We start from the raw sequence: 115,426 nt of genomic DNA, 5'->3' as shown, positions 1-115,426 counted from the left end.
CACAAGCTGTGCTGCCAGACCTGGGATTCAAGTGCAAAGACTGCAGACTGGCACTCAGCACGCAGCCTCTGTGGGTGGGAGCTGTTTCTCCGAGGTGCATGCATTATGCCCTGTTTTAAAGCCTTCTCCCTCTGTCCAGGTGGCTCAGGGAATGGCACGTTCTTAAATGACCTCCCATTAGCTGGAGACGGCGCTGGGCCACAGGAGGCAGAGCAGAAGCTGAGAAGGCCCCCTCCCCCCGCCCCCACCCTGGGGCCTCTGGCCTCAGAGCTAAGGGCCCAAAAGCTGTGGGAGGAAATAGGGGATTTCCTCATTTTCCTCTTTTGGGCCCCGGAAGAGTGGGGGTGGGGACGCTCCCCTGGGTGCTGGGGCATTCTGCCCGGGGAGCCCAGTGCCCCTGGTACCCCCAGGCTGGGCCCCAGCTCCGGCTCTCCAGCCAGCCCTCGCCTGGGCTGCCGGCTGGTGTCAGGTGCAAGGAAGGGCTTGGAGGGTGCATCTCAATACGTCCCCACGTCCCCACAGCATACGGAAGTTCCCCGGCTAGGGGCCGAATCGGAGCTACAGCTGCCAGTCTACACCACAGCCACAGCAACACAGGATTTGAGCCATGTCTGCAACCCACACCACAGCTCAGAGGCAACCCCAGATCCTTAACCCCCTGAGTGAGGCCAAGGGTGGAACCTGAGTCTTCGTGGATACTAGTCGGGTTCTTAACCCACTGAGCCACAACAGGAACTCCCTGCTCCCTAGGCCTTTGCTACAACCAACGAGCCCCTCTAGAGCTGCTGTAGATAAAGGTGTAGTAGGGAAGACAGCCAGAAGGAGGTGCCATTCCAAACGCCCCACCAGGAAGGCAAGTGGGCTCTCTGGGGCTCAAGATGTGGGCCTTGCAGGATAACTGACAATGGCACGGAATTCCAACTAGAACAAGGGTAGGAAACTATGCTTTTGGGGTGACTGCCACCTTGCAAACTATTTTCTTTTTTCTTTCTTGGTGGTGGCGTGCAGAGGCTTGATGTGAGATCTTAGTTCCCAGACCAGGGATCAACCCGGGCCACAGTGGTGAAAGCACCAAGTCCTAACCACTAGACCACCAGGGAGCTCCCCACAAATGTATTTTCTGATGCATGTTGTGAGCAGAAGCACAGACAGATGGAAAGGCCTGCAGATACAGGTACCAATTGGCCCACACACTCCCCACTCAGCCAGGTGGCTTTTGGCTGCTGGAGCGAGGCCCGGGAGGCCTGGAGGAGCAGCCCAACCACGCGACGGCCTGTGGGAGAGGAGAGGAGAGCAAGGTGGCCTCCCCGGCCGACCAGCACTTCCTGTCTCCGCTCATCTGTGAACTGAGGTGCAACCACACGTTCCTGTTCTGGCTTCACTTGCCAGCAGCATCTCAGTCTGCCTGAGACACTGGAAAGCCTGGTATTTCAAAGGGGAACAGAGATGAAACATTCCCTTTTTGGGGGTAGGGGGAGCTGTACCTGCGGCACACCGAGGTTCCCAGGCTAGGGGTTGAATCAGAGCTGTAGCTGCCCACCCACGCCAGAGCCACAGCTGCATCTGCGACCTATACCACAGCTCATGGCAATGCGGATCCTTAACCCAGGGAGAGAGGCCAGGGATCGAACCCACGTCCCCATGGATCCTAGTCGGGTTTGTTAACCGCTGAGCCATGATGGAAGCTCCTGAGGAAACCTTCTTAAGGCTGCCTGCTCCCTCTCCGTCTCTAGCTCCCACTCCCTCTCTCCTTCCCACAGTACAGTACATTACATGTACATTACATGTCTCCAAACCTCCGGATCAGTCAACGCTCCCGATAGAACTCTCCCATTCTCACCTTCCGTGTTAAACAGGAAAAGCCAGTCCCAGAGTCTGCACCACGGATCCCATGGATCCCGCATGCGAATGCGAGAGAAGCTAAAGTGGTGCTCAGACGCACACGTACGAGGGCTGAAGGAAACGCAGGTGAGGAGCTTCCTCTGGGGCAGGACAGGGCAGATGTGACCAGGAGGCCTCGAGGGGGCTTCGGCACTGGCCGCGGGCCCCCCTGGGGGCGGGTACCTGTCACTCTTCATGTTGAACACGTTCCCGCGCATGTCTGATGGAATTTCACAGGTGGATGTTTATAAACTCATCCATAAACTCACGTTCGTCTCCCCCCCAAACCCCCAAAGGATAAATAAACCAACCCCAAGCACAGGGACCATAAAACACCACCATCACTAAATGTCAGGGAGCTCCCGGTGCCGGACACCAGCAACCACTACATGCCGCGATGCCCAGGCGTGGGGGGAGGAAAGGGAACCCCAGCTCCCCGCCCCCTCAAGGGTCCAGGGAGGGGAACCCCTGCTCCCGGGCCATTCCAAGCAGCCCGGAGGCACGAAGCCCGTGCACTCATGCCAGCCGGGGCCCAGCCCGTGGGCTGGGCTGGCCTCACCTCCCCCCCACCACCCCGTCCACACCGGGGCTCCCCCTTCTCCGGGGACAGGGCTGGTTCCAGGGAAGGAAGACACAGGCTGATGGGTGTTTAAAGCAGTTCAGCCTCCTCTTCGGCTCCTGCAGCCTCCAGATGCGCTCTGCCTTCGGGGAGCCACGCAAAGCCCCTGCCGTGTCCGGTCCCTCGGAACGTTAATCACTGCAGCGCCACACGCCCCCCACGGGCAGCCAGCTTCACTCTTCCTCCGGGAACAGAATCCATGGCGGCGGACACAGAGACAAGCGTGTGGGCAGCAGGGAATGTTATGCATTTATTATGACATTCTGAGCACAAACTAGACGGCGCAGACGTGGGACGAGATTACAGGCTGCACAGAGGAGTCTATGTCACAAACGGTGCAACATGCGGCCGCCGGGCTCTGCAGGGGGGTCACCGCTGGCTGCAGCAGCAGCTTCCCAAGGACCATGGCAAATGTCCAGAAGTTGCAGCCGTGGCTTGTTCTTTGCTCACATGCTGCCTCAGCGGGGAAGGAATCAGATGCGGTGAAATGAGATCACAGAAGCGAGTGACATGTTATGAAAGCTTGTGGGTGTGGGGAGGGGGCTCTGCCCGAACCACCTGCTGGAATTTCCACTGGCATCTGCTTCTAGGGAGACTGAAGGCCACAGTATGTGGGGGGCTTGGCCCCAGGACTGCTTCCCCACCCCAAATTCACTTTGGCCCTGGCGAGGTGAGCGTCTCACTCCGGCTGTCTCGTCCCAGGGGCTTCAGTGCCACCTGCTGTGCTCCCGGTCCCAGCGGCCTAGCCGTGGCCTTGCTGGACGTCCAGAGGATGCACTTTGGGGACTGGTGCGGGAGAGCTGGCTCAGGACGGCACCTGCCTGGCCTGGGGCTCTAGGCCGCGCAGCAGTGTCAGGGGGCGGAGGGGGGAGGTGGCGGGCGTACACCTTCTCTAGCATCGGCCCCCAGGGAAGCTGGGTGAGCAGCAAACACGGCAATGCGAGGTATTTCTGTGCCACCATCTGGGGCCCCGGCAGGGGCGCGTTACAGCCCCTCCACGGCCAGCTCAGCAGCACAGGGCGCAGGGGACCAGCTGCTCCCAGAAACGTCCCCATTGAAGGGAAGCCACCCCTGCCCTCCGGTCCCAACTGCGCGGGAGTCCAGAGTCATCAGTCTGCAGGAAGAACACTGACAGCCGCCCAGGATACGGGGGCTTCGGGGACAACGGGAGGCGCAGGGGCGAAGCGGGGCCTCGGGGGCTGGCTGCGGTGACCAGCGGCCGCGTCCTCTCTGCAGAACGCACGGCACCCTGCTCGCCGGCTCTACCTGGGAGCTGGGTGCCGGACCAGGCACCCCAGGGAGACGCCTGGGCAGCGGGGCAGCTATGCCACCCCGACCCTCCGTCCCAAGGCCGCGGCCCCTGACCGAGCGCTCCAGGGACAGAAGCTGGGCCCGAGCTAGCGAGACGGCAGGTTTGGGGGACGCGAGGACGGCAGTGACAGAGGGCACTGCCGAGACAAGGACCCGAGTGACGGTCGCGGAGCCTGGGTCGTTTAAACAAGCCTGAAGTGGGGGTATTTCCGAGCTGCGGCGTTACTCACTGTGAACCAAAACAACTTTCTGCCTCTTTACATCCGCGTTTCCCGGCGGCCGGCCTCTCATCTGGGTACAGACACACCCTCCGGAGGGAGGAGGGCAAAGGTGGGGGCCTGCGGGGACACCAGGGTTTGGGGGGCATCCGCCAGCGGGGCCCTCCCGAAGGTCCTTCTAAGCAGCCTTGGGCTGGGTGTGCTCAGGGTGCACGTCCAACACGGGGGACACGAGTGGGTCTCCGCAGGGGGAGGCGGGGACTTACAGGCTGGCCCAGCAGGTCACACGGCCCGCGTCTCAGCTTCGATTTTCTGCTCCCCGTGTAAGCTCTCCGGGTCCTGGAGCTGGGCCACGCTCTGGCGGATGGCGATCTCGGGGCCGCCGCCGTACAGGCTGAGCAGGTACACCCAGGTCTCCTCTGAGATCTGCCCGTAGTCAGCTCCTGCGGGGCCCCCAGGGTACCGGTCAGGCTGGGCTTGCAGAAGCCGACGTCCTGGCAGTGGGGGCTCCAAGAGGGCCAGGCCCCGTATGGGAGGGTGGGACAGCCACCGGCTTCAGTGTGCAGCTGTGGATGGCATCCTGGGATTTTCCAGGGGAACGTCCACTCTCTGAGGACCCCAGAGGGCACAACGAGAGTGGCCCCTGGTTTCCCAGGGGGTGGGGTTCACACCAAAAGGGCAGGTGAGTGAGGGGCAGAATGGGGGTGGTGGTGCCGGAAGACTCCCCAGAGGCCAAGCACCTTGGCCCATCTGCTCAAGCCCTGGCTTGGTCTCCGATGCATGAAGCCCAACTCAGACAGGTGACAAGGAAGCTCCTGGAAGGCCCTGGAAGCCAGGGGGGAAGAGGGGAGCCCGGGGGGCTTGGGAGGCTCACCCTGCTTCAGCTGGATGTGGCCGCTGCCTTTGACCTGGGCGATCCTGCTGTTGTCAATGGGCCCGGGGGGCTCTGGAACAGACGCAGCCTGGCTCAGGGCCTCTGGGCCTCGGCAGCAGCGGGAAGAAGCCCCGGTCCCAGCCCCTGCCACGGCCCGCCACCCCCCAACAGACGAGAGCCATTCTCCGGGTGTGATTCTGACACCTGTGATCCCAGAGACACCTGTGTCCTGGGCCCGAGGGGTCAGGGTCAAATTCTCGCAGGGTGAGGGGCTTGGGGCTCCAAAGGCTCACCTACGCAAGTCTGACAGCCAGAAGGGACTCGGGGCATCCCTGGACCCAGCAGGGGCCCCTAGCATGGTGAGGTGGGGGGGGATGTCCAGTGCCAGGTGACCTTGACCTAATCTGACGTCAAAAGTCACCTGCTGAGCGCCCTTCCCATGCGCCCCACTAGCTCTCGAAAGCCTCGACAACTGTGGGAGGCGAGACAGCTGAGGGAACTGCCTGGGCGGGGCTGGCACAAGCCAGAGCCAGGGCCCAGGGGGCTGTGACTCCAGAGCTGGGTTCTCCAGGCGCTTCCCTTCCCGGAGGAAGCTTATGCTCCGAAAGACGAACATCCACCGCCCAGAACCTCCAGGCTCTGCGGACTCCGCCAGGCCTCAAGCCCTGCTCCGGCAGCCGGGGGTGGGACTCGGGGGCGGTGAGCGGGGCCGTGTGCAGGGCGGGGCTTGGGCTCTGCTGTTCCCTTCCGAGGACCACGGGGGACTCGGGAAGTGGCCCTGTGATGGGGCTGTTTCCACCCCTGTAATCAAGGGGCCAGAGGACGCAGGGTCCAAGTCCTTTGCTAAGAGTCTGAAGCCGTCTATCAACTAAAGGCTGTTATTTGGGCAACAGAATCCCCAGGGAAAGGGCTTGGCAGGAGGGAAGAGCAGCCGCTCCCCGGCCCCGCAGGGAGAGGGGACGCTCCCCGCAGCGGCAGCCCCAAGTCCCCCCTGGTGCGGCCCCTGCTTGACTCACCGTTGTCCTTCCCCTTGACAAAGGCCTCCCACTCCCGGAACCACTGCATGCTGATGCAGTAGATGACGCTGGGCGACTCCTCCGCCTGGAACGCCTTGTTCAGCTGGACGGGGCGGAGGGCAGGGGCGGCGTGAAGGCCCCGAACCCCGCCAGTCCCCATCAGACTCACAGAACCCCAGATCCTCAACAGCAAATTCAGACGCGCCAGACAAGCTCACAGAAAGTAAATATCTCCCACAATCCCACTACTCAGACAGCTGCCCCTAACATTTTGGGGAATCTCTTGTCAGTGACTTTTTTTTTTTTTTTGCCCTTTTTAGGGCCGCACCTGCAGCATATGGAGGTTCCCAGGCTAGGAATTGAATTGGAACTACAGCTGCTGGCCTACGCCACAGCCACAGCCATTCGGGATCCCTACACCACAGCTCACGGCAACACCGGCTCCTTAACCCACCCAGCGAGGCCAGGAACCAAACCTGCATCCTCATGGATCTTAGTCAGGTTCGTTATTGCTGAGCCACAACTTTTTAAAAACACAATTGAGATCATGGGGCAGATGCTATTCCCTCCACCCCCGCCCACTGAATAGAACCCTCTGGCTCACTCATTAACTAGTTTGATCTCCTGGCTCACTGTTAACTAGTTTGATGCATCATTTTTGAACAGCCACAAAGCAGAGTGTCTTTTATCCAACCCTCTATGGTTGAATGACAGAGGGTCCCTAAGGCCCTGTTCTTTCTTTTTTTAAAACGAAGCATGGCGATATCAGTTTATTTTTATTTATTTATATTTGATTGTTATTGGAGTTCCCATCGTGGCTCAGTGGTTAACGAATCCGACTAGGAACCATGAGGTTGAGGGTTCGATCCCTGGCCTCGCTCAGTGGGTTAAGGATCTGGCGTTGCTGTGGCTGTGGCATAGGTCAGCAGTTACAGCTCTGATTAGACCCCTAGCCTGGGAACCTCCATATGCCACAGGTGTGGCCCTGAAAATACAAAAGACAAAAAGAAAAAGTAAAAAAAAAAAATAAATAAAGGTTCATTCAGCCCCAAATGGCCGCACCTACGCCTTTAACAGCTGTTCAACAGTCCTCCAAGCAGAGGGATCGACTTCCTCAGCCCAACTCCTTCTGCCAGTGAACACCTTCCAGGTGTGGCCAGGGCACCGGCTCCCCAGCCCCGCCCCGCCCCGCCCTCCCCGCCCCAGCCCCGCCCCAGCCCCGCCCCGCGCACCTTGATGAAGGTGTCGATCTCGATCCGCCTGCGCTTGGCCAGCGCCTCGATCTCCACCTGGCAGATGGAGCACACGTACAGATGGTTCACGGCAGGGCCGCCCCCAAACCTGCACGCGGGGTGGGAGGGAGAGAGAGACGCCAGCCCTGAGGGGAGGCCCCGGGACCAGCGGAGCCAGGCTCCCTGGTGCTGCCTGGCCCACCCATCGGGCTCCCTGGGCGCCCTGTGCCCGTGTCCTGTGTACCTGTCATTCCCGCTAGACTGTGCCTGAGAGCCCAGGGCAGCGAGGTGCCCGCCCTGCAGCAGGTGTCACAAATATCTGACTGATGAACACTGTCACCGCCTCCCTTGGCTTCTGGGCAGGAGCTGTGGTGGTCAAAGCCCACCTGGCCATGGGGTTCCCACTGTGGCTCAGGGGTTAACAAACCCACCTAGTACCCATGAGGACGCAGGTTCGATCCCTGGCCCCGCTCAGTGGGTTAAAAATGAGACGCTGCCATGAGCTGTGGTGTAGGTCACAGACATGGTTCAGATCTGGCATTGCTGTGGCTGTGGCGTAGGCCAGCAGCTGTAGCTCCAATTTGACCCCTAGCCTGGGAACCTCCATATGCCCCGGGTGTGGCCTAAGAAGACAAAAGACAAAAATAAATAAATAAAAGCCCACCGGGCCAGACTCTGAGGACCAAGGGAGGCCTGCAGGTCCCTGGGTGGTGGGGGGAGGAAGTTCCCACAGGGCCTGGGGATGCCCCTCCCTGTGGGGATCTGACCTGCTCATCAGCCACAGGACACAGCCTGGGACTGAGCTGCGGGGCGGGGGGGTGAGGCAAAGCCAGTCCGCCATGTGGGGGAAGCCAGGCCTCCCTGGCTTCAACACCTCCCAGGGCCTGTCTGTCCACCCTCCCGCCTGCCTGGATGCAGAGTGACCCCGACCTGGGCAGGGTCTCTCTCATCCACGAGTCAGCTACATGCTCTTGGTCCTGGCAGACTTGAACCTGGAAGGGCCCAGGCAGCATGTGCTCACAGCCACCCAAGCTGGGCATAAGGTGGGGGAGAGATACCGGCCAGGCTGCCCTGCAGTCAGTGCCCCACCGTCTGTGAGAGGGGCCGCGCCGCTCGCTTTGGCCTGAGCCGGTTTTCTGTCCCCTGTGACTCGGAGGATCCACAAACGTGTGCATCTCCTTCCATGCAGACACGGCTGCAAGGGGGTCCCTGCAACTGCTTCCCGGCCCTTCTGCTGCCTGGTGAGGGCGGCGCGGGGGCAAGGTAGCAGTCCCTCTCCCGCCCCGCCGAATGCCTGGCCGGGAGGGGACCAGCCTGGCTTCCTGGGACCGCACCTGTTGTACAGATGCTCCCAGACGTTCTGGGGCAGGATCACCACCAGGTCGTCGATGTAGTGGTATTTGTTGGGCGGGATGCCTGCGGAGGAAGGCACAGGGAGCGGGAGCTTGGGGGCTCGGCCCCCGCCCCCCACCCCGCCCCCCATCACCTCCGTGGGAGACGGGCGCCCTCACCTCCGTGGGAGCAGAGGAAGGTGTGGTTGGTGATGGGCCCCGGCTCGGCGAAGGTGTTGAACTTGTTGAGCCATTCCCGGGACACGTAGAACCGCAGCAGGCTGGGCTCCCGCATGGCGGCCAGGGACACCACCTGCTGGCGCTCCCGCACTGCCTCCTCGCTGCTCTTCCTGGGGCGAGGGCGGGGCGGGGTGGATTAGGCCACGCCCCGTGCAGGAAGCCCCCCCCCCAACCCCCTCAGCCCTCCCTCTGCTCCGCAGCCGCCCCACCACCGCTGCCAGATTCCACCGCCATCACCCCCCACCAGGACCACGGGAGAAAATCCCACCTGCGGCTCCTGCTCCCCAAACCCTCACGCCTCTGCGGCCGCAAGCCCTTCCAGGCTCCGCCACCCCGGCGGGAGGAGGCCCGCGGAGCTTCGCCGGCCGCCCCCGCCCCGGCGCCCGGGGCCCCCACCTGTAGAAGAGCACGTAGGCCTCGGCGTTCTGCACCAGCGTCTCGTGGACCTCGGTCACGTACTGGTCGTCGAACTCGTACCACTGCCCGTTGATCACGTTCTGGCAGTAGGCGATGTAGTGACCACCTGTGGCAGGAGGGGCCGGCGCGTGACAGATACCCAAGGGGACAGGACGGGGACGGTAGGACTAGGGTGGCTGGGACTCACTGCCTGCCGTGCCGTGGTGGCAGATGACGGAGAGGAGGTCGTAGGTGGTGATCTGGGACGTGCACTCTTTGGCGAGGAAGGGGCGCAGGTCGAGCCCCTCGAGGGGGAAGGAGACGTGGCTGCTGATTTTGAACGAATACATCACCTCGTGCCGAAAGCGCTTCAGGTGAATGCACAGGATCTGGGGGGAGGGGGTCGGTCACCCCAGGGCTGACCAGGGCCCTGGGATCTTGGTAACCTGATGGGGTCCTTGAGGCCTGCCTCTGGGACCTCCACCAGCCCACTATGGCCTGCTCAGGCCCGTCACCCAGGTGAAAACAAGGAACGTAGCAGCCGGAACCTTCCAGAGGCCCCAGCCGGCTGAGAGCCCCGACTCCATTTGAACACATCCAAGAACTATGCATGGGAGCCAGGCCAGGTCAGCTCTCAGCCTCTACAGACACACATGGGAGTTCCTGCTGTGGCACAACGGGATGCCTGTGGAGGAAGGCACAGGGAGCGGGAGCTGGGGGCTCTTGGGAGCACTGGGTCACAGGTTTGATCCCTGGCCCGGCACAGTGGGTTGAGGATCTGGTGTTGCTGCAGCTGTGGCTTAGGTTGCAACCTCGGCTCGGATCTGATCCCTGCCCTGGGAATTCCATATGCTGCGGGGTGGTCAAAAATGAAAACGAAAAACAAAACAAAATAAAAAGACACATGAGACAACAGAGCTGAGCTCCACTAACAGGACGGGCTGCCAAGATGGGCTGTCCAACACCCGCCTGCATCCTCAGGCTTCATGCAGACACCACTTCCTCTGAAAGGCCTTCCCCCACACCTGCCTCCTGGGCTCCCGAGGCGTGCTGAGAGGTGAAGGAGCTGGGGGTCAAGTCACATGCTGAACCAGGAGCCTGCCCACTTGCCACACCTCCCCGGGGTCTCCCAGCCCGAGGAGCAGGGTCCGGAAGGGGCTGGGCCTCGGTCCTGCACGAGGACAGGGCAGAGGCGGCAGGAGGCTGCTCCACTCACCTCGGGCAGCTGCAGGACCTTACAGTACTTCACCCCATTGCGCAGCCTGGAGGAGAGAGAGCAGACGTGATCATCCGGGGAGGGGGGCCCAAGGCAGAGGAGGGCCCCTCCCTCCCGGGTCCCTCTGGGGGGGGGTCAGGATCACACTCTCCAGGCGGCCCGGGAGTACGAGGGACACACACAGGTGGACCCCAGATGGCGATGGGATGTCGGGGAGAGGTCCCCAGGATGCACACACTCACTTTTTACACCGCTCACAGCTGTACATGTTGTCACCTGGGGCAGTAAAATAAAGAGGCAAAGGTTAGCAGGGACGGGAAGTGGGGAGAAGTGCACACAATGACTCACGCTCTAGAAATAAGACCAACATGCTGCCTACGCGGGGCGAGCTTGAGCTACAAGGACCCGGAGAGGCGGAAAGTGAAGGGATGGAAAAAGATATCCCCCTGCCAATAGCGACCAAAACAGAGCAGGACTGGCCATCTTTACATCAGATAAAATACACCTTTGGCCAAAATAAGTGATAAAGGGGTCAATTCGTCAAGAGGATGTAACCATTGTGAACATACACGCACCCAACACTGGAGCACCCGAATATTTAACAGGAACACGAAGACAACGGAAGGGAGAAAAAAGCAGCAATGTGGTATTATTAGGGGACTTCAACGCTGCACTTTCAATACTGGAGAGCTTCGCCCGAGAGAAAACGGAAAATTTTCAAATCGAAAATGGAATTGTTATTCAGCAGCCCTGAATAACACGACGGCCCAAAGGAACCCAACAGACATACACCGAACATTCGGTCCAAACGTACAGAACACATGTTCTTCACAAGTACAGACATTGGCCAGAAAAGATCACATGTCGGGCCACAAAGCAGGACACAACGAATCCATATCACATCTGGTATCTTTTCCAACCACGAGGGTATGAAACTAGAAACCCATAACAGAAGGAAACCTAAAAAATTCACAAATATGTGGAAATTAAACAACACATCCCCGAACAACGGCTAGGGCAAAGAGGTCAAAAGGGAAATCAGAAAGCATCTTGAGACAAAACCAAAAATACAGCATATCAGAACTTATGGGATGCAGCAAAAGCACTCTTTTATTTTTGGACTTTCAGGGCTGCATGTGCAGCATATGAAGGTTCCCAGGCTAGGGGCTGAATTGGAGCTACAGCTGCCAGCCTACACCACAGCCACAGCAATGTGGGATTCGAGCCGCGTCTGCGATCTACACCACAGCTCACGGCAATGCCAGATCCTTAACCCACTGAGTGAGGCCAGGGATGGAACCTGCATCTTCATGGATGCTAGTTAGGTTCCTAAGCCGCTGAGCCACAACGGGAACTCCAAAAGCAATTCTAAAATGAAAATGTATAGCAATAAGTGCCTACATTAAGAAAAAGGAAAGATCTCAAATAAACAACCCAAGTTTACACCCCAAGGAATTCGAAAAAGAACGAGAAAATTCTGCCACTTGCTACAACATGGATAAGCCTTGAAGACATTAAGCTAAGAGACATAAGTTAGTCACAAAAGGACAAATACTGTATGATCCGACTTAGATGAGGTTCCTAGAATAGTCGAAATCACAGAGACAGAACGGTGGTTGCCTGGGGCTGGGTGGAAGGGGGAAAAGAGAGTTGCTATTTAAGGGGTAGAGAGTTTCAGTTCTTCAAGACAAAAATGTTCTGGAGGTTGGTTACATGATATGAATATATTTAATACTACTGAACACTTAAGAACAGTTAAAATGGTATAATTTATGTTATGAATACTTTATCATAATTAAAAATTAAAAAGTTTCCCAAGGAGCTCCCTTGTGGCTCAGCAGGTTAAGGACCTGGCAGTGTCACTGCTGTGGCTCTGGTTACAGCTGTGGCATGGGGTCCATCCCTGGCCTGGGAACTTCCGCATGCTGTGGGTGTGGCCCCCAAAATAAAATAAATATTTTTAAAAATTAAAAAATTTTCCCCGGGAGTTCCCATCGTGGCGCAGTGGTTAACGAATCCGACTAGGAACCATGAGGTTGCGGGTTCGGTCCCTGCCCTTGCTCAGTGGGTTAACGATCCGGCGTTGCCATGAGCTGTGGTGTAGGTTGCAGATGCGGCTCGGATCCCACGTTGCTGTGGCTCTGGCGTAGGCCAGCGGCTACAGCTCCGATTAGACCCCTAGCCTGGGAACTTCCATATGCCGCAGAAGCGGCCCAAGGAAATAGCAAAAAGACAAAAAAAAAAATTTACCAAAGGTTAATGAGATGGCAAATACCTAACAAAAAAATAAAGACAAGAATGGGAAATTTCAAAATAGGAAATAGAGCCAATCCACTTTTATTTATTTATTTTTTGTCTTTTCGCCATTTTCTTGGCTGCTCTTGCGGCATATGGAGGTTCCCAGGCTAGGGGTCAAATCGGAGCCATAGCCACCGGCCTATGCCAGAGTCACAGCAACGCGGGATCCGAGCCGCATCTGCAACCTACACCACAGGTCACGACAACGCCGGATCCTTAACCCACTGAGCGAGGCCAGGGATCGAACCCACAACCTCATGGTTCCTAGTTGGATTCGTTAACCACTGTGCCACGATGGGAAGTCCGAGCCAATCCACTTTTAAAAAAATGTTCAAGCTCTGGAGTTCCCTAGGTGGCTCAGGGGTTAACGAACCCAACTGGGATCCATGAGGATGTGGGTTCGATCCCTGGTCTCGCTCAGTGGGCTAAGGATCTGGCATTGCCGTGACCTGTGGTGTAGGGTGCAGATGCGGCTCGGATCCTGTGTTTGCTATGTGTGGTGTAGGCCAGCAGCTGTAGCTCCGATTGGACCCCTAGCCTGGGAACCTCCATATGCCACGGGTGCCGCCCTAAAAAGACAAAAAATAAATAAAACTTCAAGCACATCAGTAATGAAGAAAGTACAAAATTAAAGAATGGTATCCTTTTCGTCCACCAAACTGGTAAATAAAAAGAGGCAAAGCCCTAGGAGCCACAAGGTGGTGGGGCAGCGAAAGCACTCAGTCCCCGGCCCAGGCGAGACAATGACAGTAAGTCCCAGACACCCTGATGTGTATGCTGACCCAGCACCCCCCGCCCCAGCCAGCCCCGGCCACTCACCCTTCAGCTCATCAGCAGCGAAGAAGGCAGCCAGGCAGTCTTCCAGGGTGACGACTGGCCCCCAAAACCAGCTGGGGGTACAGGATACCACAAACCTACAGAGCCAGAGAAGGAGTGGCGGGGGTGCTGCCAGGCCTGGGCAAGAGTCAGACTCAGGGGCCTTTGGGCTGAGGCCCGTTTGGGCACAGAGGGGCAGCCTGGCCTGGTGGGTGGGATGGGCCAAGGTCAGAAGCCAAAAACCTGGGACCCCCAGCCAGCAGCTGTGTGTCCTTGGGAGAATGACCTCACCGCTCCCCGAGTCTCTTGTGCCCTATCTGCAAAGGGGCCCAAGCCACACTGGCCTGTCTCCTGGGCAGAGCTCAGGTTCCTGATAGCAGGTGGGTGAAGCAGGCACCATGGTACACAGTGGGGACTCTGGAAAGGCACCCATGGCTCTTTCCGCCAGGCCAGGTCTGCGCTCTAGCTGCCACTTGGTCACACTATCACTACCTGCCTTCCAGCAATCCACAGGCCTCCTGAACGCCGCCATCCCAGTGCGGCCAGGGAACTCCCACCCCACTCAGCTACCTCCCGATGCCCTTCAGCCTCAGGCTCCCTGCCAAACTCTGCCCTCCTCCCTGCAAATACTTGCACTTTGCTGTTAAAGGCCTGTCGCCTAGCAGGCTGCAAGGTCCAGGAAGGCCAGGCCAGGGCAGGTGGGCGTACCGTCGGATATACTCCACGATAAAGGCAAGCCAGCCCTGGGCGGCGTAGCTGTCCCCACAGGCCCCTGGCTTGGCCGGCACATTCTGGTAGATGGCCGAGTGGAGCTTGGCCAGGTCCTCCTTGCCAGGGATGGGCAGGGACAGGTCCTGGAACGTCTCCACCGTGGTGGACACCTGTAGGGTTGAAGGTCACTCTGGGTCTCCAACTTCCAGGGCTCTGCCCTGCCCAGACCAAGCAGAGTTGCACCCCAAAAAGCAGAACCTGCCTCCCCAAGCCCTGGACACAGGAGCCCCACAACCGGCGGCGGGTGGGGGGGAGCACTGCGGAGAACCAGCGCCCCACCCCCAAGCTGAGTGAGGACCCCCGGGGGCCTCCTGCAGCCCCCTCCACCCACCCTGTCGCAGGTGAGGCACTGCACGAGGCTGAGGATGGAGCCATCGAAGATGTCTGAGATGACGCTGCGGTACTGCTGCTCCTTCCGCCGCCGGCTGCCTGTGCTCGGTACCTGGGCTGGGGGCACAGCATGGGACTAGCCCAGCCCCACCAGCCTGTCTGGGGCAAGGGGTGGGCGCTGGGGCTCATCGGCAGGGACTTGGGGTGGCATCTGTGTGTGCCGCCTCCTGGGGCCTCAGGCACTGTGTGTGAGACGGGCCCCCACTCGTGTCCCCGCCGAGTGAGGAGGGTTCAGAGGCTGCATCAGGAGGGCGCCGCACAGCCCTGGGGAACACGTGCCTGAAAAAGGCGGCCAGGATCCCGATTTCCACCCCCGGCCCCGAGCTCCACCGGGGAGGCCGGCCCCACCTCCCTCCCGGGTGCCAGCTCCTGCGAACCTTTCTTGAGCACGTATGACGGACCCATCCTCACGGGGCTCGCGCGGGGAGGGCTGCCGGCCAGCTTGGCGTGGCCCTCGTGGTGGTGGACGGGGCTGCAGGGGCGAGAGGCACTGCGCATGTGGGCCTCGTTGTCCGGCTCTGGGGGCAGAGGGGACCGTGCTGGGCCAGGGCATCACGCCAGGCCGGGCTGGTCAGGAAGACCTGCCACCCCTCCTGACGGGCCAAGGCCTGAACCCACGTGTCTCCTCTGTCCCGCGCCCACCCCGGCCGCAGTCCCAGCCCCCAGGCAGGACGTGCTGACCACGCACTTCATGTTCCCAGCCAAGGGCCCAGGGCTCTAGGCGGGTTCTGAATCCCACTGCTTCTCAGCCAAGTGAGTCTGGACACGGTCAAGGCCGATCTAGCGGGAGAGCCCCCAGGGCGGGGGGGGGGGGGGGGGGGGGGGCTGCGGCGCTCGAGCGGTGGGCTGGTACCTGGCGTCCGGCAGGGGCTGGTGGACCGTGGCGACGGCGGCTGCGTGTCCGTGGGCTGCTGGTTGAGGGCGGCCATGGCGGTGTCCACGTCGGCGTCCTCGTCCACCTGCTCCGAGCTGGTGCGCTGCTGGCCCCAGGAGAACTTGCGGTCCTTCCTGCGCTCCTTCTCGGAGATGGCGCGGCCCGCCTCGTCCGGGATCAGCAGCTCCGTCTCGGCCGGCGAGCCGCCCCCGCCACGGCCCTGCCCGTCGCCCTCGCCACGGTCACTGCTGGAGTCGCAGGACAGGAACTCATCCTCCGACGGGCTCCGGTCGCCCTCCCGCTTCTCATCCGAGTCGCTCGAATCCGAGTCCCGAGCCTCTGGCAGCGCCGCCGCCACCCTGGGCTCCTTGAGCTCCTCGTGCAGCTGGTCCATCAGGCAGCGCAGGAACTCCTGGGTGTCCTGGAACCAGGGGCTGTGTCAACAGGGCTTTTCATCGGGCGGACGGCCCGCTGCTTCTGCGCCGAGGGTGCTGGGGGGGGCCTCACGGGCACCCCTCACAGGGACCTCGGCAGCAGGGCTGTCCTGATCCCCCTTCTATTGAGGAGAACACTGAGGGCTTGAGAGGCTGATGGACCCCTCCCAGGTCTTGGGCTGTGAGCCAGAGGCGGTGACCCAGGTCCATCTAAACTCCCCCCCAGCTCCTCCCCCACCTGCAGCCCCGCTGCCAACTCAGCATGGGAAGGAGCAGGTGTATCACGTTCTGCCACTAAGTCACTGTGCTCCTTAAAGGAGGGGACAGTGTGGGTGGGCAGGGAGCCCGCGGAGGACGCAGGTGACACCGTGGGTGTGTGCGCTCGGTTGAGTTCTGCAGGGAGCAAAGCCACCCGCAGGCCAGGCTTTCCACATCCTTGACCTCGACTCTGGCTCTCTCCGCTCACCCCGTCCTTCACCAGCCTCATGCCCACGCCTTCCCCTGCCAGGGCGACCTGTGGCAGAACAGGCGTCCTGCAGGCCTGAGCATGACTTGGGCTGAGGTGCCCCTTCAGGTTGGCCCAGTCTCGCGTCAGGGCAGTGACACTGTCATTCTGACTACCCTGTGACTAGGTCTCAACCCAGAGGAAGCAGCGAGGCCCAGCCAGGAGCAGTGCACACAGGAGGTGCCTTAAGAGGTCAGAAGATGACGGTGGCCGGCCTCCGACAGCTGGGGGCGCTTGGTGTTGAGCAGGGCCACTGGGTTCCAGGTCCAGTCCTGTCCCTCTCAGTCCCGGACCTGGGTGTCAGAAGAAGGCCCTGGACCCAACTCCTGCCCACATGAGGTGTGATCATGCTATGGCCAGACCCAGCCCCCAAAGCCTCTGGTCACGGATAAGGGGAGAGGGGCCTTGTTTTCTCAGTTCTAGCAGAGGTGGGGAGGGCTTCTAGATGCGAAAGTTTCCTCAGGCCAGATGTCCAACCCAAAGATCAGAGAAATTCACTGCCAGCTCCTCTGTAGCATTAGGGAAGGGGTTGGAGACCTGTGTCCTGGGTCAGGACCACTGAAAGGTTCTTTTAAGAAACAGGTCCCCAGAGTTCCCGTTGTGGCTCAGCGGCAATGAACCCGACTAGCATCCATGAGTATGAGGGTTTGTTCCCTGGCCTTGCTCAGTGGGTTAAGGATTCCGCGTTGCTGTGAGCTGTAGTGCAGGTCACAGATGCTCCTCGGATCCCAAGTTGCTGTGACTGGGGTGTAGGCCGGCAGCTGCAGCTGATTTGACCCCTAGCCTGGGAACTTCCATATGCTGCAGGTGCGGCCCTAAAACGACAACAAAAACAAAACAAACAAACAAACGAAAACAGAAAAAGAAACAAGCCCTCAATACACATCTATTTTTTCTTTCTGGTTCTTCCTTTTCACAAAAGTACCCTGTATTCACTGCTAAAACCTCAGGCCGAGTGGAAGCAAGACAGCATCCTCTGGCCACTGAGAGAGGCCTACAGCTGCTTGTATGTTTCAGACTCAGAAACGTCCTCCGTGTTATGTCCAGGAACCAGCGAAAGGGATGCTTCTGGAAGGCAGTGGCCGCTCAGCCTGCTCCAGGGGGTCCTGGGAGCCTGAGGGCCGGCAGGTGCCTCGCACAGGGAGGGCAGCACCGCCGCGAGGGACGGCTCAGCTAGGCCCGGATCCTGCCCCTGCCACTACGCGCTGTGTGACCTGAGCTGACTGCGGAACCTCTCTGAGTCTCTGCTCCTTACCTGTGTTATGACGGTGATGAGAGTTAGCGGGGATAAACGGGGCTGTGCTTGTGTGGCAGGTACTGACCACTTCATACATGGTGCACGGAGGACTCTGATCACTGCCCAAAGGGCGGTGCCGGGGCGGTGCTGAGCTTCGCAGGCTGAGGGTGTGAGCAGAGCTAAGGCCCTGCAGCCCTCGTCCTGAGGAAGACGGGGCGGCAGGGTGGTGGGGGCCAAAGGCCTCCCTTGGTGACCGCCACTCTGTTCCCAGCCCCCACACTCAGGGAGCAGCATGGGCATCGGCCACACAAACCGGTTTGGCCCCAGCCATGAGCCCAGCCGTCAGCTCCCCGTCTGAGGCAGGACCTGGACCCCGTGAGTGGTCAGCTCGGGGCCGGGGAAGGTGCGTGGCTGCATTCTGCTTCATCCCGGGCCCCATGTTTTCTGCCATAAAAAGAGATCACTGGCTTCGAAGGGGTTCTCTAGATTTACAAAACTGTGTCATCCAAAGGTTTACTTTAGTAAAAGTGCAATTCCACCTGGGTTTGGGGGACAAGGAAGCCGGTGCTGCTGTGAGTGGATGCCAAGGCCTCGGACCCGGAGGCAAGGCTGCCTGAGGTCAGGTGTCCCCTCCCCCACTGTGTAACTGGTAGGTGAGGACTGGGCGGGGACTTGGCTGCGGAGCCTCAGTCTCCCCACCTGTCTAGTGGGGAGACCACTTGCTGGGAGGCTCCCACGTCCTCACCCATGTGAAGGGCTCAGGCAGCAAGTCCGGTCCAAGGAGACCCGCCTCAGAAGACTGAGCTGCTCTTGCTATTTCCCACGGGGGTCATGGCCTTGAAGCCAGGCCTGGCAGGTTACAGCCCTGGGTGTCCCCTGGGCAGCTCAGACGGCCTACCTGCTGGGCATAGCCTCGGAACATCGGGTTGACCAACTTGATCCCGTGGGACAGGCTGGTGGGAACCACGTAGCTGGGGCTGAAAGAAGACCAGACCCGTTAGCACAGGTGGCCGGCTCTGAGTGACATGGGCCCCCGAGGGCTGGCAGGCAGGCAGCCAGTCAGCCAGGACGGCCCGAGCAGGCTCAGCGAGCCATTTACTGCAACTCTGGGAGGTGCGGACCTGGCCAGAAGCACTCTCTCCTACGGTGCTCATGGCTCGGCCAGGCCAAAAGCTACTGACTGCTACGACAGCGCACCGGCCAGCCCACGACAGTCCTACTTTGAAAGTGTTCTCCTTCTGTGGGAGTTCTCCTGTGGCACAGCAGGTTAAGGATCTGGCATTGTCACTGCAGCAGCTTGGGTCGCGGCCGTGACGCAGGTTCAGTCCCTGGCCCGGGAACTTCTGCATGTCATGCGGCCACCAAAAAAATTGTTCTCATTCTAAAATATTTATTGTGGTTTTCTAATTTCAAAAATAAGACATGCTCCTTATTGAAATCCAGAACATCTTGGAAAAGCGTAAGAAAGAATCATCACCACTAACGGTACCACTCAGAGACAACTACCATTTGAATTTCCAGATTTTTCCATGACAATACAGACACATACACACAATCACAGGCAGACAAACACTTCAACAAATCTGGCTTCTTAAAATTGGGATTATATTGCATCATATTGTGTAATAATCTGTGTTAAATAATACTTATATAATACTGCATATAATACTTAATATATTTCTATGCACTCGGTTTAAATTACTCCCAATTTTAACTTTTCCTGGAGAAGCAGATCTAACTCAAGCTTCTGGTCCTTTTTTTTTTTTTTTTTTTTGGTCTGGTTCCCAGGCTAGGGGTTGAATTGGAACTGTAGCTGTCAGCCTACACCACAGCCACCACAGTGACACTGAGATCCAAGCTGCGACTGTGACCTACACTACAGCTCACAGCAATGCCGGATCTTCAACCCACTAAGCAAGGCCAAAGATCGAACCTGCGTCCTCATGGTTGCTCACCAGAGTTGTTTCCACTCAGCCATGATGGGAACTCCAGGCTTCTGGTCTTTAAATTCCTTTTACGCTGAGCTAAAACCTCTGCCTGCTCAGTGCCAGCCACCACTTCTGAAGCCCTCCCCTCCAGGCACAGATGTGGCTGAGACCTAGGAGTGGTCCCCACATGTCTGGATCTCAGTAGTACAGGCTCCGAGGAGGCTGCCAGCTCCAGTCAATGCCAGGTTCAAGTTCTAGCTCCACCTTTCCCAAGACGTGTTTTCTAGAGCAAGACACTTAAAACTCCCTGAAGCTCAGTTTCCTCAATCTGGGATCCAGGGCTGGCTACGACCTACACCTCAAAGGCCTGCTGGCAGCATCACCTAAGGCAGAGCATGGCACGTGCCTGGTGAGAGGCTGAGCGTGCAGGAAGTGCTCCATCAAGGGGCCAACAGAAAACCCATCGCCACCCCTTGCCAGGGGTGGGAGTCATGGTCACTCACCGTTTTCTGTGCCAGACCTCCGTGACCAGCTTCTGGTAACTTTTGCACAGGGCTGGCTTCTTGTCTGTGCGCACCAGGCCGCCACACTCCAAGAAAAACTGCGTCAGCGGGGGGCTGGGGGTGCAAGGCAGGGAGCCAGGTCAGAGGAGAACTGCTGCTTGTGGGGGGACACACTGTGGCCCCCCCAGAGTCTGAAGTGCCTGTGATGACTTGAAGGACCCCGCCTGTATGGGCCGAATTGCATCCTCCCAAATTCATAGGTTTGAGCCCGCTGAATGTGACAGTAATTGGAGACAGAGTCTTTCTCGAAAGACTGGTGCGTTAAAGAGAGGAGCCACCGCCATCACCTCTCCTCCCATCAGCCCCTTCCGGAAAACACTCCTGAGCCTGAGGCATCTCCCCGCTTCCTTTCTCTTTGTTTCTGCTATCTCATTACAAAGAAACCGTCATTGTGGAAACACTAGGAAATACAGATAAGCAAGCAGTAATAATTTTTTTTTGCCCTTTTTTTTTTTTTAAGGGCTGCGCCCAGGACATATGCAAGTTCCCAGGCTAGGGCTCGAATTGGAGCTGTAGCCACTGGCCTACACCCCAGCCACAGCAGCATAGGATCCGAGCCATATCTGTGACCTAGACCACAGCTCCTGGCAACGCTGGGTCCTTAACCCACTGAGCAAGGCCAGGGATCGAACCTGGGTCCTCATGGATGCTAGTCAGATTCGTTAACCACTGAGCACGACAGGAACTCTAGGAGTAATAATTATTGACCTTAATCCTACCACGTGAAGATAGCTGCTCTGAAGATTTGGTGGCATACCTTCTAGACTTTTCTATGCACATTCATCCCATCTCTCTCTCTCTCTCTCTCTCTCTCTCTCTCTCTCACACACACACACACACACACACACACACGGTGGGAGACCCTGAGTGCCGGACATAGGAGACCTTCCAGCTTCAGGGTGTTGACAGCCTATCCAGATGGAAATGACTATTTCCCCCCTAAGTGGGACTGCACCATCCAAAGCCTTATAAATTCCTTTTTTTTCTGACTCATCAGATTCTGAACCCCTTCCTGTTTTAATAAATATTGTGCTGCACCATTTTTTCCTATATTCACTGCAAGGCTGGCCTGCAATAAATTTATAATTTTATGGACCTTTAAGTGGGTTCCAGTAAACAGCAGAATGAGGAATATCACTGCGGAGACATTTTTCTCAACACCTCTAGGAGCCTCTTAGGAGAAATTCCAATAGGAGGATTGCTGTGTTTTTAGGCGTCCGGCTGCATAACCAGGGATGGGGCTTCTGTGGGCCATACACGCAAGCCAGCTTGGGGGCTGCGGCTGCTGCGTCGGGGCCCAACCCCCAGAGGCGTGACACCTACCAATTGGACAGCGCCTGCAGGGCCGCGTTCATGTAGCAGGAGTTCCCCAGGTTCTTCATGCCCGTGAGGCCTGGGAAGCCAGCACACACACGGGGAGGCGAAGGTGAGCATCCTGTCCCGGCAGGAGCCCCGGGGCCTCGCTGGAGGAGGGCGTGGGTAGCTCTGTCCCACCCCAGAAGCCTGCCGGGTCAGAACCCCTGGTTCCCGCTCCCAGCAGTGCTGGTTACAACTCGGGGTATGGAACCCATGGACCCCTTGGCCCGCCCCCTCCCCCCAGCCTGCTGTCCGCACTGCGCAGGCGCAGTGGCCAGGATGCAGAGGGGCCGGCCCGCCCTGGGGCAGACGGCTGAGAGCAGGAGGGGGACGGCCGGGTCTCGTCCCTGCGAAGCCCCCCACGCTGCCATCCCACCCCGCGTGGCACGTGGGGCTCTTGCCTCGAGGTTTGAGGTCGTCGTCCTCGGACTCGGACTCGCCTTCGTCGGCCACAGCAATGGGGACAGCTTTCAGAGGGTGGCAGGGTGGCGGCGGCGAGTCCTGCGTTCAAGAACCAGAGTGAGGAAGACTGGGGCGCGCGGGGGCGGGGGGTCAGAGGCCACGTGCTTCCTGCGGGGGGAGGGGGAGAAGCCCAGGCCCCCAGCCAGCCCCTCTGAGCAGAGGACACCTTGGAAAGAGATGGCACTGGTGGCCTTGGCGAGAGAACTCCCTGACTTGCAGTTTATTACAAGAATGGGGAATAATAATTTATTTATAACAAATTTGGGGAAAAGTAGAAACAAAGAAAAAACAATAGGCAATTCAACTTTCCCGAGACAACCCCTGCAGACAGTCTTTTAAACGGTTCATACACACAAGCCCCCCAAACAGAATGTGCATATACTTTTTTTTGGTAAAAAATCATAAACATCTACCACATCCATAAACATACCCCGCAAACACTTATGGGGCACCTGTTATGTATGAGGGCATGCCCGGCTTCCCGGGGCACTGAGAGCCCTTTGACTGATGCTTCTTGCCCCTGGGGCTCCAGGCTGGGCTCCCTGCCTGCCTCCTTTAAGGGCTGCACAGGGTGGGGGTGGGGGTGTTGCAGGTGTTTCCCTGGGAGAGGTGGCTGCAGTGACCATCACCAGGTGCTCTGAGCTGGGAGGAAGAGTGGGTACCACCCCAGGGCCTGCCCCCACCGCCGCTGAGGCCTGTGAGCTCCCTGGGGTCAGCCCTGCTCCCAGTCACTCTGTATCCTCAGCACCTCATCCAGGCTGTGGCCCTAGGTTGGGGTTCAGTGAGCCTGAGCTGACAGGAGCTCCTCAAAGCCACCCAAAGGATGCTGAGCAGGAACTGACACCATCTGGGAGCCACTGCCCTGCCCTCGACATGTGCCACCACCCGCGGGCCCCCTGCACCCCCTCACCTGCTCTGAGAACTTGGGCGAGGGGCCCGGCGGGTGGGCTGCCAGCCGCTGCTCCAGAAACACCTCCTTCTCACAGGCATAACACCACACCCGGAACGTGGTCAGGTTCACTGTCAGGTTGTGCGTTTTTACCTGGAGGGCAAGACCCCAAATAAGAAGGATATGCTGGACTAACAGGTGCCGCAGGCCTGCATCGGGCTGCCTCAGCTCTTGGGCCTCAGGCAAAGGCCCTGTCGGGCCAGGGGTCTGGAAGCTGAGAAGCTGCTCATCCCCCACCTAGCCAAGAGTGCCACGGGCTGCCAGGGTTGCCATTTACCAAATACGTGTGCATGCCAAGTGCCTGCGGCTGTGTTATCTCTAGCTCTCGCTCTCTCTCTTTTTTTTATTACTTAATGAATTTTATTACATTTATAAGTGTACAACAATCATCACAACAAAATTTTACAGCATGTGTCATCTCTTACTTCTTTTTTTTCTCCTTTTGGGGCTGTATCCATGGTATGTGGAAGTTCCCAGGCTAGGGGTTCAATCAGAGCTGCAGCCGCCAGATCCAAGCTGTGTCTGTGACCTACACCACAGTTCACGGCAACGCTGGATCCTTAACCCACTGAGTGAGGCCAGGGATCAAACCCCGTCCTCATGGATACTAGTCGGGTTTGTTACTGCTGAGCCATGATGGGAACTCCCTCTCTTAATTCTTTGCTCTGACCATTCCCAGTTGATACCACTAAGCAGGTAGCTCAGAGCACCTGAGCAGGTGGGTGGAGCCAGGGGGTGGCTGCAGAGCCACCACGCTCACCTGCGCGTGGATGGTGCTGTGGTCGGCGAAGGATTCTCCACAGCCAACGTAGGAGCAAGAGACCTGGGGAGAGAGGGCAGGAGAGCGGCTTGGGCCTGGCCAGGAGCACAGCAGGGCAGCGCTCCTGTCTCCACCCAACAGGACCCACAGGGGCCCAAGCTGACACGCCCACATTGCACTGGGCAGGGACACTGCCCCTGCCTCTGAGCAAGCCGGGCACTGTGCCCTGGGCTGCTCCTCTCCTGCAAAAAACCCTGGCAGGGCCGCAGCCAGTCTGGGCAAAGCTAAGGCCTGGCTGCTTGGTACCCAGACCCTCTCCCTCTCACTCGTCCTAAGGGGCCAGTTACTGAGATGCGCGCTTTTGATCGGGGAGCCTGGGCCTCAGAGTCATTTTCAAATGCAGGACACTCAATGGGCAGAGGGAGCTGGGGCCCGTGCTAACGCTGTGCCCCACAGCGGGGCCACCTGTCCCCGGTGACCAGCTTTTGGCCTTGCATTCTCTGATCCTGATCTGCCCACCCTCCAAGGCCCAGCTCAAGTGCCTCCTCCCTGCAGGCCTCCTCCTGGCGACGGGCCGGCTTCTCCACGGGAGTGTCTGGTGTCATGTCCGCCTCTGCTCAGCATGGCACGGGCTGGAGGGCCTTCCCAGGAAAGGATGTGCCACTTTCTCATCAGGTCCTTGTGTCTGTCTCTCTGGAGGGTCTGTGGGCTCCCAGAAGGGAGGCCCACTTCTCACACTTCTTGCTGCCCCCGCCCCTGCCCCAGGGTCTTGCAGTGTATGACACACTGAGTGACAGGCCCAAAAGGATGAAGCCAAAGTCCCGTGGGGGCTCCCACGTCTTCTGAAAAGACTTGAACTCTGATGCTTTCGCCTCCTTGGGCTGTCTTTTTTGTTTCTACTTCCATGTGCTTTAAAAGAAATTATACCTAACAGCTATTTTTTTTTTTCTTTTTTGGCTGTGCCTGCGGCATGTGGAAGTTCCCAGGCCAGGGATCCCCGCAGTGACAATGCCAGATCCTTAACCCACTGCACCACAAGGGAACTCCAAGTAAGAGCCATTTTTAGTACAATTATAAAATGTAATACATACTTATGAAAAAGTTGGAAAGTACTACAAAGTTACAGAGAAAAAAGAACTACCCAGAATTCTACCACCCAGAGAAAACTGTCACGTTTTGATACATCCATTGTTACTCTTTTCGGTCAGCAATAATAATCAAATCACAACCAAAATATACCAGACACTTTCTATGGGCCACATACTCTGATAAGTCTATCACAGGCATCATTTTGTCGAATTCTACCCAAAGGTGGGGTCTACAATGCGGGGTCAGGCATCACTGTCGTGGCCTCTACTCTCTAGATGGGGAAATGAAGGCCCAGGCTGGCCCAGGGACCAATTGCTACAAAGAGGCACCAGGGCGAAGAGCCAAGGTGCTGCATCGTCTCACAAAACGTTCAAGGATAAAACTTTGTCTTTATGCCAATGCAATCTTCTCTAATCTGCTGTTTCCTTTTGTCATTTTTTTGGCTGCACCCCTGGCATATGGAAGTCCCCAGGCTAGGGGTCAAATCGGAGCGGCAGCTGCTCGCTTACACCACAGCCACAGCAACACCAAATCCAAACCTTGTCTGCAACCTATACCACAGCTCACAGCAACACTGGCTCTTTAACCCACTGAGCAGGGCCAGGGATCCAACCCCGTGTTCTCGTGGATACTAGCTGGGTTTGCGTTCACTGAGCCACAAGGAGAACTCCTCTTCTTGTCATTCTAAATGGCTGCCGGGGCAACCAGCCAGGGACTCCGGAGCCCTCTTGGCTTGGGTACCACACCTAGACATCCAGGCCCTGTGTGCCGGCCCAAGGTTTCCAGCAGTGCCCATGGGGGACGGATGGTCCCAGCCAAGAGTCTAGACTGAGCTCCACGCCCCTAACAGCTGCAAGGATGCTTTACCTGGAGACAGGCCCACAGGTTGGGTCCCGCAACACCGCACGACTGACAGGTGCCCTGTGAGTTGAGGAGAGACAGGAGAGGGGAGCGTGAGTGGCCCGCGGGATACACACCGACAGATGTGCCCTGAAGGTCTCAGCTTAGAGGCTCTGCCTCAGAAAGGTCCTGACCAGCCCATGGGGCACTTTTTATTTTTATGGCCCCGTGGCCTGTGGAAGTTCCCCGGCTAGGGATTGAATTCGCTGTGATTTACAACACAGCTGCGGCCATGCCGGATCCTGAACCTGCCGTGCCACAGCGGGAACTCCCCCTAGGGGCACTTTAAACTTTCTTGCTTAAATTCTGCTTTAAAACGTGCCTATCAAAACATTTTCAACATAATCATTTAAAGCTTAAATAAACAGACTCCTTAATATGTTCCCTCATCACACACTCTTCCGTCACTGCACAAATTATTTATTTAAGGCTTTCTCCCCACCCAGACTGCGGGCTCCATGACAGAGGGATGGGGTGTTTGTTTGTAGATCAGGAGATCAGTATATCTGTCAACCACAGAAAAACACCCAGGTTTCTGATGGCCTGGAAGATAGAGACGGCGTTTTGTCCACCAATCTCTCTCCTTCTTGCTTTATGGTTTTTTTGTTTTTGTTTTTTGTTTTATGTTTTCTCTTTTGTAGGGCTGCACCCAAGGCATATGGAGGTTCCCAGGCTAGGGATCTGATCGGAGCTGAAGCTGCTGGCCTACACCAAGGCCATAGCAATGAGGGATCCGAGCCTCATCTTCCGCCTACACCATAGCTCACAGCAACGCCAGATCCTTAACCCACGGAGCAAGGCCAGGGATCGAACCCTCGTCCTCATGGATGCTAGCTGGATTTGTGAACCACTGAGCCACGACGGGAACTCCTCTTCCTCTTGCTTTAACAACAGAATACGTGAATCTGGCTAAGCACATGGCCAGGTGCAGGCTATGTTCCCCAGCCCCCACTGTGAGCATGGGGCTCAGTTCCAGTCAATAGGGTGACAGTGCAAAGGGACATGTGCCCCTTCTGGGTTTTGCACTTCCCTTGCTCTTTCTTGTCTTTCCACTGGAATGCAGATGCGCTGGCAGGAGCTGAAGCAGCCACTTTGGACTCGGAGATGAAAGCCATATGGCTGAGAATGGTGGAGGTACCCTACCAGTGTTACGTGCATCTGGAGTGTTCAATGGGAGAAAAGTAAACTTCTCTCTCACTTAAGCCACTGTATTTCAGGGTCTCTGTTACAATTTAAACTGTGTCCTAAGTAATTCTGTCTGTGCCTGTCTAGAACAGCAATTCCCAACTGAGCTTCCACAATACCCAAGATGCCTCTACAGTTGTGAGATTAATTCTAACGGCTGGTCTCTGTGGCCATTACAGTGTTTAATCAGAGTGAGGGCTGATGCCCGGTGAGGGATCACAACGGGCCGAGTACCCGGCTAAAGTTCTTCTGTGCACTCTGCTCACGTCACCTCCAGCACAGACTGTGCAGCAGGTCCCATCAAGATCCCCTTTTTACAGATGAGAAACCAAGGCTCGGGGAGGTCACAGTCCCCCCCCCGACAGGGTCAGAAGGGGTAGCGGAGGAGCCGGGGTCATCTAGCTTCCCACGAGGAGAGCCCAGTTTCCTCCCTGGGGTGGCCACAAGGATCCCTAGGCTTCCATGGGAACTTCTACATGCCTACAGGAAACTCCGAGAAAATACAAAAGAAACCAATGTCCATGGCTATCAGAGGGTGGGATGGAGAGGTGGGCTCAGGGCCAGAGGGGGACCTGCCGTTCTTCTTCCATTGTTTCATTTTTTGAACCACGTGAAACTGTTGCCTCTTTTTAGATTTTCTTCATTTAACAAACAGAGACTGTGACACATCCCCCTGTGCAAAGAGACCCACCTTCTCTCTGTGAATCTCCCCGAGCCTTCCTTAGATCACATGCGCAAAAATGCCCACGGACGCTCAGTGCCTGACTCCTTCCCTGCCTTGGAAGGGCTCCCTGCACCTGCTCCGACAGCTAATGGACACAGCAGTAGTGCTCCTAAATGGGAACTAATGGCTGTTAGGACACAGCCCCCGGAAGGCCAGCCAACAGACACCAGCCCTTCCATTTACACAAAAGGCCAGGCAGAGTCTGCCGGGAGCCAGGTCTTCAGCTGCTTCAGAAGTGCTTGTAGCCCAGGAATGTGGAGGCCCTGGGTGGGCCTCTGTCCCGTCAGGTCTGACCCTTTACCTTGGATTTGAGCAGCAAGTCCTCTTTGGTCACCTCCCCTATAGAGTCAAGATGAGGGCAAGGGTCCCTGGAGTCCCCCATGCTGGCCTGGGCTCACCTACAAGAAAACACAAGGAGTCCTGGGTTAATGGCACCGCTGCTTGTGGTAGGCAGGGGAGGAAGCTAGAGGTTAAGGGCACACTTTGGTCTCGCGTCCCAGCTCTGCCACATATCAGCCGGTGACCCAGGGAAGCTACTTAACTTCTGTGAGCCTCATGCTCTTGCCTGAGCCTGGGGGGGAGATAACGCCTACTCGATGGGCTGCTCAGAGGATGTGCGGAGATAATATATGCCAAATGCCTGGCACAGGGCATCACAGGAGAGCATCTGTTGCGGTGATGATTAGAAGTCCAGGGCTGGATGTGATGATTCGAACTGTCCATAGAGAAATGCAAGGGTCCTGCCTACATTCAGGGAGCTGCGGGTCAGAGAAGCTAAAACCATGGTGCTTTTATGGAAAGAGACCAGCTCCACGACCTGGAGGCCACTCTATCCAAGGGAGCAGCAGGGGGCAGGGTAGAGAGGCTGGAACTCAAAACCAAGCAGAAGGGCAAAAAGCGGATGTTGACCGTGGCCTTCGCCTGTGGCATGTAGAAGTCCCGGGCCAGGGATCAATCCTGCACCAGGGCAGTGACCCAAGCCACCACAGGGACAATGCCAGATCCTTAACCTGCTGAGCCACCAGGGGACTCCAAGGCCCCTCTTCTCAAAAGCTTCTGAGAAGCCAGGTGTCTTAAAGGCTACTTATCTTACTTCCTATGAGAAACCTCACCTAGAGAAGAATCCTTAAATACCACAGTATCAGAGAAGGCGGTGAGAGAAGCAGATGCTCCAGAAAAGGCCTTCTGGGAAGAAGAAGGTCAGACAAACCCCCTAGAAAGATGTCTGAAGGATGTTCACTAAAGCACAAGCAGGGTGATAGATTTCGTAACAGCACCGTTGGGTTTTTTGTTTTGTTTTTTGGTTTTAGGATTTTTCTGCACCTGCATATGGAAGTTCCAGGGCCAGGGGTCAAAGCAGAGCTGCAGCTGCAACCTATGCCACAGCCACAGCTACACCGGATCCTGGCTACATCTCTGACCTCCACTGCAGCTTGCAGCAATGCTGGATCCTTAACCCACTGAGTGAGGCCAGGGATCAAACCTGCATCCTCACAAAGATAATGTTGGGTCCTTAACCTGTTGAGCCACAAGGGGAATTCTGCTTTGTTGTTTTTCAAAGATGATATATGCTCATTATGAAAGCAAAACTCAGAAGATATTAAAACAGTACAAAGTGTAAAGTAAAATAAATTGCTGATGACATGGTGACAAACTTCCTTCTTCATACTCTGCTGTGCATAATTTCTCTCTTTTTTAAATCAGAAGGAAAACAAAATCATTTCTGTTTCAAAAGACAAATGCTTCTGGAGTTCCCATCTTGGAGCAGCGGAAATGAATCTGACTAGGAACCACGAGGTTGTGGGTTCAATCCCTGGCCTTGCTCAGTGTGTTAAGGATCTGGCATTGCCATGAGCTGTGGTGTAGGTCGCAGATGCAGCTTGGATCTGGCATTGCCGTGGCTGTGCTGTAGGCTGGCAGCTACAGCTCCGATTAGACCCCTAGCCTGCGAATCTCCATATGCCGTGGGTGTGGCCCTGAAAAGACAAAAGACAGACAAATAAACAAACAAAAATGCTCTGAGTTCTGGCACAGTGGAAACCTGCCGTGTGTGTGGCCCTAAAAAGCAAAAAAAAAAAAAAAAAAAAGCTTCCTTCAAGGCATGCATGTGTATTTTTCTACAAAATGTGAAAAAAGAAAAACAAAAACATAACCACAATTCCATTATTTCACCTAAAAAGAAATCCACACTTCCTCTTCTGTCTGTGCTTAAGGGCTACCCCAGAGTGGGGGAGACTGTGGGCCTACCTGTATAAAGCGACAGCCCCAGGAAGCAGCCACCATCCAAATTCTCCAGTGACAGCCAACAGAGGTGGGCTGTGGTGGGGCAGGGTGGGTGCAGGCCTCTGGCAGGGAACCTGGGGTGGGGAACAAACCAACACACTTCATACAGTTTCATTACCTTAAAATCACTCCTAGCACCAACCAGAAGCTAAAAACAGTCCAACACTCCTCTTGGGAGGGAAAGGGAACTTCTGGACACTTGGGACATCCACAGGCTGGACACACTCCCCAGTCCAACCAAGGGGACCATGGCTGGGACAGCTAAAGAAGGCTGGGGCAGGCGTTCCCAGTGTGGCTCAGTGGGTTAAGAACACGACGTAGCATCCATGAGGATGCGGGTTCCATTCCAGGCCTCACTCAGGGGGTTAAGGATCTGGCGTTGCTGCAAGCTGTGGCCTAGCTTGCAGATGTGACTTGGACCTGGCACTGCTGTGGCTGTGGCGTAGGCCGGCAGCTGCAGCTTCGATTGGACCCTTAGCCGGGGAACCTCCATCTACTGCAGGTGTGGCCGTGAAACGAAAAGAAGGCTTGGGCAGAGCTGGCAAACCCTCCTGTTGGGCATTACCTCCCCGAGTGGAGACCTTGAAGCGTCTGCAGGAGAGGGCCACGGGGCCTAACTACTGCTCCCTCTGGACAGAAGGCTCGGCTCCTTGCACGTGTGCCACTGGGACCTTCAGATCATCCTCTGAGCCTCCCAAGAACCTCGTACTGCCCAGAACCCCTGACCCCCAAGTCTTGGGCAACTCGAGGCTGTAGGCACCACCGGGTTCCCCCACATGTCACCACTGCCACAGTCTTCCAGGCATGGGCAGTGAAAGAGGGAGAGGCTGTAGAAGCTAACATTTAAAATGGTCACATGACAATGAGGGGGTTCAAGGTTCTAAGTTCCAAAAGCCTCCTCACTTGCAGTCGGATGTTTAGTTGTTCATTTCACGGAGGCCACGTGCGCTGGGCTGGTGCCAGCTGCACACGATTTTAAGCTGCAGGAGGTAGGGCTTTTCAATGGGACTGGTGTGCCCGCCATCTCTCCAGCTGGAGGGTGGAGCTGGGTTACGAGCCTGATGCCCAGGGCCATGGACCGTGTCCCAGACAAGGAGGACAGTGACAGGTCCATTCTTTGATCACATGTGCTAGCGGACTGCTTACGTTCCTTCAACGCCAGATAGAAAAAACAGAACCAAACCCAACCTGGTGGCTAACGACCTCCTGTGTACTCTCCCTGCCCCTGTTTAACAAATAAAGAAACAGAACTGGCACTTAAGGAGCTAGGAACTTGGCCGTGGTCGAGGCTGGGCTAGTAAGTAGTGGGTGGGGACACGATGAGGCCTGTCCAGTGCTGGGCCCTGCTCTAAATCAGGGGTTGGCAACATTTTTTTATAAAGAAGTAAATATTTCAGGCTTTGTGGGCCACACACATCTTTATCACATACTCTTATGTGTTCTTGTTTTGTTTTATAATCCATTAAAAGTATTTTTTTTTTTTTAATTCTTGGCTTAAGGGCCCACCAGACCAATCCCTGCCCGCTGCCGCCACAATTAGCTGACCCCTGTTGTAAGTCACAGTGCATTGGGCCTCCCCAGAAGCAAGCCTGGTCACTGGCATGCCGCATCCCACTGCACACACGTCTCCACCAGTCTAAATTCAGCAGAGAGCAACCAACAGTCAGGGGGGTTAATGTGGCTCCAGATTTTCTCGAAGTAAGTAATCAAGGGTGTCTGCAAAGACAGAATGGCAAAAACATCCACTGAAGCACTGATTAAAATGAGGGGAGGGGTTCCTGTTGTGGCGCAGCGGAAACGAAGCTGACTGGGAACCATGAGGTGCCGGATTCAATCCCTGGCCTCGCTCAGTGGGTTAAGGATCCGGCCTTGCCCGGGAGCTGTGGTGTAGGTCGCAGATGCGGCTCGAATCTGGCGTTGCTGTGGCTGTAGTGCAGGCTGGCAGCTGTAGCTCCAATTGGATCCCTAGCCTGGGAACCTCCATATGCTGCGGGAGCGGCCCAAGAAATGGCAAAAAACAAACAAACAAACAAAAAAAAACCCACCAAAAACAAAAACAAAGAATGCCACTGCAGTGGGTCAGGTTGCTGTAGGCGTAGGTTCAATCCCTGGCCCTGCACAGTGGGTTAAAAGGATCTGGAGTCAGCAGTTGCAACTGAGATTCGGTCCCTGGTGTGGGAACTTCCACATGCCAAGGGTGCGGCAATTAAGCATGCCCTCGTCATGTGACGCTGCAATTCCTCTCTTAGATATGTTCCCAGGAGCGATGAAAACAAACATCTTCACAAAGACTTGTACACAAACACTCATAATAGCTTTATACATAGCAGCCAAAAATAGCAGACCCTAAATGTCCAACAAACAGGGGAGCAAATTGGCGGTATTTTCATGTAACACAGCGGTACATGGCATTACAAACAATTACTGATACAGCAACATGACTAAATTCCAGAAACATTAAACTGAGAAAATCAGAAAAAAAGTACATACTACATGATTCTATTTTTATGAAATTTCAAAACAGACAACACTGACCTGCAGTGACAGAGAACCTGGATCAGTGGTTGCCTGGGGCAGACGGTAAGGCTGCACTGCAGGGGCAAGAGAGAACTTTCTGTGGGTCTTGGGACATTCTAGATCTTTTTCTTTTCTTTCTCTCTTTCCTTCTCTTTCTTTCTTTCTCTCAGGGCTGCACCTGTGGCAAATGGAAGTTCCCAGGCTACGGGCTGAATCAAATTGGAGCTGCAGCTGCTGGCCTACACCACAGCCACAGCAACGCTGGATCTGAGCCATATCTGTGACCTATGCTGCAGCCTGAAGCAATGCTGGGTCCTTAACCCACTAAGCCAGGCCAGGGATTGAACCTGCGTTCTCATGGACACTATGTTGGGTTCTTAATCAGATAAGCCATAATGGGAAATCCAAAAACGTTCTAGATTTTGATTGGGCTGGAATTTAACCAGCTCTCTATACCTGCCAAATCCCAGGAACTATATCTTTGTTTATTTATTTATTTATCTTTTTAGGGCCACACCTGCAGCATATGGAGGTTCCCAGGCTAGGGGTTGAATCAGAACTGGAGCTGCCAGCCTACACCACAGCCACAGCTGTGGCAGATCTGAGCCTCGTCTGCGACCTACACCACCGCTCACAGCAATGCTGGATCCTTAACCCACTGAGCAAGGCCAAGGGTCAAACCTGCACCCTCATAGACACTAGTCAGATTCATTTCCACAGAGCCACGACGGGAACTCTTCATTCACTCATTTTTATTTTTTATTTCTATATTTTAATAAATTTTTTTGGTCTTTTGTCTTTTTAGGGCCACTCCCACGGCATATGGAGGTTCCCAGGCGAGGGGTCCAATTGGAGCTACAGCTGCTGGGCTACACCACAGCCACAGCAATGCAGGATCCGAGCCGCCTCTGCGACCTACACCATAGCTCACGGCAAGGCTGGATCCTTTAACTGCTGAGCGAGGCCAGGATCAAACCCAAGTCCTCATGGTTACGAGTTAGGTTCATTCCCACTGAACCACAACAGGAACTCCAGGAACTATATCTCTGAAGCACATGTAATTTTACTGCATATAAATTATACCTCAACAAAGTCGATTAAAAGCACTTTAAAACATAACTAATCGAGAGTGACAGAAAGGTTATCTGGGGCTAAAATGGAGAGATAAAGACACCACTATGACAGAACTCTTCAAAAGGGTGTGTTTTATTGGATATAAATTATACCTCAATAAAACTGATTTAAAAACCTGGAAAAACAGGGAGTTCCTGTCGTGGCGCAGTGGTTAACGAATCCGACTAGGAACCATGAGGTTGCGGGTTCAGTCCCTGCCCTTGCTCAGTGGGTTAAGGATCCGGCGTTGCCGTGAGCTGTGGTGTAGGTTGCAGACGCGGCTCGGATCCCGCGTTGCTGTGGCTCTGGCGTAGGCCGGTGGCTACAGCTCCGATTCAACCCCTCGCCTGGGAACCTCCATATGCCGCGGGAGCGGCCCAAGAAATAGCAACAACAACAATAACAAAAAAAAAAAAAAACCTGGAAAAACAAAAGCCCACGCTTTAAATAAATAAATGACTGATATCTATACTATCAACACAGATAAATCTCAGAGAATGTTGAACAACAAAAACAAGTTGCACCACCTCACACTCATTAGGATGGCTATTTTTTATTTTTTTTTTGTCTTTTTAGGGCCGCACCCTCGGCATATGGAGGTTCCCAGGCTAGGGGTCGAATCAGAGCTACAGCTGCCGGCCTACACCCCAGCCACAGCAACGCCAGATCCAAGCCGCGCCTGCGACCTACACCACAGCTCACGGCAACGCTGGATCCTTAACCCACGGAATGAGGCCAGGGATCGAACCCGAGACCTCACGGTTCCTAGTCGGATTCGTTAACCACTGCACCACGACAGGAACTCCCTAGGATGGCTATTTTTAAAAAGAAAAAAAAAAAAAAAAACACCAAAAAAATAGCAAATGCTGGCAAGGATACGGAGAAACTAGAAAGTTGGGCACTGTGTGTGGAATGGAAGAGGCACAGCTGCTCTAGAAGACGGTTCAGAGGCTTCTCAAAGAGTAAACACAGGAGTTCCCGTCGTGGCGCAGTGGTTAACGAATCCGACTAGGAACCATGAGGTTTCGGGTTCGGTCCCTGCCCTTGCTCAGTGGGTTGACGATCCGGCGTTGCCGTGAGCTGTGGTGTAGGTTGCAGACTCGGCTCGGATCCCGTGTTGCTGTGGCTCTGGCGTAGGACGGTGGCTGCAGCTCCGATTCAACCCCTAGCCTGGGAACCTCCACATGCCGCGGGAGCGGCCCAAGAAATAGCAACAACAACAACAACAACAACAACAAAAAGAGTAAACACAGAATTTCCAAATGATTCGGCAATTCCACTACTGGGTGTGTACCCCCAAAGCATCGAAAGCAAGGGCCTGGACAGATCATCGTGCACCTAAGTTCATATTCACAATAGCAGGATTTGTAATAACTCAAGGCTGAAGCAACCCAAGGGTCCATCAAAAGATGAATAGGCAGGGAGTTCGTGTCGTGACACAGTGGAAACGAATCCCACTAGGAACCATGAGGTTGTGGGCTCGATCCCTGGCCTCGCTCCGTGGGTTAAGGATCCGGCGTTGCCGTGAGCTGTGGTGTAGGTCGCAGGCGCGGCTTGGATCTGGCGTTGCTGTGGCTGGGGTGTAGGCCGGCAGCTGCAGCTCCGATTCGACCCCTAGCCTGGGAACCTCCATGTGCCAGAGGTGCGGCCCTAAAAAGACAAAAAACAAACAAACAAAAAAACCACACCCAAAAACCAAAAAAACAGGCACACAGATGCAGACTCTTATACACAGAATGGATTAATGAGGCCCTGTTGTACAGCACAGGGTACTCAATTCGATATCCTGTAATAAACCATAATGGGAAAAAAGAGTCGAAAAGCTCTAAAACACTGTAACAGCAAAATTCCACTTTGGTAAAATAATTTTGTGCCCCCGGAAGAGGTGCCATCATCATCTCTGGGAGGAGGGAGTCAGGGATGTTTATTTCCTCCTTCTTTGCTTGTCTGCATTTTCTGCAAGGAATTTGTGCTGTTTTCATAAAATACACCCTAATAGGTTACTTTTTTTTTTCTTATGGCCGTGCCTTTGGCATATGGAAGTTCCTGGGCCAGGGGCTGAATCTGAGCTGCAGCTGCAACCTATGCCACAGCTGCAACAATGCTGGCTCCTTAACCCACTGCACTGGGTCGGGGATTGAACCCGCACCTCTGTAGCGACCTGAGCTGCTGAATTTGGATTCTTAACCTGCTGCACCACAGTGGGAGCTCCCTAACAGGCTACTTTTATTTTTTATTTATTTATTTGCTATTCAGGGCTGCTCCCATGGCATACAGAAGTTCCTGGGCTAGGGGTTGAATCGGAGCTGCAGCTGCGGGCCTAAGCCACAGCCACAGCCACAGAGGATCCCAGCAATGCCAGATCCTTAACCCACTGAGCAAGACCAGGGATCAAGCCTCGTCCTCGTGGATACTGGTTGGGTTCACTATCACTGAGCCACAACGGGAACTCCTGTAATAGGTTACTTTTAAGTATAATTTTTTAAGTTTCAAAAACAAGAGGAGCATGTAAGGTTCCCCTCCTGGGACTGTCCGTGCTTCTCCCCCTGAACCCCCGAGAGCACTGTGGGGGAGCAGAACCTCAACCCTTGGAGCTCTCCAGGCCCACAGAGAGTGACCAGGACATTTTAGGGCCATTTCAGAGAAGAGCAGAAGCACCTGAGGGGGTCCCAGAAGCCCCAACAGAGGGAGTGTCTCAGCTGCTCCTTGGATGGCTTGAAAGGACCACTCTTCACCTTGTGTCCCTTTCAGAAGATCTGCTCTTAACACCTTTGTTTTTGCCTCATTAACTTCCATTTGGGATTAAAATCTGTCATCGTCTACCTATCCTGTAAATAGAAAAAAAACCTGTGTTTGGTTTTAATAAAATTAATATATACCTCTATAGAAGCTGAAAAACATAAACATAAAATGAAATAAAAATCATCTGTAATCCTCCTGTACAGAAAAAAAAATGGTTAGTGTTCTGATAAGTCTTGTCCGTATGTATGGATATACAAATCTTTTTGTTTTTTTAATTTATTTTTTTATGTTTATGGTCACAACCCACAGCATATGGAAGTTCCTGGGCCAGGGACTGAATCCAAGCTGCAGCTGTGGCAGCAATGGATCCTTTAACATACTGCACCTGGCCAGGCATCGAACCCGAGCCTCCCCAGAGACCCAAGCTGCTGCAGTTGGATTCTTAACCCACTGTACCACGGTGGGAACTACTGAATATAAAAATCTTTAAACTAGAGGGAGTTCCCTTCATGGCTCACTGGTTAACGAACCTGCCTAGGATCCACGAGGATGAGGGTTCAATCCCTGGCCTCACTCAGTGGGTTAAGGATCAGGCTGTGAGCTGTGGTGCAGGTCACAGATATGGCTCAGATTCCGCATTGCTGTGGCTGCAGTATAGGCCGGGAGCTACAGCTCCGATTTGACCCCTAGCCTAGGAACCTCCATATGCTGCAGGTGCAGCTCTAAAAAACACAAAAACAAACAAAAAACCACCAAAAAAACTTACTAAACTAGAATATAACAGATATAGTGTGTATACACATTTTTTTCATTTATATTACATACCTTTCCCTGTCACTAAATTTCTTGTCACCAACTTCATTTCTAATGACTGGATGATATTATATTGCATTCAATTTAAGCTCTACAATCCTTAACTGCGTTCATATTGTTGGACACCTAGGATGTGTGCGTGTGTGTGTGTGTGTGTGATGTTATTGGAATAAGGCAGTGAGAAATATTCTAGAATATAATTCTCTGACTACATCTTTGACCACAGGAAAAATGACCAGGTCAAAATGTACATTTTTTTTTTTTTTTTTGCCATCCTCATGGCATGTAGAAGTTCCCAGGCCAGGGATTGACACTGAGTCACAGCAATGACAATGTCTGACCCTTAACCACTGGACCACCAGGGAACTCCAAAATGTACATTTTGAAGAAGGCACTGGATAGAGATTGACAAATTTCCCTCCAGAAAGGTTATATACACTTATCTGCCTCCCAACAATGTATGAACAACACAGAAAGTTTAAGGTTTACTAACATTGTAAAAATTTAATTTAAAAAATTATTATTTTTTTATCATGGCATGCAGCAGCTGGATGTGGGATCTCAGTTCCCAGGCTGCAGGAGTGAAAGCCCCAAATCCTAACCACTAGGCCATCCCTAACATTTTTTTTTTAAGTTAATCATTAAAGATCAGTTTATATACAGGGAAAAGTCAAGCGGTGGTACCAAAAACCGGAGTGCCACACAGGACTCGAAACATCTGGAGTGCCTGAGTCTTCCAGGATTTACTTTACTGGTCCCAGCTCTTTGAAAGTTTTCAATTTGGGAGTCCCCGTTGTGGCTCAGCAGTCATGAACCTGACTAGTATCCATGAGGATGCAGGTGCAATCCCTGGCCTCACTCAGTAGGTTAAGGATCCAGCGTTGCCGTGAGCTGTGGTCTAGGCTGCAGATGTGGCTCGGATTCGACCCCTAGCCTGGGAACTTCCAAGTGCCACAGGTGCATCACTAAAAAGACAAAAAAAAAAAAAAGGTTTAACTTCGTTTTATCTTGCTGTCCAGCCAACTCTGCCCAAGCAGCTCCTCGGGGTGATGGGAAACAAGCCAGGCCTGGGCCCTGTCTCATGGGACACAGAGTTTCAACACCAGGAGACCTGTATGCAGCCACTAAGGACATTATAACCATTAATAGGAGCCACTCTCCACTTAGCTCTTCCCACGTGGCAGCTGCTCCACAGACATCACGCCTGATGCAATGACAGAGCAGTAATGGAGACAGCTAGCCCTGCATCTGGCTCCTTGCAAGCTGTGTGTCTTTAGATAAGTCACTCAATCCTCAGTCTCCTCCACGAAATGAGAACAAGGACAGCAACGAGAGTGACTGAAAGGATGAGGTGGGACAATGACCAGGAAGGATTTGGCATAACGACGTCTGAGCACGTGGACGAGCAGGGCGGCTCAGAGTTTGTATTGATCTGCCTGCAAGAATGTTCAAAAACTGGGCTCCTGTTGTACAGCACAGGGAACTATGTCCAACCTCTTGGGTTTAAACATGATGGGAGATAATATAAAAAATATATATATGTGTGTATGACTGGGTCACTGTGCTGTACAGCAAAATTGTGGGAGCATTGTAAATCAACTGTACTTTAATAAAAAAAAAAACCTTTTTAAACCTGCTAAACACTATAAATTGCGTCACTGGCCATGTTTTATGGATCGGGAAGCTGAGAGCAGTAGGAGCGTTAAGTCACATGTTCCTCACCAGCTTTTCACTCAGGGCTCCATTGCCCAGGACAGCACAGGCTGCCCAGCCCTGCGGAGAAACATCCAACGTCCAGAAGATAGGACGCAGCAGGTGAGGGAGGTAGCTCTAGTTCTCAGAGACACGTTTTAAGACCCAAGCCCACCTCCTGGTGCTTCTGACATCAAAACAAAACCCAGAGGAGAGACCCCGGGGAATGGAGCAGATTCTTTTCATTTATTTATTTTTCTTTCTAGGGCTGCACCCAAGACATATGGAAGTTCCCAGGCGAGGGGTCGACCTGCAGCTGCAGCTGCCAGCCTACCCTACAGCCACAGCAATGCAGGATCTGAGCTGTGTGCGAGACCTACACCACAGCTCACGACAGCGCTGGATCCCAATCCATTGAACAAGGCCAGGGATCAAAACTGCATCCTCATGGATACTAGTTGGATTCTTTTTTTTTTTTGTCTTTTTGCCTTTTCTTGAGCTGCTCCCGAGGCATATGGAGGTTCCCAGGCTAGGGGTCGAATTGTAACTGTAGCCACCGGCCTACGCCAGAGCCACAGCAACGCGGGATCCGAGCCGTGTCTGCGACCCACACCGCAGCTCATGGCAAAGCCGGATCCTTAACCCACTGAGCAAGGCCAGGGAATGAACCCGCAACCTCATGGTTCCTAGTTGGATTCGTTAACCACTGCACCATGACCGGAACGCCATAGTTTGATTCTTAACCTGCTGAGCAATGATAGGAACTCCATGGAGCAAATTCTTAAAATACTGTTCCTGTCCCAAGGCAGCCAGTACCTCTGCTTCTGGGCAGATCAATTCCCTTTCTCAACACAGGCTGAGAAACTGTTTCAGAAAAAAAAAAGCTTCTAAAAAACGCTTGACAAAACTGGACCCTAGGTCAACAGGGAAAAGGAGACATTAGTGGAACAACTGACAAATCTGAATATACATAATTGTTATGGGCTGAATCAGGTCCCAGCCCCAAATTCATAGGTAGAAGTCCTAAGCCCTGGTACCTCAGAATGCAATTTTTTTTTTCTTCTGCTTCTTAGGGCCACATCTGTGTCATACGATTCCAAGCCTAGGGGTTGAATCGGAGCTGCAGCTGCTGGCCTACATCACAGCCACAGCAACACCAGATCCTTAACCTGCTGAGCGAGGCCAGGGGTCGAACCCGCATCCTCATGGATACAAGTTGGATTCGTTCCTTCTGAGCCACAGTGGGAACTCCCAGAATGTAATTAACAGAAGAGAAGGCCCTCAAAGAGGTGCTTCTGTTCAATGAGGTCTTTAGGGGGGCCCTTGAGCCAACCTGACTGCTGTCCTCATAAGAGGAAGACATTTAGATACGCAAGGCGCCACCAAGGATGCACACAGAGAAAAGAGCCTGGGAGGACACAGCAAGAAGGTCACTGTCTGAGAGGCTTCAGAGGAAACCAAAGCTGCTGACGTCGTGATCGTGGACCTCCAGGCTCCAAAACCATGAGAAAATAAGTTTCTGTTGTTTAAGCCATCCTGTCTGTGGTACTTTGCTATGGTGGCCCTGGGACATATATGGTATTACATCGACCTTAAAGGGTCTAAGGAGGAAAACCACTTTCTGGAGCTCCTGCTGTGGCGCAGTGGGTTAAGGATCTGGTGTGGCTGCAGCTGTAGCGTAGGTTGCAGCTGTGGCTGGGATCTGATCCCCGGCTCGGGAACTTCCATGTGCCGTGGGTATGGCCAAAGATGGAAGAAACAAACACCAGGAGTTCCCATGCTGGCTCAGTGGGCTAAGAACCTGTCTAGTATCCATGAGGACGCTGGTTCAATCCCTGACATCGCCCAGTGGGTTAAAGGATCCAGTGTTGCCCTGAGCTGCAGTGTAGCTTGCAGACGTGGTTCGGATCCCATGTGGCTGTGGTGCAGGCTGGCAGCTGTAGCTCTGATTGGACCCCTCGCCTGCGAACTTCCATATGCTGTGGGGGCAGCCCTAAAAATAAGAAAAAAGAAAAAACAAAACAAAACAAAATAAAAACAATGTCCTCATTCTTACATAATTCCTCCTGAAAAATTTAGGGGTAATGGCCATGATATCCCCAACTTACTGTTAAATGATCAGCGATAATAATTACGACAATAATGAGTGTATCAATATACGGAGTAAACAGGGAAAAAATATTAATAATCAGTGAATACAGGTAAAGGGAATAAATGGGATTTCATTTTATTATTCTTGCCAGTTTCCTGTGAGTTTGATTTTTTTCAAAATAGGTACTTTTTAAACATTTGCTTTATCTCACTTAAGGTGGGAGCAGGAAGAAGGGCAACCCTGACTCAGCAACAGGAGCTCGGGACCGAGCGGCTGCCCAGCGCCAGGCCCGATGCCTAGTGCTTCACTCCCTCCCGTGGAGGGAGGATGAGACTCCAAGACGGAAGCCACTTGCCCGAGGTCACGTGGCATGGAAGTGACGCAGTGGGAAGGGGGGGGGCTCTACCTTCACAGCCCTTCTCATCCTTCCCTCTGTGCAAATAAACAGAGTGTACACAGCAGGCGCTTAATAAAGACTGAAAGGGAAAGAAACCAGTGCTGCTGAGAGAGCTGGATCCTTCTTGAGAGCAGCAGCTCGATGCGTTGTTGGGAGTCAGCGAGGAGCCCGCCCCACAGCCGGTGCCTGAAATGCCAGCCAGAGGGCTGTGCCTCCACTCCACTGACCCTGGGCACCTACCTGTCCCTCCTGACCCACCAGACCCCTCTCCTCTCTTGGGGACGAGAACAGGAGGAAAGGAGGCAGGCTGGTAGGTCTGGCAAAGGGCCCACCCATCGCAGGCCCAGGATGAGACTTCCAAGATGCTTCATTCAGAATAAGGGCAGGCGCGTTCCCCTCCCCGTGCAGGGACACAGGGGCGCGGCCACGAGGCAGCACATCTGGGCTGGGTGCCAGCTGCTGAGACCAGGCCGCAGGTGCCCATCACTCATCACTTTCCTGGAGGTTCCGACTGTGTCCTCCCACCAGCTAAGGGCCCAGCCCCTCAGGGTGGGAAAGGTGAGGTTGCCAGGTCCCCCCGCCAACACAGGGACACTCACCTGCCCTGGCGAGACACGACCTGGCCAGACACACCCCACACTCCCATTGGCCCTCAGATCACGTACCCTTTCCCTCCCTCCTGCCTTCTCTCCATTCTACTCCGTTTTCCCGAAATCCCAAATACATCCCTTCCTTTCACCAGTCTCATTCCCCAAGGCCACCGGCCCCTGACTCTCAGAGCAGGACCCTCAGCTCTCCTTCCGAGACGAGTCCTGCCCAGATGGCTCCCTGCACTGGAACGATACTAACAGACCTCACTAAATCCTCATTACCACCCCGGAGGTCGGGCCACTCTGACAGCTAAATCCATCTCCACCGCCATCACTAAGAGAGCTAAGCCTGAGGCTGCAAGAGGTGAAGTAACTGGCCGGAGGTCATACAGCTACTGAGCAGCCAAACCAGGACTCAAACCCAGGATGGCCTGCCCTGCAGTCAGTGCTCTGAACCGTGGGCTCTACCACCTCCCAAACAGCCCCAGCCAGCCTGGAACGGGGATGACCTTGACCTCCTCAAACCCGGACGACCATACCCCAAGGGTAGCTTCCTCTGCACTCCCCCCCCCCCCCCGCCTTTTTTTGTCTTTTTAGGGTGCACCCCCATGGCATATGGAGGTTCCCAGGCAAGGGGTCGAATCAGAGCTGTAGCTGCCAGCCTATACCACAGCCACAGCAATGCTGGGATCCGAGCTGCATCTGCGACCTACACCACAGCTCACAGCAATGCCGGATCCTTAATCCACTGAGCAGGGCCAGGGATCAAACCTGAATCCTCATGGATACTAGTCGGGTTCATTACCACTAAGTCACAGTGGGAACTCCCGAGTCATTCTTCACAGAGCATTTTTCTGCTCAATTTAAATTCCTTACATTTAGGATAACAACCTGGTACTGACCGCACTTTGTTCCAGGGTCCATAACTGAGGCAGTTAATTGGAAGGGACACAGGTTTGCGGCTGCCCAACACGGGCAGACCTTGGAGGTTAAGAGGCTGGAGGCACTGACTGGCCCAGGTCACTGAGAAGCCTCAAACCCTGCGTAAGTATAAGCAAAAGCTCAGACGAGGACCCCCTAAAACCACCAAGCAGAAGAGGATCAGAGAGGTTCATGCCGTGGTCACACAGCCAGTAAACAGCAGAGCAGGGGTCTGGTGGGGAAAATGGCTCAGAGAAGGGAAGCCTCCTGCCCAGATGCACATGGCAAGCTGGCAGGACTGGCCTATAATTCAGGCCACTGCTTTGTTCCTCCTGTTACCCACCAAATCGCAAACCAGAACACACCAATTTAAAATGTGAGAGTCAATCCGCCCTCCCACTCCTGACTCCCTTGCCTTGCTCTGTTTTTTTTTTTTTTTTTTGGTTGCACCAGTGGCATATGGAAGTTTCTGGACCAGGGATGGAACCTGCATAGCATCACCTTCCAACATTCTTAACATAGTTATATTATTATTAGAACACAAAGTCCACTAGATGAGGGGTCATTAGTCTCTTTTGCTCCCTGATGTATTTTAAGCATCTAAAACAGTGCCTGCTCCATATACTGAAAGCTCAGTAAATATGTGCTGAATAAATAAATCAGTCCCACAACCATTTATTGAATACCTACTACGGCCTGGTTGTGAGCTGCGATCACTTTGCTGGATTCCAAATCTATCTGGACAATAAAGCTCAGTGAGCCCGAGACAAGCCCGCACTGCACCTGGCTCCAGAAAGGAGCCAGCACAGTAACCCAAACTCAAGCCAAACCTGGACATTTCCATCAAGAACCAAACTCTCAAACAAAACTAAAACATGAGGTATCTCTGAACGGAAGAGAACCCAGATTTCCCAGAGGCTCCCGCTGAGAAGCAGGTTCATCCCAGGCCCAAAAAGGCCCCTCAAAACTTAAGAGGATGTGCAGCCCCTCAGCCCGGCTGCACGCTGCCAGATTCACAGCTGCCACTTTTTTCCAGCATCACCTTTTCGTTGTTGTTGTTTTTTAGGGCCACACCCAAGGCATATGGAAGTTCCCAGGCTAGGGGTCAAATCGGAGCCACAGCTGCCGGCCTACACCACAGCCACAGCAATGCAGGATTAGAGCCACGTCTGTGACCTACACCCCAGCTCACGGCAACGCAGGATCCTTAATCTACTGAGCAAGGCCAGGGATCGAACCCGCATCCTTATGGATCCTAGTCGGGCTCGTTAACCGCTGAGCCATGAGGGGAACTCCCCAGCATTACTTTTGCTAAACACGTCTCAATTAGATCTGCCACAGCCCAGGAGGTGGTGGGCACTGCGGCCTTGCCCAGTGGGACCAGCTCATCTGTACCAGATGGTTCTCCCTGGGATGTCGGATGAGAAGGAAGACCCAGAAACGTCCTTGGCCTTGTGGCCACCTCTTGAATGCTGTCCAGTAGTCCCTGGGGGGAGGGCTGCTGGGGTGGGCAAAACTGGAGCCAACTCTGAAAGCATGAGAGCTGCAGGCATTGGCTCCCTGGGCTCCTGCAGCAATTCCCAGGGAGCCTCTCCTTCAGCCCGCAGGGACACAGGGCCCAGGGATTCTCCTGGGTTTGGCTGAACCAGACTGCAGAGGGCAAGATTTTGAGATTTTTAAAATATGGCTTTTCATCCAAGCCAAAAGGAGTCCTGAGTCTACCATTTGTCTTGGTCCAAGGAAAAGAACAATAATCTCAGGGGAGACTGTTCCAGAAAAAAAGTAAGGCATTCCAGAAACCACTGCCCTGCTTCAGAATGGTCTTCCAGAAGGAGGGAACCCACAGTTTCATCAGCCCCTCCCCCCAGCCAGGGAGCTGGAATGACAGATGCTGCAGTAAACACTCACTGAACTCTCACTGTGCCAGGTACCCTGCACAAGGTGCAACAGAGGTAGACCTGTGACTGATTCCTCCACCACCTTCCCGCTGTGTAACCTGAGGCACATACTGCCTCTCTGAGCCTTGGTGTCCTTGTTTGCAAAATGAAAAACAACGGAATCTACTTCAGGGGCTTGCTGGACTGAGTTCATGAAATAATGCTAAGTCCACTGCTTGCCCTGTAATAAGGACTCGATACAGTTCTTGCAAAGGAAAGGACAGACAGTAAATTGAAAAAAACGAAAACTAAGGGCTTTCTACAAGTCCCATAAGCCGTTATGTATGCATTTAGTTACTTCCTAAGTGTTCGCTGATGTCTGTTTTTCAAATAAACTTAATCCTCACGGCATCCTCGGGTAGAAGGGGCGGAGGCCAGAGCGACAGTGCTCGTGACAAAGAACGAAAACAAGGCCCCCAAGGGTCCCGGGAAGCGGCCAGCAAGCACCCTCTCCCTCAAACCCTTCCGAGTAGGTTCCAAACACCAAGACGCAACTCTCCTTGGAGAGAAGTGGCTGGAAGCCATCATTAGTGGGGCAATCTGGGCTGGGACTTTCATTCCTCATCGCTAAGAAGTGGTCATCTTTTGTCCCTAAAGAAAAAAAAGTGCACGTCAGGGCCCAGACTCCGGGAAAATAAAAGCGCTCCGAGACGCCACACGCGTGCTTTCAAGGCTGGGTCAGGCCCAGGCAAAATAAAGGAGATGGCGGCCCCTGTTTCGGAGAAGCAACGAGCCCCTGGAGGCTCGAAGTGGGGCGGTGGGGCCCGAGAGGATCCCCCCCCGGGCGCTGGCCGGGGGAGAGGACAGGGCGGTGGCAGCCAGGGGAGGGTCCCAGGCTCTGCTCACCTGGCCGCGGCGTTCTGCGGACCAGGTAGGGCCAGGACCCCGCCGGCCCGGAGTGGGGCTGGGGTCGCCCCTGACTGGAGAGACCCGGCCCCCTGAAGCAGCCGGCGGCGGCCCGGAACTCACCTGCCGTCGCAACCGCGCCACCGCCGCCTGTCAGTCAAGCGCGCCCTCCGCGGCACGGCGCAGGGTCGTGAGGCCCTGCCGGCCGCGCCCCGCCTCCTCCCCTTGGGATGCCCAATCAGGAGAGGCCGACGCCGCGGTTGGGGGCGTGGTCAGATGGGCGGTGTGGGCCGGGGGCGGGGCCGGATGTTTGGGGCGGGGCCGGGCAGGGCCGGCGCTCTGACCTCACTGCTGAGCGCCGGAAGTACTCAGATCCAGGCGCAGCGACGCAGGGGCTAGTACGCGGGGCTGGCCAGACTATGCCGGTCACGGGGAAGACTTTCCGGCGGCGCCGGGCTGACTCGGAGTCGGAGGAAGATGAGCAGGACTCAGAGGAGGTTCGGTGCGTTTGGGGCAAGGCTTCCACGGGGCAGGAAGAGAGAGACAGGCTAGGGGGACTCACCACCGGCCAGACGCCTCGTTGACACCATTGCTCTGAGCCGAATTGTTATCCCTTTCTGCAGATGCTGAAATTGAAGCTCTAAGGGATAAGGCCGACGTTTCAAAGTCTCATAGGGTTGAGGAGGTGCCCCGGGTGCGCAGCGGATCTGACTCCAGTTGGGTCTAGGCGCAGTCACCCTCTGGACCCCTGCAGGAGGCTGGACAGAGGTGTAGGGGATGTCCACTGAAGCTATCTTTTGACTCAAGTTCCGCGGAGGGTTCCTCAGCCTGAATATTGTTTTTCTTTCAGATTAAAACTGGAGGAGACTCGAGAGGTACAGAACTTGAGAAAGAGGCCCAACGGGGTGAGGTGGGTACCGCGTAGGGGAGGGGACCTGGAGGAAGAGGAGGCGGAGATGACAGAGACGCCACGGTCCCTCACCCTCTCCCGAGACGCCGTCACAAATGTCTTTTCAGACATAGCTCCTTCTCTGGACACACTTTACATCTTGCACTGCCTGGAGAGGGAAACGTTTTATCAAATTTAAACGTTTTATCAAATGTTTAGTCAGGACAGGCCATGAGCCTTGTGGTCTTGAAGTTTGCTCAAGAGGTACAGAAACGGGTTCATTGATTCGTGTTTTTACTGCACCGGATCAATTGTGAAATGCATGCTGATTGTTAAGAGTTTGGAAAAATTTAGAAAAGTATAATCAAGAAAATAACAGAGTTCCTAGTGTGGCTCAGTGGGTTAAGAACCCAGCTAGTATCAATGAGGATGTGGGTTCCACCCCTGGCCTAGCTCAGTGGGTTAAGGATCTGGGGTTGCTGCAAGCTGCAGGTCGCAGATGTGGCTTGGATCCCATGTTGCTGTGGCTGTGGCTAGGCTGGCAGCTGCTGCTCTGATTGGACCCCTAGTATGGGAACTTCCATATGCTTCGCGTGCAGCTCCAAAAAAAACTAAAAAAAGAAAAGAAAAAAAAAAAAGAAAAGAAGCAGTACCTATAATCCTCTCTTACGGAGGTAACTAGTGTTAACATTTAACGTTCTTTCCAGTCTGTTTACTTTCTCTTTTGTAAAGACAAGCAGCTCTACTTTTATTCTGTTTCAGTAGTACCCACCCCCAACCCCATCCACAGGGTCTATGTTCCAAAACCCCCGGTGGATGTCTGAAGCCTTAAATATACTGTGTTTCCCCATACTGATGAGTGGGTTATATACAATGTGGATACTTGAGACAGAGATGATTCACTTCCCCTGTGGGACTGGATGGCAGAGATTCATTATAGTATCCAGATTGGCCGGTAACTTAACTTACGAATTGTTTATTTCTGGAATTTTCCATTTAATATCTTTGTCTTTTATTTTTTTAGGGCCACACTCACAGCATATGGGAGTTCCCAGGCTAGGGGTCGGATTGGAGCTACAGCTGCTGGCCTACACCACAGCCACAGCAACGTCAGATCTGAGCCATGTCTGAGATCTACACCACAACTCATGGCAATGCCAGATCTTTAACTCACTGGCTGGGGCCAGGGATTGAACCCACAACCTTATGGCTACTAGTCGGGTTCTTAACCAGCTGAGCCACAACAGGAACTCCCTGTATTTTCCACTCATGATGCTGTGGGCATTCATCCACATGGTGGGTTATTTTTCCAAAACATTTTTAACAGCTGCATAGTATTCCACCAAGTGTACATATCATAATTTAACTTATCTCCTAGTTTGGGACCTGTAGGCCATATTGTAAAATTTCAGCATCAAATAAGGCTGCAATAGTATTTTCCCACATTTGTCTTTAGTTTCTTTTTCCCTGAGAGCAAAAGCTTACCACTGCTCCCACCTCCAGCATCTAGAGTGTTTGTTGGAGCCTGTTATTCTTGTAGGCTTTTCCAGCTGACTTTGGTGTCCACCCCTCATGTCTCACTCTTCACTAAGGTTGCAACCTCTAGACTTCCGAAGGGTTTCTCATCATTTCTGCATTTTGCCATTTTTCTCTTTTCCCCCAATGTTTTGGTTTTTCTCAGTGCTGTAGCCCTGCTGGTGGGAGAGAAGGTACAAGAAGAGACCACTCTAGTGGTGAGTTGTGGGGTCCTCCCTGGGCAGTGGGAAGAGGTGGTTGTTCTTCAGTGGGTGATTGTGTTTGCTTAAAAACAAAAATGGGGGGAGTTCCTGTCATGGTTCAGCGGTAACGAATCTGACTAGGGTCCATGAGAATTTGGATTTGATCCCTAACCTCGCTCAGTGGGTTGAGGATCCAGCGTTGCCGTGAGCTGTAGTGTAGGTTGCAGATGAGGCTCGGATTCTGTGTGGCTGTGACTGTGGCACAGGCTGGCAGCTGTAGCTCTGACTCGACCCCTAACCTGGGGACTTCCATATGCCGCAATGGGGCCCTAAAAAGAAAAAAAAAATTGGGAATTCCTGCTGCGGCAAGACAAGTTAAAGATCCTCTCTTGTTGTCTTTGTCTTGTCTCCGGTTCAGTCTCCAGCTTGGCGCAGTGGGTTAAAGATGGTGGCAGGGGTTCAATCTCCAGTTTGGTTAAAAATCTAGCATTGCCGCAGCTGTGGCCTAGATCACAGCTGCAGGATGATATGATCCTGGGCCCGGGAACTTCCATACTGTGGGTGCAGCCATTAAAAAAATTGCCCTAGGAGTTCCCATCGTGGCGCAGTGGTTAACGAATCCTACTAGGAACCATGAGGTTGCGGGTTCGATCCCTGGCCTTGCTCAGTGGGTTAAGGATCTGGCATTGCATGAGCTGTAGTGTAGGTCGAAGATGTGGCTTGGATCCCCCATTGCTGTGGCTGTGGTGTAGGCCGGCAGCTACAGCTCCGATTGGACCCCTAGCTTGGCAACCTCCATGTGCCACGGGTGCAGCCCTGAAAAGACAAAAGTGAAAAAAAATTGCCCTGCCAGTTACATAGATGCTTCCTGCTCTGTTTGCTTTCTGCAGGATGATCCCTTTCAGATGAAGACAGGTGGGATGGTGGACATGAAGAAACTAAAAGAAAGAGGCAAAGAGAAGTAAGTGCAAGGCAGGCTGAGATGCAATTTCACCTGTAGCCTCTGCCTGGGTCTGTGTTATTCTAGGGCCTGCAGCATCTTTAATGGGACATCTTGAAGTACCGTTGTGCTTTGTAAACATTCTGTTGTTTAAAAACAAAAGAAAACAAAAGCTCCAAAGGTTCACTTAGAGTAACATGGCTAGACACCTTTTGTAAAGGTGCATTGTTCATGGTCTCTCCAACTCATGTGGAAGTTGTTTTTCTTTTAAAGAAAAACATTTGGGTTCCCTAGTGGCTCAGCAGGTTAAGGATCTGGTGTTGTCACTGCTGTGGCTTGGGTTTGATCCCTGGCCTGGGAAATTCTGCATGCCACAGGTGCAGTCAAAAAAAGAAAAACAAACAAACAAAAAACATAGAAACACAAGTACAAGCAATATGAAAGTGAAAAATAAACATATCTACCCATTCCGCTGAGGCATCTCCAGAGGCCCAGCGTTTGCTTGCGTGCATTTCTGGAGTTCCTCCTGTTTTTGTATTATGTGTTATGTATGTATATGTGTTTAACCTTAAACAGGACGTTGTGCTTTTTGTCGCGTGCTTGTTTTACGCGTACCGTTCATTCCCGTCCAGCTCAGCCTCATTTAGCTGTGACTCTAAGGCTCTGCCTCGCTTTTTGTAGGATCAGCGAAGAGGAGGATCTCCATCTGGGGACGTCGTTTTCCGCTGAAACCAACCGAAGGGATGAGGACGCCGACATGTAGGTGCCAGCAGGGAGCGAATGGGGGGTGGGCTCCAGCCAGATACCGTCCAAGATGTTTAGTCACTGGGGACACTTCTAGAATTATCCAGAGACAGCAGAGTTGGCCCCCATCCCCCACCCCAGGCTTGAGAACTTTGAAGAACTCCTAAAAATTCTTTGAAAGTGTGGTTCTTGGAATTTTAGATTCCCGGAGTGGTAATAACCCCTCACCCCCCCCCCCATCAAAGTGCAGGGACAAACTTTGGACTTGCCCATTTCTTTATTTTGCCATCAAGGATATTAAATAACTACCTACCGTCTGCCGTGTATCTTTTCGTCTTCAAAGAACCTTACGTATGTGGTGGGACAGAATCTCGTGGTGTAAATTGGTGCTTTAAGTTGGAAATTTTTAGCTTGATTGAAAAACTCAAGTTATTTGGATTTTTCTTCTCCATGGAACGATGACACTTCATCATTAACCATCCCTGCTCGGTGGGCCGGTGTCAGGGACACTAATTTAAAAGATGTGGAGTTCCCGTCGTGGCGCAACAGAAATGAATCTGACTAGGAACCACGAGGTTGGGGGTTCGATCCCTGGCCTTGCTCAGTGGGTGAAGGATCCGGCGCTGCTTGAGCTGTGGTGTAGGTCACAGACACGGCTTGGATCTGGTGTTGCTGTAGTTGTGGTGTAGGCTGGCAGCTGTAGCTATGATTCGGCCCCTAGCCTGGAAACTTCCATATGCCGCGGGCGCAGCCCTAAAAAGACCAAAAAAAAAAAAAAGACACCAGTTGTGAGCTTTTCCACCCCTCCCTGAGGCCTGTGGGTTTCTCATTTCAGGATGAAGTACATTGAGACAGAGCTAAAGAAGAGGAAAGGGATCGTGGAACACGAGGAACAGAAAGTCAAGCCGAAGAACGCGGAGGACTGCCTTTACGAGCTTCCGGAGAACATCCGGGTCTCCTCAGCGAAGAGGACGGAGGAGATGCTGTCCAACCAGATGCTGAGCGGCATCCCCGAGGTGGACCTCGGCATCGAGTGCGTTCCCGAGCCCCGCTCTGGCCTCTCTCCTCTCCCAAGCAGAAGGGCTCCAGTTGAAAGCCAGGGGGACTGTCTCTTCACCTGTCTCCTTGGAAACCCGTAGATATAAATCGCCTTCTCTCTGGCAGCCCGAGCTGGCTGTTGCCAGGCGTTTCTCTGAAGGGTCAGTCACGGTAGTTAAAGAGACAGGGGACCCCGACTGCCGGAAGCAAAAGTGTTTGTTTTCATTTAGCCTTTGTTCACTGCTCTTCAGCGCCTCTGATCGGGTCCTCGTATTCTGTTTTATCCCAGCAGGAGCCACGACAAAGGCTCAGCCACCGGTGACCCCCCTTTCATTTTTAGTGTAGAACATCTGCTCTAAAAGGGGGTTTTCGTGGAGGAAATGCAGTGGTCAGAACCACCTTCGGGGGTGGTAGAAAGTTGGGAAACTTCTGGCTTCTTGCCTCCTTTGTGGCCTTGCCAGTGTTGAGCCTTAGGCAGATCACGTGACCTCTCTGGCTCAGCTTCCTCTCTGTCAGCAGAGAAGAACTGCATCTCCGATGCCGAGAGAGCTCCATGAGAATGTGACTGCAGGGGGAGTTGGTAAACTGTAGAGCGCTGTGCCCCAAGACAGGTGACATCCTCAGGCAGTGGAGGCCTGCCAGCCCCTCCAGTCAGTTCCATCTGAGGCCCAAAGGTTGGGACCATCTAATGGGGGTGTGGCTCCTTTCTCCCCATAGCGCTAAAATCAAAAATATCATTTCCACGGAGGATGCCAAGGCCCGTCTGCTGGCAGAGCAGCAGAACAAGAAGAAGGACAGCGAGACATCCTTCGTGCCCACCAACATGGCAGTGAATTACGTGCAGCACAACCGATGTAAGCGTCTTTCGTCCCTGGGGAGGCAGCCCTGCCAGCGCCATGGGGTTGAGGTCCCTGGGTTCCCAGAGCCTGCCTGACACATCCTCTGGTCTCTCTCGCTCCAGTTTACCACGAGGAGCTCAATGCTCCCATACGGAGAAACAAAGAAGAGCCCAAAGCCCGACCCTTGAGAGTGGGCGACACAGAGAAGCCAGAGCCCGAGCGTAAGTACGGCAGAGGCCTCCGGGCGCCTGGAGCAGCCATTGCCCCAGGCCGGCGGGGTCGGGGGGCGGACTCTCAAGGGGCAGCGCATGGGCTTCGGAGCCAGGGCCTCTGGGTTCTGGTCTGTGCTCTGGACCATGGCCTTGTGCCTTCCCTTTCCCAAGGCTCAGTTTCCTCACCTCTCACATGGGGATGGTGGAGTTGCCATCGTGGCTCAGCGATAACAAACCCGGCTCGTAACCACAAGGGTGTGGGTTTGATACCTGGCCTTGCTCAGTGGGTTAAGGATCTGGCATGGCTGTGGCTGTGGTTTAGGCTGGCAGCTGCAGCTCCGATTCGATCCCTAGCCTGGGAACTTCCATATGCCCCATGTGTGGGCCTCAAAACTGCAAAAAAAAAAAAAAAACTGATAAAATAAAATGGGGATGGTAATAAAACTTACCACTAGGGGTTGCTCTAAGGATTCACTGTGCTGGCCAATATACTAGAGACTCAACAAATTAGATTTCAGGAAACAAAAAGAAAAAAGTTGCATAATTTCACCACCTGAAGACGGCCGACGTTAACAACTTTACGTATTTGTCATCCCTCATTCTCCTCGGGGGACTGGCCCAGGACCCGCTACAGATACCAGAATCTGCCGATGCTCACAGTCAGCCCTCAGTATCCACAGCTTCCAGCCAACCTTGGACTGTAAACGCAGTGCTACACAGCCTGGGGTTGGTTGAAGCCTCAGATGCAGATACCATGGGCGGACTGTATAACCTTCTTGACCTTTCAAAAATACTCATACGTGTATAGGAAATGTATGTTGTATATACTTAACAGCTTCTCGTTGCTTTTTAGCGTGCTCTCCATGTCTCTCCATGACAGTAAATACTTTTTTCCTGTTCAGGAGCCATTTCATATTCTGCTGTGTAGGTAGATGTACTGCAGTCTGAGCCTCTCCCTCTGCTGGGACACTCAGGTCGTTTCCCATTTTATCCCATTTAAACAGTGCCTTGATGGTCGCGCCTGACTAGATCATGTCCTTAAGCTACCTTCAACTCGCCAGGTGATGCTTGGGCAGCCTGATGCTAATTTGTTCGCCCACCAGCAGCATCCAGCAGTGCCCCCTCCCAGGTGCTCACTGGCACCAGGTGGCGCCATCCTTTTCATTGACACGGGCGATCCTGAAGAAATGCTGAAGGTGCTGAGGCTTCGGAAAAGCCCGGCTGTTGCTGTTTCTTCCTTCCTGCTGTGGAAATTATTTTCTGTAACACTTGGTCTGTGCAGGCTTTGATTTCCAAAGTTTCTTGTTATTAATATCTAATAAGCAGGGACTCTGCAGTCACCAGACTTGGGTTCAACTCTCAGCCGACCTTCACCTTTTAAGTGACCTTGAGCAAGTCCCCTAAGCTGTCTGAGCAGAGATGGTAACATGCCCTGCTGGGATTGCTGAGAGGGTGAAAGGAAGTCGTGTCTTGGAGGTTCCCTTCGTGGCTCAGCGGAAAGAATCTGCCTAGCATCCATGAGGATGCAGGTTCAATCCCTGGCCTCATGCAGTAGGTTAAGGATCTGGTGTTGTTGTGAGCTGTGGTGTAGGTCGCAGATGCGGCTCAGATCTAGCGTGGCTGTGGCTGTGGCTGTGGTGTAGGCTGGCAGCTACAGCTCCAATTGGACCCTTAGCCTGGGAACTTCCACATGCTGTGGGTGCGGCCCTAAAATGACAAAAAAAAAAAAAAAAGGAAAGAAAGTTGTTTCTAAAAAGATTTAGTACCGTGCCTGGTTCACAGTTGAACTCTCAGTGACGCTTAGCTGCTGCCGTTCCCCTGGTCTTGACGCTGAAATCAGCACGTTTTGGCTAGCGTCTGAATCTGCCTCGTTTATCGTCATGCACTTAATAACGAGCATTTACTCAGGCCCTGCTCTGTTTCTGTTCACTAGGATAGGATTGGGGGCTTCTGCAGGGAGTCAGGTATGGTTGTCCTTGCTATTCAGAGCTGAGCCCAGGGGTGGCGTCCAACGTGGCAAACGGTTTTCTTCTTTTCCTTCTCAGGGTCCCCTCCCAACCGCAAGCGTCCTGCTAATGAGAAGGCCACCGATGACTATCACTACGAGAAGTTCAAGAAGATGAACCGGCGGTACTGAGGGAGGCAGAAGGGGAGCAGCACAGAGCGGGGTGTTAAATAGTGTCCTCCACTCCCTCTCTCCCCATGATAACAGGCTGCCTGGACAGAAGCCTGTGCACTGATAGCAGACGGTTCCCAAAACAGACGCTGCTAACCCTGCTCCTCACATGCTGGATTTTTCAGGCACCGTGTGTGTAACCTTTTGAAACAAGACAATGTGTAGTTTTTCCATTTGGGGGAAAACTCTCTTCTTGTGAGCATTATTAAATCTTGTTTGTAAATATGTTGACTTCCTCCTAATATTTGCCCTGGGTCAGGAGGAAACAGCTGTGAGTTTAGGGTGAGATAATACCCTTTAGATTGTGCTTTCATTACATATGCAATCATGTCTCCTACTTGTAAATATCAGGAACGGGGTTCAGAAATGCATCCATCCCTCTTTACGGTGGAGCCAGCTGATGGCAGAAAAATCTAGGATGAGATCAAAGGGACACTGGTATTTTCTGACTTGTACAGTTGTGTTTCTTTTCATTAAGAGAGAAAAAACAATTTCTATCGCTTTAAGCACTTAAGTATTAAATATGAAATGGACCCACATTGTTTATCGCTTGTATTGCGTCTCCTTACACCAGCACTAGGTAATATGTTCAGGCCTGGGGGCTGGGCAGCACAAAAGCAAACTTCAGTTCCTTAGAGGGGTTTTCTCATTTAGTTTAAGAAACAGAGTTCCCATCATGGTTCAGAGGTAACGAAACCAACTAGCATCCGTGAGGATGCAGGTTCAATCCCTGTCCTTGATCAGTGACTGGGTTAAGGATCCTGTGTTGCTGTGGCTGTGGTGTAGGCGGGCAGCTGCAGCTCCAATTTGACCCCTAGCCTGGGAACTTCCATATGCTTCAGGTGTGGCCCTAAAAAAAGAAAAAAAAAAAAGGAGCTAAGGACACATGACAACTAAATATAATGTGGTATCTTGGGTGGGACCCTGGATTGGAAATAGGATGTTAAGAGTTCCTGAGGTGGCTCAGTGGTTAATGAACCTGACCAGCATCCGTGAGGACGAAGGTTCTATCCGTGACCTTGTTCAGCAGGTTAAGGATTCTGCGGTGCCCTGAACTGTGGTGTAGGACCCGGAGGAACCTCTCTTAGCTGGCGTGGCTATGGTGTAAGTTGGTAGTTACAGCTCCATTTGACCCCTACCCGGGGACCCTCCATATGCCGCAGGTGTGGCCCTAAAAAGACCAAAAAAAAAAAAAAGAAATAGGACGTTAGGTATAAACTAAAAAAAATCTGAAGAAACTAAGTTTTATTCAAAGAGAAAATATCAGTCCCCTCAGTGGCTCGGTGCCCAAAGGTGGAAAGGGCTCTGCCCTTCATAAAGATGGCGGACGCCAGCGTCAGGAGGATGCCCGCCCCTTACAAAGATGGCGGCCCCGGCGGGCGGGACCGGAAGTGCAGTTGGCGGTAGCGCCGATCCGCGGTAGGCGCGAGAACGCGCCGGGCAGCGCCGGTCTGGGCATGAAGCTGGGCCGGGCCGCGCTGGGCCTGCTGCTGCTGGCGCCGTTGGCGGTGCGGGCGGTAGAGCCCATCAGTCTGGGACTGGTCCTGGCCGGCGTCCTCACCAGCTACATCTCCTACCCGCGCCTCTTCTGCTTCTTCACCGAGTGCTGCAGCCAGAAGGGGAGCCTCAGCCGGGAGGGTAGGATGGGGCGGGGGCTGGGGGGCCTGGTGCCAGAGCTGGGGCGAGGGTCGGAGGCGGGGGTCCAGAAGGCCCAGAAGCTCGGGCAGTGCTGAGGCCGGCGGGGCCCGGACCCGGAACCGGGGCGGCTTGAGGTGCGGCACCGGGCCTGGCCCTGGCCGCGACCACAGGCTGACCGGACTTTGATCAGGCGAGGCCAGCTGCCTTTTGGGCAGCTTCGCCCAAAACCCGGGCGTGGGGACGGTCGGAAACTTCCTCCAGAGAGGTGTGCTCCTTCCTCGGCGGAGACGCGGCTGGTGGGGATTCCTCCGGCGCGGAGCAGCGGGGACCAAACCGCTGCCCTTTTTCTGCCCGGCATGGGGTGGAAGGCGCAGAGCTGGGGCGAGGGGCGCGCGCCCCTGGGCACTGGCCCCAAGGACCTCTTCGGGAAGGAGGGCTCGAGAATGGACAGGACTAGCAGAGGGAGGGCCTCCTGCACCTGCCGGTCACCTGGGGCAAGTGCTTGCCCACATCCGCGTCTCCCAAGACGCTTGAAGAGCTTAGCTGACTCTGCTGGCTTTACCTGAGCCTATAAACTGGGCCACATTTTGCCAGATGTGTCTCCCTACTGTCCGCCTGACTCACTTTGTTTTTCCTAGCGCTGCAGAAGGATCTGGACAGCAAGCTTTTCGGACAGCATCTTGCAAAGAAAGTCATCTTAAATGCCGTGTCAGGCTTCATCAGCAACCCGAAGCCCAAGAAGCCGCTCACCCTCTCCCTACACGGGTGGACGGGCACCGGCAAAAATTTTGTCAGCAAGATCATCGCAGAGAATATTTACGAGGGTGGTCTGAACAGTGACTATGTCCACCTGTTTGTGGCCACACTGCACTTCCCCCACATCTCCAACATCACCCTGTACAAGGCAAGGGCCGAATTTTGGAATCCTTCCTGGATGGGGCCGGGTTTGGGGTTTGGTGGCCGATGGGATTTGGAATTCCCGGTTGAAGCGAGTGGGCCCTGAAAATGGCAAGCACGCGTCAGTTCCCCCTTTGAAAAGTGTGGCAATCACAGAGGCTTAGAGATGCAGGGAGCAATTAGCAAAGCTTGGGGTGGTTTCCGAAAGCAGGCTCAGTGTGATCCTCAGTCAGTGGGATCGTAGGATTTTAGAGAGACACGATCAAACTCAGTTTCAAGATCTTCAACTCTAACGCATTTTATAAAAGAAGAAATGTTTCTTGGGAAACCTAAATTTAATCACAGTGTTGCAAACTGCTCTTAACAGTTTAACTTCCAGATTAACAGCCTGAGCTTTGGCAGTAGAGTCACCTGGATTTGAGCCCTAAGGTTCCCACCTGCCAACTGTGTGATCTTGGGAAAGTTGCCTGACCTCTCTGAGACTCGGGCTCTTTGTCTGTAAAATGGAAGTTGTGAGAAGTTATTGAACTCTGTCAAGTAGGTAACGTGGGGCCTGGCACATACGTATTCAAAGTTAACTCTTTTGCCTTTGTAAATTTTCACCTGTATGAACACATTTTTCCCTTTGGCCTGGGTCAGCCTCAGGGTCACCAGCTGTCCAGGAGTTCCTGGGATGTGGGCCTTTCAGTGCTACAGCTGGGAAAGTTCCAGGCGAATAGAGATGAGTTGGTCATCCTAGTCAGCATTCCATCTAATAGCTGTGTGACTTGGAGCAAGTTACTTAACCTCTCTGTACCTCAGTTTCCTCATCTGTAAAATAGAGACCGCAGTGGTAACTGATGGGTTTGGGAAGATCACAGGAAAAGGCTGGGTGAACAGTGCCTAGTACAGCATCTGGCCTGTAGTGAGTGCTACATGTTCAATGTTACTGGCTGAGTCAGAGTAGCAGAAATTGGGAAGACCTTGGCTGCTGGAGCCTACTAGACCTGACGGAATCCTTGTGGGGTTTTTTTGGTCTTTTTTTTTTTTTTTTTTTTTTTTTTAGGGCTGCACCTGTGGTGTATGGAGGTTCCCAGGCTAGGGGTCAAACTGGAGCTGTAGCCACCACCCACACCACAGCCACAGCAACACGGGATCTGAGCTGCATCTACGACCTACACCACAGCTCACGGCAACGCCGGATCCTTAACCCACTGAGTGAGGCCAGGGATCGAACCTGCATCCTCAAGGATACAAGTTGGGTTTGTTAACCACTGAGCCACGACAGGAAGTCCGGGAATCCTTGTTTAAACAGTGACTGGCTTTGTGGGCTCAGGCAAGTCACTTCAGCTCTCCTAGGGTTCTTGCTCTGTAAACAGAGGTTCGTCCATCCCTACAGAGCAGAATTTCTGCTTAGGTTAAAGATGTACACATGGAATGTTGTAACCATGGTCTGAGTGGCCAAATAAGAACCAAAATCATAAGAAGTCAAGACCTACATTGTAACATCCAGAATTTTCCCCAGAAACAAGTGGCTAATTCATCCTCTGTACTGGTGTTGGGGGAAAAGGCCAGGAAAGCATCATATAAACCACAGCTCAAATTTCTGATGAAAAGTGTCCTTTAGGACGTTCCCATGTGGCACAGCGGGCTAAGGATCTGGTGTTGCTGTGCTGTGGTGCGGGCCGAAGCTGTGGCACCGGTTCAGTCCCCGGCCTAGGCCCGGGGACTTCCACAAGCCATAGTTTTGGCTTTTAAAAAAAAAAGCCTTTTTTTTACCTCCTTACCTTGATTGCATGATACAGGAAATACCAAAATACCTTCATAGGGAATGTTTCTGGGTTTTTTTGTTTGTTTGCTTTTTTGTTTTCTTTTTAGGGCCACACCCGTGGCATATGGAAGTTCCCAGGCTAGGGGTCGAATTGGAGCTACAGCTGCTGGCCTACACCCCAGCTACAGCAACCCGGGATCCGAGCCTCATCTGCAACCTCCACCACAGCTCACGAGCAACGCTGGATCCTTAACCCACTGAATGAGGCCAGAGATCGAACCCACAACCTCATGGATACTAGTTGGATTTGTTTCCGCTGTGCCCCAGTGGGAACTCGGGAATGTTTCTTTTTAAGCAAATTGACATCAGCAACCTCCAGGCACTGTTCTAGAAACTCAAGAATGTTCCCTCACCACACTTACCCCAGAGTGTGTGGGCTCTTGAGTTCTCCTTACTTTCCTCCTGGAAGGTTGGAGCACCTTCTCCAGGCTGTTCTAGGACTGACTGAGAGAAGAGGTTGCTTGGTCTCTGCTGGTGTACACAGGATAGGTGTTAACATTGCCATTTTGATGACGAAGGCCCTGCAACTTGGTGACACAGCACTGCTGTGACATGTCACAGAACAAGAACTATAATCAGTGCAGGGCCTTGGAATCAGGCCAGGGGAGGTTCAGATCTTGGTTCTGTCACATTACTAATTTGGGGCCAGTTGCTTATACGCTCTGTGCCTCAGTTTCTTTCTTTCTTTCTTTCTTTTTTTTTTTTTTTGGTCTTTTTAGGGCCCCACCCGAAGCATGTGGAAGTTCCCAGACTAGGAGTCAAATTGGAGCTGCAGCTGATGGCTTACACCACAGCCACAACAATAACAGATCTGAGCCTCGTCTGTGACGTACACGACAGCTCACGGCAGCCCTGGATCCTTAACCCACTGAGCGAAGGCAGGGATCAAACCTGCGTCCTCATGGCTGCTAGTCAGATTCGTTTCCGCTGAGCCACGACGGGACCTCTTGTGCCTCAGTTTCCTCATCTGTAAAATGGGTATAACAATGCGCACTGCCTGGGCTTGTGTGAACAGAGGAGCTTGTGTAACCTTCCTAGCACAGTGGGGAGCACACAGGAAGCGCTCAGGAAGCGCAGCCTCCGTAGTAGCAGTTGTGGCGTTAATAGTGCTTGTGCTGGCGGCATCCATTGCACGTGCTGAGAATTCTGTGTTGGCCTTTCCCCCTTGTCATTCAGGATCAGTTACAGTCGTGGATCCGCGGCAACGTGAGTGCCTGTGCCAGGTCCATTTTCATATTTGATGAAATGGATAAGATGCACGCTGGCCTCATAGACGCCATCAAGCCTTACCTGGACTATTACGACAACCTGGATGGGGTCTCCTATCAGAAAGCCATCTTCATTTTTCTCAGGTAAAAGTCAGGGCCAGGACGGGGTTGGAGCGCTCTGAGCCCCAGCCTGGGGACTTGGGTGGAAAAAAGCCCAGTCCTGATTCACGGGAGTTGTGTTTTTTGCAGCAATGCTGGCGCCGAGAGGATCACAGACGTGGCTTTAGATTTCTGGAGAAGCGGGAAGCAGCGGGAAGAAATCAGGCTGAGAGACATGGAGCACGCGCTGTCTGTGTCGGCCTTCAACAACAAGAACAGTAAGTGGGGTCCCCCCTCCCCCGCCACGGTCCCCGACGGCCTCGCCTCACCCGGGAGCGTCTCAGAAAGGCAGATTCCAGGTCTCTCCTCTGGACCTCCAGGGTCCCGATTCCCGCGGGACGCCGTGTTCACAAACTCCGCAGGACCTCGGCGCGCAGTGAGGTCCAAGAGCCGCCGCGTTAATGAAGGAGGGACACTGCTGGTCATCCAGGCCGTGACCGTCCTGTTTTCTTCAGCCAATTCCTCTTCCTCCGGAACAGCAGGTGGCGGGGCCCGGCAGGCGGCCGGGTGCCTCTGCTGCAGGTCGTGGGCCTGCCAGGCCCTTCCCGTGCGTTGCCCTAGAACTTTGAGGGTCTGTGCTGCAGAGTGACCGCCAGACAGGCTGGGCGCTTGTTCTGTGCGGGGTACTGTTGAAACTCTCCGCCTGCCTGTTTCCTTCCACCTCCACGATGACCTCACGGGGTGACCTCATTTCATCGATGAGGAAGCCGAGGCTCAGAGAGAGAGTGCATCTTGCCCAAGGCCACCTGTCGGCTATCTTTGATTCCAGAGTCTGAGCAGTTTTTGGTTTTGGCCACACCCACGGCCTGCAGAAGTTCCCGGACCAGGGATCGAACCCACCCCACTGCAGCGACCCAAGCCGCTGCAGTGACAATGCCAGATCCTTAACCCGCTGTGCCACAGGAGAACTCCCTGAGCTTTTCACTGCCAAGCTTATTGCTTTGCCAGTGATGTGACACAGTCACCTTTGACCTTGAACCCTTGAACAGAAAGATAGCATGCTGGAAACCTCTGAGTCATGTGGGTTGATCGCCACCACTCCTTGCTCAGGTTTTGCTTTGTCCTTGAGCTCATCAAGCAGAAAGTCTCCTCTGTAACAGACTTGCCAAGAGATTCATACTGCTTCAGGGTTACTTGAACAGAAACGGGGTATCTATGTCAGTAAGTGCGTGTGGGATGTTACGATGAAAGACAAAACACTTTGGAATACACAGAATAGATTCTGGTCATGCCAGAGGTCTAAACACGTGCAGTAGAAACCTCAGCCCCCAGATACTCCAGCAAGCGAGGCCACTTGCCAAGAGCCCGCGTTAGAGGTTGCAGAGGGTTCCCAGAGGATGAGCTTTGGAATAGGGTGGACCTGGCCCAGCTACTTCCTGACTCTGACCTCAGAACTCTTTCGTTCATTCATTAACCTGTTTACTGAACGGCTACTAGGTGTCAGGCACTGGTCCAGAAACGCGGGACATAAAGCAGAAATCCTGGAGTTCCTGCTGTGGCACAGGATTAAGAACCCAACTGAAGTGGCTTGGATCCCTGTGGTGGCAAGGCTTTGATCCCCGGCCCAGCGCAGTGGGTTAAAGGGTCCAGCGTTGCTGCAGCTGCGGCTCAGATTCAGTCCCTGCCTGGAAACTTCCATATGCGTCAGGCGCAGCCGCCAAAAAACCGGAAATCCTTACTGTCATGGAGTTTACGTCCTAGTGATAAGCGAGGAAATGCGGGATCCGTGTAGTGGTGGAGAAATGGCCTCCTCTTTCCTTCCACTAGGGAAAAAGCAGATCAATAAACAGGAATTGGGGGCTGTGAGACCGTGCTGGGCTGCAGGTTGAAACGGAGGCTCAGGGAAATCTCACTGTGAGGGTGACCTCTGAGCTGACCCGAGGGATGCGCTGACATACGGACACGGGAGGGAAAAGCATTCCATCAGGGGGAACAGCACATGCAAGAGCCCTGAGGTGAGAATGTGCCCGGGGCCTCGGTGGCTGGCCCAGGAGGTTAGACTAGAGGTGGAGCTTGGGGCCGGAGAGTTCAGAGCTGTGATGGGACCTAGTTTTAATAGGCCCGCCTGGCCACTGGGTGGAGAACAGACTGAAGGGGGCAGGGCAGGGCAGGGCAGGGAGGCCAGCCAGGAGCAGTGGCAGCAGCCCAGGGGAGAGATGCTGCCACGGTGGGGGTGGTGGGACCTGCTCGGAGTGGAATGCATTTTGAAGGTAGAAGCAGTCAGATTTCTTAAAGGACTGTGTGGGAATGAGAACAACGAATCAAGAGTCTGGCCTGAGTGCTTGGCAGGGTGGTGCTGCCCTTCGGGGGAGGCCTGTGGGAAGAGCAGGTTTGTGGGGAGGGTGGGGGGTGTCTGGCGAGTGGCGACAGGGCAGAGCGTCGCAGCAGAGATAAGGAGCATCCAGGCTGAGGAGCGGTGGGGCCCTGGTTGGTAGAGTCACTTGTTCCACCAGAGCGCTCCCCCGGGGCCTCCGTGGTGGGTCCTTGGCCTGACCCCCTGGCTAGGGAGCTTCCCCCGCTCGCCTCATCACCCCCCCTTTGTGTTCACGCCCCTGGTACTGCCTGGAATTGTCCCTAGTTTATCGGCCAGCCCCTCAACTGAACCCTGTGAGGCACGTCCCGTTTCCCTGGCTCTGTGCCCCGCCCCGGGCCTGGGCAGACCTTTGGGAATTGGCGAGGGATGGAGAGAGGGAGCTGCCTGCCTGCTACTGCTCAGCACTCAGTTTTGTTCTTTCCCACGGCCGCCGGCTCCACCCCATCCAGGCAATCAGATGGGGCCAGTCATGTTTGTTGAGCGCCAGTCGCAATACTGTGATTTATAATAAGAAATCTAGGGAGTTCCCGTTGTGGTGGAAACGAATGCGACTAGGAAACATGAGGTTGCGGGTTCGATCCCTGGCCTCGCTCAGTGAGTTGAGGATCCGGCGTTACCATGAGCTGGGGTGTAGGTTGCAGACACGGCTCGGATCTGGCATTGTTGTGGCTGTGGTGTAGGCCGGCAGCTACAGCTCCCATTGGACCCCTAGCCTGGAAACTCCCATATGCTGCAGCTGCAGCCCTAAAAAGACAAAAGACACACACAAAAAAATCTGCATTTGCTCTGCACCCCAGTTTCTGGCACCGAGCACCTAAAACCCTTGGAGTTTCCAAGTGAAAAGAACCACAGAGGCGTCTCACTATGCAGAACAAGCGCCTTCCCACCACGCCTGGGTTTGTGTTAATGAGGTGGCTTTTGGAAAGCACCCAAGGGTGACGGTTAGTTGCCAGGGGAACCAACCGTTTATTGAGGGTTGAACCGTTCAGTCTGCAATCCTTTCAGACCTTGCAGGAGGGAGGAGGGGCTGAAGGGCGAATCTGTTGCCAGTGGCCAGTGACTTAACCCGTCAGGGCTGCGTAAAGAATCCTACATGGAAGCCCTGCAGGACCGGGTTTGGAGAGCTTCCAGGCAGATGAACCCTTGGAGCCTCGGGGAGAATGGTGCGCTCGGGGCTCAGGGAAGCTCCCCGCTCCTTCCCTCCCGCCTTGCCCCATGTGTCTCTGCCATCCGGCTGTTCCTGAGTTATGTCCTTCTGTAATAAACCAGATATCTAGTAATAAAATGGTTCTCTGAGTTCTGTGAGCTGCTCTAAGCAAGTTAATTGAACCCAAGGAGGCGGTCCTTGGAACCTCAGAAGCCCAGGTGACACCCTGAACTTTTGGCTGGTGGCTGAAGGAGGGGACAGTCCTGTGGGACCCAGGAGCTCTCAACTTGTGGGATCCGACGCCGTCTCTGGGCAGAGTGGCAGCAGTGGGTTGATGTGTAGGCCACCCCACTGGTGTCGGAGAATGGCTTGAAGGCATGGGAAGCAGACAGATTGGACTTGCTGTCAGAGTCAGGCCGGGACACGAGCATAGGAATTAGGCAGCAAAGCGGCAGGGCAGCAGTTCTCGTGAAGAAACGCTGGGTGTGACGAAGCCGCAGCCACATCTGTGCTGGGTCTGGAGGCCGGGGAATCTGGGAGGACCTGGGACTGGGCGCAGTCAGGCCTTATCCCGGGAAAGCCTGAGCCCTGCGGCCGCTCGAGATCATAGTCTCCACACAGGACTCTGGGGGTTCTAGTTCGTGGTCCCCAAAACACTCTGGACACGCTGGCAGCAGCAGTGGGTTTCTACCCTGGTGCTGATGCAGCCTCCAGCGTACGGGAGGGGCTGGTCCTTCCCTCCCTGGGGACTCTGTGCAGCTGCCAGCCTGTGCCCTGGGTCCCCTTCCTACGCGGCCTGCTTGTTCCGGGGGCCGGGCCTCTTTCCTGCTTCAGGTCTTCAGGTCCCAGGTTGAGAGCCTCCCTCCCCACTGGGGCATCACCCTGCTCTCTGCTGTCACAGGAGCATCACTGCTGGCAGTTGTCCTGGGCCCTGGGCAGGCTCACGGAGAATCTGCCCGCCCCAGACTGTGAGCCCCCCCAGGGCAGGCGCGGCCCCACCCTGGCGGCCTCGACTCCCGACTCCCGGCAGGTGTGTGTGGCGGGCGGGCGGACAGATGTTGGATGAACAGTACCTTTCTCTTTTTTGCAGGTGGCTTCTGGCACAGCAGCTTAATTGACCGAAATCTCATTGATTATTTTGTTCCCTTCCTGCCCCTGGAATACAAACACCTAAAAATGTGCATCAGAGTTGAAATGCAGTCCCGAGGCTACGAGGTTGACGAGGACATTGTGAGCAAAGTGGCCGAGGAGATGACGTTTTTCCCCAAAGAGGAGAGAGTTTTCTCGGACAAAGGCTGCAAAACTGTGTTCACCAAGTTGGATTATTACTACGATGATTGATGGATTGCTGGCGCCTGAGTCGCGCTTCCCATCGGCGAAGAAGGAACTTGGCCCTCGGATCTCCCCCCCGCCTCCCGCTCTGCTGCCCCGGGAAGAGGAGTGAAATGAATTCTCCCCGTGTGACGGGACAGGAGCTCTCGCCCAGCAGGGCCTGCGGGCCCCACACCTGCCAGATCACAGAGGGAAACAGCTCCCGGAGCCCTCGGGAGAGGGAGGAGCCAGCGCCCAGCCCACCCGTGCCAGGGCTCATGATTTTCTCAAAAATCATGTTTTAATTTCAAGTGTTTCTGTTTCAAGGAAGGCTGTTTTACTGAAAAAATGTGATAATTTTATTTAAGATGGTTTTTAACATTACGAGAAACTTTTCAGACTCTCTAAGTTGTTGGCTTTGTGTGTGTGTGTGTGTGTGTGTGTGTGTGTGTGTGTGTGTGTGTGTTCCTGTCGTTCCAGCCTACACGGTGATGTCTTTACTGCAAAAAAGCCCAAGCCCGAGGCCTTGGCCTGTATTCCGTGGGCTGGCGTAACCGGGGGACCAAGGCCGGCGCAGCGAGCACACCTGTCACGGGGTGACCTTCGCCAGGGCAATGAGTGTTTCGACAGAAGGACAGGTCTTGTCAGAGGACACGCTCAGGCCGGTCGGGGATCAGACCTAAGTGTCCTCCCATAGTTCATCTCGGGAGTGGTGTAAACTGTGGGAATGATACAGCAGCACTGTCAGAAACGATTACGGCCAAAGAAAAAAGCCCTTGGAGCTTGTCCTGCGGGTCAGTCCTGCTGCGCCAAGGCTCCGCCCGTGCCCGAATGAGCCACGCACTCTGGCCAGTGTTGCCGTGTTTTCTTAAAACCATACTCCTTTATGACAGGTTTTCATTATGTTTACTCAGAGCTCCGCAAACCTCTCAGAAAGCTTAGCTGCCCCCCAGGATGCTGAGAAGAGTGTTTTTATTTATTAACACAAATAGCTAGCATTTTACAATAAAGTTGTGTGCGGTTTGTGCATATATTTTTAAAGGTGGAAAAAAAAACAACCCTGGGGCCCTACCTATGTGCCTAAGCTGTGAACGAAGACCTGACAGCACAGCCCAGGCTGGAGCCGAGTGTGCAGGGGCTCTGGCTCCTTGCCCTGGGGTATCCCGTGCTGTCAGGGGGGTTCACGGAGCCCCCAGCACCCAGCCGTGGGAGTTCATGCAGGCCTAGAGACAGGCCCCACCACCGTGAGGGCAGGAGGTGCCTAAACCTGCCTGGTTTTGTCCAACACACACATACGTCTATAAGCAGACATCGGCAGGACCCCTCTGTCTCATGGCCACCCACCGCGTCCAGAGGCTCTTTAAGGCCACCCGGGCTCCCTAAGGACAGCTCTCAGCGCTGGCAAGTTGTTGGTGTTGACCTGAACTCACCTGTTGTCATGTCCCCAGGAGTCACAGGTGAGGGCTCCCCATCCCCTTGGAAATGGCAGCCCCGGCGCCTGGGGGGAGCCCCTCGTTTAGGGAACATGGGCGTCCCCGGCACACCTTGGACAGTTCGGTCTTCATCCATGAGGCCGCGTGGGGCGAAGCAGAAGCGGTGTGAGGCTGGGAACCAGACGGAGGTCAGTCTCATGGGAGGAGCGCCTTCACCTGGGGAAGGCGGGAATGGCAAGGTGATGGCCGAGAGGGTCTCAACTTTCTAGAAGGGGCTGCATCCTCAGCCTGGGAAGAGCGGGTGTTCCATCGCTCACAGAGGTAAGAACCCCGCTTTAGGGAGTGAGCCGAGATCCGATTAACAGAACAAGGATCTCATTATTTAGCAGTTCCGGGTGGGACGGCCAGGCACGGAGCTTTCCCGATCTGAGCTCAGCGGCACTCAGGTTCAGAGAGGCGGCAGTGGGCCATGTTTCACTGCCTCAGTTTCCTTCCTACGTTAATTTTAGGAGAACGTATTTGTTCAAGAGAGGACCAGCTCTTCCTGGCGATATTTTCATCCGTGGGAATTTGATGGACTAGAAGCCAGCATCTAATCCAATTTAACTTTGTATTTGTTTGGAGAGAGCAGCCTTTAAGGTAGAGAGTGGTTCTGTATGAGGTAAAGATGACAACCAGCATGTCCAGGTTGCAGGGGACCTAATGACACCTGAGTTACTGAAGAGCCTTATTCCAAGCTCAAAATTTTCAGAGCTACAGAATAAACTGAAAAACAAAACAAAACAAAACAAAACTGCAAGTGACATCTCACATGTTAAAATTTAGGCTTTATTATTTTATATTCAGTAGGTATAGGTCAATTCAAGCTCGTCCACGTTTTCTGTGGGGTGGGGAGGCTGGGCTGTGGGCAACCCTGCCCTTTTCAAGTGACAAATCAGGAGCAGCCGTCCAAAGGTGGCCAACACGTGTTGAGTTTACTGCATCACTGTAAACAGAAAAATCTTATCTTCCGACCTGACACTCAAAAGGTTATAAAAGAAATATCACTCAGCAACAACTTGACAACAGGTACTAAAAATTTTAAGCCTCGCCTTGGCATGTTTTAAAGATGGAGCACGATCCTCTACGAGGCAGTGGCGTGTCGTAGGGACGTTCATTCTGCTGCATCTTCTATATGATAAGATGCTCTCATTACACGTGTGCAGGCGCACTGCAACTCCAAGACAGAATGATTCACAGTGGCTGGGACTGAAATCCTGTTTCCCAACCACCAGGGCATCCAGCTCGAGAGCTGCCGCCTAGGGTGTCCTTCTAGGGTGACACCCAGGACTAGCCACCACTGTCTGTTTTAATTAAGAGTATCTGATAAAGGAATAGACAATGATTCCACTTTGCAGCCTTCCCCTGTTTCATTTAGTTATTAATTTTTGGCTGTGCCTGCAGCCCTGGCCCTTCCCATGTTTTAAAACAAGCAATGACCTATATTTTTAAGATTCAGAAGTAAAAATATTATTAAAAAAATATACACATCCTGGCAAACTCTAGCATTTCTAGCGTACGATACTTCCCCTTTGGCAACGTCGCGTCTGCAGGCTGACCGCTCAGGGGGCCCGTGTCCTCCATGGAGAAGGAGCACGTCCTAGGGATTTCCAGTGGTTCTGTGGCATCAAGTGAGAGGTTGACCCACATGTAAACTGTAACAGACCAGCACTGCATCGTGGGAACCAAGGACTCAAATTTAAAGCCAAGAGTCTCGTTCTGATTCGACTCTAGGGATGATGTGGCCGGGGGGGAACACGGAGCCACGGCTTATGTTCAGGAGTTGAAGCCGTACAAGGAAGGTCACCGTCCCTACCCAAGTGACCCATGACCAGGGCTGCAATCAGCAGCCACAGTGATGGACAGGCGGAGGTCGTGGCCGTCCCCCTGGGCTGCAGGGGCCTGGCATGGGGCCCTGGCCCACAGGCAGACGGTTCACTGGCCGAGCGCTCTGCCCGCAGGCCCGCGTCCTGCCATCGACACTGCCTGAAGGTGCTGCCGGTTTTAAGTGAAAATACTTCAAGTCAGCGAACACGTGCTGTAGAGAAGCAACAGAGCAGGAGAATGTTTCTGGAGGGTGAAAACTCAGTGTTCTCCGGATGGCAGCGGGGCCCCTGAAACTTTCAGTTCAGCTTCTGGGGTGTGGGTGCCGCTGGGTCAGAAACAGCCCTAGGTCTCACTCGCACAGCTATTTCAAGGCACTTGTGTCAAGGCCAGTTAAGTGGGGGGAGGGGGCGTTTCAAAAGTTCATCTTTGGCTGCAGTGAACCGTCGGGGTTGCTACCATGTTGCAAAATGACAAGTGCACTTGACAGATGAAGGGTCATTTCCCAACCCGGGCCTTAGAACCTCCCACATCCCCCAAGTTCACAGGTGCCAATGTGCAAACGTGCAAACCCCAAAGAGGTCTTTCAAAGTGCTTGCAAAGGCCAGGCCCCTGGGCCGCGGCGCTCCCAGCTGCGTCTCAGGCCGCCGGGACAAGAGCTCAGTGGAAATCCAGCCGCGTCTGCACAGTCTTGCAGCCCTTGTCTGAGTAGATTTTCTCGTCTTTGGGGAAAAATGTCATTTCCTCTGCCACCCTGGTGACAATGTCCTCGTCGACGGCAGAGCCGCGGGCCTTCATCTCCGCCCTCACACACATCTTCACGTGCCTGTACTCCAGGGGCAGGAAGGGGACGAAGTAGTCGATGAGGTTCCTCTCTATCAGTCCGCTGTGCCACAGGCCACCTGGGAAACAAGGCACAGCTGGGGTCCCCACCTGTCCCTGTCCCTATCCCCTGGCTGAGCTCACAAGCTCACTGCTCTGACAGCGCCTGTTCTGATCCCGCCCCCAGCACAGTCTTCATGTCTGTAAAAGCCTCAAGATTCACTCCCTGGCTCTCCCTCTCTCTCCCTCTCTTTTTTTTTTGGGGGGGGGGGGGTCCTTCTCAGATGACACCCAGGACCAGCCATGACCATCTGTTTTAAGAGTACCTGATAAAAGAATAGACCATTGTTCCATTTTGTGTCCTTCTCATGGTTTATTATTTATTTATTTAAATTCTGGCCACGCCCATGGCATCCAGGAGTTCCCAGGCCCGGGGATCAAACCCACGCCACAGCAGTGACCCGAGCCGCAGCAGTGGCAATGCCGGATCCTGAATCCGCAGAGCCACCAGGCAACTTCTAAGATTCTCTTTCTATCAAGCCTGGTGCCATGGTCAGGTGGCTACCCCTGCCTGCTTAGCTGGCTTCTAAAATGGAATATGCCCTCGGCAGGAGTCCCTACTTCAGCCAAGCCACGGAGGCGGGTGGATTCGATGGCTTCGTGCAAGGCTTGGAGAGAGAGGACAGAGCGACGGTGCCTCTGCCGGCCCGGGGACACTCACTGTGTTTGTTGTTGAAGACGCCGACGGACAGCACCGGCTCCAGATCCTTCAGCTGGATGTCCTCCCTCCTTCTCCCCGCCCGCCAGAAGTCAAGGGCCGTCTTAGTGATGAGGTCCCCGCCTGCGTTGCTGAGTTTGCCAAAGGAACACGGATTCAGATCACGTATCATGACTCCTCTGTCTCACCCAGACACGCATCTGCTCTAAAGTCTCTACCAAGGAATGTTTACTGAGTGCTACTAGACAAAGGGAAAAAAAGAGAGCGTAGAGCGCCTGCCCGCAGGAGCGAAAAACCTGCTTTTTCAGAACTTGGTGCCGAAGGCTCTGCCTCGTCGTGACCCTCAGAGGCCACACGTGCAGGTAATGAAGTGGCCTTGCCGTCACTACCTCTTTCCTTGGTTCATTCCCTCCCGCCCAGGCTCTGGGCCGCGCCGACACCAGCAACCCCAGAGTACAAGACGGCAGCACGTCGCTTTTGCCAGGCTGGCACGTCCGTCCCCGAGACCTGCTGAGGGCACCAGCGCCCCATTCAAGCACTGGGAGCATGAAGGGCTGTGTGTGTGTGTGTGTGTGTGTGTGTGTGTGTGTGTGTGTCCCGCGCAACACCTCCCACTGACCTGAGAAAGAGGAAGATAGCCTTCCGGTAGGACACGCCATCAATCTGCTCGTAGTAATCCAGGAACGGCTTGATCGCATCAATGAGCCCCGGGTGCAACTTATCCATCTCGTCAAAGATGAACACAGAGTTGGCACAGGCGCTCACGTTGCCCCGAATCCACCTCTGTAACTGGTCCTAGACCAACCAGAAAAGACATAGGATGCGGAGACGCAAAGGACGTGCCAAGGATGGCGGAAGCGACACGCTGCTTCACGCTCAGAGGGGTGAAAAATCAGAGCTCTCGGGGCTGAACAAAGAACCCTTAGAAATTGCTTCTTAACCTTCACTCCCCGGGTAACAGCGTTTCCAAAACTTCATCTATTTAAAAAAAAAAAAAAAGTGGAATCTGGGAGTTCCTGTGGCGGGACATTGAATTAAGGATCTGAAGGCTCTGGCATTGCCGCTTGGGCACAGATTCGATCCCTGGACCAGGAACTTCCATATGCTGTGGAAGCAGCCAAAAGAAGAAGAAGAAAAAAAAGAATCTGGCAGAGAGACAGGTGCTAAAATGCAAACACGAGTTTTCCTAGCTCAAATGGTACACCAAACGCGACTCTATAAAGATACAAGATACATGAATATTCATCATTTCACTGTTAACCAGCTCCTAAGTTTCATCTCCCTGTGGATGGAAATCTCAATTTTAGCTGACATCCTGAGGAGAAAGAAGGTAGGTTACGGCTGGCACAACGTCCAAGGCTACTGCCTTTTACTGATGCAATGAGAAGAGGAGCCGACCTAGATGACATTTCACGAAATGCATTTATTCCTGTATTTCAAGGGGTACATGAAAGAATCTGGAAAATAAAATTATTCTCAGAGTTCCTGTCATGGCTCAGCAGTAACAACCACGACTTGTACCCATGAGGACAGAGTTTCGATCCCTGGCCTCGCTCAGTGGGTTAAGATCCAGTGCTGCCGTGAGCCGTTGTGCAAGTCACAGACAAGGCTCAGATGGCGTGCTGCTGTGGCTGTGGTGTAGGCCAGCGGCTACAGCTCCAATTTGACCCCTAGCCTGGGAACTTCCAACTGCCAAGGGGGCAGCCCTAACAAGACAGAAAAAGAAAGAAAATTATTCTTTCTTTGGCAATCTTCCCTGTCGCACAGTTTATGTGGCAAATATCCACTTTCACTTCCTTGCTAAGTTTCTATTCCTTATTTCAGCCCCCATCTAACAGCAGGAACACTAACTTTTACATTTAAATGAGAGCCTTACTGGACCAAACAGCAAGGCCAAGAATTTGAAGGATGGGAAGGAATAAAAGCTACCAAGGAGACAAAAAAAATCCTCTGGTCTACACTGCTAAACACAGAGGCCAAGCTGAAGTTTCATTTAAACTTTCTAGGGAGTTCCCGTCGTGGCTCAGTGGTTCGTGAATCCGACTAGGAACCGCGAGGTGGTGGGTTCGATCCCTGGCCTCGCTCAGTGGGTTAAGGATCCGGCGTTGCCGTGAGCTGTGGTGTAGGTCGCAGAGGCAGCTTGGATCCCGCGTTGCTGTGGCTCTGGCGTAGGACGGTGGCTACAGCTCCGATTCGACCCCTAGCCTGGGAACCTCCATATGCCGTGGGAGCGGCCCTAGAAAGGGCAAAAAGACAAAAACAAAACAAAACAAAAACAAAAACAAAAAAACAAGAACGACGACAAAAAAACTTTTCCAAGCCCACTCCACTTAACCGAGGGCGGCAATGGGGATGCTGAACAAACTCATATGTTGCACAACGTGGCTACCCTGTGGACTGAGAGTCGGGAGATTTGCATTCAAGTTCTGATTTGCCACAAGGTCGGAAGGACTGTAAGGAGCATGTCGCCTCGATGCTCTTGGCTCCATCCCCCCCCTTTTTTTTTTTGGCTGCGCCTGCAGCTTGCAGAAGTCCCCAGACCAGGGATGGAACCCGAGCCACAGCTGTAACCACAGCCACGGCAGTGACAACACCAGATCCTTAACCCTCTGAGCCACCAGGAAACTCCTTGGCTCCATCTTTTAATGGAAATAACATCACCTGCCCCGCTGCATTATTTTGGGATCAGTAAGAAAAATGGTGTAGGAGAGCTCTGCAAATGGCAAAGGGTTACCGGTGTGCCTGGACTCGGCAGGGCCTGGGGCTAGGAGGAAAGAAGCAGAAGCCGGAGTCAGTGAAGGATCGCCCAGACCAGTCTGAGAAGCCACGGATGGGACAACAGAATGCCTTGCCTGGTACAGTTTTACGTGCTGCTCGTGAGGAAAGTGCAGAGTCGATACAAACAAGTGGACAAAGTTGCTCTTCAGGCCCTTCCGGTGAAGATTTTCAGCCACAATCTGGCTGACAAAATTCTTGCCCGTGCCAGCCCAGCCGTGTAAGGAAAGCGTCAGTGCTTTCTTGGGATTTTTGTTGTTCCTGAAGCCTGTCAGCGCCTTGAGAAGCACCTCTGTGGCCAGATGCTGCCCAAACAGCCTCTCCTCCAGTTCCAGCTTGAACGCTGCAGCAGCCAGCCAGAGAACAGAGAGAAAAACACACATTAAACAGGCAGCAGAAGGGCAGCGCTCTCCCCGGCTGGCCAAAGTGAGAGGCAAGGTTAGCGAATGGTCCAGCACCGTCTCCGCCAAACCCCAGCGCTAGCACGGAGGCAGAACTGCCAGCTGCAGAGTCACAGAGATGCCACCGCCAAGGAAATGGCCTAGATGGATGGTCTCCTCAACACTCAAGTGTCTGAGAAGGAAGGTAAATGCGTTCATTCATCCAAGGATGGGTCCTCTCTCGACTCAGCTGCTTGCTATTTCCCCAGCCACCCTGTAAGAAAACCAAAGACCAAATGCGGGCTTTCTGGGCAGACACTGCACATTTGAGAACGACTTATTGGGTTGGCACGGCGTCCCAAGGAATCCCAACCTTTAGAAAGGAATTTAGGGGAGTTCCCGTCGTGGCTCAGCGGCAAGGAGGATGCGACTACGACCCATGAGGATGCTGGGTCAATCCCTGGCCTCGCTCAGTGGGTTAAGGATTCGGCCTTGCTGTAAGCTGCGGTGTAGGTCGCAGACTCCACTCGGATCCCGCGTTGCTGTGGCTTTGGTGTAGGCCGGCAGCTGTAGCTCCGAATTGACCCCTAGCCTGGGAACTTCCACATGCCGCAGGTGCGGCCCTAAAAAGCGAAAAAGAATAAAAGGAACTCGGGCAGAGCCTCACGATCTGGAGAATTTGTCCCCGAAGACACGGCCTCCAGGCTGGAGCCCGGACCCAGGCCCCTCCGTGACCCCTCCTACCCCAAAGGGTGAGCGTGATGTGCCGGGCGCTGACGCCTGCGGGGGCCTGTCCCTTGCGCCCCTCGAGCCCCTCCAGCCAGACCCGCCGTACCCGAAGCGTTGAGCGGCTGCTCCTCCCGGCAGCACTCGGCGAAGCGGCAAAACAGCTCGGTGTAGGACAGGTAGCCGGTGAGGACCGATGCGGTCCCGATGGCGATGCCCAGGGTGATGGGCTCGAACGCCGCCGCCACGTGTGCCGCTAGCAGCAGCCGCAGCGCCGCGGTGCCCCCCAGCCGCCCTGCGGGCTGCATCACCGGATTGGCAGCCCGCCGCCGCGGATACACCGGGCGCCCTTGGGGCCAAGAGGCCGGGCTGACTTCCGGTCTGTGCGTCACTTCCGCCCCTCAGACCCACCCACCCCCGTAGGTCCGCCCTGTTGGCGAGGGGCGTGGCTCTGCGCCACCATCCTTGCGAGAGGCTCCAGGGAGTCTAGCTGTGGAGGTTCTGTTCTAAGCGCTCATCAGCTCCTTCACGCTTTGCTTTGTCATCCCTCCCTTCACTTCCCCGGAGCTAGAACGAGCGTTTCGCATTATATACTCCCCACCTGCCTGCCTTTCTGAAACAACTGCGGAGGGTTCCGGGTGCCCGGCCTCAGGCTGAACACCCGGGCTACCCCAAAGCAGAAGTGCCCTGGCGTGCACCGTCGAAGCCCGAAGTCCATCCTTTCCAGCATGCTGCAAGACGGCATCCTGGCTGGTGCTGGGAGACAACCGTGAGGGAGAGGGGCTTGGCCCCTGCCCTCTCCAGCTTCTAGGCTAGGGGACCCCAGGCAGTGGGCAAGGGCCAATAATGAAAGTCGGATAAGCACAGGGGCGGTGGAACAGGGAAGGTTATTGTCTAAAATGAGAATTTTAAAAGTTATCCAAGCAAAAAGCGAGGAGTAGAAAGTTCTATGGAGAGAAGAGAATTTGCAGAATGTGCAGGTTGGGAACCTGAGAGTATTTCACGTGGTGGAGGCTGGTGAAAATAGGGATGGAGAGCTGGACAGAGACCTGAAGGGGAAGGACTCTATCGGGGTGGGGCGGGGGGTAACAGGGAGCCCTAGAGGTTTCACACAGGGAGCAACATGATCGCATCGGAGATCACTGTGACTGCTGGGTTCTTTGAGGAGGCTGTTGCAATGCTCCAGGGAACCTTGACCCAGGCTTTGCCAAAGCTGGTTGAGTTCATTCATCAGCCAATCTATGGACAAATATTTAATGAACGCTGGCTGTGTCCGATCCAGTGCCATAAGCTGGGGCTGAAGCAGGGAGGGAATAGGGCAGTCACGGGTTCTGCCCTCACAGAGCCTCAGTCTAGTGAGGGAGACATGCCCGCAGAGTCAAGGCCATGATCTGGGATGCTCGGAGGGGGATGGCTCTCCTCCTCCACCTCCCAGTTTTTTGTTTTGTTTTGTCTTCCTTTTTCATTTGCATCCACAGCATATGAAAATTCCCAGGCCAGGGGCTGAATCCGAGCCGCAGCTGCAACGCAAGCTGCTGCAGTTGGATTCTTCACTCACTTCACCACAGTGAGAAATCCTCTTTTCAGACTCTTTGCCATTTTAGGTTATTACAAGATATTGAAGGAGTTCCCGTTGTGGCTCAGCGGTTAACAAATCTGACCAGCACCCATGAGGATGCAGGTTCAATCCCTGGCCTTGGTCAGTGGGTTAAAGATCCAGCGTTGCTGTGAGCTGTGGTGTAGGTCGCAGACTCGGCTTGGATCCTGCATTGCTGTGGCTGTGGTGTAGGCCTGCAGCTACAGCTCCGATTGGACCCCTAGCCTGGGAACCTCCATATGCTGGGGGTGCGGCCCTAAAAAGCAAAAAAAAAAAAAAAAATTGAATATACTTTTCTGTGCTATACAGTAGGTCCTTGTTGTTTATCTACTTTATATATAGTAGTGTGTATCTCTTAATCCTAAACTCCTTTCTCCTTTGGTAAGCATAAGTTTGTCTGCTATGTCTCTGAGTCGTTTTCTGTTCATTTGTGTCATATGATAGGTTCCACATACAGGTGATATCATATGGTATTTGTCTGACTTACTTCCTTCAGCACGATAATTTCTAGGTGCATCCATGTTGCTGCAAATGGCATGATTTCATTCTTTTTTATGGCTGAGTAGTATTCCACTGTATATATGTGCCACATAGATACACATACATGTTCATTTGTCAGTGGACGTTTCGGTTGCTTCCATGCCTGCCTTGACTCTCTCTAAGAGTTTTCAGGCCTCAGCTTGAAGCCTACCCAACCCATGGAAGTAACCCCTCTTCCCCTCCCCAGTCACCTACTCTCCTGTCACCCGGTCTGTGTCCCTGTCCGTTGCCCACCTTGCCACTGGCCTGAGAGCTTCAGAAGGACAGGGACCTTGACTGCTCCATCTCTAATTCCTGTGCACCACGTCCATAGTAGGCACTCCATTCATATGTATTTAATAGTCAGGGATAGAACCCTTTCCAAGAGGCTGGCCTCTGATCTGGGGGCCAGGGATATACTGCTGTGGACCGAATGGTCTCAGCCTCTAAATACATATCTGAAGCCTGACCCCTGATTTGATGGTATTAGGAGGTGGGGACATCTGGGAGGCAATTAGATATGAAGGTGGAGCCCTTAATCTTAAGATGTTAATAAGAGGAGTTCCTGTTGTGGCTCAGCAGCTTAAGAACCCGACTAGTATCCATGAGGATGTGGGGTCGATCCCTGGCCTCGCTCAGTGGGTTAAGAATCCAGCGTTGCCACAAGCTGTGGTGTAAGTAAGATGTGGCTCAGATCTGGTGTGTAGACCTCAGATGCAGCTCAGATTCTATCCCTAACCTGGGAATTTCCATATGCTGCAGGCGTTGCCATAAAAAGAAAAAATATTTAAAAAATTTTTAAAAATAAGACGGCAAATTTTATATTCTGTGTATTTTACCACAACTAAAATTAAAAAAAAAATTGGATGTCTCTCTGACTATAAGCCTCTGAATATTGAAATTTTTCTTCTGGATCGAATCATCCTGAAGTCGCCATTTGCCAAGGTAGCATGGATGTTTTTAAATCTTTGACAGGAAATCAACACATTGATGGGAGTGGGGGGACCTTGGCTGAAGGAGGCTTCGCTGATCCCCACAGCTTCGACTTTATTCCTCACCTCGTGTCAGAGCTGGGGTGGCTGAAAGCCGGTCTTTCTTCTGTACGATGGGGGAAGGGCAGGTTGAGAGAAGGAGGGAGATGCATCTTAGGAAGGAGTCCGTGGGAGTCGAGGGCCTGGGAGTGGATTCCTTTTCCGTTACTCATGCTGAGCACCCCTTGGAAAGTGTGTGGTACCCCAGCCCCAGGGCTGTGCTTCTTCCACGGAGAGGATCCCACCCTACTTGGGCCGTTTGATGTCATGTGACCGGGGCTGTCTGGTCCAGGTCTGCATTATTCAGCCCCTAAAGCTGCCTGACCCTCCCCCCGCCCCGGGGGCCACCTGGTCTCTGGAGCCAGCCCCTGAATGCAGTCTCCTGTGTGTCCCCAACGTCCTCAGTTCTGTCCACCTTCCTTGGTCGGATAACCTTCAAAATCGACAGCTCTCACAAATCCCCCTTGATTTCCTGATTATGCCAAATAGTGGATTCCCGCAGTTTCTTCTGGAAGTGGCTCCTATTTCCTACTCAGACCGAGGGCTGGGCTGAGGCCAAAGGGAGGATGAGCCTCAGGCTGGGGGGGGAGGGGGGGGGACGGACGCTGAACTTTGCTCCTTGGGGGCGTTTCTGAGGGTCGGGATTTCTGGCCCTGCCCAGTCCTCCAGGGGCCCCCTGATGTCCTCTCTGCAGCTGGCCACATCCCACTCTTTCTCTAGCAGAGGCCTGGAAAAGTGGAATTAAACCGCCACGCAGTTCAGCATCCACAGACTCCATCTCTGAACTGGACTCTCCAGAGGGCCTGGCTTTGGAGGCCACAGGAAATTTTTCCAGACGACTCTTCACAGAAAGGCTTGAGAGTCTCTGAGGCAAGATGTTGAAACGGCACCTGTCTTTCCATGGCCTTCAACTTGGCAGTTTTGTGCGGACTCGGTCTCTCTGCTGGTGGTGGGGTGGAGAGGGGTGTTGGTCTCAGCTCCTCGGAGTCCTGGAGCTCTTCCCCTTGGTGGGCACGTCGTCCCCAGGGAGTCTGGGTGATGCTGGCTTCGCTGTTTTGCAACTGGGGGCTCTGGGGTTCTCCTCTCCTGGAAGACGGAGGGTGGGGAAGGGGGTACCTCCTGCAGTGTCCTCCATGCGGGCTCAGGAATCAAGTCCAAGTCCCCAGATTTCCAGCCTCTGCAGCCTGCCTTCCTCCCTGTTTCCAGTTGTGCTGTCAGTTGAGGTTCTTTGCTTCCAAACAATAGGCAGTGGCACTGACTGGCTCGGGCTCCTCCAGGGCCCAAGGCTGCCCCCCTAGAAATGTAAAAAATGCTGAGTGACCCCAACTTGGGAGAGAGGATCCCAGAGTTGGGGTGTGTAGGCCCCGGTGGCAGGTGCTTGAGGCCCGGTTGCTCTGGCCCTGGACAGAGACTCTGACTGACCCAACCTGAGCTGAGTATCCTGACTTTGGATCAACTTGCCGTGGATGAGGGGGAGCCACCTCCCCAGTCTGTGCTATTCTACATGCGTGTTTGACATTTGGTTCCCTTGAAAATGGGAACAGGGAGTTCCCCTCATGCCTCAGTGGTTAACAAACCCGACCAGTATTCATGAGGATGCAGGTTCGATCCCTGGCCCTGCTCGTTGGGTTAACAATCCGGCATTGCCATGAGCTCTGGTGTGGTTTGCAGACATGGCTCAGATCCCTTGTGGCTGTAGCTGTGGCTGTGGCTGTGGTGGGCAGCTGCAGCTCCGATTCAACCCTTAGCCTGGGAACCTCCATATGCCACAGGTGCAGCCCTAAAAAAATAAAAGAAGTTTCCGTCGTGGCTCAGTGGAAACGAATCTGACTAGTATGCACGAGGACGCAGGTTCCATCCCTGGCCTTGCTCACTGGGTTAAGGATCCAGCGTTGCTGTGAGCTGTAGTGTAGGTCACAGACACGGCTTGGATCTGGCATTGCTATCACTGTGGCGTAGGCCAGCAGCTACAGCTCTGATTCAACCTCTAGTCTGGGACCCTCCAGTAAAAAAAAAAAAGGGTGGGGTGGAGTGGGGAGAACTTTAGTAAGCTGAGGTCTGTAAGACCTATCTAGAAAATTTGCTGCTGCAGAAGATGAAGAAATTGAGGGGAGGGTGGTGGAGAGCCTGTGGTTTATCTTCTTATCAATTGCTGTGATACCGTCCTCCAAGTGGCTGAGGGGCTTTCTTTTGTTTTCTTTCTTTCTTTTTTTTTTTGTCTTTTTGCCTTTTCCAGGGCCGCTCAGGCAGCACATGGAGGTTCCCAGGCTAGGGGTCCAACTGGAGCTGTAGCTGCCGGCCTACACCACAGCCACAGCAATGCCAGATCCGAGCCACATCTGCAACCTACACCACAGCTCATGGCAATGCCAGATCCCTAACTCACTGAGTGAGGCCAGGGATCGAACCTGCCACCTCATGGTTAGCCACTGAGCCACGACGGGAACTCCCCCTTTTTTTTCTTTACACACACCAGGCGCTGAGGCTCTCACAGGACTGCTGGAAGGCTCCATGAAGGCTGCTCCATGAATTTTGCTAGCACTGACATGGCTCTTGGCTGACCCATGGCTCTTGGGTGCACTAGAACTGTTAACTCCATCCAGGGTAATTTTGGTTATAAATCTTACCAAGGGGAGTTCTTTGGGGGTATTTAGAACCACATTCTGCTTTCGTAAATCGTCCACGCCCATGGGTCGCTGCCACCTCGCATCCCTGTCCCTGGATGCCTGGCTTCTTCACCCTCACCTGTCCCCTGGTCCTTCGCTGTCCCCTCCCCCTTTCTCTATCACTGCTCTCTTGGAGCTTTGCCTACTTGGAGCATTTTCATTGTTAATCAGAAACATTCAAAACCACCAGCTTGACTCCGTAAGCTCATCAAAACTTGAGAGCGTGGCCAGGAACCTCTTGGAAGGGTGCTTCTGCTGTGGGTAGGGTTCTGTCTGCCCTTTGGTCGGAGGCAGGCAGAGATTTCAGGACCAGAGACAGCGCCCCCTGGTCTGCACCGGTTACCCAGGGAGCCTCAGAGTTGACGGTAAGGGCAGCCACATTTTACAGGTGGGGTGTCCAGAGAGGTACTTAATGCGCCAAGGTGGACCCTCAAGCCCTTCCAAGGCCCCTCCTGACCTGCCTCTGTCTCTCCCCCAACAGGCAGAAAACAAGCTGCCCGGGTTCAAACTCTGCTTCTGCTATGACCACGCATATGACCCTGGCCAGGTTACTCTTGCCCTCTAGGCCCCAGTTTCTCGTTTGTAGACTGGCTGTCACAGTTGTCCCTGTCTCACGGGCTTCCCCTGGGGGTTATTTGATGTGATGCATGTCGGGGCACCTTGGCAGAGGGCTCAGGCGAGGTGGATGAGCAGACGTGCGGTCACAGTGGGATGGGAGTGCAGCGACACGGATGTGCAGGGCACGATGGGAACTACGAGGTAGGAAGGGGGTGGTTGGCGTAGGAGGCAAGACTTCTGGAAAGTTCTCTCCTTGAACTCCTGGATGACTTTTGCCTGTTCCACTCATGTCGGAAATGCACTCATTGAATCCTCTAGTGGTCCGAGGCTTCCTTCTGTGCCAGGCACTGTACCTATCCCCCTAGGGATTTACAATGAGTAAGAGAAACTTGGAGTTCCCGTCGTGGCGCAGTGGTTAACGAATCCGACTAGGAACCATGAGGTTGCGGGGTCGGTCCCTGCTCTTGCTCAGTGGGTCAAGGATCCGGCGTTGCCGGGAGCTATGGTGTAGGTTGCAGACGCAGCTCGGATCCCGCGTTGCTGTGGCTCTGGCGTAGGCTGGTGGCTACAGCTCCGATTCGACCCCTAGCCTGGGAACCTCCATATGCCGCGGGAGCGGCCCAAGAAATAGCAAAAAAAAAAAAAAAAAAAGAAACTTGGGGCCACCCCCCAGCATGCCCGTCTGGTGGGAGGGAGGGGGGGAGTCCCAGCACTTATAATCCAGTGTTGTCAGGGCTGTGTGTGTGTGTCTGGGGTGGGGGTAAATATTCTTCCATTTCACTTTCCAGTCCCTCAAAGCTTCTTTCCTTTGAGTTCTACCAATATCGCCTGACCGGCTGCCCCATGGAGAATTCTTCATAAATGCAATATTGTAGGGAAATGCCCCAAGGTGTTGCTACTGCTGTCGTTGAAAAGCCTCTAGAAGAAGTTTCCTGTTCTTTGTGCTTCTACGCACCCCTGAGGTCTCTCACTGTTGTCCCCTAAGCAAATGTCACCTCTAGCCCCCGAGCCAATCACAAATGGATGGCCAGGAACCAGGTCCAAGAATGATCTGGCTGATCTGGCTTCTCTGTGGAATGTATTTAAGCCAAAGCTGTCTTCTTCGCCCCCTGCAACCTAGCCACCCCCTTTGACCTCCCGATGGGTGTGGGCTCAGGGCGGCCAACTCACTTAGTAAGCAAAACACCCAGGGGGGGAAAGAAATCTGCCTTCCAGATGGACCACACATGGCCGAGGCCCAAATCCAGCGTTGTATCCATAGGGACAGGGGGTTTCAAGCTAAAGAAAGCACCAGAGCAGGTTAAGCAGCAAAAAGAACTGTGTTATCAGCTCCAGAGAGGTGCCACAGTGCGCACGTGCAGAAGTGCCCAGGGGCCAATGAAGGACCGAGTCAGGTCCCGGATGCCTGCGTCTCTCCCTCCTCCTCTCCCATCACCTCCCTGTGTGGACCTCCGTTCTTCCCTGCGTGGCACCTGGCTGAACGGGTGCGGATCCAGACACCCACGGAGGCCACACATTCACTCTCTTTTTTGCCCTGCTGGCCCCAAGTCCAAACTCCCAGGGAAGGGGTTTGATTGGCTCAGCCTGGGTCATGCGCCCCTTGATCCAATCAGCTCTGGCCTGGGGCCGGGGCAGCATCCCTGACTATGAATGTAGCTACTCCCTCTGTAGCTCTGGAATAAGGAAAGGGCCGTCCACAAAGGGAAACTAATACCCATCCACCTCCCTGAGTTGGCTTTTGAGCACCACTCCCTGCACCGGTGTGGGTGACTCTGCAATGACTACTCATAGGGACGTCAAAATGTACAGAATGGGAGTTCCCATCGCAGCACAACAAAAACAAATCCGACTGGGAACCATGAGGTTGTGGGCTCTATCCCTGGTCTCTCTCAGTGGGTTAAGGATCCAGCGTTGCTGTGAGCTGTGGTGTAGGTCGCAGACTTGGCTTGGATCCTGCATTGCTGTGGCTGTGGTGTAGGCTAGCAGCTGTAGCTCCCATTCGACCCCTAGCCTGGGAACCTCCATATGCCATGGGCAAGACCCTAAAAAAACCCCAAAATGCTCAGAATATGCAGAGGAAGCAACTTTATCCCCAACTCCCTCCAGCAGTCTCCCTGCCTGCCATGCCCTTCTTCCTCTGCCCAGCAACCCTGCTCAGCCTTGGTTCCAACCCCTAAGTCTGTTCATTCACCCAGCCAGGATGCTTTGAGCATCGTATGCCAGGCACTGTGTTAGGGGGAACAAGACAGACCAGGGGCTTCCTCTCAGGGGGCTGTGGTGGGCGGATAATTTGCAAAGGAACAAATGCACTGCTGCAATCACCAGACGGTCATAAATGCTACTAAGAGACATCAAAGAGTGAGGCGCTAAAGTTCCTATCTTTTTTTTTTTTTTTCCAGCTGCACCTGTGGCATCGGGCAGTTTCCACCAAGGAATAGAATCTGAGCCGCAGCAGTGACCTACACCACAGCTGCAGCAATGCTGGATCCTTAACCCACTATGGCACAGTGGAAACTCCTGAGGTTCCTTTCATAACTGTGAGCCCCTTTACTAGTCAGGGTCCTCCAGAGAAACGGGCCAATAAGATATATATAGATATATAGGTTTTTTATTTATATGCGTGTGTGTGTATACGTGTATACACACCCATATACACCCACATATAAAATAAGGAATTGGGTCACGTGATTATGGAGGCTGAGCAGTCCAGACCTAGAACTGAAGATATGCCTCCAGTCTGAGTCTGAGTTCAAGGACAGGAAACAGCCAATGTCACCCTTTGAAGTCAGGGAGGCAGAGAGAGAGAGAGAATGCTCTCCCCCTCAGCCCCGTTTATTCCACTCAGACCTTCAGTGGATTGGGTGAGCCCCCCCCCCACCCCCCGCTTTGGGAAGGGCAAGCTGCTTTACTCGGTTTCCTGGTTCCGAAGTTAATCTCGAGTTCCTGTCGTGGCTCAGCAGTAACGAACCCAACTAGCATCCATGAGGACGTGGGTTCAATCCCTGCCCCCACTCAGTGGGTTAAGGATCCGGTCTTGCCATGAGCTGTGGTGTAGGTCATTGACACGGCTCAGATCTGGTGTTGATGTGGCTGTGGTGTCGGCTGGCAGCTGCCACTCCAGTTTGACCCCGAGCCTGGGAACGTCCATGTGCCGTGGTTCGGCAGTAAAAAAAAAAAAAAAAAATTGATCTTATCTAGAAACACCCTCACAGACACCCCCAGATATAACACATAACCCAATTTATGACTATCCTGTGACCTAATCAAGCTGGCATAAAAGTAACCATCTACCTTTCAAAAGAGGCCAAGGGGGACCCTTCTCTTTGTACCCCACGGGCTCGTGGCAGTTCTTTGCACATGGTGGGGAAAGGGGTTGTCTCGTGAAGGATGGTGAAGGGTCTCAGACTGTGCCCTGCCTGAAAGCTCACAAGTTAGCCTGCCAGTTTCACCGTCTGTCGGAGACATGACCGTCCTGGGTCAGAGACAGAGATGTTTATTTATTTATTTTTCCCAAGGCCACACCCACAGCATATAGACGTTCCCAGGCTAGAGGTCCAATTGGAGCTGCAGCTGAGGCCTACGCCACAGTCATGGCAACACCGCATCTGAGCGGTATCTTTGACCTACACTGCGGCTCCCGGCAATGCCGGATCCTTAACCCACTGAGCGAGGCCAGGGCTCGAACCTGCATCCTCGTGGACACTATGTCGGGTGCCCAGCTGACTGAGCCACGCCGGGAACGGAGACAAAGATGTTATTACCCGAGGCACCGCAGGTGGCAGTGTGAACACCTGTGAAAGGAAGAGATGGCAGGATGTGCTCCAGGCCTATAGGCTACATACCCAGGCAGTGGCAATCGGCCAGGTCTCTGGGGTGAGCACGGGCCCCCCTCCCCATGGCGCTAAAGAGGCAGCGGTGAAGCCAAGACCCATTTGGCAGCCCCGGTGAAGCTGAATGTACTTACACTGCAACCCAGAAATTCCATCTTCAAGCCTTCATTCCGTTAAGACACAGGAAGAAAAAGCATGGGTACCGTCCCCTGGGCTTAGCGGAGGGGCGGCTCAACGAGGCCCTGGCTGCCCCCAGCCCTTCCCTGTACATCATTCACGGCAGGGAGGGTGCAAGGCCCAGCCCTAGAGGGACCCACGCATATGTACACAGGAGTCACGCTCAAGAGGTTTGTTGAGGCATTGTGTGTGACACGAAAAACTGGAATCAAACCTCATTTTCCAGGAGTTCCCATCGTGGCACAGTGGTTAATGAAGCCGACTAGGAACCACGAGGTTCAGGTTCGATCCCTGACCTCACTCAGTGGGTTAAGGATCCGGTGTTGCTGTGAGCTGTGGTGTAGGCCGCAGACGTGGCTCGGATCCTATGTTGCTGTGGCTCTGGCGTAGGCCATCGGCTAGAGGTCCGATTAGACCCCTAGCCTGGGAACCTCCATATGCCACGGGAAGCGGCCTAGAAAAGGCAAAGAGACAAAAAAACAAAACAAAACAAAACAAGACTCATTTTCCATCACTAGAGCACTGGATAAACAAAACATTGTAATGGAATATTACATGGCAGAGAAAATTGGATGCACTAGAACGATGTGTATCAATGTCTATAAATCTAAGGAGCCAGAGTTGCATGAAAAAGAAAAAGTAGCCAAAGGATATGCACAGCACACTCTTTGTGTGTTTATATATTTATTTTTATTTATTTATTTTTTTGGTCTTTTTGCCATTTCTTGGACCACTCCCTCGGCATATGGAGGTTCCCAGGCTAGGGGTCTAACCGGAGCTGTAGCCACCGGCCTACGCCAGAGCCACAGCAACGCGGGATCCGAGCCACGTCTGCAACCTCCACCACAGCTCCCGGCAACGCCGGATCCTTGACCCACTGAGCAAGGGCAGGGACCGACCCCGCAACCTCATGGTTCCTAGTCAGGATTCGTTAACCACTGCACCATGATGGGAACTCCTGTGTGTTTATATATTTAGAATTTATATATTTATAAATTTATAAATTTATATATTTAGAATTCAGATTGTAGGCGTTGCCATGAGCTGTGGTGTAGGTTGTAGACTTGGCTCGGATCCTGTGTTGCTGTTGTGGCTGTGGCATAGGCTGGCAGCTGTAGCTCCAATTTGACCCCTAGCCTGGGAATCTCCATATGCTGCGGGTGCATCCCTAACAAGCAAAAAATTAAAAAATAAAGTAAAAATTTAAAAATAAAAATAAATAAAATAAAATTCACATTGAACATGGATACATAATGTGTAGTTAAAGTAAAAACAAAACATAACAAGGTAAATTTCCCATCATGGCTCAGTGGAAATGAATCTGACTAGCATCTGTGAGGTTGCAGGTTCGATCCCTGGCCTCGCTCAGTGGATTAAGGATCCAGCATTGCTGTGAGCTGTGGTGTAGGTCGCAGATGTGGCTCGGATCTCATGTGGCTGTGGCTATGGTGTAGGCTGGCAGCTACAGCTCTGATTTGACCCCTAACCTGGGAAACTCCATATACTGACGGTGCAGCCCTAAAAAGCAAATTAAAAAAAACCCCAAGGAATCAATGCACTCAGTTTTAGCACAGAGATGACTTTTGGGGAGGATGGCCAAAGGAATGGGCCTTAGAGCTCTCGCTTCCTTTTTTTTTTTTTTTTTTTAAAGCTGTGCCCAAGGCATTTAGAAGTTCCCAGGATTGAACCAGGGACATAGCAGCCACCTGAGCCACTACAGTGATAATACCAGCTCTTTAACCCTCTGGTCCACAAGGGAGCTCATTATAGCTCTGTCTTTCTTAGAGATACAGAGACCCTGATGGAAAAACAATCAAATATAATACCTATTAAATCTAGAGTGTTATGCTGTTTCCTTTGATGGAATAGTTTATAATTAAGTAAGAGAGTGAAGGTGGCTTGCAGAGAGGTAGCTTGAACACATCTGGAGGATCTGGCCTCGAGTAACCTGCAGCGTGTTGCTGTTTTTGTCCATGACCTGCCGGCTGGAGGGCCTTCATTCTCCCAAACCTTGCCTCACCGCGCGGCTTGTTTCAGGGAGGCTGGTGTACTTCCCAAGCTTCGCCACTAGATGGAGCCAGCACGCAGGATTAGAAATGGGGACACAGGCTCACCTCAGCAACTTAAAAATTTTGCAAGAAGGAGAGGCAGAGAATTATTGAAGATGAGAGACAGGTAGAGGTAGAAAACAGAGCCCAGGTAACAGAAGGCCCCTGGCTTCAAGTAGCAATAGCATTCACTGGGATTTATAACGTATCTATTTTCTAGTCCTTAAAATTACCCAAGATGCCGTTCTTAGGTGTGAAAACAGATGTCAACAAAGGGTTTGGGGAAACTCCCATTCCCACCCCCACTGAACTGATATTCCATCAAACGCCCCAGAGGTGTATTTAGTTTCAAGCGCCTGGGCTTTGAAGGCTCTGAGTTCACATCCTGACACTGCTTCTGACCAGCTGTGTCACCTTGGGTGGCTGCCTTAACCTCTCTGGGCTTCAGTTTTCTCATCTGCAAATGAGGGGCAAAGACTGAATGAGCGTATACCCGCGAAGCCCCCCGCACAGAGTAAGTCTTTGGTAAACGGTAGAAACATAGGACCCCAATGCCCAAATCACTCTAAAGTAAGCAATTCCTGGGAACCAAGGCGACAGGGTTTTAACACTCTCCTGTGGGGTAAAGCGATCCGCAGGTGCAGGTGTGGGAAGGGAAAGTGGAGAGGTATTTAATGACGGTGTGAAAAGAGCAGCTAGAAACCCTGCCACTTCCCCGAGGGGAGAATGACACCAGCCCTTCCCTTTTCACTCATTAGACAAATATTTAGAGAGCAGGCTTCCCCGTGTGCAGGTCCTGGGACACTGTGTGAGCGAGGTGGCCACGCCCTCCCTCCCCTGAGGATGTGCAGCCCGGTTAGGGCAGGAATGAATGTGTGCTGAAAACGGCAGGGCAAAGGAGATGGGACCTGGGATAAGGTCACGAGAGTTAGACTGATGGGACCTGTGTGTCCCAAACCGCAAAGCCATTAGTCAGTGGCTTCTAGCCCGGTGACATTTAAAAACAGTCCTCAGGCATATTCTTCACTCTTCTCACATGTGCAACTGAGTGATTTTTAGTAAGTTTACCAAGTTATGCAACCATCACCATAAATCAGGGTTTGTGTTGTTGTTGCTGGGTTGTGTGGTTTTTTTGGCCACCCCACCTGCATATGGAGTTCTGGGGCCAGAGCTCAGATCAGAGCCATTGGCAACCTAAGGTCCTTACCCCCCATGCCAGGTTGGGGCTTGAACCCAAGTCCCAGTGCTCCCAAGACGCCGCCAATCCCATTGTGCCACAGCTGGAACTCCCATCAATCAGTTTTAAAACATTTCATCATCCCAATGTGATCGCTCATGTGCACTTGCCTGTTGGTTCCTGTCCTCCCCCCACCCCCACCCCCGCCCCGCCCGCCGCCCCGGAAGCTACTCATCTCCGTTCTGACCATGGCTTTGCCTTTTCTGAAAGTTTCATATAAACAGACCATGCAATATGGGATCTCGTCTGTCTGGCTTCTCTTCCTGAGCTTTTTTTTTTCTTTTTTCTTTTTAGAGCCTCGCCCTCAGCATATGGAAGTTCCCAGGCTGAGGGCCAAATTGGAGCTACAGCTGCCGGCCTACACCACAGCCACAGCAAAGCCGGATCCTTAACCCACTGAGCAGGGCCAGGGATTGAACCCACATCCTCGTGGATCCTAGTCAGGTTTATTAACCTCTGAGATACAAAGGGAACTCCCGGGAAAAACAATTTTTGAGCCTACAGAAAAGTGGAAAGAATACTGTGGTCTGCCGGGTCCCCCAAGTGTGACCGCTTCCCATCCTGCCTCCTCTCAGCTTTTTTATTGACCCATCGGAAAGCACTTTGCAGACATCATTAAACTCTGGCCGTAAATCCTTCTTCCTGTATATCCTAAGGTTAAGAACAAAGTCTGGGACTTCCCGTGTGGCTCAGTGGTTAACGAACCCCACTGTCATCCATGAGGACACAGGTTCAATCCCTGGCCCTGCTCACTGGGTTAAGGATCTGGCGCTGCCATAGTGTGGTGTAGATTGCAGACTCGGCTCTGATCCCGAGTTGTTGTGGCTGTGGCGCAGGATGAGGCTACAGTTCCGATTGGACCCCTAGCCTGGGAACCTCCATATGCCGCGGGTGCGGCTCTAAAAAGACACAAAGAATAATAATAATAAAAAAAAAAAGGACAACGTCTGTAAAACCACAATACCACATCTTACCCAATTTCATTTCCACACAATCATATTATCTGTCATATGGTCCACATTCAAATTCCCCCAATTATCCCAATACTGTCCTTGAGGGTTTGGGGGTTTTTGTTTTTGTTGTTTTAATCTGAGCGCATATCAAGGATCAAACCTTGCATTTGGTTGTCATGAGAAGCCTGACTTCGAGTTGAACCACAGTGAATGGAAATGGCTCGTCCGTGGGAGAGTTGAACTAGCCAAGCTCCCGAGGGAAGGCTGTGTCCACAGCCCTCAATCCTCAGGGCCAGGGGCTACGCCCACATTTTAGGGAGGGGAGGGGGTCGGTGGGCTCCCTGTCAGAGCTGACCTGCTTTGGTAGATGACAAACGCGCCGTCTGGGACCTGGAACACCTTGCCCGCGTCCTCCCACTTGAACCTGGAGGAGTCAAGGTTTGCATCCATGTCCGCCTGACTGAGCGCCAAGACGCTGCAGCACCTGCTCTCCCGCTGGCTTTGCTGACCCCGCGCCTCCCTGGCGTGCCACCTCCGGCCCTGTCCCGGCGCCCATCCTCCAAATCGCTCTCCGAGCTCCTGCTGGGCAGGCTCCGCTGGATCTGGAAACGCACCCCGGAGGCCAAGGGTTTGCGCACATCAACACCTCCGCGCTGGGCGCATCTGGCCACGCCAGCGGGTAGCAGACCGGGAGATTGCAAGGAGAACGCAAGCGGACTCCAGAGCGAGAGCAAAGGACGGGCACAGACGGCCCGATTGCGGTGCGGAGGCGAACCCCGGGCGCGAGACTCGGCGGGCGCACAGCTCCGGGGGTGCCCCACCCGCGTGGCTGCTGATTTACGCGGTGGGCACCTCGCCTTCCGCTTCCGACCTCACACAGGTTTTGAAAGGCCCGGAGCAACCAAGCGAGGGGTCTAGCAGGCGGGTGGGAAGCCTTGGGCTGCCATCCGGCACTTTTTTGGGCTGGAGAGTTATTTTATTTTATTTTTTTGTCTTTTTAGTGCCTCACCCATGGTTTATGGAGATTCCCAGCCTAGGGGTCGAATCAGAGCTGTAGCCTCCGGCCTACACCACAGCCACAGCAACACCAGATCCAAGCTGCGCCTGCGACCTACACCATAGCTCATGGCAAGGCCAGATCCTTAACCCACTGAGTGAGGCCAGGGATTGAACCCACAACGTCATGGTTCCTCGTTGGATTTGCTTCCGCTGCGCCACTACGGGAACTCAGAGTTTTTAAAAATAAAATAAAAAGCACCTGTAGGAGTTCCCATCGTGGTGCAGTGGCTAACCAATCCGACGAGGAACCATGAGGTTGCAGGGTTCGATCCCTGGCATCGCTCAGTGGGTTAAGGATCTGGTGTTGTGGTGAGCTGTGGTGTAGGTTGCAGAGGTGGCTGGGATCCCGCATTGCTGTGGCTCTGGCATAGGCCAGTGGCTACAGCACCGATTAGACCCCTAGCCTAGGAACCATAATATGCTGCAGGAAGCAGCCCTAGAAAAAGAAAAAGACAAAAAAAAAAGCACCTGTAATATGTGTGTGTATATTTAAATACACATGTCTTAAGAATATACAATATATACTTTATATATTTTTGTTATATGTACATTTACATATTAATTTATTTTTATTTTATTATATGTATTTACTGAAACAGAACTCGTGCATGGAGAAAATTAGAAAATATAATAAAAGATCATAAAAAACCAGGAGTTCCCATTGTGGCTCACTGAGTTAAGAACCTGACTGGTATCCATAAGGCCACGGTTTGGTCCCTGGCCTCACTCAGTGGGTTAAGGATCAAGCATTGCCGCTAGCTGTTGTATAGATGACAGATGCAGCTTGGATCTGGCGTGGCTGTGGTGTAGGCTGGCCACTGCAGCTCTGTTTCAACCCCTAGCCTGGGAACTTCCATAAAAAGCAAAAATACATAAATAAATACACACACACACACACACACACACACACACACACAATCACATCCCCGTCATCCCAGTTGTCATTTCGGCTCAAATACCAGAGGCTTCTGGGTCTTTTACTGGGTGTGCACGTGCTCGCATTAGAGTTTCATTTTCCTGACTGACCTCACTCGACCAGGTGGCCGAGGTACTGTGTTTTTAGAGCGGAATGTTTATTGTGCTTAGGAGGGCCTATTTTAATGATCATGATATGATTTCCTTTGGGGAACAAAATATATTGTTGCATGAGCTGCTTTGAATCAGTCAGTGATTTCCATTTCTCCGTTTCAGAAAATGTTCATCTTATCTAAGGCACGATTTGAGGAGTTTTCTTGCAGTGCAGCAGGTGAAAGATTGGTGCTGTCCCTGCAGCGGCTGAGGTTGCCGCCGTGGCGAGGGTTGCATCCCTGGCTGGGGAACGTGCACCTGCTTGGGCACGGCCAAAAAAACAAAACAAAACAATCTCATTAAGATTTTCCCAATGAACCCCCAAGTTGTCCTTTCCGGGGGTTTGTGCCTGCTGGCCTTCAATCCAGGGCCATGTATCACGTGTACGGAATGTCCCTGAGGTTCTAATCTAGAGTACACCCCTTTAGGTGATGGTGGCCCTTAGGTGAGACTGGCCAGGTGTTCTATGGAAAGCCCCGCCCTCTAGACTTTGCTCTTGCGGCCTCTTGGTGTCAATCAAGTTGTTCCCCCCATTCCCTTATCTCCTCTAAACTGGAAGCTGGGTTAAGCACCTGCCCGTTGTGGCGCCGCTGAAACGAATCCGACTAGGAACCATGAATTTGGGGGTTCGATTCCTGGCTTTGCTCAGTGGATTAAGGATCCGGCGTTGCCATGAGCTGTGGTGTAGATTGCAGACACAGCTTGGATTCCGAGTTGCTGTGACTGTGGCATAGGCTGGCAGCTGCAGCTCCAATTCGACCCTTAGCCTGGGAACCTCCATATTGTGGCACTAGTAGCCCCCCCAAAACAGAAAACAAACAAACAACCCCCCCAAAAAAAAACAAAAAACAAACCCAAAAAAACTGCAACCCCCCCAAAAAAAACCCAAATCCCTCGGCTGCTTAAAATCCTCCCATGGTTCGTTCCCGTTGCTCTTGGGGGCTCAAACCTCCTGCCTGGCCCTGCTGCCCTGCCCCGTGCTCCTCAGCACAGGACATTTGCACATTCTGTGCCCTTTCCTGCAATGCTTTTCCCCTTCTGGAGCACTGTTCCTCTGGAGCCCCGGTCACGCTGGCTCTCTCATATATCCCTCTCTGACGACGGAGGAAAAAAATCGCTAAAAAAAACCTGGCTTCAGGCCAGGGTTGTGGGCAAGCGTTTTCATTCTGTGCGCACTTCAGGGTACAATAGACCCCCTCTGAACCAGAGAGCCTCTTCCCGCTCTGCTTCCTGCCCTGGCCTGGGAGCTCCAGGGAGGAGGCGACAGCAATCTTCCCGTCTGATTTGTCACTGTGTCCCTTGTACCCAGGACAGGGCCTGGCACCGAGAGGGCACTCAGTGAAGGAATGACTGAACCAATGAATGAATGCAGGAGGGAATGCAAATTTATGAAACCTTATTGATGGGCGATCCCGTCGTGGATCCGTGGGTTCCCAATATACCGTCTGTGAGGATGTGGGTTCCAGCCCTGGCCTCATTCAGTGGGTTAAGGATCTGGCTTGGCCACAAGCTTTGGCAGCTGCAACTCTGATTCGACCCCTAGCCTGGGAACTTCCATATGCCACAGGTGTGGCCATAAAAAAGAAAAAAACGAAAAAACCTTATCAGCAATGTGAGTCAAAAGTCCTAAAGACATGCTTGCACATTTTGACCCAGAAATTCCACTTGCAGGAATTTATCTGAATGCACGCAGATGTTCATCTCAGCATTGTTTATACTAGAAAAGCACAGGGAACAACCTAAATGTCCAGCAGTTGATTAAACACAAAACTGAATTTTGTGTGTGTGTGTGTGTGTGTGTGTGTGTGTATGTGTGTCTTTTTAGGGCTGCACCCTCGACATACGGAGGTCCCCGGGCTAGGGGTCGAATCAGAGCTGTAGCCACCGCCTATGCCAGAGCCACAGCAACATGGGATCCGAGCACTGGGATTTTTATTTTATGTATTTATTCATGTACAATTTACCTAAATAAAACACACAGATTTTTTTTCTTCTTTTTATGGCTGCTTTTTATTTCCTGTGGCACATGGAAATTCCCAGGCTAGGGGTCTATTTGGTGGTGCAGCTTCCAGCCTACACCACAGCCACAGCAGTGCAGGATCTGAGCTGCATCTATGACCTACACCACAGCTCATGGCAACGCCAGATCCTTAACCCACTGAGTGAGGCCAGGAATTGAACCCACATCGTCATGGACACGAGTCTAGTTCTTAACCCTAAAATACACAGATCTGAAGGGACAGCTCAACATTTTTTCTTTTAACTTATGTAGACATCCCTGTAAGTACTACCCAGAGGGGGACAGAAATTTCTCAGCACCCAGGAAGTTCCCTGTGTCCCATGGGGTCAGGACCCCTCCTTCACGCAGAGGTAACCGCCTTTCCGGCTTTGCTGACGTTCTGTCTCTAAGAGCCAGCTTCTCGCTGAGACCTGCTGTCTCTGCATAGCTTTCTCGGGTCCTGTCATCTCTCATCTGGGCAACAGCACCAGCCTCCAAGCTTGTTCCCTCTCCTCTGACACCCCCTGCCCGCCAGCAGTCACCACCCTGCCTGAGTCCACACCACACCCAGATGGGGAAACAGAGGCACAACCGGAAGGTCAGGGCTTCATGATGGTAAGGGCCGTGGGCAGCGCAGCTGGAAGCACCTGCAAGATGACTCCCCAAGCTCTCAACCGCTCTACTGCCGCTGCATGAATGAATGAATGAATGAGTGAATGACCTATTACCAGGTTCTCTTTCTCAGAAATACAGCTACCCTGGAGTTCCCCTTGCGGCACAGTGGAAACGAATCCGACTAGGAACCACAAGGTTGCAGGTTTGATCCCTGGCCTCACTCAGTAGGTTAAGGATGCCGTGTTGCTGTGAGCTGTGGTGTAGGTCACAGACATGGCTCGGATCCGTGGCTGTGGTGTAGGCTGGCAGCTATAGCTCTGATTTGACCCCTAGCCTGGGGACTTCCATGTGCCAAGGGTGAGGCCCTAAAAACCAAAAAAGAAAAGAAAAGAAAAGAAAAAGAAATACAGCTACGCTTTGGAAAAATCATATGTCCCGTTGCTAAACAGTTGAATTTGAGATCACTTTCTTGGCTGGGACGATGAAAGGGAGGAGAAGGGAGGGGAGGAGGGGAAGAGGGAGGAGGAGGTCTCAGCCTTGCAGGACAGAGGGTGACTCTGGAAGGCAGTCTTCCTTCCACTGTGGCACTTTCCCCGAAGACTGGCCTTGACCCCCAGCAGCGGAGAGGCTCTTTATTTACACAGTGTCTGAACCTTGGCCGTCAGAGGGTTGAGAGGCAGCGGAGGCCCCCCCCCCCTCCCCTGCAAGCCTGTGGTTTGAGTGAAGAAAGCGATTGCGTAAAAATGGAGAGCCTTACACAGCTCCGGGCCTGTCCCCTCCTGAGTCATGCTTGAGGGAAGGGAGGAGAAAGCGGGAGCCTGAAGCCCCCTTGGGGCCGTGGTGATGCTAAAGTCATCCCCTGCTGAGCTCAGGCAGAGGCACCGGGAGGAGACGGGTTAAGAGGCAGGAGGGAGCGGCGGCCAAGGCTGGCTCAGAGCAACTGCAGGTCTGGGTTGGAGAAAGGTCACCAGGTCAAGCGTCTGTCTTGGAGAGAGAACCAAGAGAACAGAGGAACAGGGCGCCTGTGCCGTGGCCCCTGGGACCCTGGGACCCAGAACAGTGCCTGGAACCCTGACATGCTCAGGGTTTAGGGGCTGAATGGACGAATGAATGAATGAATGAGTGAGGTGTGTCGCAGCGGGTTAGGGATTCCTGGTTTGCTGCAGCTGTGGCACAGGTTGCAACTGCAGCGGGTTTGATCCCTGGCCCGGGAGCTTCTCCTTGGTTCGGGCGCAGCCCCCTCTCCCCATAAAAGAGAATGAATGAGGGAGCCATTCATTCTCAAGTTCATTCTGCTCTGCTGGGCCCTTGGGTCCCCCACTTTATTCTGCAACCTTTAGAAATGACTGTCCTGGACCCTCATGTGTCCCTGGTTCCCACAAGGGACTGGCCCTGGCATTCTGGTCACAGGCCTGCATTTTCACATGCTCCGTGCAGAGCCTGGGTGTCACTGACGACTGGGTGACGATTTGGCATCTGAGCAGGAGCAAGAAGCGCTTTTCCCTTAGTGCCAAGCCTGGGGCCCAAACTGTGCTCTCCCCAGAGCTGGAGCGGGGTGGCTCAGGATGAGACAAGAGGGACAGGGTCTTCCAGGATGGCTGAGCTGCCTGGGTCCCCGGCTGCAGCAGGGGGGGGGTGGGGGTGGCAAGGGACACATCGAATCCTTTCCTGGCTCCAGGCTCAGAAAGCTTCTGGGTTCCCCCACCCCCCCACCCCCAACAGCCCAGTGCTCTGGGCTGAGAAATCGATTCCAGCCCACGGGCTACTTGGCTGCCCTTCTGAGAGCGAGAGTCCAGACTGGAAACCGGAGATCTGGGGGAAGGTCGGAGCATCCTTCTGGGCCAATGGGCGATCAGCTCCCTTCCCGGCCACGCCCCTTCCTCCTCCTCTGGCCTCCCGAGAGCCTTCTTCCCATACACCAGATACATATGTATACAGATCTCTCCGTGGTTTAGCACAGCCATCAAGCTAATTACTTCACGCTTCCAGAACCTCAACTTCCTCATTTCTAAAATGGGGTTAAGGAAGACCGTGGGCTCCTGTGTCTATAAAGCACTGGGCACCATGTCTGCCGGCTACTTGGCGCTTGCTTTTGTTTTTGTTTTTTAAGGAAGGAGATTCACACTTTATTTCTCCAGTGACATGTTTACAGTTGAATATAAATGAAAGGCCTGCTTGCACGCCAAAGCCAGGTCCTATAGGAGGTTCAGTCAAAGAGGCAAAACCCCCAGCTGGCTCACAAGAGAAGTGTCCACTCCTTGGCCCAGGTTGGGGGACTTTGCCCACCTCGAGTTCACCAATAATGTCTTCAGTATCCTCAGATGTCAGATCCTCATAGCAGCTGTCGTGTATTTGAACCATTGGTGCGTTTACACAGGTTCAAATAAATGACATGCCCCTTCTGTAAGAGTGAAAAATTTGTCAGGCATAGTCTCCCCAACCTTTATCCCAGCTTTTTCTGAATGACCTCAAGCATGCTGTCAGTTTCAAAGCCTGCAAGGCATAGGGGTGCAGGCTTGAAGACTGCACAGTTCTTATTCGAACAGGCTTTTGATTATACATTGTATAAAGTTGCTACTTCATATGCTCTTATGGGCGGTACTTGCAAAATGTCTGCCGCCTTGTTCATAGCAGAGATGGGCAGCCATGCATTCTGTCTTTGGGCTAAATGCAGGACTGGAAGCACAGCTGCTGCTTTCTGCCCTTTGCGGTAGGTTTTTTCTTTTTCTTTTTAAATAAAATTGCCTCTATCCTCTTAGAGTTTTCTGGTATGAAATCAAACGGAGTATCTGGGTTATTCTCAGGAGTATCTCTGTGCACCAGTAAGCCTCCTCCAGCTCCATTCTGCGTAGCTGTCTTATGCAGACTCCTCACGTGCCTTCCCCACTGAGAGATGAGGCCCTCAGCCACCAGCCTGAGCACTGCGGAGAGGAACGCAGTGGTTCCAAACTTGGGTTCCATGGTGGCCCAAACTCTGGGCCTTTCTGGCCACGCCAGGAGGAATCCTGATCGCCCTAGTTAGCTCTTATTACCATTAATCTTGTACATAAGAATTATTATTTTATCACTAAGTTTACTGTCCTGCCTGTGTTCCCAGCCCAGGCTGAAGCTCTGTCTCTCAGCTCTGTCTCTTTCCAGGAGAGAAGAGTCAGTTCTCTTTGCCAGGTCTTATGCTTTTCTTGGAGGCAAACTGTCCGGCTCCTCCTCGTGGTCTGACCCTGCTCCGGAGAGCGCTGGTCAGTCGCCGCCAACATGCTCCACAGTGACACACCCATGGCCCGAGTGGCCTTTGATGGGTCCACATGGCCACAATCTTGCCCAGAGAATGGCCCAGCCACAAACATGCAGTGAGGACGGGGCTGCTGGTTGAGAGGGGCTGGTCTGGGCCAATACTCTGCTCTTCTGTGCTAAGGACTGGATTCGGGATGAGGTGAGAGCAAGGAGGCCTTCATGGTGGAGGAGCTGGGGTCGGGTAGTGGGCAGGGGCGCAGTGAGAGGCTTGCATGAAAAATGTCTTACCCTGCGGTACTCACAGACAAGCAGCATCTGAAATGGGCTTCTGTGGGGCCTTGGCTTCCGGGGGACCCCAGAGTCCAGGAGAGCAGCTGGCAGAACAGCGCTAACTAGCTCTGGCTGGTCGTGGGTGATTTTGCTGTTGCTGAGGCAGAGCCACGCTGAGGATGCTGGGATGAAGGGACTTACAGTGAGGATGCTACGGTACAAAAGGAAGCTCTCAGGTGGGAATGGAACACAGGTGAGGATCCCAGGGCTGGCCAGGACCCGAAGCAGATTCATGGAGGGGCCTGTGTGTCAACGTTCTTTGCTCAGCTCCTATCACACGCAGCCATTCCCTCGGGGTCCCTGAGCTCAGACTCCTCTCGGGGGGGGGGGGGGGGGGCCCAGGCTCCTGCACCAGCGGTTCACCTTTCCATCTCTTCTGTTCTACCCTGGGAGCACCTTTGGGGCGGAGCTCTCCCCAGCTTGTGGATTTCATTAGCCTGTTGGCTAGCCTCCCATTGGCTGCCTGTGGTCAGGTGCTCTCTGCTGTGGCCAATCAGCTGTGGCCTTGGTCGTCCTGGCCCAGGAATTGCCTGGGCCGGCTTTCCGGGGGAAGATCCTACTACCTATGTGTGTTTGTTGTCGGGGGAGACCCTCATGGAGGCTCAGACAAGGCCTAAATTCTGGGCTCAGTCCAGTACAAACCCTGGCTTCCAACCAGCCAGTCAGGTTCCTGGGCAACCCAGCAGCTCCTCCCCCCACCCCCCGACCTTTCTCCTCAATGCATCTCTCCTCCCCTGGTACAGACACATCATTGTGGTTCTCATCCTAGTTGTAATTAGTTGGCTACCAGTCTCTACCCCCACTGGACTGACAAACGGAGGGCCAGTGGCCCTTCCACACACACGCATCCGCCGTCCCTGGGCTCTGCCTCTGCAATCAGACTGGCGGAGTTGAATCTCTCAGGTGTTAAACCAGCACCACCAGCATCACTGATAGTTTACATTTAATGACACAATTCTACGTGCTCCCTGGGTTAGCTCACTAATTACCCTTGGAGGAAGGCCTGTTCTCGTGCCCATTTTAGAGCTGGGGAACCCGAGGTTCGGAGAGGGGAAGGGCGGTGTTCAGGAAGCTGTGGTCCCAGCAGTGACTCTGGCCTCTTTGCTCCTTCCGGCTCCTCAAACCCTGGGCCCTGGTGGCAGGTTACTTGGCGTCTCCAGGCCTCAGTTTTACCTTCTCCATAAGTGGGAATAAGAAGGTTTCACATAAGAGGTGGTCACAGGAAATCAGTGCTTTTCAAGCTGTAAAACTCTTCCCCTGGGGAGTTTTAGAGATGGGAAGTGGAATTTGCTGTTCTTTGGGTAAAAAAATTGGGGTTTTCAGAGTTGACCTTTTAAGTCCAACTTGCTCAAAATCAGCGACCCCCCCCTCCCGCCCCCCACTTTGGGCACATATTTCTAGGTCAGCTTCGACAGCTTAATTTACAAGTCTTTCCGTCTGAACTGAAAGGCATGAGTTTCATCTGAGATTCTAATCACATCTGTGACCTCTGTACCATGTGTCTTAAAGACATAAAAAACCAGAAAGACAAGTCTTAGAATAGTTTATGCACAGCTGCCCTGTCATACTGCAGCTGAAAGCCAGATGTGGTCCTTGAGCTCCCAACAGGTGGAATGTCCAGATCGAGATGAACCATGATGGAGAATTCACACCCGATTTTGAAGACCCAATATGAAAAGAAGTTAAATATCTAATTAATCATTTGAAAATAGTGATTACATGTTAAAATGATGATATTTTGGGTCTATTGGGTTAAATGAAACGTGTTATGAGAGTAGGTTGAACAGTATCTCCTAAGGATATCAGATGCTAACTCCTGGAACCTGTAAATATTGCTATAATGGAAGAGGGATTTTTCTTTGCAGTTGTGGTTCAATTAAAGTTCTTGAGGGAATTCCCATTGTGGGTCAGGGGTTAAAAAACTTGACTAGTATCCATGAGGATGTGGGTTTGATCCCTGGCCTTGCTCAGTGGGTTGAGGATCTAGCCTTACCATCAGCTGTGGTGTAGGTCGCAGACGTGGCTTGGCTTGAGTCTGGTGTGGCTGTGGCTGTGGTTGGCAGCTGCAGCTCCTATAGGACCCCTAGCCTGGGAACTTCCATGGTAAAAAAAAGGGGGTCTTGAGATGAGGCGATTATCCTGGATTATCCAGATAAACCCTAAACATGGTCACATGTGTCCTTATAAGTGGGAGGCAGAAGGAAATTTGATGCAGACACACAAAGAAGAGGAAGAGAAGGCAGCGTGGTTGTGGAAGCAGAAACTGAAGGAATGCAGCCACAAGCCAAGGAATGTCAGCAGCCGCCAGCAGCCAGACGAGGCAAGGGACAGATTCTCCCCACGAGGCTGTGGTGGGGAGCACAGCCCTGCGGACACCTTGGTTTCAGACCCAGAGCCTCCAGAACCATGAGGGAATACATTTCTGGGTTTTTTGTTTTGGTTTGTTTATTTTTTATGGTCATACCCACCGCTCATGGAAGTTCCTGGGCTAGGGGTCAAATCAGGGCTGCAGCTGCCAGCCTATGCCACAGCCACAGCAACAGCAACGCCAGATCTGAGCTGAGCTGTGTCTATGGCCTATGCCACAGCTGACAGCAATGCTGGAACTCTGATTATTCATGTGGCTTGCACTTGTTGGTGTCTTCGTTGGGCAGCACAGCTCTGGAGCAACAGCTGTCCAGGTGACCTTGGCCCTTTCTTACTCTTCTTTTTTTTTGTTTTTTGCCTTTTTCTAGGGCCGCTCCCTTGGCATATGGAGGTTCCCAGGCTAGGGGTCGAATCAGAGCTGTAGCCACCAGCCTATGCCACAGCCACGGCAACGTGGGATCCTTAACCCACGGAGCAAGGCCAGGGATCGAACCTGAAACCTCATGGTTCCTAGTCAGATTCGTTAACCACTGAGCCACAATGGGAACTCCCCTTTCTCACTCTTCTTTAACCCATAACCAGGGAGGACGCCTCCCCTCTCTGGCTCCTTGTCCACAAACAAGGAGCTGAACCAGGACAGCACTTCCCATCTGCAGTCCTTGGGTCTCTGGGGGTCCAGGAGATGTGTCTGTAGGTTTATTTTCAAGTCGGCAGTATCAGTTAAAGAAATCATTTCGTCTTTGGCTGGATTATATGAAGTAAGCACTCTCTGGAGATCCAACCAGCAGGGTGGTTTAAATAACAGAATTTTGAGTTCCTGTTTTGGCCCCATAGGATCAGTCGCACCTCTGCAGTGCCAGGATGCGGGTTCAATCCCTGGCCCAGCACAGCGGGTTAAAGGATCCAGCATTGCCGCAGCTTTGGCATAGGTCAAAACTGTGGCTTGGATCTGATCCCTGGCCTGAGGGCTCCTGGCAGCCAAAAAAAGAAAATAAATTTTAAGAAATTAAACAAACAAACAAACAAACAACAGAATTGTATTCCCTCATAGTTCTGGAGCCCAGAGGTCTGAAATCCAGATGTTGGCAGCCCATTGGTTCCCTCCAGAAGCTCTGTCCCACACCTCTCTCCTAGCTTCCGGCGGCTGCTCACAGCCCTTGGGACTTCTTGGCTTATGGCTGCACCACTCCTGTGCCTGGTTCCATCTTTACATGGCTTTTCCCTCTTTTTTTTTTTTTTTTTTTCTTTCTCGGCTGCATCTGTGGCATAAGGAAGTTCCTGGCATTGAATCCAAGCTGCGGCTGTCATCTACACCACAGCTACAGCAGCTCGGGACCCTTAACCCACTGCACCAGGCCATGTATGGAACCCTCACCCCCACAGAAACAATGCCAGATCCTTATACGGCTGTAGCACAGTGGGAACTCCTGGCGTTTCCATCAGAGTCTGAATCTTCCTCTTTATTCAGTCTTTGGTTTCAGAGTCCACCTTAAATCCAAGATGATCTCATGGCAAAGACCCAGCTGAAACCGTATCCCTCAGATTAGAACTTGAACCCACGTGCTGAGACTCTACTCGAGCCAAGACTCAGCTTGGGACTAGAACTTGCTGTTTTTTTAATTAAAATCATACACCTGGTCCCAGGACTTAAAGCGCAGGTTCTTTAGGTCTCAGCACAGAAGGAATTCAGCGAGAGGCAAAGGGATGGGTAAGAAGTAGATTTATTGAGAGATGGACCAGTGTGGGCCGACGCAGAAGACAAGAGGCCCCCAAATAGGGGGTAGTGAGTTTGTTAGGGACTGGGCGGTTTCATAGGCTAATTTGTGAGAGGATTATTCCAACTATTTCTGGGAAGGGGTGGGGGTTTCCTGGAATTGGGCCACTGCCCACTTTTTGGCTTTTTATTGTCAGCCTCTGAACTGTCATGACCACTGTGGGCAGGTCATGTGTGTTAAAATGAGCATGAAATGAAACTCAAGGTCCAATGGAAGTCATATCATCCACCATCTTGGACCTAGTCAGTTCTAGATGGACCCGTTTTTGTCATATCCTCAAGGATTTTTAAGGGTTTTGCCCTGCTCCCTTCCCTCCTGTTTCATGGTGATGGTTAAATTTATTATTGACTGGCCACTGGGTGCCCAAGTTAAACGGGGTTTCTGGGTGTGTCTGTGAGATCCTTTCTGGATGAGATTAGCACTTGAATCAGTGAACTCAGGAGTTCCCGTTGTGGCTCAGCAGTAACAGACCCAAATAGTATCCATGAGCACACACATGTTCGATCCCTGGCCTCGCTCAGTGGGTTAAGGATCCACCGTTGCTGCGAGCTGTGTTGTAGGTTACAGATGCAGCTTGGGTCTGGCGTTGCGGTGGCTGCGGCATAGGCTACAGCTATAGCTCCGATTCGACCTGGAAACTTCCATGTGCCTCAGGTGCAGCCCTAAAAAGACAAAAAAAAAAAAAAAAAATCAGTGGACCCAGTGAAATAGATCACCTTCTCCAGGGCAGGTGAGTGTGGTCCAATCATTAGGGTCTGAATAGAATGAAAAACAGAAGAAGAAGGAAATCACCCCTTTTTCTCCTGCCTCACTCATCTCCCCCAGCCTCAGACTGAGATTCGCACCATCAGCTCCCCTGGTTCTCAGGCCTTTGAACCTGGACTGAACTCCACCCCTGGCTTGCGTGGGTCTCCAGCGGGCAGATGGCAGTCATGGGATGTCTCAGCCTCCATAATTGCATAAGCCAATTCCTCAGACTAACTCCCTCTACAACTTGTGTTTGCCAAGTGGGAGAGGAGAGGGTGTGGGATGGACTGAGAGTTTGGGGTTCGTAGATGCAAACTATTATATTTAGAACAGATAAGCAAGGAGGTCCAACTCTATACCCCAGGGAGCTATATCCAATGTCCAGGGATAGACCATGATGAAAAATGAGATTTAAAAAAAGAATGTAGATATATGTGTGACCGAGTCACTTTGCTGTATATCAGAAATTGGCACAACATTGTATATCAAATATATTTTATTTTTTTTTTACTTTTTATTTTTGGAGTTCCTATTGTGGCTCAGCGGAAATGGATCCTTAGTATCCATGCGGATGCAGGTTCAATCTCTGCCCTTGCTTAATAGGTTAAGGGTACGGTGTTGCTGTGAGCTGCGAGGTAGGTCAAAGATGTGGCTCTGATCTGATGTGGCTGTGGCTGTGGCTGTGCCTGACACTGCAGCTCTGATTCAACCCCTTGCCTGGGAACTTCCATATGCCAAGGGTGTGGCCCTAAAAAGACAAAATAAAGAATACTTTTCATTTTTTTTTAAGGCCACACCTACCTGCACCACAGCCACAGCACAGCCATAGCCACATGGGATCCGAGCCGCAGCTTGCAAGTCCGGATCCTTAACTCACTGAGCAGGCCAGGGATTGAACCTGAATCCTTATAGATACTAGTCAGGTTCGTTTCCGCTGAGCCACAGTGGAAACTCCTAAATCAACTATAATTAAAAGAAAAAAAAAGGAAAAAGGGAGTTCCCGTCGTGGCGCAGTGGTTAACGAATCCGACTAGGAACCATGAGGTTGCGGGTTCGGTCCCTGCCCTTGCTCAGTGGGTTAAGGATCCGGCGTTGCCGTGAGCTGTGGTGTAGGTTGCAGACGCGGCTCGGATCCCGAGTTGCTGTGGCTCTGGCGTAGGCCGGTGGCTACAGCTCCGATTCAACCCCTAGCCTGGGAACCTCCATATGCCGCGGGAGCGGCCCAAGAAATAACAACAACAACAACAAAGACAAAAAAAAAGGAAAAAAATAACTTCCTCTAGATAGATAGAGGTATAGATATATAATCTCTGTATACAAAGGTACATATAGATGATAGAGAGATTATAGCTATAGACTCAAATAATCTATTTTATTTTATTTTGTTTTATTTTATTTGCTTTTTAGGGCCACACTCATGGCATATGGAGTTTCCCAGGTTCAGGGTAGAATCAGAGCCGCAGCTCCCTGGCCTACACCACAGCCACAATAATATCAGATCTGACCCGCTTCTGGAACCTACACCAGAGCTCACAGCAACGCTGGATCCTTAACCCACTGAGCGAGGCCAGGGATCAAGCCTGCAACCTCACGGTTCCTAGTTAGATTCATTTCCACTGCTCCACAATGAGAACTCCCTAGAGTCATATAATTGATATATGCATATATATGTCTTTTGTGTGGGTATGTATATGCATAAAGCTAGAGATAGAGAGAGATCCTATTGATTTTATTTCTCTGGAAAACCCTAACTAATACAGACCCTGTTCCCAAATAAGTTCACATTGGCAGGTGCTGTGGGTTAGAACTTGCCCTTGGACATGTCTTTTGGGGAAACACTATTCAACAGGCATGTTACCTCCAGCTTTGGTAGAGGCCAAACTGCAAAGGGGCTCAGGGCACGGGCACTGCAACTGGGTGACTCTGGACTTGAATCCTCCACTTGCGATCTTGTCACCATGGTTGTTTTTCTCCCCTGAACTCGGGAAGCCTCTATGAGGTCACAGTGCTAGGAGTCCTTACCCCAAAGAACTGTTATGAGACCCTTTATTAGCTCTCAGGGCGAGCTACTCAGATGCTCCATACTTCAATCGTCTCATCTATAAAATGGGAATAATAGTACCGACCTTAACTGGTTGTTACAAAATTTTTTTGAGTTGCACCTGTGGTATGCAGGAGTTCCTGGGCCAGGGATCGAATCTGCGCCCTAGCAGCGACCTGAGGAGTTCCCGTCATGACTCAGTGGAAACGAATGTGACTAGCATCCATGAGGATGCAGGTTCGATCCCTGGCATTGCTGAGTGTGTTAAGGATCTGGCACTGCCATGAGCTGTGGTGTAGGTCACAGACATGGCTCAGATCCCTCATTGCTGTGGCTCTGGTGTATGCCGGCAGCTGTAGCTCTGATTGGACCCCTAGCCTGGGAACATCCATATGCTGCTGGTGTGGCCCTAAAAAGCCAAAAAAAAAAAAAAACCAACAAAAAACTTAGCAGTGACCTAAGCTGCTGCAGTGACAATGCCTGATCCTTAACCCACTGTGCCACAGGGGAACTCTCAGTTGTTATACATTTTAAATAAGCTTAATATTTCCCAGACACATGGTGAACATTCTATAACTGCTAGTTTTGAAAGGTATTCAAAGATGCCTGGCTCGGGGGAAGTACTAAAGCATGCTAGCTGCTATTATTGCTCACGATATTATTTACAATGAGATGTTAGCTTCCTGAAAGGCGCTATTGAGGTCTGAGGTTATCACTTCCCTGGTTTTGATTAGGACAAGCCTTCCTCGCTCAGCCCTCGTTGAGTCACCCTGAGCTCACAAGCAGGGCCAGCTTCGTGCAGCCGCACAGGATCTGGACTCACTTTAATGCCCAAGGTTGTCATCCTCTTGAAATTTGTAACACCTTCCGAACAAGAGCCTCTGCATTTTCACTTTGCACAGGGGCCCACAAATTGTGGAGCCAGACTTGCTGGGAGTCACAGTTCTTCCTGTGCTTATCCCAGTGAGGGATGGTTTTCCCGCTCTGATCTGAGCTGGCTCCGTGACACACGGGCTGCTGGCCGCTCTACCATTGACCTTTATGAACTGGATCGAGGAGGCTGGGAAACACAGGCTCTGAGGACGAGCTGGGAGTTGTTTCACCTGTAAGAGGAGATGTGGGGTGTACCCAGCGTGTCCTCCAATTTCTGAAGGGCAGGGGGAGGAGAAGGGGGGTGGGGGTGGGCGGGGGCAGATCGGCTCAGCCTTGGGTAGGAATTTTGAACAAAGGGAAAAGCTGGCGTCACTTCAAACCTCCAGCTCTTCCTGGGGGTTAAGAGCATGGTTCCCATTGGGGGCAGGTCCACCCCTGCCCGGGTCAGACCTGGTAGAAGGTCACGCATAGCCCCAGGCCGATTTTTCCGTCTAGGAAATGGGCCTGATAAGGCTCCCTAATACCAAGTGAGATCCTCGAAATGAAACAAGCCTGGAGCTCTCTTGAGGCTCAGCAGGTGAAGGGTCCTGTGTTGTCACTGCCTTGGCTGGGGTTGCTGTTGCGGCGCAGGTTCGATCCCCGGCCCCGGAACTTCCACATGCGGAGAACCTAAGGTCTAACAGCTGTAGCCTTTGTAGTTACTGCTATTGTTATTGTTATTATTATCACTGGGAAGTGGTGAGTTCCCCAGACTGGAAGGCTTCACGCTGAGATGGACCATCCGGGAGCTGTAGAGACGACCCTTGCATCAGAACTAAAGGGCCTGCTTTGCTCCTTTGATGGTTTAGGCATCTGATGCATTTGGATGACTAGTTAACACATCCACAGTCATAAAATGCTGTCGTGGTGACAGAGGTGCTCCCCCCGCAAGGGAAAGGGCGCAGCACTTCTTGTGGAGGGAGTTTTGGGTCCAGGAGAAGAAGTGGGAGGGGAGCCCATTGAAAACCTCAGCCAGCTGTCCCCTGGGCCATCACCCCCGGAATGCAAGCGGTCTTCCCCTCCAGGCCCTCCTAGGAAATGGGTTCCTGATGTGTCTGAGATCCGGACACAGGAAAACAGCATATGGGTGGGTGGCGTGCCTGTGAGGGCGAAGTTGCATGTGCCGTCTCGGCTGGATGCCTGGACAGCCCGGCCGTGGGAGGGTCTTGGCCCTGGCTGATCCCCGAGCCTCTGTCCAGAGTCACCCTCGGAGTGACTGCTGCTTCGCTAGAGATGTGCCGAGACAAATATTTCTCCTCTCCCCTTCCCCCACGCCCTCCCCCTTGGGCCTCTCTTGTCAGCTGTGCCCTGTCCCCAAGCTGCATCCAGGAAATGCTGCTGCCTGACCGCAGCGCCGCGCACCAGTAACGGGATCTGAGGAGCAGCAGATGGGCTCCATCAAGGGCCACACTCGGGAGCTGGGAATAGCCTCGAGTGTGTTTCTCTCCCCAGGGACAGGGGAGGAGGATGGGCGCCACAAGTAGCCCCGGAAATTCACGGCATCTCAGGCACACGTTCAGGCGGCCATGCATCTTTCAGCAAATGTTTACCCTGCACAGCTCCGTGCAGACACCGGGCTAGGTGTGTAAATACAGCCGTGAACAAGATGGTAGCCCTGGCTTTTCACTTTCTTCTTCTTCTTCTTCTTTTTTGTCTTTTTGCCTTTTCTAGGGCCGCTCCTGTGGCACATGGATGTTCCCAGGCTAGGGGTCTAATCAGAGCTGTAACCACCAGCCTCCGCCAGAGTCCACAGCAACGCCAGATCTGAGCCCTTTCTGTGACCTACACCACAGCTCACGGCATCACTGGATCTTTAACCCACTGAGCAAGGCCAGGGATCGAACCCGCAACCTCATGGTTCCTGGTCAGATTCATTAACCACTGAGCCACGACGGGAACTCCCTTCACTTTCTTTTTAACATAAGCCACTTTGTTTTATTTTGGCTTTTTTGGCCACACCTGTGACTTATGGAAGCATCTGGGCCGGGGATCGAACCAGCACCACAACAGCGAACTGAGCCACTGCAGTGACAACAACGGACCCTTAAAACTAGCCATTTTATCATCTTTTTTTTTTTTTCTTTTTTGGCCATCCTGCAGCACATGGACTTCCCAGGCCAGGGATTGAATCTTAGCCAGAGTTTTGACCTACACCCCAGCTGCGGCGGCAACGCCAGATCCTTAACCCTCTACACCAGGCCTGGGATCAAACCCAAGTCCCTGCCACTCCAGAGATGCCGCTGATCCCGTTGCACTACAGGGGGAACTCCCCCAACTAGCCATCTTATTGTGTGCAATTCAGCAGCATCAAGTATATTTACATTGTTGTGAAATCATTTTCACCAACCATCTCAAAAACATTTTTCTCTTTCCCCCAAAGGAAACCCTGTAGGTTTCAAGCAATCGGTCCAGCCCCCCTCCACCCGCATCCTGGCAACCACTAGTCTACTTTCTGTTTCTGCGGATTTGCCTCTTCCGGACATTTCAAATAAATAGAATCATACAATGTGTGGACTTTTGTGTCTGGCTTCTTAGCTTAATATTTTCCAGATTCATCCACACTGTAGCCTGTGTCAGTATGTCATTCCTTTTTATGGCTGAGTAATATTCTATTGTGTGGGTGTTCAGTCTTTTTTTTTTTTAATCACTGGACTTTACAGCTGGGAATCCAGCTATTCCTCATTCCCAAGAAAGGAAGAACTCCCTGGGAGTTTCCTGAACTGGGGAAGCATAAGAGTGGGAAGTTCCTTGAGAGAACATTGTCAATCAACTATAATTTTTTTTTTTTTGGTCTTTTTGCCTTTTCTAGTGCCCCACCCTCGGCATGTGGAGGTTCCCAGGCTAAGGGTCTAATCGGAGCTGGAGCCGCCGGCCTATGCCAGAGCCACAGCAACGTGGGATCCGAGCTGCGTCTGCAACCTACACCACACCTCACAGCAACGCCAGATCCTTAACCCACTGAGCGAGGCCAGGGATCGAACCTGCATCCTCATGGTTCCTAGTCAGATTCGTTAACCACTGCGCCACGATGGAAACTCCAATCAAGTATAATTAAAAAAAAAAAGAAAGAAAAAAAGAGTTGGAAGGACTTTAAATTATATAATCAAGGAGTTCTCGCTGTGGCTCAGAGGTAATGAACCTGACTAGTATCCATGAGGAAGTGAGGCCGACCCCTGGCTCCACTTAGTGGATTGAGGATCTGGGGTTGCTGTGAGCTGTGGTGTAGGCTTAGAAACTTCCATAGGCCATGGGTATGGCCCTAAAAAGCCAAAAATTACACAGTCAAAACTGCTGCTTCTGCAGAGCCATCTTACCTGCCCTCACAAGCTTCTATTCTAAATAAATCTATTTCTTACCTAAAAAAAAATTTGTTGCTTCTTTTTGTCTTTTTTTTTTTTTTTTTTTTTTTTAAGGGCCACACCTGTGGCATATGGAAACTCCCAGGCTAGGGGTCCAATTGGAGTTGCAGCTACCAGCCTACACCACAGCCAGAGCAGTGCCAGATCCCAGCCACATCTATGACCTACACTGCAGCTCACAGTACCACCGAATCCTTAACCCATTGATCAAGGCCAGGGACTGAACCTGTATCCTCATGGATACTAGTCGGGTTCATTATCACTGAGTCACAGTGGGAACTCCCCCAAATTGCTGCTTCTTAGGTGCATACCTCATACCAGTTCCTGTGGTCCTGAGCCCACAGCCCTATATCTAGTTCTGATATTACTACCTCTGTGACAACAAGGTCCACCTTAGTGAAGGCCACCTGTGGTACCTAGGTCAAGTTCAACCACCATTGCCAGCCCCAGGCCCCCTGCCCCACATCTCTAAAATGGGTCTAAGCGTCATCTCTCCTCAGGAGAATTGAATACCATGGCATCTGTGATTAGCTCAGGGTCCGGTGTGAAAGCAATGCCCAGGTGACCCTGTGGCCATCATCCCGTCTGGCTGCCTAAGTGGGGTGGTGTCGCCCCTGAAGGCACGTTTGGCTGTCTCAGGAATGGGTTTCAGGGCCAAGCTGGGCTTGGGAGCCCAGGAAGACAGCTTGGCCTGTAGCCCCAGATCAGCCTGGTTTGCTGATGGGCAGCTTCCTATCCTGACCATGTTTCCCTGCCGGTCAATGTCAGCTTCTGTGCTTCTGCACTGCTGGGTGAGTGTCTGTGCCATCAACACCAAACTAACTACATTTAAAAATCTCACCTTCAGGGAGTTCCCATTTTGGCTCAGGTTCGATCCCTGGCCTCTCTCAGTGGGTTAAGGATCCGGCATTGCTGTGAGCTGTGGTGTAGGTCACACACATGGCTTGGATCTGGCGTTGCTGTGGCTGTGACATAGGTCAGCAGCTGCAGCTCCAATTGGACACCTAGCCTGGGAACTTTCATATGCTGAAGGCTAATCCTAAAAAAAAAAAAAAAAAAAAGACAAAATAAATAAATAATTAATTAATTAAAATTTTTTTTCTCCTTTAGAGTTCTCGCTGTGGTGCAAGGGGATCAGCAATGCCAGGATGCAGGTTTGATCCCCGGCCTGGCATAGTGGGTTAAAGGATCCAGCATTGCCGCCACTGAGGTATAGTCCCAACTGTGGCTCAGATCTGGTCCTTGGCCTAGGAACTCCATATGCTGCTGGGCAGCCAAAAAAGAAAAACAAAAAACAAAAAACAAAAAAACTCACATTCTTTTCTGGTTCTAATTGAATGGTTATCAAAGGCAGGTGTCCTGGAGCAATGCCCCCGTTATCTTGTTTTGGTCCCAACCTGCCCAGCAGTCAGTCCCTCTTGGAGACACACAGTCCTCTTCTCTGACTTTCAGGCAGGAGAGGCAGCTTAGGCTCCCCCAGGGAAATTCCAACAAGTAGGCAGGCAGGAGATACAGGATACAGAAGCAAACCCTGGAGTTTTTCACTGATTTTGGTCTAGACTCTTTTGGTAATTAAAAAAAAAAAAAAGAAAGAAATCTAAATCCAAGGAGTTTAATTCAGTTCAATTCCATGCTTGTTCATCAGTGAACAAAAGAGAGACTCCTGTCCCAGGAAGCCAAGACTTACACTGTAATGATACTTAGTCAATGGTATGTATGTCATGGAGTGATAGATGCTATGGAAGGAAGAGAAATTCGAGGCAGGGAAGTGGCATCCGGAATGCTGGGGGTGGGGACAGGCTGCAGAACTGATTTTGGTGATTTCTGGAGAAGGGGTGACCTCATCCTTCTACTCCACCCTCTTGTCTCCAATGTGGAACTGATTAAGGTCATCGGGGTGGGCCACGTGCAGAAGGTGAGATTTGAGCAAAGATTTGCAGATGAGGTGTCACCCTGTGGATGCCTGGGGGAAGAGAGTTCCAGGGAGAGACATCCCCAGAGCAGAAGATCCAGAAAAGTGACAGTGTCTGGCATGCTGAGGACCAGCGAGGAAGGCACTGTGACCGGGCTGACTGAGGGAGGGAAGGGAGGACGGAGTTAAAGAGGAGTTCAGAGTGAACCCGATGGACACCAAATGGGACAGGGCGATGGGCCATTGTCCAAACTGTGGCTTTTACTTCGAGTGAGATGGGGGCCACTGTGGAGTTTGGAGCAGAGGAGGGATGGGATTTGACTGGTGTTCTGTTGAAGTGAAAAAGGAAACTCCTAGACTTCTAAGCCTGGGTGAGTTAGAGACTGTGGCCTCATCGTATCCTTGAGGAATACAGTCCCCTCCATGTGGGAAGGGGGAAGGCTGCACACGGCTTCATGCCAACACCACGCCAGGGCCCAGTCTTGGAGCCTAGAGGAATTTCTCTATCAGTGTCAGAATATAAACTATTGGGGAAGGTCTCTGATTGGCTCTGCTTGGACCAATTGCAGTGCCCAGATATACCAGGAACATTGTGATAGGCTGGTCTGGGTCACATGGCTGCCCCTACTGAGAAGATGGAGTTGTCTGATTGGCTGCCCCACTAGGATCACAGGCAAGAGGGGTGGCAGGGAACAGAAAGGAAGATTGAGATTTCCCAGAAGAAGGTGGAGGGCAGAGGAGAGCTGGCTGACAAAAACAACAGTCCTTCCCTGAACTGCTCATCCCACGGGGAGCCCAGGGGTCCCTCTGCCCCCGGAGGAGCTGCAGAGCCAGCAGGAGGCAGTCATTAATCTACGTTTTCCGCTCCCATAGACCACATACCACGTTTTGCAAACATTGCTTCTCTGAGGAGGGCTGATGCCGCTGTGATAACACAACACAAATCCGACCCGAAAGGTCACTTCAGGGACAGTCTCTTTTTCATCACCGCGCGTTTCCCCATCCTTGGCTGGAGAAAGCCCAGCAGTATTCACCGAGGTCAGGAACCAGTGGCCGAGGTGGGGCCACTTCCTCCTCTTTCTAAGCCTCCTCTGAAGTCACAGACAATTAAACAGCGTAAAGACCAGGGACGCTGAGCCTCAGGAAATGCCATGGAGAGTGAGCTGGAAGAAGGCTCAGAAACAGCAGCTGCTCTCTGCTCAGAGTTATAGAGTTGGGACCGGCGAACTCTTGTGGGGTTTTTTTTCTTCACACAGTAAAGTAACACAGTTTGTACATCTCAGCGAACTTTGGTGTATATATCCACCTCTGTAACTACTCCCAGGGTCTAGATATAAAACACTGCCAGGAGTTCCCTGGTGGCCTAGTGGGTTCAGGATCTAGCACTGTCACTGCTGTGGCTCAGGTCACTGCTGTGGTGTGGGTTCAATCCCTGACCCAGAAACTTCCGTTTGCCATGGGCGTGGCCAAAAACAAAAGCGAAATTAAAAAAAAAAAAAACCTTCCCAACACCCAGGAGGCCTCCTCCTGGGGAGGACACAGGGCCTTCTCTTGCCCTCATTTTTGTGCAGGCACCACTCTATGTTCCAGGGGGCCTGGGATCAGGCCCACATCGAGCACGCCTATCCCCTGCCAGTTCCCCCACCCCCTGCAGGGCCAGGGCACCAATCCCATTTTACAGGCAAAGACCATTGTAACTGGAGCTCAGAGAGAAGTAACACCACCGTCACCACCGCCGCCGAAAACGAGGGCAGCTTCCACTGACCGAGGGAGGCTTTAGGGAAATTGTTGGCCAGAGATCAGGGAAGAGTCTGTTGTCTTCGCCGGGCCCTGGCTTAGCCAGTTCATTGCAGCAGATGATGAGGGAGAGGTTCCCACCACGAAGTCACACACTCTGGTCAGAAGGGCTTCCCTACAAAGTCCCTCTTCTTTTTAGCTGCAGGTAACAGTAGATACTCATCCGCTCTTTGCCTGCACTAGTTTTCCCAGCTTCTCCTGGTGAGGTTTCTTTCCTTTTTTTTTTTTCTTCTTCTCTTCCTCTCCGCCCCCACCCCCCGCCCCATCCCCCTTCTCCTCCTCCTCCTCCGCCTCCTTTCTCTTTTCAAGGCCGCACAGGCAGCACATGGAAGTTCCCAGGCTAGGGGGCGAATCCAAGCTGCAGCTTCTGGGCTACACCACAGCCACAGCCACGCCAGATCTGAGCTGCATCTGCGACCGCAGCTTGCAGCACCGTGGGCTCCTTAATCCCCTCAGCGAGGCCAGGGATCAAACCTGCATCCTCAAGGATACTGGTCTACTGGTTCTGAACCGACTGAGCTGCAACAGAATCTGCCTGGTGAACTTCCTTCCTTCCTCCCTCCCCCCCCCCCTCTTTCTTTCTCTTCTCTTCCCTTCCTTCCTTCTTTCTTTCTTTCTTTCGCTTTTTAGGGCTGCAAAGTGGCATATGGAATTTCCCAGGCTAGGTAGGGGTCGAATCCGAGCTGTGTCTGTGACCGACACCACACCTCACGGTAACACCGGTCCTTAACCCACTGAGCAAGCCCAGGGATCGAACCGGAATCCTCATGGATACCACTCAGGTTCTTAACCTGCGGAGCCACAATGGGAACTCCCTGGTGAGTTTTCCATCTTGCCATTTTAGAAGACCAAGCAGGGCAGAGCACGTCCCCTCGTCCCCAAGGAAGGATGGACAAAACGGTCCCCTTTCTACTGTCTCTGGTCCATGATTCTGGAGGTGGTGCCGAGACCCCCGCCCCCTAGGTGCGCTTTTTGATGAGAAAGACAGCCACCTCCAGGGGTTCCCCCAAGGCGGGGGCAGGAGAGGCGGGTGACCTCTGTTCTTAGACAGCAGCACGAGCAAGGAGCAAAAGAGCACAGTCCCTCCCGACGTACTGTCAGAGATAAAACATGTTGCAGAATCTCCAATGTTTTCTATGTCTGCCCTTGACCGTGACCTACCATTTATCTCATGGGGCTGGATGACCATCTGGTAGCCCAGTGCTCCAGAAGCACGGGTGTTGGTTTACGAACACATCCTTTGTACAGATAAAGGAAGGCTTGGCACACACAAATAGACAAGAAGCTACCCCCCCACATCTCCCTCCCACCCCCAGTCCACTGCCTCTTGCAGCAAGGGCAGGGGTTTCCAAGTCTCCCTCCTGGCAAGCCTGCTGGGTAGACAGACATAATTTATTCCCATTTTTCCCCCTTTATTTCTTCTTTCTTTTCTTTCTCTTTTGTCTTTTTCTTCTTCTTCTTTTTTTTTTTTTTTGCTTTTTTAGGATGGAAACAGCCGCGGCAACACAGGATCTGAGCCACATCTGCAACCTATATCACAGCTCACGGTAACGCCAGATCGAACCCACATCCTCGCGGATACTAATCGGATTTGTAACTTACTGAGCCACAGTGGGAATTCCGATGATTCCCATTTTCAGGAGGAGGAAATTGAGGCTCAGCGGCTCCTACTGATGGAGGGCTGACTATATATCAGAAGCTTAAAATTAGACACGATGCCTCTTAGTTCCCACCACCGCTGTGGGGAGTGTCTGACTATCAGCTTTGTTTTACAGTCAAAGAAATGGGTTCAGAGAGGGACACTGCTTGCCCAAAGCCACACAGGTGCCACAGGGGGCTGGCTCCAGGATTCGACGCCAGGTTCATCTGGTTCCAGAGCTCATAGCCAGTGTCTTTGCCCTCTGGTTGGGCCCTCCCTCAGTCTCTGGTGCTTTGGGGCCCAGAGCAGACTGTAAGCAGGTAGGGCAGGGGGTCCCGAGAGGAAAAGAAACAGAGGAAGCTCTTTGACATGAGAAGTCATTTTAGGAGAGTTTCTGTCATGGCTCAGCGGTAAGGAAACTGACTAGCATCCACGAGGACGTGGGTTCGATTCCTGGCCTCGATCAGTGGGTTAAGGATCCGGTGTTGCTGTGAGCTGTGGTGTAGACCATGCAACTCAGATTCGACCCCTAGCCTGGGAATTTCCACAGGCCCCCTAAAAAGACCAAAAAAAGAAAGAGAGAGAAGCTATTTTAGGCCTAAACCATTTTGTGATCTAAGCCTGGCCATGGTGCTGGTCCTTAGAAATGTCTCAGTAATAATGATCCAAAGGGAACAAAAGAACAAGCTGTTATCAGGCAAGAGACGTAACCACAGCAAAGATAATAAATCAGTTGCAAAGACTCCCGGTTCTGTTTCCGAGGTGAAGACTGGCTGGAAGAACGGTCCTCAGCCGCTTTGCAGAATTTAAACCCCCTCAACCACCGGATCGACTGGAACTGAAGGGAGAATGTTACCATTTTTTGACCCTTGTGACTTCAATCAACCAAAGCTTGGCCTCTGCCCATCTTTGCCCCAATTCTATGCGGAATTCTCCTCTGCTCAAGCCCCTCCATGAATAAGCATGTACCCTTAGCTTAAAACTCCCCCAGTTTAGGAGTTCCCATCGTGGCTCAGTGGTTAAGGAATCCGACTAGGAATCATGAGGTTGCAGGTTCGATCCTTGGCTGCGCTCAGTGGGTTGAGGATCCTTCGCTGCCGTGAGCTGTGCTGTAGGTTGCAGACGAGGCTCAGATCTTGTGTTGCTGTGGCTGTGGTGTAGGCCAGCGGCTACAGCTCCGATTAGACCCCTAGCCTGGGAACCCCTGTATGCCATGGGTGCAGCCCTAGAAAAAACAAAAACAACAACAACACCAACAAAAAACTTCCCCAATTTAAACAAAGAGAATGTGTGTATCTATCTATCTATCTATGTAGGACTGGGTCGTTTTACTATATGGCAGAAATTGGCACAACTCTGTAACTCAACCACAATTTTTTTTTTCTTTTTTGGGGGGGCTACACCCAAGGCATGTGGAAATTCCCAGGCTAGGGATTTAATCAGAGCTGTAGCCACCTGCCTACACCACAGCCACAGCAATGCCAGATCCGAGCCGCGTCTGCGAACTACACCACAGCTCATGTCAATGCCGGATTCTCACCCCACTGAGCAAGGCCAGGGATCGAACCTGCATCCTCGTGGATGTTAGTCAGGTTGGTTAACCACTGAGCCATGAAGGGAACTCTTCAACTATGCTTTATTTAAACAACAACAAAAAAAACCTCCCAATTTTGCTCTTTGGGAAGGCACTGCTTGGGGAAAGATCGCCAGTGTTCTCCTTATTGCTCCAAGTAGAAAATCCTTCCTTCTCCCCATCTTTGGCTAGATGTGTCTTTTAGCTCAACACCTACCAAGAGGTGAACCCAGTTTTGGGCTAATAAGACTGACACTGCTGTCCCTCGGCCCCACTTCCCCAGGGAGCCCACGGGAAAGCAAGCGGTTTTGGCAAAACTAAACAGACAAGATCCCTGTCTTTCCCGAGGTCCCTCCCCAGAGCTGGGGAAGGAGGCTAAGGGGTGGGGAGGACACGGCAGGGAGAGGTTTTTTTTGTTTTTGTTTTTTGGTTTTTTTTCTTCCAGCCATGCCTGTGGAAGTTCTGGGCCAGGGGTTGAACCCATGTCACAGCAGCAACCCAAGCCACTGTAGTGACAATGCCGGATGCTTAACCCACGGAGCCACAAGGGAACTCCAGGGTGAGGATTTTGAAGCAAGGGATTTAAAGGGATCACAAATTGCTGCTGCTTTCTGCTCATGAGCTGATAGATCTTTGGGGAAATTCCTGTAAGGAACAAACAGGCTGTCTGCCTGGGAGTGTCCTGGGAACATGAAGTGATACCAAGAAGGGCAGTGGAAGAGTGTGCTAGTTTCCTACGGCTGGTGTAACAAATGACCACAGATTTAGGGGCTTAAAACAACCCACGTCTGTTATCTCACAGTTCTGGGGCATCAGTTTTGGTGAGCTAACGTCAAGGCACCCACAAAGCTGGCTCCTTCTGGAAGCTCTCCAGAAGGGAGACTTTGTCTCCTTGTCTTGCCCAGCTCCTCAAAGCCACCTCTTTGCTTCATCTCCCCTTCATCTTCAAGGCTAGTAATGTAACATCTTCCCTCCTCCCTGGCCTCTGCTTCCTCTGCCGTTGGCACCTATGTACACCGCAGTTGTGGCAATGCCGGATCCTTAATCCACTGTGCCCGGCCAGCCAGGACTGATCCTGCATCCCAGCGCTCCAGAGACACCACTGATCCGG

At 52.9% G+C, this 115,426-nt stretch overlaps 4 protein-coding genes and 1 pseudogene across 8 annotated transcripts; 2 read left to right on the top strand and 3 right to left on the bottom strand.

Moving 5' to 3' along the window:
* Positions 1–2,737: 2,737 nt before the first annotated feature.
* USP20 (ubiquitin specific peptidase 20) lies at positions 2,738–45,735 on the bottom strand. Of its 3 annotated transcripts, none has more exons than XM_047768662.1 (26): positions 45,642–45,735; positions 29,823–29,932; positions 27,877–27,973; positions 25,634–25,687; positions 23,678–23,740; positions 22,879–23,010; positions 21,908–22,007; positions 21,474–21,543; positions 20,091–20,204; positions 18,558–18,636; positions 15,463–15,904; positions 14,987–15,127; positions 14,551–14,666; positions 14,157–14,329; positions 13,452–13,546; positions 10,577–10,610; positions 10,335–10,380; positions 9,327–9,507; positions 9,119–9,245; positions 8,663–8,832; positions 8,486–8,567; positions 7,152–7,260; positions 5,920–6,022; positions 4,904–4,975; positions 4,296–4,472; positions 2,738–4,149 (listed from the first exon to the last, which is right to left on the bottom strand). In XM_047768662.1, the coding sequence occupies exons 3-25, from the start codon at positions 27,955–27,957 to the stop codon at positions 4,312–4,314; spliced, it is 2,745 nt and encodes a 914-aa protein (XP_047624618.1). In that variant the 5' UTR covers positions 27,958–27,973; positions 29,823–29,932; positions 45,642–45,735; the 3' UTR covers positions 2,738–4,149; positions 4,296–4,311. The 3 variants fall into 3 exon arrangements, with proteins under 3 accessions (XP_047624618.1, XP_047624617.1, XP_047624619.1); XM_047768661.1 differs by lacking the exon at positions 45,642–45,735 and adding an exon at positions 32,394–32,417; XM_047768663.1 differs by lacking the exons at positions 18,558–18,636; positions 20,091–20,204; positions 21,474–21,543; ... (5 more) ...; positions 29,823–29,932; positions 45,642–45,735 and adding an exon at positions 17,678–18,090.
* Positions 45,736–45,858: 123 nt separating this feature from the next.
* On the top strand, positions 45,859–54,613 carry C2H9orf78 (chromosome 2 C9orf78 homolog). The gene is made up of 9 exons (XM_047768659.1): positions 45,859–46,020; positions 46,369–46,428; positions 48,089–48,140; positions 49,016–49,086; positions 49,747–49,824; positions 50,645–50,842; positions 51,565–51,701; positions 51,809–51,907; positions 53,944–54,613. The coding sequence occupies exons 1-9, from the start codon at positions 45,938–45,940 to the stop codon at positions 54,033–54,035; spliced, it is 870 nt and encodes a 289-aa protein (XP_047624615.1). The 5' UTR covers positions 45,859–45,937; the 3' UTR covers positions 54,036–54,613.
* A 783-nt stretch (positions 54,614–55,396) lies between these two features.
* TOR1A (torsin family 1 member A) lies at positions 55,397–64,966 on the top strand. The gene is made up of 5 exons (XM_047768658.1): positions 55,397–55,712; positions 56,351–56,616; positions 59,596–59,771; positions 59,877–60,004; positions 64,338–64,966. Exons 1-5 carry the CDS (start codon positions 55,532–55,534, stop codon positions 64,586–64,588), a joined length of 1,002 nt encoding a protein of 333 aa, XP_047624614.1. The 5' UTR covers positions 55,397–55,531; the 3' UTR covers positions 64,589–64,966.
* A 1,832-nt stretch (positions 64,967–66,798) lies between these two features.
* TOR1B (torsin family 1 member B) lies at positions 66,799–73,653 on the bottom strand. Of its 3 annotated transcripts, none has more exons than XM_047768656.1 (5): positions 73,385–73,653; positions 72,247–72,512; positions 70,014–70,189; positions 69,398–69,525; positions 66,799–68,756 (listed from the first exon to the last, which is right to left on the bottom strand). In XM_047768656.1, the coding sequence occupies exons 1-5, from the start codon at positions 73,581–73,583 to the stop codon at positions 68,515–68,517; spliced, it is 1,011 nt and encodes a 336-aa protein (XP_047624612.1). In that variant the 5' UTR covers positions 73,584–73,653; the 3' UTR covers positions 66,799–68,514. The 3 variants fall into 3 exon arrangements, 2 of the variants coding, with proteins under 2 accessions (XP_047624612.1, XP_047624613.1); XM_047768657.1 differs by having other exon boundaries at positions 72,247–72,823; positions 73,385–73,523; XR_007133320.1 differs by lacking the exon at positions 66,799–68,756 and having other exon boundaries at positions 69,403–69,525; positions 72,129–72,512.
* A 12,501-nt stretch (positions 73,654–86,154) lies between these two features.
* Positions 86,155–96,324, bottom strand: LOC125120956 (NADH dehydrogenase [ubiquinone] flavoprotein 2, mitochondrial-like; annotated as a pseudogene).
* Positions 96,325–115,426: the final 19,102 nt, after the last annotated feature.

The sequence above is a fragment of the Phacochoerus africanus genome, chromosome 2 (assembly GCF_016906955.1).
Source record: "Phacochoerus africanus isolate WHEZ1 chromosome 2, ROS_Pafr_v1, whole genome shotgun sequence".
In the NCBI taxonomy this organism is placed as follows: domain Eukaryota; kingdom Metazoa; phylum Chordata; class Mammalia; order Artiodactyla; family Suidae; genus Phacochoerus; species Phacochoerus africanus.
Note: the sequence above shows the minus strand (reverse complement) of the source record. Positions and strands in the feature narration are given on the sequence as shown.

Coding starts and splice junctions, on each gene's coding strand:
- TOR1A (XM_047768658.1), top strand. CDS start 55,532: ATGAAGCTGGGCCGGGCCGCGCTGGGCCTGCTGCTGCTGGCGCCGTTG. Junction 55,713..56,350: donor GGGGAGCCTCAGCCGGGAGG/GTAGGATGGGGC, acceptor TGTTTTTCCTAG/CGCTGCAGAAGGATCTGGAC. Junction 56,617..59,595: donor CCAACATCACCCTGTACAAG/GCAAGGGCCGAA, acceptor CTTGTCATTCAG/GATCAGTTACAGTCGTGGAT.
- TOR1B (XM_047768656.1), bottom strand. CDS start 73,583: ATGCAGCCCGCAGGGCGGCTGGGGGGCACCGCGGCGCTGCGGCTGCTG. Junction 72,513..73,384: donor GCAGCCGCTCAACGCTTCGG/GTACGGCGGGTC, acceptor TGGCTGCTGCAG/CGTTCAAGCTGGAACTGGAG. Junction 69,526..70,013: donor GCTATCTTCCTCTTTCTCAG/GTCAGTGGGAGG, acceptor TGGCAAACTCAG/CAACGCAGGCGGGGACCTCA.
- C2H9orf78 (XM_047768659.1), top strand. CDS start 45,938: ATGCCGGTCACGGGGAAGACTTTCCGGCGGCGCCGGGCTGACTCGGAG. Junction 49,087..49,746: donor AAAGAAAGAGGCAAAGAGAA/GTAAGTGCAAGG, acceptor CGCTTTTTGTAG/GATCAGCGAAGAGGAGGATC. Junction 50,843..51,564: donor GAGGTGGACCTCGGCATCGA/GTGCGTTCCCGA, acceptor TTCTCCCCATAG/CGCTAAAATCAAAAATATCA.
- USP20 (XM_047768662.1), bottom strand. CDS start 27,957: ATGGGGGACTCCAGGGACCCTTGCCCTCATCTTGACTCTATAGGGGAG. Junction 22,008..22,878: donor CGCCCAAGTTCTCAGAGCAG/GTGAGGGGGTGC, acceptor TCTTGAACGCAG/GACTCGCCGCCGCCACCCTG. Junction 7,261..8,485: donor TGGGAGCATCTGTACAACAG/GTGCGGTCCCAG, acceptor CCCCGCGTGCAG/GTTTGGGGGCGGCCCTGCCG.